Below are 144,179 nucleotides of genomic sequence, written 5' to 3' on the forward strand. Positions count from 1 at the left end.
ATGTTTATACAAAAAAAAAGGTATTGTGATTTGCTAACTAACAAAATAGATTATATATGAAATTAATTTTAATGAAACTTTACCTGAGAAAAACATAACGTCTTATATACTTAATGCACGGTGTCGTGACACTTATTAAAAGTTGAATATTTTTGACACATTTTTATCCGTATGCTTATATTGTTATATTTAAATCTCAGAACACTTAGCAATTTCATTTCAGACTCTTGTTACACTACAAAGATATGGAAACCACAATCTACTTACCCATGTCCAGATGCTTGCCCTAACAAAGGACCTAACTTTTCTGGAAACATTGCGGATAATATTTCAAATGGAGGAGCCGGAAATCCATATCAATACATTGGTTGTTGGAAAGGTGTTACACAAGGATGTGTTATATGTCCAGCCGGTTTGAAGTTTAACGAGCAATCAAACGCTTGTTTATTCGATGGTTTATACCAGACAAAGCCAAAATGAAAGATCGCATCAGACAAAGCCAAAATGAGATCTTTTAAAAAACTTTCTTTGTAGCTCAATTTTTGAATTTTAAATTCTAAATCGTGTTATTGTATCAGCTATTTTGACTAAATATTAAAACTAACTAAATTTATAACTAATTTTTTTTCAAATTCTTTTAATTTTAAATTGTGCTTATTAAATATATAAATGCTTAAAACTGTTGTACTTTTTTTTACAATATATGCATGCAAAGTAAAACACTACATGTATAACCGGCTTCTTTGTCCTTTAAGAAGGTAATGTTATATATAACAATATAGAAATATATATAGATCTTTTTTTTTTTAGTTAGACATTGTTGTTCATATAATAAAAAAAATGATATTACAAGTATTACATGTGATATTAATAAATGAGATTTCATACTATAAAAGAATGATATCACAAAACATATGTATACAAATGATATTATAAGTGATATTAATAAATGATATTTTATATAATAAAAAAATGATATAACAAAACATATGTATAAAAATGATATTATAAGTGATATTAATAAATGATATTTTATATAATAAAGAATTGATATTACAAAACATTTGTAAACAAAAAAATTTTTAGATAATTAAATTGTTAAAAACATTACGTATAAAGGCGAGTTTCCACTCATCCGCTTTTCAACGGGATTGGGAAAAGTAAAAAAAAATAGTCACGTGAGCATGCGTAACAAAAGTTTTTATTTGCCTAAAGGAAAACTGCGCATGCTCACGAGATTATTTTTCCATACCCTTTCCCGTTCCAGTAGAATAACGGATGAGTGGAAACTCACCTTAACTCTTTTACAATATAACATACAAAAGCATTTTTAAACATGTAGGGGAGACGTCTCCCATACGTTAAATTAAGAAAAGTAAATATAAGAAACTTTAATTTTATCAACTATCATTCACAGCTCATCTGCACCCACGCTAGCATAAGCAGCCTCTGCAGGGTCAGGATGTTTAGAGGGGCCAGCCGGCTAGAAATTAATTTTTTTTCAATCAGAAAAATCTTTTTAAGATAAATTATAAACATCTTTAAAAAAAACTAAATGTTAACTTTAAAAAAAAACTTAATGTTACCCATCACTCAATTTCTCCTACTATATTTGGTTGCTTTCAAGTCAGTAAACACACTGAGAACCAGTCTATATCAAAATCAAAACAACCAAGTAGACACGTTGCTAATATTTTGCTTAACCCCCCAAAAAATAGTATTTAAAATAGTCTCTATCAAAAATATTTTTTTGATTTTTGTTAAGTTTTGTGCTACCTTGTTTGATTTCAAAGAAGCTTATGCAACTCAACCAAGTAGCTTATGCAACTTCTCAAATTTCTGGGAAAATTGATATTGGAGCAAAGCTAGGAAGAAAACCTACTGCAATATTTGCACTTGAAAAAACTTTTTGATTATGCTAGCAACATGGCAAATTTAGGAGAAAATTTTTGAAAGTCACAGCTCCTTTATTATGTTGGAAAACTTGCCAGAAACCATAAAATGAACTTCAGCAAGGGTCTTACAAGCAACCAATGGTGGGCTTTGATTAAGTGCTGGCCTGTGCATATAGTTACTATGCAGTTGTCACACTGTAATTTTTATTTGAGCCTTACTGGTTTGAATTAGCTAGAATATCCTAAACTAAGTTTATTATCCACTTAGTTGAGGGTATTCTAGCTAATTCAATGTTGATGACATTTCAATAAATAATGGTATTAATTTGATTTATTAAATGGAATAAAAAAGATTAAAAATCTGAAAGTGCATGAGTATGCTAAAGAAAAAAGTATTATTTTGTTTCTGCTACTACTAGAGAAAAGTTATAACTTAAATTTCAATAAGCAACTTCGATACTCATGTTTTATATACTTTTTATTACTAAATTCTGAATGTAGCAAAAACTTTAAAAACCTCAATAGTATTGTTAATTGTTTTCTTAGGAATTTTAATTATCGATTTTTCAAAAAGTTCATTTTCAGAATTTGATGTAAAATCAAATGATAAAATATTCTTTACATTTGATACAGACTTGAATGCATTGTTGATTCTTTAATGGTTGCTAGTTTTCTTAAACAATTACAAAACGATATCCAAGAAAATGACGCAATTCACTTTTTGCAACCTCAAAACACTTCTGTTTTAGAAGCAGAAGTTATTGTACCAGATAATCACACTGCTCTTATAGTCATGGATCTAGTTGCAAAAAAAGATGATAGTTTTAATGCAAATAAATCAATCTTACTTAGCCAAAAAAAAAAGATGATGATTTTGAAGTAATTAAATAAATCAATCTTACTTAGCCAAAAAAAAAAAAGATGATGATTTTAAAGTAATTAAATAAATCAATCTTACTTAGCCAAAAAAAAAAGATAATGATTTTAAAGTAATTAAATAAATCAATCTTACTAAGTCAAAAAAAGATGATGATTTATATGATTATGATTTAAAAGATAGAAACTCAAATCATGATATATATTCACAAGAAAATGTTTTAAATAATGTTGTGTATAAATTTAGAGTCTTGTTTCAAAATGAAGTTGTAGATGATAAAATACTACTATCCAGTACTACTAAAGAAAGAAAAATTGAAAAACATGGTGGAACAATTGCTCTCCAAAAAGCATTCAAGGATATTTGCTATTTGAACGAGATCAAATTTATGACTAAGGTGGTGGTGTTTGCATATACGTTAAAGACTTAATAAAATCTTTTGGATTTTTATTGGTGTGTTTTAAAGCCAACAAATCAAATAAATATGATGTACATTAGAAGGTGGAAATAAGACAATATTATGTGGTTGCCGGTACCATCCTGGAATAAATGGCATTCAAAATTGTATGAAAATTAAAAATTCAATCAAAGTAGCATATGAAATGATTTCAAATAAAATATATAGTGGTATTCTTTTAAATGGGGATTTATCTTCGCAAATATTGATTGGAGTTACAAATGCATTGCCTACCTGGAAGAACTAAATGAAATAGCTAGTATGTTCATGGACTGCTTAGACGAATGTTATTTATTTCAAAATATAAATTAGCCAACATTTTAATTGGATGATAAAACTGAAACTAATGTCCTAGATTTAGTTATAACCGAAAATAATTTGCGAATATGTAAATTAGAACATCATCTACCATTAGGATCGTTTAAACACATCACATTTTAACCTGTAGTTACAATTACAGTACATTAGAAGAAATTGCAGCAGAGTTTAACAAACAAATTATATACATTTATAATAAAGAAAACTATGATGAAATTAACAAACACTTTGATAGTATTGACTGGTCAATGATATTCAAAAATTTAAACGCTTACTAGTGTTTCGAAAAATGGTTAGAACATTAAAAAAACTTGCAGTTTAAATATACCATTAACTAAATCAAATAAATTGAAAAAACACCTTTTTTGCCTTAATCAATCTACATTGATTAAGGCAAAAAAAGTTTTAAGGATCAAGTGTAGAAATGCAAAATTCAGAGATCAAGAACTTGAAGCAAAATTTAGATACATCAAAAACAAAACTAAAAAGGCTATTAAAATTGCAATTGAAAAAATTTGAGCACGAAATAGTAAAAAATCCTAAGAAGAATCTCAAAATAGTTTACCAATGTAATAAAACTCAAATAAAAGATTATACTAGAGCTCTTAAAAATAAAAATGGCATAATTACTACCAAATTATCTGAGATTGCTAACGAGCTAAAAAAAATTTTTAGCAGAGTTTTTACTAATGAAAATAAAAACTTGCCAGAGTTTCAAAAACAATCCGATATTTTATACCTAAATCCGACATTCGATATTGAAACAGTTAGTAAGAAGCTTGCAACTCTGATTTTTTATAAATTAACTAGAGTAGACATAATACACACTAGAGTACTGAAAGAATGTTGCAAAAGTATTTCAAAACCACTATTAATTATTTTTGATTGAGTGGCATTGTTCCAGGTTTATGGTTATGTGCAAATATAACCCCTCTTTTTAAAAAAAGGAGATAAACTAAAAGTATCAAATTATAGGCGGGTATCGCTCAGATTGATAATATGCAAGGTGAAGGAAAGCAAATAAGAAACATACTAATGAATCACTTTACTAAGAAGAGTTTACTCTCAACATGGTTTTGTATCATCTAAAAGTTGTTGCACAAATTTACTCAAAATATTAGACATAATAACCCAAGCACTTGAGGACAATTTAGCAACGAATATAGCTTTTCTAGTTTTCTTTAGTCAGCTAATCGGGTATTTGACACAATTCAGTCGGGTAAATTTTAGTTTTGAGGACTTTTTTTTTTTCCTGCAGAAGCCACTCCGGGTACTTTAAAGGATTTACCCTTCACCGCCCCCCTCCCCAGAGAACCGCTTCTGGGTGATATGGCTCAATATATAAAATAAGTAAAAATATAGATAAAGTTCAATAGAATCATCCTCCAAGAATAATTAAGTATGCAATAACAAGAGGTCATACACAGGAAATACAAAAACAACTTATCCATTCTACAATAAGATTTAACTTCTTCACAAATAGAATAGTTAACAAATGGAATAATTTAACAGAGGAGATAATCAATTCTGACGGTGTGAATATCTTCAAGAACAAGTTTGATCGTTTCAAAAATAAAAAACAAAATAAGAATATAAAATATAAACAATGGAAAAAAAAAATCTTTTGCAAACGCTCTAAAAGTTTTAACATCTACAGATGTTATACTCACCACATTACATTGTAAGTGTACAGCAAAAAATGTATTATTATTGTTATTATTATTATTTTGATGTAGATAAATCAATCTTAATTAGCCAAAATAAGATCATGATTTTGAGGTAAATAAATTAATCTTACTAAGTCAAAAATAAACTTTGATTTATTTACATCAATATCATCAGTAATATAAAAATAGTAGTTTAAAATTATTTAAATAATTGTACATCAATTGTATATAGTTTGTGTGTATGTTTTTATCAAAATTATGCGCAGATGATAGAGATAATAATGTCATTCGCAAAAAAAGATAGCAGACAGAGGAGGTAAACATCAATTCTTTGTTTTAACTTCTTAAGAAGAATACTCAGAAAAGATTGAAATATCACCAGGAAAAAAGTCCTACAGAAATGAAAGAAAACTGAAAGAAAACAACTGTGATTTACCAATGCTGCTAAAAGACTTAAGAAAAAAGAACAAAAAGCTGTATTAACTGAGAAAAGAAAACTAGTGTAATGTTGATAACATTTCAAATTAATGTTTTTACATTAAAACTTCGTAGCTGTTTTTTCTCAACAACTCTTCCTGGTTGCCATTTATTTTCATCATAGATACGAACACTGTCTCCCTCGCCTATGTTTTCCTATGTTTTCGCGTTTTTGTTGTAATAATTCTTCTGTAAATTTTGAACTTTTTCACGATAATTTTTAAATTTAATTATGTCAATTGGATTTATTTGAAGTAGTGACAGAGACATTGGAAGTGTTGATCTCTACCTTTTTCCATTGATGAGTTGAGCTGGGAATGCAAAACCGTCAAAATAAGTATTTTTAACTTCTTGTATCTTTATACATAGTATACTTATATAGTATATTTCTAGTAAAGAGCTATGTACAGATCTTGATTTGATCTTTTTACTTTGGTTAGCAAGTGTTTTGCTATTTGCGCATGTCTCTCAGCCACTTCGTTTGATTGTTGATACTGTGGGTTAGTACTACACTTCTACTGTGGGTTACTACTACACTACTACTGTGGGCTACTACTACTAATTATATGTTTAAACTTCTTCTTTACTAAATTTTTGGAATTCTAAAGATGTAAATTGAGTTCCCTCGCTACGTACTATCTGGGATATGCCAAGTCTGGAAAAGATCTTTTTTAGTTTCTTTATCACTGTTTGCGACTGGATTTTATGAAATCTTTCGATTTCCTAATAACGACTATAATAGTTGATCACTATTATAAATCCTGATTATTCCTGTAAATATAAATCAGTTCCTACGGTTTGAAATGGATGACTTGGTGTTTCACTTGAAATCAATAATTTCTTTGTTTGTTTGTTTTTTAGTATTTTTCTTTTAACTATTTTCCTTGTTTTCCTTCCATCCGTTTTACTTTATTTAGAGAAGATATTTATTTTTGCTATCGGCACTTAGCTTCATTCGTGTCTGCAGTTTTTACTTAATTTAGTAGTTTGACTGCAAGTCTTGGGAAGTTTGTAAGCTAACAACGAGTTTGCTTGTTGTTTCCATTACATAAAATTTAACCAACTCAATACAACTTTTGTAGTAACACATCATCTTTGATATTGCAAGTACTGGAATATAATTTCATCCATAACTAAGAGTTTAACACCTGTATAAGTGAGATTATCACATGATGCTAGTCGGTTGACTTTGGCATAACATCAACTTCAGCTCCAGGGGCATTTTTTCCACGTACTAATTTACTAAAGATTTTGAAGATTATCAAAGCTTCTTTTTTACAATACATTTCACCAGATGATACAGGTTCAACATGGTATTCAACAGCGCAATTTTCGTGTATGTTTTTTGAGTTGCAGCAAGTCGTCCTATGATTTTTTTTTTGTTACATTTGTGACCCGTTTTACCAAATGCCGGACAGTTTTTTGGTTCATGTGCTTATCTTGCATTTCTTGCACTGCCTTTGTTGTTGTTTTGTATTTGAACCATCATTCATTTGTTTCCAGTTTTGTTTATTTGATTTAACCGAGTCTGTTTTGCTTTTTGATACATTTTCGCTATTAGCGAATTTTCCCCATTTTGGTATTTGTCCGATTGTCGCATTTGCTTATCTTGGTTTTATGAATTTCTTCACCACATCAATAAATTTTTCGTGTGTAATTGATTTCATTTGTACATTTGCAACTTCTTTAGCTCTGCATATGCTAATTACTTTTATTAAAGTTTCATCCGCTCCTTTTCGAAGATTATTCCGGACTTTGTCTGATTTAATTCTATCATTTATTTTGTATAATATAAGACCATCTTGAATATTTTCAAATTCACATATTTGAGCTGGTTTTGTTAAACAAAACCGGCTCAAGCATGTGAATTTGAAATAAACAAAAAAAATTAAATGATTCATTGAGATCTTTTTTTTGTAAGAAAAATTTTCTTCTTTGCAAAACCAGATTTCTTTTTGGTAAACTTCTAATCTTTCAAACAGTTATTTTACCGTAATTTCATCAATTTCACCACCATTATTTTCTATTTTATTCCAAGTCCATGTGTTGAATATTTCAATTCCTTTTCACTGATAATAAATAAAACCCACTTCTGGAACCATGTAATGTTTCGACTTCTTATTTATTATAAAAAAGAGAATTGCTTTAATATCTATTTGACATTTGTTTCTATATTAATATATTAAATTGTTACAACTAATTATTATATTGACTGTGTGTAGTCTTCTCGTATCGTTATTTCAACCAACATTGAGTTTAGCGCTACGGCTTTTAAGTGATAAATCCTCGTCCGGAATTTTTCTTTTAGGAGGGAATACTTTAACAATAAATCCGTGTAATTCTCCGAAAGAAATTACTTATTCCGTAATCACTAATCGCTATTATGAACGATTGTTAGAAATTATGGTCCAGAAGGAATTGTTTGCGTAATATTCATTATAACAAGATTGTGCCAAAAAATTTAATATAACAAAAAAAAGAAGTTCATTTAACTATCATTGGCACTGCAACCATTGGTCGGTACCATAAATTTATTGGCAAAATGTTGATGTTTTACATAAAGAAAAATCTTCATCAGCCATCATTGAACCAAAATAATAAAACCAGTTGACAGTAAGATAATATAAATTCAAAAATCAAAAAGGTATGTTATTGAAAGAAAAAAGAAAAAACTGACAAATAAAGCTGCAGTAAAGATAGAACTCGTAGCGTGTTATGCAAAGTAATTTTTTGTGAAAATAAAGGTCAAAGAAACTGGATTAAATGCTAAGAATGCTTTAAATGATGCCGCAATGCATACCAAGTAATGGAAGAGATTTCAACAAGTTTTTTTGTTTGTCAAAATTTTTTATTTCTATCTATAGTTGATGTATGTATTATCTTAACATAACATATATATTATAGGGTCACTTTTGCTGAATACTTTATTTTATTATTTGTTCAAATACAAATCTTCAAAGTCGTTTTTGCTTAGAATAAGCAAAGTTGAACTACTTTCAACAGGTCATAACCACAAAATTAATATGGCAGGTTACTAAAATACTGCCTTCTTATCGCAGGATTTAACGGAAAAGTGAATACAACTGCAGAACGATCAAATGAGTAAATCTCAGCAGTTAAGCGGCTAAAATAGTTGCACTAAATCAGATCTTTAAAGCTGATCTAATTTGGTTAGACAAAAATTTTTGAACTACCTAGGTAGTTCAAAAATTTTTGTCTAAATTTTTGTCAAAGCATAGATACAGCTGTATCTATGCTTTGTACAATATAATGGTAATTCAAAAACTCGTGTTACTATATATACACGTATACTCGATACTCGATAAAGGAAACTATGATGAAATTAACAAACACTTTGATAGTATTGACTGTTCAAAGATATTCAAAAATTTAAACGCCTACGAGTGCTACGAAAAATGGTTAGAACATTAAAAAAAACTTGCAGTTTAAATATACCGTTAAATAAATCAAATAAAAGGAAAAATTACCTTGGTTTAATAAAAACCTATCTACATTGATTAAGGCAAAAAAAGTTTTATGGATCAAGTGTAGAAATGCAAAATTCTGAGATCAAGAACTTGAGGCAAAATATAAATACATCAAAAACGAAACTAAAAGGCTATTAAAATTGCAATTGTTAAAATTTGTGCACGAAATAGCACAAAATGCTAAGAAGAATCCCAAAATAGTTTACCAATATATAAATAATAAACTCAAATTAAAGATTATGTTTGAGCTCTTGAGAATGAAAATCGAATAATTACTACCAAACTATCTGAGATCGCTAACGAACTAAACTTTTAATGTAACGAACTAAATTTTTAACGCAAATAAACGTTGCTATTATTATTATTATTATAAACAATTTTTTCAGCAAAGTTTTTACTAATGAAGATGAAAACCTGGCAGAGTTTCCAAAATAATTCGATATTTTATGCATAAATCCGACATTCGATATTGAAACAGTTAGTAAGAAGCTTGCAACTCTGAATGTTTATAAATCAACTGGAGTAGACACAATACACCCTAGAGTACTTAAAGAATGTTGCAAAAGTATTTCAAAATCACTATCAATTATTTTTGATTGAGTGGCATTGTTCCAGTTTTATGGTTATGTGCAAATATTACCCCTCTTTTTAAAAAAGGAGATAAGCTAAAATTAACAAATTATCGGCCGGTATCGCTTTCATCGATAAAATGCAAAGTGATGGAAAGAGACACACTAATGAATCACTTGACTAAGAACAGTTTACTCTCAGACTCTCAACATGGTTTTGTATCATCTAAAAATTGTTCACAAATTTACTCGAAACATTAGACATAATAACCCAAGCACTTGAGGACAATTTAGCATTATAACTTTTCTAGACTTTGCAGGGCCGACGACAACGAAGGAGGGGGGCCGGGGCACAATTGTATTCAAACGACACAAAAATTATTTTAGTCATTAAAGTAGTCAAAGGCAGAAGTTAGTAAAAATATGGATAAAGTTCAATGGAATCATCCTCCTAGAATAATTAAATATGCAATAGCAAGAGGTCATACACAGAAAATACAAAAACAACTCACACATTCTACCATAAGGTTTAACTTCCTCACTAACAGAACAGTTAACAAATGAAATGTTAACAAAAATTATTTAACAGAAACAATAACCAATTCTGACGATGTGAACAAGTTTGATCGTTTCAAAAACAAAATAAAAAATAAAAATACAAAATATAAACAAAAAAAATCTTTGCAAAAAAAATCTTTTGCAAAGGCTGTCAAAGTTTTAACATCTACAGGTGTTATACTCACCACATTACATTGTAAGTGTACGGCAAAAAATTTATTATTATTGTTATTATTATTATGATGTAAAAAAAATCAATCTTACTTAGCCAAAATAAAATCATGATTTTGAGGTAAATAAATTAATCTTACCAAGCCAAAAATAAGCAAGATTTTAATAGACTCATAACTCCAAAATTGAGTTCTGTTGCAATTTCAAGTTTTTGCATTTTCTTTTGACTCTGGTATATAGCAAAATTGCAACTTTGATTTATTTACATCAAAACCATCAGTAATTTAAAAAATAATAATTTAAAATTATTTAAATATTTGCACATCAATTGTATATAATTTTGTGTGTATGTTTTTACCAAAATGCTGCGCAGGTGATTGAGATAATAACGTCATTCGCAAAAAAAGGTAGCAGGCGGAGGAGGTAAACATCAACTCATATTTAACTTCATAAGAAGCATACTCAGAAAAAATTGAAATAACACAAGGAAAAAAGTCCTACCGGAAAGAAAGAAGCCTGAAAGAAAACAGTTTTGATTTACTAATGCTGTTAAAAGACTTAAGAAAAAAGAATCATTGTAACTTGTATTTTGATGATAGTTTGTATTTTATGACAGTTTTCTTTTACTCATGAACGCGTCATTTGATACATTAGTGTCTCTGTCATCATCTGATAAATTAACACCCCAATCTACTTTTTCCTTTGTTTGTTGATTTCTTCTGTTTCTTCATATAACATTTCAAATCAAGGTTTTTACATTAAAACTTGGTAGTTGTTTGTTCTCAACAACTATTCATAGTTTCCATTTATTTTCATCATGGATACTAACACTGTCTCCGTCGCCTATGTTTTCCAATGTTTTTGCGTTTTTGTCGTAATAATTCTTCTGTAAATTTTTTACGATTGTTTTTAAATTTAATTACGTCAATTGGATTTACTTGAAATAGTGACGGAGACGTTGAATATGTTGATCTCAACCTTCTTCCACTGATGAGTTGAGCAGGCGATGCAAAACCATCAACAGCAGTTTTTTTTACTTCTAGTATCTTTATATATAGTATAATTATAGATAGTATACTTCTAGTATAGAGCTATGTACGGATCTTGATTTGATCTTTTTGCTTTAGTTAGTAAGTTTTTTGCTATTTACACATGTCTCTCAGCCATTCCGTTTGGTTGTTGATACTGTGGGCTACTAGTTATATGTTTAAACTTCCACTCTCTACTAAATTTTCGGAATTCTGAAAATGTAAATTATGTGCCGTTGTTGCTCCGCTCTATCTGGGTTATGCCAAGTCCGGAAATATAATCAATTTCTACGATTTGAAATGGATGACAAGGTATTTCACTTGATATCATTAATTTCTTTTTTTGTTTGTTTTTAAGTATTATTCTTTTAACTCTTTTGTAGTAACACATCATCTTTGATGTTGCAAGTACTGAAATACATTTCCCTCTATAACCACGAGTTTAACACCTGTATAAGTGAGATTATCACATGATGTTAGTCGGTCGTAGACTTTGGCATAACATCAAATTCAGCTTTAGGGGCAATTTTTTCACGTACCAATTTATAGTTAATTTTCTAGATTGTCAAAGCTTCTTTTATACAATACATTTCACCTGATGATACAGTTTCAACATTGTATTCAACTGCGCATTTTTCGTGTATGTTTTTTGAGTTGCAGCAAGTCGCCTAATGATTTTTTTTTCTAAATTTGCGGCCCGTTTTACCAAATGCCGGATAGTTTTTTGGTTCATGTGCTTCTTTTGCATTTCTTGTACTGCATTTGTTGTTGTTTTGTATTTGAACCATTTTCCAGTTTTATTTATTTGTTTCAATCCAGACTGTTTTGCTTTTTGATACATTTTCGTTATTCACGAATGTTCTCCATTTCGGTATTTGTCCGATTGTCGCATTTGCTTGTCTTAGTTTTATGTATTTCTTCACCACATCAATATATTTTTCGTGTGTAATTGATTTCATTTCTACATTTGCAACTTCTTCAGCTCTGCATTTACTAATTGCTTTTGTTAAAGTTAAACCCGCTCCTTTTCGTAATAGATTATTTCGGACTTTGGCTAATTTGATTCCGTCCATTAATTTTATATAATATAAGACCATCTTGAATATTTTCAAATTCACATGTTTGAGCCAGATTTTTTAAATTAGTGACAAAAAAATTAAATAATTAATTGACATCTTGTTTTCGTAAGAAAAACTTTTTTCTTTCCAAAACCAGATTGCTAATTGGTAAACTTTTAATCTTTCAAAATGTTCTTTTACCACGATTTCATCAATTTCACCATCGTTATTTTCTATCTTATTCCAAGTCCATGAGTTGAATATTTATCTTCCTTTTTCACCGATAATAAATAAAACCCACTTCTGTTATCATGTAATGTTTCGACTTATTTTTTATAAAAAAGAGAACCGCTTTAATCTATTTGACATTTTTTTCTACATAAATATATTAAATTGTTACAACTAATTATTATATTAGCTGAGTGTAGTCTCGTATTGTTATTTCAACCAATATTGAGTTTAGCGCTATGGCTTTTAAGTGATAATTCCTCTTGCAGAATAATTCCTTAAAGGAATACTTAAGCAATGAGTTTCCATGTAATTCTCCCGAAGGAATAACTTATTCCGTAATTGCTAATCGATATTCTGAACGATTGTTAAAAGTTATTGTCCAGAGGGAGTTGTTTGCGTAACAATCGTTACAACTTGATTGTGCTTCAAAAAATTTAAAATGATAAAAAAAAAAGGAAGTTCATTTAACTATCATCGGCGCTGCAACCATTGGTCGGTACCATAAATTTATTGGCAAGCTGTTGATGTTTTACATAAAGAAAAATCTTCATCAACCATCATTTAACCAAAAATAATAATACTAATAATAATATATTATATTCTATCTCTATTATTGTTGACAATAATAAAGATAGGATAAAATCAAAAACGTTATTGACAAAAAAAAGCTGCAATAAAGATAAATAATAAACTTCTAGCGTTTTATGCAAAGTAATTTTTGTGAAAGTGACGTTGAAAGAAACTGAATTAAATGCTATGAATACTATAAATGATGCCGCAATGCATACCAGGAAATGGAAAAGGTTCCACCAAATATTTTTGTTTGTCTTAGTTGTGAGAAGAATTCTGACTAATTTATACGCAATCTTTAAATACCTATTTCATATCAGTCACTATTTCTTTTATAGTTTCTTCTATAGTTGATGCATTTATTATTTTAACATATATACTCGAGGATAACTTTTGCTGAATACCTAATTGTATTATTTGTTCAAATTTCTATTAGTTACCTCATACTATATAATATATTTTTAAAATTTTTTTTATATATAATATATTCTTATATATAAGAAATCATGGTTCTAGTTCTTGAATAAAGTAATTACAATTCACAAAATGAAATGGTTTGATTTTAAAACTGGACTTGAGAAGAACCATGACGTTACACCTGTTTATAATATCACCCTAGATGATGATAATTTCACTTTTAAAGTTGCCAAGTAGGCGAACTTAAATCAGCATAGCGAGATCGAATTCAAGTGGGTGAAATTCAGTGCTTTTAACACATAGTAAAGTTTTTAATGTTAATGTCAAACTCGATTATAAAGAGCAGTCTATTTGGCAGCTGAAATACTTATGCATTCCAATGATGCATAATGCAGCGGTGTAAGTTTATAAACAGCCTGTCAGAAAAAATGTTAAAGTGGATATAAGCGAAGTCTGATTAAATAACCCTATGCTTTTTTTATTTTTGAATATATTCTTTAAGGAAAAAAAAGCATCACGTCTTTTTGCCTCTAGCAGCTTGAGGCATAAGAACAAGTGAACTAAATAATTATTTGATTCACTTTATCTTTTAATATATTGTAAGTAATGTTGGAATAGTTAATGAATCAATGCAAAATTTACAATAAAGTTACTTGTTGTCACTAATTAAAAGAGAAAGATTTATATCGTGAGCATACATTATTGAGTTTAACTTTATTAATACGTTCTTAAAATCATTTAAATAAGTTAAAAACAAGAAAAGACAAAGAACTTACTAAATGCTATTGAATATTAAAGTAAATATAAAAATATATAAAACGAAAACTTAGTTTTGAAAAACTTGGAAGCCTAAAACCTCTATTTAATTTTTTTTGTATATAATATATGTTTATTATTTAAAATTATTGATTAAGAATTTTATGAATAAAAAAAGGTTTGATGAATTAAGTCTTTTAAAATGGTATATTTTAATATAGAATAAGTTGTTATATATTAAATTACACCATTTTAAAAGACTTACGAAAGATATAATCAGTAAGATTCCAAGCTTTATAAAGCTTGCAATCTTACTGATTTTATATGTAATTACATTAAATCTCCATTATATAATTCATTACATTAATTCTCCATTATATAATTCATTACATTAATTCTCCATTATATAATTCATTACATTAACTCTCCATTATATAATTCATTACATTAATTCTCCACTATATAATTCATTACATTAATTCTCCATTATATAATTAATTCTAATCAACCTCTTGTATCTAACTAGTCAGTTATCAGCATTGCTGCCATCGACCAATCATTTATGGGAACAGTGAAAGAACTATAAATAGGGGGAGATGAATCACACCAGCTACACTTTTTTGTTGAAATCTTTTTCAATAAGTCTTTTTTTGATAAAATAACTTATGGGAATCATGACAGGATTATGATTTCAAATTTTATTTTACACATGAAATACTTTTAACAGACTCTAATGATAATTTGCTTATTTCTTTGGTCTATTGTCAGTCTTTGGTCCACCAATTTTGTTGGTTGGTCAGCAATTAGCGAAAATAATCGTTTGACAAAGTCGTTTTCGCTTGGAATGAAATAAACGAAATTGCACTACTTTTAACAGCTCAGAACCACAAACACAAAAAGCAAGCAAATACATACAAAATGGGCATATTTTAAGATAACTTAGTGAAAGAAGTTTACTCTCCTACTCTTTTCAGATGCAAAAGCCTTCATTAATTCAGTAAAATCTAATTTTTTAGCCATATCACTTTCTATGGAAATTAAAGAAAGACCTGTCAAACGATTTTGTGACATAATAGATCTTAAGTAATCTTTAATTAGTTTCAGTTTTGAAAAACTACGCTCTGCAGATGCAACTGATACTGGCTGTGTTAACAGAATTCGTAAAGCAATAGAAATATTTGGAGTGAAATTATTGTTTCTTAAAATAAACTCTAGTACTTTTAATGGTGACGTTTTTGGTTCAATTAATTCAGACAATGCAAGCAGTTCATCTAATAATTCATGCCATCAATACCTGCAGAAGTATCTGTGCCCAAATGTTTTTGAAGATTTTAACATTTTTCTCTATGACTTTCCTTTGAAAAATCTTTTTTAATATTTGCAAAATCGTACAGGAATTGAAAAACATCACAATTTTCATATAACTGGTTAAACCTTTCTTCAATCCAATTTATAGCACTATTCAAAATGCAATTAAAGCATTCTATTTTGAAATTATCTTTTGGGTTTATAATGAGATCATCTCGAGTTTCATCAAGAAAGCATTTGTTTTTTGAACCTTGGTCTAATAGAAACTTCAAATAAAAATGATGGCTCCAAATCTAATTCAGCTGCAATTAATTCTGCATCAGAAATAACTTTTTTAAAAGCTTCATCTGAGCGATATAACTTTAAGAAGTTAACTTTTTTGTTCAAAGTTTGTTTGGCTTCAGAAATATCAATTTCAATATTCTAAATAACTTTGCTTGCTAAGTTTACTTGGTTCAAAGTATTGAACCATATCATAGTACAGCAACAAAATTTAAAGTTTTTTATCTTTTGAGCTAATACCTCTGCTTCATGACATGAAGATGGATCATAAGAAATTTCCTGGCTGATTTCAAAAAGAGCATCAAAGATTTCTCCAGCACAGTATCAAAAAGGTCGCACAGCTTCAATTTTGTTGCACTCATAGGTTTTGGAAAGATTTTTTTCCAAGATGATTTTTCAAAACTGTCCATCTACGAGATGACCCACTAAGAAAGTTATAAATCGCTTGCACCATTTCAAAATAAGCCACAACCTCTCTAGATGATTTTGCAGCATCATTAACTACCAAGTTTAATGAATGAGCATGACATGGTACAAAGAAGACTCTGCTGTTCTTTTCCAATATTCTTTTCTGCACTCCTGACTGATGTCCTCTCATATTCGCACCGTTGTCGTAGCCCTGTCCACGCATATCTTCGATTGGAATCCCAGTTTGAGTCAAAATTTGTAGAATAACATCTTTGAGCGCTGCACCAGTTGTCTGCTCTACAGGTATGAAATCAATGAAATGTTCACAGACTTTAACTTCAGCATTTTTCATCTGAACAAAACGTAGCACATTTGACATTTGTTCCACTTTACTCACATCTTGGGTACAATCCACTATAGTGGAAAAATATTTTGCCATTTGCAATTTTGACAAAACTTCTTCACGAATTCGTTTTTCAATTATTTGAATGAGTTCATTTTGTATATTTTTCACCAAGTAATGGGTGTTAATCTCCTCATTCTTTATTCGGTGAACATGATCTGCCATAACTGCATCAGACTGTGCTAGCAGTTCAACTAGTTTTAGGAAGTTTCCAATCCTTTTCTTATGTAAAACATCAGAATTTCCACGAAAGTCAAGACATTGTTCTCCTAAAAATGTCACTATTGCAAATAATCTTTCCAGAACTAACTGTCAACGCTGTATCTCAACTCTGAGAAGTCGTTGCTGTGATGCATCAATTATTTTGTTGGTATCTTGTCAGTTTGCTAATTCCATCCATTTGCTTAATGAACAGATGTGATTTTTAGAAGTTTTATGTTCCTTCAGCTGTCTGTGCAAATTTTTCCAGTCTCCAAAACCGATTGTCTTCAAATGTATTTCCATGTCACCAAACAACTTACATGAGAAACAAAACCCAACATTTTTTCTTTTAGACTATATAAGCCAGGATCTTTTAACAATTTCACAAATCTCGGGTACTTTTTGCGTGCATGAAAGATTAAATCTTCTGTTGTTGGCATTGACAGGAAATAGAAAAGATGGATTAAGTGCTGATGGATCATTTTTAACAAGAGTAACTCGAAGATCATCTGGAATTCGAGTAGGCCAATCGGCAGGATCTGTCAGGTCTGTTGTCTTGCTTTTGGTGTAATCAAAAAGATTGCCTAAAGATTTAGACATTTGTTCATCCTCTTCTCTTCGTTATTCATTTTGCTTTCTGTAGAAACCACCAGACTTCTTTTTTTTATGTCCTACCATTTTTATCTATGGATTTCAGAGAATATATACTCAAAACTCAAAATTCCGCCCTAGGAAAGTGCCGCCCGAGGCAGCTGTCTCTTATGCCTGTGCCTAGAGCCGGCACTGCTGGCAGGTAACTAAAACACTTGACCCCAATATAATTAAAAAGATTTAACTTGTTATGTAGCTTTTTTTTTTTTTTAGTATTTTTCTTCACATATTTATCAAATTATTTCACCTTTTTTTTAATTTTTCAAAAAATTAACAAAGTTAGAAATTTGGTCATGGCACAATGATTCATTAACTTGAAAGGAGGCATTTTCATTTACAAATTAATATAATCCGAGTCTTCAGCCTAATTCTAACTATAAATACTGTCTGGTTTCATCCAACTGAAAGCTTTTTACTCTTGGCATTGGGAATATAAATAGGTCAAAGGGGTAGAAGGTTACTACATCTCTCTAAAAACATCTGTGGAATAGACTAATATCATCTAGACACTTTTGTCCGAGATTATTTGTATTTTTTTTACTCTAACAACATCTGTTCAATATCATCTGAAATTTCATCAACCTCTAATAAGATCTTTATGAAGATGTAACTACATCTTGTAAATTTTTTCCAAAAATAGAAGAATTTTCTCCGGATGTAGTTACATCTGAAAAAATTCCTATATGTAACAACATCTGGTTAGAATAGTGCGTTAATAGTTAATTTTTTTTTCCAGAGGTAGTTACATCTGAAAAAATTTCTACATGTAACAACATCTGGTTAAAATTTAATGCGTTATAAGTTAATATTTTTCCCAGATTTAGTTACATATGAAAAATTTACATGAGAAAACATTTTTTGGACGACATTATTGAATGTGGAACAATTTTTTTACGTTTTTGAACTTTAAATTCAAGGAATAATCTCTTGTGTAGTAGCAGCCAAAATACTTTATAACCTTAATGTTTAACGTCTGTGAATTTCGTTTTTGCAAGTTTGGATGCGCACAAATTTTTGAATATTGTGTAATGAAAAGAACACAATGCTTGTTGTTTCACACTAGTCCGAAATGGATCAAAACTTGAACTTGAGTTTCCAAAGAAACCCTTTGGTGGGATTAAAGTATACATGTTCCCATTTCAAAAAATGCAAAAATTGAAATCAAACTATTTCTTCCGAGAAAGAAAATTGATTTTGAATTTTTAACATTTTATGAAGAAATGCTGGTTGACATGATTATTAAAAAAAATGATTTTGACTCATTCTAATACCATACAAATGTTTCTATATGTAGCATAATTGTGTGCTGGAACATTCCATTATTATGTGTATGGGTTTAGAAAAATCCTTAATTTTGTTTAAATATAAAAAAAACATAATATTCATAATATTGAGTCTTTTTTATCACAATTAAGTTAAAATGATAAACGCTAAATTATTTTAATTCACATTTATTCTTCCAAATAAATAAAAATCACATTGATTATTTTTTTTTACATTCTACAAATGTTTGCTGTTAAATTCGACCACTGATGCTTCCAATTTCATTCCATGTTCTGGGTGATGAGAGAGCCTATTAAATCTAGTCCAATGAACTCTGAAGCTGTGATGAATAGCTCAGTTGCTTGTTTGCTGTAACGCCCTAAAGACTCTTTTATCTGAGCAACAAAGTCTTGAATGTGATAAAAAACTGAATGAACCTTTGGAGTGAGACTGACCATTGTAAGTTGAAGATAGGAGCTTTTAAAGCTGTTGATTTTATCAATATAGCTTTCATCCAATGCATTGCCAAAGCAAACTGTCACAACAGAATCAAATTTCATGAATGTGTCAGTGATGGGAAATGTTTCAAAAGCGCAATTTTTCTCAGCAAGCTGTTGCAATACATCAATGTTTTTCAAAAGTTTGTGAAACTCATTCCCAGTAAATTGACCTCCATGAAAAGGCTGACATTTGCTATAACTCTCAATCAAGTGTCAAAATCCAAAATAGTTGAGACCAACTTTTGTGAGAAATTCTCTCAACTTGGTAAGCAGCTTTCTGATCACTTCATCCAAACAACAATTGATGTTCATCATGATCAGAATAAAATCAGTCATCAAACAGTGGTCCACTGCAAAGAACTCTCTGCATTTACAGATGAAATTTTGAAGAGAAGACAATTTTTTACTGATCATATAGTAAAACTTGGCATAGATGGAGGTCGCGGTTTTCTTAAAATCACCCATGGAATCCTGGAGGACCTATCATCTTTTAATTCCTGTATTTGACAATCCTGTGTTAGATTGCACATGCACTAAATCTTGGGCAGTTAACTCAGGTTCTTTTTTGAAGAGTTCCTTTTGACATACAGGGCCTAAAAACGTAGTAAAAGTGAGAAAAATGAAATAGTCCATTCTATGTAGAATTTTCTTTTACTTTTTATTAATTTGGTACAAAGGTAAGTATTATTGTATTTCTTTAAACAAAGGCTTGTTCATGGGAATTTGATAAAAATCATAATATTAGTTATTTGTTTAATTTCATAGGTGAAATTACAGATATATTTGTGTTATAAAAAGTAAAATAAATTTTCCAAAGCAATACCTTGTATTATAGGCAATGGTCTTCCAACCCAGATCTTCTTATTTTGATGGTTTCATGGGGAGATGCATCTTTTGAAAGAATTACAGATGATGCAATCTGCTCTCCAACCTTCAAATTTTTAGATGCAAGCAGCTTCATATTCTCCCTGAAGGTAGATTTACTGCAAGTGTGTGGAAAACTTCTTCTAATGATTGTTAAGATGATGATGATGATGATGATGATGATGATGATGATGATGATGATGATGATGATGATGATGATGATGATGATGATGATGGAATGACTAATGTTTCCAAGGGGTGTCTCTCATTTAGCTTGAGGTGGCCAATTTTGCAAATGAGACAATCACAGTCCTGGCCTCTTACTGAGGGACGGGTTTCAATTTAGTCAAAATTAAAAAGACTTGGAAGCGTCACATTTTTGCCATTGTCCCTTTTTTGAAGGTTAACTCTGCAGCAATCACAAACTCCCAAGGGAACCCTTTGATCGGCAAAATCATCTTCATCAGAAAATATTTCTTTGACTCGCTCAATCAAGAAGGAGGTTAAAACTCTTTCAGACTTTCTCATACAAAGAAAACAAACAGTTTTTCTGCAATCATCATGGCATTTAGCTGAGTTAGACATTTTTAATGAAATAACTTGGTTTGACACAATTCATATACCAAAGCAACTAAGAGTCAATGCCTTTTCCCGAAAAAAGAGAAAAAAACATTTTGCCAGATTGCTACCCTTATTATGACATTGTGCAAATTACAAATTTAGCATTTTTAGCTTAATTCAAAAAGCATTATTTATGTCCTGTTATAATTACTTATACTTTGAACTTACAAATGAGGTGCTTAGAAATATACATTGAAAATTTAGGATCTTTGAATAGTTACATTCTTATACTAGATTTTTTAAGAATATATGAAAATTTTAATAAAAAGAAAGATTTTTATAATCTTTTAAACACAATAACATAAAAGTTAATTTCCGAACACTCAAATATGCTACATATAAAAACATCTGGATAGTATTTCCAGTTAAGAATGAGTCAAAATCATTTTTTTCAATAATTATGTCAACCGGCATTTCTTCATAAAGTATAAAAAAAAAGTATATTCAAAATCAATTTTCTTTCTCGGACGAAACAGTTTGATTTCAATTTTTGCTTTTTTTGAAATGGGAGCATGTGTACTTTAACCCCCCCCCCCCCCAAAAAAAAGGGTTTCTTCGGAAACTCAAGTTCAAGTTTGAGCCATTTCGGACTAGTGTGGTTTAAGCATTCTCGATAAAATGGCATATTTCTTTTTATACATAAATAGACACATAAATGTTATACAGTTACGCCTGTATTTAAAATATATATATGCTCGTAACAGTGTCTGCATTAAAATCAAAAGCAAAATACATTTCATGTCATAATAACATTTATTTTAAAATTTAATATGTGTTTAAATAATAAACATAAAATTTTTTATACAAATAAAAAATAAATCTTATAAATATGATATAGTATATGAAGAGTACACGGGAAAAAACGGCAGTCACATTTAAAAAGTATTGAAAAAGTATATATTAATCATTTATAAAAGTTTTCATATAAAGCATAGAAGTAAATTAGAAAAAAACTATTTTTTGATTAACTTATCTGAATTTTACATTTTTAATAAAATCTTTGTAACTTTATTAAAAAATTTTTTTTCCTAACTTTATATAAAGACTTTTATAAATGATTCATAATTACATTCTTAAAACTTTTCAAATGCGACAATGCCGTTTTTTCCGTCTATTCCCGTGTACTCTTCATATATTATAGCTTATTTATCATAAAAATAAACTTATTTGTTTACGCTCGTTTTGATTGGATACCATTTTTTATTTTCTTAATACTATAGAAAATTCCTTCAATAGCAGTTTTAACTGTAGGGTATAGCAGAGTTAGATTTTGGTGTTTACAGCCCTTCCGATAACTAAATTTGCTCCTGTCGTTAACCAAACGGAGACATAAGAATACGAGTTTATTTTATCGCTTGCGTTAAAAGTATCGTTTAACTTTTACCAGCCAATAGCTTATCACAGGATTTAACGGAGAAAAGTGAATACGGCTGCTGGTGCCGTATTCTCATCTCTCCGTTAAGCTTAACGGAGCTTTTGTCTGAAATTTCATTACAATATTTCTAAGTAAAGAAATGACGAAAATTTATATAAATTCGTTAAAATAAAACTTATACCAAAATAAGACATTTATGTTTAAAAAATTATAATTTTAAATAAATTTTTATTAATGTAATTTAAAAGACATTTTTGACTAACGCTCCGTTAAGCTTAACGGAGAGATAAGAATACTGCCCCAGAACGATCAAATAGTAAATCTCAACAATTAAACGGTTAAAATAGCTGCACTAAATCAGATCTTTAAAGTTGATCTAATTTGCTTAGACATAAATTTTTGAACTACCTATACTTAATACAAGCTACTCGTAATTTAAAAAATAGTGTTACATAATTCTAAACAAAACTTATACTTTAAACGTATTTGAGTTTGAAAGTTCAAACACTTTGCTAATTTTTGTAAAATCAGGTTTAAACTTATACTTCCGAAATGTTTGAACTTTTTAAATAAATTTTTTTTAAATGCTTTTTTGGTAATTATTCAAAATTCAAGTGAAATATCTAGCAAAAAGTAACATTTTTGATTCGCGGTTTTTTAAAATAGTTTTTTTAAAATAGCAAACATAGTCACATCAGCTGTATTGCCGTCTCTATTCTGGTAATGTCAGTCTTTTTTTTTTGCTTTTAATTAATTAGGTTTATAATTAGTAATTTAAGTATTAAAAAAATTATTGAAATTTAGTATTAAAATATTGGATTCTAGTATTTACGATATTGGATTCTAGATTTTAGGACTATGTATTATCCTGGCTCTAGAATCCAATAATTGATTTATCAAAACAAATTATTTGGTTTGTTGTAATGAATCTAGATTTTTTGTAATTAATTCCATGATGCCATTAAATTAATTTCTAAGAAGAAGCCTAAGAAACAGTTGTATAACTGTTTCTTAGACTTAAATGCAACTATGATATAAAATGATATAAATATAACAAAATGATACGACAATGGCATAATTTAAAGCTCCAATCAGCATATCTCTATAATAATTCAAATATAATATTTTACTAAATCTTGTATATTTTTGCTTCTTGTGAAGTATTAATTTAGCAAACTGTTTCCAATACTATACTTTTTTTAAAAGAGAAAAAAATAAACTGGATTAACTTATACGTAGTAAAAGAAAGCTCGCAGAAGACTGAAATCAGTCTTGTCATCGAGTACCTTTATACTATACGTGTAATACACAAAAAAACTCAGTTCACATTGTAATCGATGTGAAAATTATTCGAAAATTTTTTTTTATTAAAATTGTTGTTATTGTTTTGTTTTGTTTTAATATTAGATTTTATTTTGGTTTTGGTTTAAAATTTTGTTTTGAATGAAAGTAGTTTAAAAAGTTCTTTAAAATTATATAATTTAATAAATCGATTTTTCAATTTTATTTTCAAAGAGTTTTTGTTATTTAGATTTGTCAGTGATTTGTTATTAGACATTATTTTACTGCATAAATATGAATTTTGGTTAGAATCGAAAGTCTTGAGAGTTGTTTTGTTTCAAATGGTAACTTCAATTTTTTTATCGCTTTTGTATAACATTTTTTCAAGTTCAAAAATTTGGCGTTAAATGCTCTGGCTCCGAATCTAGTTTGTATTTAGACGTGAATAGTATATTTTGACAAATGTTTATTTGAAAGATATTTAGTGCTTTGTTGTACACATCTTTTGAGTATGTTTTTGAAGTGAATGTAATGGTTCTAGATTTGATTTGTTCACAAATCAAATCGTACACCCAGATCAAGGGTGCCACAAGCCAAAAATTGTCAAACTGAGAAAATCATGGGTAAAGTTTTAAGTTTTTAATATTTTTTCCAACTAAGAGTGCCATTTGTATCTGTCATTTTGTAAACATTCGTTTTAGACTTGTTGTATTTTGTCACCATGTACAACACATAACATACTATCAAATGACATTCATAACTCAATATCCATAATTTTTGACTTGTGGCATCTTTGATCTGGGTGTATGCTATATTGGCATACATATAATATGCTATATTGGCATGCCTAAGATGAATAAAATTTTTGTTTGTTGGAGTGAAATAGTATGTATTTAGTTTTTCTATATTTAGTGATAAGGTTTTTGTCTTAAACCATATGTTTAGTTTTTTTTTAGCTCAATATTTGTTCTTTTAAATAGGTTTTTGATCGTTGTTGAGGAGTAGAATAAGTTTGTATCATATACAAACGTTATTGTTTTAAAGCTGATTGCGGCATTTGGAAAGTCATTAATATAAATTAGAAACAAAATATACATTACAAAAATTGTATATATATATATATATATATATATATATATATATATATATATATATATATTTATATATATATATATATATATATATATATATATATATATATATATATATATATATATATATATATATATATATATATATATATATATATATTGTGTTTAGACAAGGACTTTTTTCTGGAATTTTTTACAAAGAAATTTTGGATTTTTACATCTAATGAAATATTTGTCTAACTCAGATGTCATCGATTAAATTAATAGTGGTAACTACTTGAAATTTTCAGGGCTTATTTATCCAGTGTACTGCTAGTGCCTGAGTTTTTTTCAAATAAATTTATTTTTTTTAAGTTGTGGTTAGGGAACTAAGATTGGAGGCCAAGTAGCAGATTTTTCGAAAATACAGTTGTTTTGAAGCATAATTTTTAGTAGAAACAAGATCTTTTAATAAAAAAAACTCACGCACTAAATACAGGTAGCACGCACAAGTATACCAAGTTTGAAAGTAAAATAAGCTTTTACTCATGAGTAATTGTGTTTCTAGTAAACTCTATTTTTTAGGGTTTTGACTCTTTTAGGCCTATATGTGGTTATATATATATTTTGGGAGTTCGAAAATATATATTTTTTTACACATTTTGTACCTACTTTTGAAAAATTAATGGTTCATGAATAAAAAGAAACTTTTTTTGATTACGTAGGAACCACCTTAACAAGCTTGAGAAACTTGGAATAGATATTTATGATTGTGGAGGACAATTTATGATAATGTAAGCAACATTTCTGGGATCTTCAATTGTTTGCAGGCATATATTAGACAGTATAATTTTTTGTAATCCCAATGTACTGTAATGCTAATTTTGATGTTGTACAAAATAAAGACTTTTGCAACACAGCAGAAGATTTTTTATGAGTTTATTCTGAGTTTTTATAAATTATTTTTTGCTTTTAATTATCGTTTGGTCGTTTTGATTTTCGCATTATGCGCATTTTTTTTTCTTATTACTCAATGAGTAAAAATATATTCATACAGGGCCGCTCCTAGCTGGTATGGGCCCCGGAGCAAATCTAAATTGTGAAGCTCCAAAATCTATATGTCATCTATACAATCACATTGTAAATATGATTATAATGATTTTTTGATATATAGCAAGTATTTAAAACGGTCTCTAAACCGTTGGGGTCTGGGAATAGATTTTCCATTAGTCGATGGTTTCAGTTGCTGTATTAGTGGATTTAAAAAATATATATTATTCAATTTTGTCGACAGTTAAATAGTTCGACTGTCAACTAAATCGACAAATATAATTGTAGTTACGACTATTAAATAACTATTATTCAATAGTCATAGCAACACTAGCTTTTACATTTGCGAACTTAAACTTATTAGGTCGGACGAATAAAAATATGCAATTGCTTTTACTCAGTAATTGGTCAGCTTTACGTGAATAAAAACTTGGGAAGTTATTGTGAAATTTTATTCACGTAAAGTTAAGCTATTTAATCAGTAATTGCTTAGCTTTACGTGAATGAAAACTTAAGTATAAATTTTTAAAGTTTTTATTCACGTAAAGCTGACCAATTACTGAGTAAAAGCGATTGCTTATTTTTATTCACCCGGCTTGTCACGGAGAAAACTGTCCGCTGAAGTAAACTGTCCGATCGGACATTTTACTCCGGAGTAGAACGTCCTAGTTTGGAGTAAGTTGTCCAACCTAGAGAATAGTGTAATTTTATGAGTTGCGGCTGATTTTGTACCATCATTTCAAAAATTAATTTTAAAAAGGGATGAACAGAATAATGCTGAAGAAAGACTGCTTGCTGATGTTAGTAACTATATATTTACATCTGTTTATCGCTATGACTGCATACCGAATGAAATGCGGGCTATTCGACAAAGAGCAAGCTGGTATAGATTATAAACATACATAGATTATATCATTTTGTATCTATGTTACTAGTAACATAGTTACAATATGATATATACTTTTATACACTGTTAAGAAAGTTACAAATATAGTCGATATGACAAATGAATATATGATAATTTTATATTCTATTTGTCAAATAGAATATATAATTATCATATAATTTGCTCCCATTTAATAATACTTACAAAAATATTTAAAAAAATTATAGCACAAAAAGTTTATCTATGTATTATTGGAAGCAGTTCCAATAATACATAAATAATTATTTATACTTTACAGGTTTAGGATGGAGGATGATAAACTGCATCACAAGACAAAGAATGACATATGGTTGGAAGTGGTTTTTAGCAATGAGCAAAGAAAACAAATTGTTAATTTTTGTCATAGCGAACCTACTGCTGGTCACCTTGGTAGAACACAAACTTTTTACAAGGTGTCAGAACGTTTTTACTGGCCAGGAATTTTCAAAGATGTAGTTTATGCTGTATGTATATTACATCGTTGTTATCAATATTAATATGGCATTTATATATATATATATATATTTATATATATATATATATATATATATATATATATATATATATATATATATATATATATATATATATAATAGGTGTATGCATATGAAACGGCTGTTTTTTCTTTGAATTAGAACGTTTGTTGTGGAGATGTTTTATTAATATTTCTTTGAATGTAATTTCCATTATTTTCTACTACTTTTTGCCAATTTTTTGGTAACTTATGAATTCCATCCCAATAGAATTTCTCAGGTTTAGAAGCTATCCAATCATCGAGCCATTTTTTGACCTCTTCATAATTCGAGAAGTGCTGATCTGCCAAGCCATGTGACATTGATCGGAATAAATAGTAATCTGATGGAGCAAGATCTGGTGAATACGGCGGGTGGCATAAGACTTCCCATCCGATAGTTTTCAACGCTGTTTGAACAACTTTACAAACATGAGGACGAGCATTATCATGTTGAAGAATTATTTTATCGTGTCTCTCAGCATATTCGGGTCGTTTTTCTTCTAATGCTTTTCTTAAACGGAATAATTGGAGTCTGTAAAGTGGCCCATCAATTGTTTCTTTAGGTTTTAGCAACTCATAGTATACCACACCAATCTGATCCCACCAAATAGACAGCAAAGCCTTATTTCCATGAATATTCCTCTTTGGTGTTGATTTTACAGGTGCGCCTGGGTCAACATAATGTGTTGTGCGGACTGGATTGTCAAAATAAATCCATTTTTCATCTCCAGTCACTATCCGATGCAAAAAAGACTTTCTTTCAAAACGATTTAATAACATTTCGCATGTCACTAAACGTCTTTCAATATCACGTTCTTTCAATTCATGTGGAACCCATTTTCCTTCCTTTCTTATTTTACCGAGAGCTTGTAAACGTCTTGAAATTGTTGCCTGATCAACATTCAACTCTTCTGCTAATTGTTCTTGGGATTGAGCATCGTCTTCGTCCAATAAACTTTGCAATTCTGAATCTTCAAATTTTTTTGGAGGTTTACCACGTTCCTTGTTGTCAAGATCGAAATCGCCACTTTTAAATCTTCTAAACCAATCTCTGCAAGTTGTTTCAGATAAAGCATGGTCAGAATAAGCTTCTACAAGCAAACGATGACTTTCTGCAGTAGTTTTCTTTAAAATAAAATAGTGAAGTAATACTTCCCGCAAATGCATATTTGAAGGCACAAAGTTGTTCATTTTGAAAGATGTATAAAATTATCTAGATATGAATAAAATCAAATTAAAAACTATGATATTTAAAGCAAATTGAACGTAGTTTCACACACATAATCATCCATACATTAATTTTGTCTTAAAAAGAAAATTAACTTGTCTTATTTTAAACAGCGGTTTCATATGCATACACCTATTATATATATATATATATATATATATATATATATATATATATATATATATATATATATATATATATATATATATATATATATATATATATATATATATATATATATATATATATATATATATATATATATATATATATATATATATATATATATAATACCACGTTATGTTTCAAAATATAAAGAAAGTTTTAATAATTGAATGACAGAAGATTTGAAACAAGTTCTCAAAACTTTATGTTGTTCAAAATGTTAATCTATTTTACAAATAATAACACTTTTATAGAATATAAGTATAATGACTACCTGATACATATTTTAGTATTGCTATTATATCTGTAACCAATGTGTATCTATTTTTTTATAATGCCATAATGTATAATATATACATATATTATATATTGTATTACGTGAAATTTTTTTAAAGTATGTTCTTAAATAATTCTAAACTTAAGTCTTGTGACATCAGAACATTAATATATACCATATGCTAGAGTTTGTAATTTGCAAGTTACACATAACATAGGTTAAAAGCTCCGAACAGTGTCAGCACACAAATATGCAAAAATTCAAAAAAACTAGTCTAGAGCTTCATCCTATTAAAGAACAGTCACCATGGTTTCATATTGGAATTGATTTAGTATAAATAAATGTATTCTTACTATCTCTGATTATTGCACAAAGTGGGTAGCAGCGTTTCCCCTAAAATCAAAATTAGCAAGTGGTGTTGCAATAGAATTGTATAAGGTAAATTTAAATAATATTATCTGATTACATTTAAATAATATTTTTGAAGATATAATTTTTTTTTTGAATATTTCAGTTGTTCATGCAAATGGGTATACCAAAAGTTGTTACCTCTGACCAAGGCACAGAGTTTTACAACCAAATAAACAAGCAACTAACGACTTTGTTAAATGTGAAATATCATTTTACCACAGCCTATCATCCACAGGTTTAAAAATTTGAATTCAGTTTGTGTATAAGAGCTTTCTAGTTTTATAATCTTGGATTTAATCATCTTGTGTTTTAGGCTAATGGTTTAGATGAGCGGTTCAATCAAACCATCGAGTTAATGCTTGTAAAATTTTGCAATGATGGTTTAGATGAGCGGTTCAATCAAACCATCCAGTTAATGCTTGTAAAATTGTTAAAAAGTAGTTCTAGCTTAAAGAGTAACGTTAGTTTAAAGCGTTATTGCTCTTCTTCTTCTTTATATTTATTTTGTCTTATAACTATCTTTATTTTGTCTATAATTTTATTTATGCTGGAGCTTTATTTGTTTATTTGGATTTATTATTTATTTTTATTTATGATTGGAGTTTGAAGAAGTTTTTTGTTATAAGGGCTCAAAGACTTGTTTCAAAGTTTTTGATTTATTTTTATTATTAGTTATATTTTAAAAAAATGATTCTTTTTTATTCCATTATTTCATTGATTTTAACTTTGCCATTATTTTATTTTAGTTTGTCTACTGTTGAAATATGGTTTTAATTTAGTAAACTTCCATGAATTTAAGTTTACTTTATTAATCATTCACCAACAGTTAAGGAAAAATTGAATTCAACTCAATAAAATTTGGATTAGTTTTATTTTCAGGTAACATTGCAAAATATGATTTAACTGTAGTTAGATAATAACTTATTACTGTTTTGTACCATTATATATTTACATTTATTTACTCTACTATAATATGTATGTTGTACTGTATAAATACTGATTTTTTTTTTAATTATAAAATTATCTTATCATTCTTGTAATTGTTTCAGTTGGTTGTTTTATTTTTATCATTGCTATTTGTATCATTAATGTTATTAGCTGGTATTTACTTAAACTTTTCGTAAATAACCTACATTAAGTTTTTCTTGTCAAAATATATAATTTGGTTGACAAAGTCAACCAGTTTGGTATATGCAATTTTTAAAAAAACTTACTTAAGTTAATTAAATAAAATGGATTAAGTGAATGATGAAAAAGAAGAACAAGACTTTCTCAATGTTAGTATTATATAATATTTTATACTTAAAAAGCAAAAATAAAAAATCTATTTTTTATTTAAGATAATTGTTCAAAACTTAAAGCATTATCATGAGTTTACTGTGATTCTGCTACAGTCCATCAAGTAATTGTAGAAGAGTACACCATGAAAATTTCAAGTTTTCATTTTTAATTTTATGTTTTGTACAAGGTCAAAAAAAAGAATTCTGGTTAAAACACATTTAAAATATATATATATTTATATATATATATATATATATATATATATATATATATATATATATAATATATATATATATATATATATATATATATATATATATATATATATATATATATATATATATATATATATATATATGTATATATATATATATATATATATATATATATATAATATATATATATATATATATATATATATATATATATATATATATATATATATATATATATATATATATATATATATTAGTAATATATGTGGCAAAAGTTAATTAGGTACTAAATAAATTGATATAAAGGTTGCAGAAACAATTAAGTACTAAATAAAAAAATTACTTTACTAAAAGTCAGGAAATCGCCATTGCTATTGGCGTTGCTATAGGAGCTGAAAAAACTTCACTTTAAAAAAATCAATTATTCTTATAATATTGAATATATACATTCTAATAATATAAATGTATATATATTCTCAGAGCCGTAACCATCGGGAGAGCCCTGGCCCCTCCAAAAAAATTTTAAATTATAATTATAAGGGAAAAACATATACATAAAATAATTTAAAAAATTTTTTATCCCCTTCCTCCTTTAAAAGAACCCTAGAGCCTCCTAATATCAAATTTGTGGTTACGGCTCTGATTCTGAATCTAGAATAAATTTCAAACAAGATAACATAAAAAACATAATTTTTATTTTTTACTGTTTTTAACTTAAACCTTAAACGAAATATAAAGATTTAAACATGTCAGTGTTAACATTTTTTTAATTTTTTTAAACTTTTAAACCGGTAAAAAATGACCTTGTGACTATCAAGCTTCAGGTTTATTTGTATGAGTTACATGACGCATAATATTACTATGTTAATTATAATAATATTATGCTTAGTATATAAAGTGCTAAAGTTTTCTTTATGCCGCAGAATAATGCGTGAGTTCTCAAACCATCGTTTAAACAAACGCTAAAACACATCGCTCGAGTGGTCCGAATAAAAATAATCCGCAAAAAAGTAGGACAGTTTACTCCAACGTAGGACAGTTTGCTCCGGAGTAAATTGTCCTAGACGGACGGATAGGACAAACTAGGACGTTCTAATCCGGAGTAAAATGTCCGATCGGACAAATTAGTCCGCGGACAGTTTTCTCCGTGACAGACCTATTAACACTTTTTTTACATGCAATAAACAAGTCTAGCGCTTGTTGCTTTACTTTAGCGCATTAAAACGTTTTTTACACGTATTAAAGCCGTCTTGTGTTTACAAGGGTAGAAGCAAAAGCCGTTTGATTTATAAGTTATAACATGAGTTTTAGCTTAGAATTATAACCCCCACTTGCAAAGTTAGGAATTTTTATTACTCAAGTTATAACTTAATTAAATAAATAATAAAATTGTATCTAAATAATGTTAATATTGTTAGTATATGAACAAATCATAATTTACTTTAAACTCAAATATTACGTAACTTTAAGTAAGAAAAATTTACTTATGTTATACTTAAGTTATTCAACTTTACAAATGCATACTTAAGTTATCCAACTTACAATTTAATAATAAATAGGTCACTATCTCAGTAAATTTAGAGTGAACCGGCTAAGCTCTGCTACATCGTAACCTCTGCTAGCAGAAATTATAAATTCCATAACTTCGCCGGGTCACAATAAAGTTACTATAATTTATTATCAAATTGTATAAAATTTACTTACCTTATTAAATATTATTAGTAATAAACTTATTAATAATATTATTAGTAAGCAAAGTTATTATTAACAGTAAAGTTGAATAACTATATATTTTATTGTTAAGTAAATATACCTACTAACAATTCAAGTTGTTAGTAAATATAATTATTCTCCAATAAAGAATTTGGTTTTGCACAAAAGTTGTTAGTAATAGATTTTATTTGAATGCTTATCGAATGTTTCTAGCTTTTTTTTTTAACAAATAAAAATTATGAATAAATGTAAAGTTTCGTGTTAAAAACTTTGAAAGTAATAATATACATTTTTTTGAAAAAGCTTTCAAAACTTTTATAGCTCTTTGAAAAAGAAATATGTTATAACTTCCAATAAAGAAAATTTTTAATAGTAAACATATTATACATCTATTTAGATAAATAGTATATAAATAAAAAATGGTTTGGACATTGAAGTCAATCTTAGTTACTGGCTCTAATAGAGGAATTGGTTTAGAGTTAATCAAAAGGTTAACTGAAAGAGCTGAAATTGTGTTTGCATGCTGTCGTTCTGTTGAAAAGGCTCAGGTATTTTAAAATTAAAAATTGATCATAAAAGTTTTTTTACAGGATTTGAATTAAAAAATTGCAATATTAGTTTTATTGAATTTTTTTAAAATTTTCTATAATTTTTAAAGTAAACTAAGGTAATGCACATTAAATTTGATTATAATCTACTGTAAAATGCAAGTATATATCTTATTAGTAGTTGACATAGCCGTGGTTTAAATGGGTTTATTAAAAAAGTTTAGGCTAGCTTTAAAATAACTAACAAGTAAATTTGTTGGAAAAAACAAAATTAAAAAAAATTTAGCTGCTTAAAATGCAAAAGCTGTTTACAAGATAAAATACGTTGACAAGTTATTTTTACTCCTGATCTTATCTACTAATATATTTTTATTAGTATTTGTTATTAATCATATTATATTTAAAAACTGGTGTCACTCCTTTGATCTGAATTCTGTTTGAGTGACACCATTCTTATCAATCATTTAGTTATTATTCTTCTTACATTAAAAGTTTGTCTCCTAATAAAGAGTTCTCTGACCCTAGCAACAACTATTAGAGCTGTATTGTTATCAACAACAAAACTTTTATGAAATTTATGACATTTACTATAATGTATTAGATCTCCAATATTTCAATAGTTTTGCTTATCTGTATAGCAGGCCTTGGCAGGAGTAAATAAATGCAAGCTGCTCCTCTAACCAGTTTTTTACAAGAACTTTTTTTTTTTGTGCATGCATGCATTAATGTTACAAGCATATGCTTGTAACATTAATGCAATGAAAAAAATTTTTAGACAAGCAGGTTTTTTAGTTTTTTTATAACTATCTGTTTATTTATTAACAACTTTACTTGCTTGATAAAAAAAAAAAAAAAATTTAACTAACAAAGAGCATAAAATTTTTTATAAAAAATTGTATATTTTCTTACTGTAATAAATTGCTGAAAGTTTAAGAATTATTACAACAATTAAAGACGCTACAATAAAAGTGTTTATATATATATATATATATATATATATATATATATATATATATATATATATATATATATATATATATATATATATATATATATATACATATATATATATATATATATATATATATATATATATATATATATATATATATATATATATATATATATATATATATTTTAGAGGACATTCAATTGTGCATTATATATTTTTTATTTCGGACGAATTTATATAGTTCATTGTAATTCATTACATAATATTAAAAATTATTACACAATAGTTTAGTGCATAATAATATTATATTATATATATGAGTTTGAGCAAAATGAAAACAGCAGTTATAACATTCAAAAATAATGTTTTACTTTTTCTAATATATTTTTAAAAATGTTTAATATTATAAACTGTACTTTAAAATACTTCAATAGGAAAACATAGCATTGACTGAGAAAAACTGATTTTCTGTTTGAGAAACCAATCCACCCTATCCAATTAAAAATCCAATCCAATCCAATTAAATCCAATTAAATATCCAATCCATCCTATCTAATTAAAAATATTTGTATTTCATTTGACGCTCTATTTTATATATATATATATATATATATATATATATATATATATATATATATATATTTTTTTTTTTTTTTTTTTTTTTGCAATACCAATGCCTTTATAAAAGTACAATTATTGTTTGTGTTCAAAATGACTTTTCTGTTGTTTATCTTAGTTACAAAAATAATGCATTTCTTTTATAAACAACTTTGCAAACTTGATATTATTCTTTTATAAACTACTTTGTGAACTTGATACTATAACATATTATCATAATGTTATAGTAATATTACACAGTATTGTAACATTTATACTAAGGTTCTGCTCAACTCAAAAAAACTAAAAAAACAAAACAATTATAGAAGTATAAAATATTATGAAGTCAACAAGTTGTTTGTCATTTGCAGAGATGTAGCCAAGACAGTAAAGGCCAAAACCAAAACTAAGACCAAGACATTTGGGCTAAAGACCAAGACTGGATGCTTCAAGACCAAAACCAAGACATCAAAAAATCAAACCAAGACCAAGACTTTAAAAGTTTTTATAAGACAGGGATCAAGACTTAATTTTAATTGAACATTAAAAAAAAATAAAGATTTTTTTAAAATCTCTCCTAACATAAAAATTTCAGTTAGAACCTTGTCAAACCAATGCGATGAACTGTGATTGAGAGCAGGAATTTGCTGCGATCTACGGTTTGTTATTAATAACTAATCCATTCACTGAGTTGATATTTTTCATAAGAATCAAGAAAGTAAAAGACAGTAGAGGTCGAAGACCAATACTCTAGGCTTTCAAGACTAAGACCAAAACTTTAGGTTTAAGAGACCAAGACAGTTACATTTCTGGTCATTTATATAGTTAAAACATAATCTCAAACACTACAAAAAAAATCATTAACTTTTATGCAAAAAAAAAAAAGATTAACAAACACATTTTGTTAGCAAAAAGTCAATGAGAAACTTGAACTTTATTTAATGTAATTTGCACAAGAATTATTAATTTTTCTAATCAATATCTAAAAGTAAAGAATTGAAAAAGTAAAGAAAAAAAAAAAAGGACAATGAAATTAAAGATTGCTGTTCCATGCTAAACTCTCTGTCCATGTAGCGGCACTCTGGGGCAGCAGGCTATAAGATAGTTGATGTAATTACTAATTTCCCATCAGCAAGCTATTTCAGTATGACATCACATAGGAAGTAACTGGCCCTGGCCCCAGCTAAAAATGAGACTTTTTTCAAACCCAGCTCTGGCAAAATTATAAAATTTAGCAGGGGTTGATCGCCAGGTCTATAAAAAAGTTTATAACACTTTATATATTATAATTTTATGCTTACATTTACTATTTATTAAATACTGTCATATATTTATATATTTTTTAACTCTAGTTTACTTCCAACAAGATTGCAAGCAACCACTATAAGTTATGAGTTACTTTAAAATAGAGAATTAAAAAGTAAGTAAAAATACTAGGAAATGGTTAACTCAAGACTTAAAAGGTTGTAGGTTGTATAAAAAAAGAAAAAATGAAGATGGACTAGAGTTATAAGGTTTTTTGATGTGCAAGGAAAAAAACTGGATTAATATATAAATGTTTTTATAGCATGAAGGGACAGATACAGTAAAAAGATGTTGCACTTGTTGAAACAAGAAGCCAAGCTAGAATGAGTTTTAGTTTATCGTAATAAAGATGATAGCTTGTTTGAACATTGACCATAATTAGCAAAACTACATAAAAAAAGGAAGGCTAAAGCCTGATGATGATGATGATGATGATGATGATGATGATGATGATGATGATGATGATGATGATGATGATGATGATGATGATGATGATGATGATGATGATGATGATGATGATGATGATGATGATGATGATGATGATGATGATGATGTACATATAAATATTATACTTTAAAATGTATAAGTTTTTATGCAGCCTCGATTACAAACCTGGCCAGGTTATACTTTATTAATCCCAGCCCGGTCAATTATCAATCACGCTTGCTTATTAATATCATGCCACCTATCTGAAAATGCATGTATATAGTTGGAATTAATTAATATATTATATTATGTCTTTATTTTATTATGTCATTGTTTATGTGATAAATCAGTTTTACATATCCTTACCCATATGTCTTGAATTTTAATACAGAGTGAGCTGTATGAAGACTGCAGAAGCATACTTCATACAGCTCACTCTGTAACCATCACTGAGAACCTAATATGAGTAATGATTTTTCTAATTTGTAAAATAGTTTGAAACATCAGATTCTCATTTGACAAAACTAAACTTTATTTAAATTTTAGTGACACAATCGATATGATCAAATAATGTTCAAAAAAAAAATGTTTTTCTTTGAATGAAGAACTTTTTTTTTAAATATTGAATGAAAATGAAGTACCTCATTTATAATCCCAGGATACCAATTGCCCATATAAACAACAACAATCCAATCATTTTCATGCCATGCACAAGATAAATCAATGACAATGCTTATAAATTTCTTTTCAAATTTTTCAATTGCTAGATCTTCTTGATCTACAGAAAGAAAAATGTAAATATTTGTAATTACAAATTTTGTAATACAAATATTTGTACAAATTTTTATATTATAAAATTATAAAAATTTATACAAATATTTGTAATATTTGTAGTGGCAACATCATCAATATTAAAATACATATTATTGAGAGTAAATATAAAAATTATTACCTTGATCTGCTGTCTTTTCTTCTTCTTCGTATATGTGTAGGTAAAGCTCAATCTTTAACATATTTGCTAATTTCAAAACATACTACTTCAAATACCTCCTGTTGTGAGTTTGATTTACAACTATGTAGTTTGACTGAACTTGCATCTTCATTATAAAACTCTGTCTCACGTTATCCATTCCTGATTTTCAAGTGCTGATAATGTGCCTTCCCAACATCATGTGTTTTTCTAGTTCTTCTGATGTATGGAATGATCCATTTCAAATTGGCTCAGAGCAAAAGTGAAACAAATTTATTGATCTATCTTCACGAAATTTTTTCTTTATATTGTCTTTAAAAACTTGTGTTTTCTTGTCAGTATCACTATGGGTGATGTCAGTATCACTATATGGGTGTGTTATAAATATTTGCGGATCAAAATTGACATTAGAATATTCTTCTTTAACTCCATCGCCAACTGCATAGTATTGCTACATTGTCATAAGTTATGAAAAAACTCATACGAATGATACTGACTTATTTAAGCTATTTTTGTTCCACTCAACTTACTTTTCCCCTTTATAGTGGCAACATCAACAGCAGAATTTTTCATCCCGTGGCCATAATGTAAGCAGTATAAATATCCTCCGCGCACATCAAATCATTACCAGCATCAACAAAGCTATGAATTAAAGACTTTGCTCTGGCAGCTTCTCTGCCGCACTTATCCTTGCCACGACAAGGTTTGTTATAATGGTAGCGCTTAAGCTGTATTTGGTTTTTTTTGTGCAACATAAAAAGAGCTTCCATTATAAAGTTGCCATAGTACAATGAAGAATTGTCAGATTTTGCAGAGAGTTTGTTTACACCAGAATGGTGATGCTTAAACTTTGGAAGAACTAATTGGGCAATGATAGTGTTTCCGATAAACCTTGCTCACACCTATAAAGAGCTGTAAAATACACCTTTTTCTGTAAAATGTTATTTTTCTGAGTGAAGAAAATGTCTACATGCAGTGAACTCCCCTTTTTTCCTAAATATTCCTTCTGAACTTCCCTGAATTTGGATGGTAGAACTTTTTGTAATAGTCTTTCAACCAAAATCCAGATTCTTCATCTAGACTTTCAAAAGCCAAAGCTTTGGCTTTTTTCTGTTGACAATCATGCATTAAATGTTTTTTATAATCAATGATATCTTTTTCAGCAATTTCAACATCATAAATAGTATTCTCGTTGGCTGAATTATTTGATCCTAATCTTTTTAGTCCAACTTAGGATTTGCTTAAATTTTCACTCTCATAACAAATCTTATCATTAGGTGCTGTTGAAATCTGTTGCAATTGTTTGTTGGTTAAATCACTCAAAGTAAATATTGGGCAGTGGGGGAAAGAATTAGGGTATGTTGCACTGCAGTTAAACTGGAAATTAGATTTTATTATTGTTTGCTGCATTCAAACATATTACTCAGCTCTCTATTCTTGTACTTCAAAGATAAATCTTGCAACATAGAGAAGCCATTCATACCTGCAGCAGTAATATCGTCCAATCCCATTAAACATTTTTGTTGAGATGGTTTAACACCATGAAGTATTCGCCAAACTGCTTTCCAATAAAGGAGAGTAATTCTCATTTCTGCAAACTTCATTATAAAATTCAGTTATATGACTCATTTTAGCTCTCAAACTGCACAAAATATATATACATTATTTGAGTCAAATTTAATTTTTGTGACCCCATATGCAACATCTTGAAGAAGACTGCTGTTAATTATGAAATCGAGGAAATGTTCAGCTTTTTTCTGGTCTAGTCTATTTTGCGTTATTTCTTTTTGACAGGAATAGTTATACATATGTAAGCATTCTTCATTTTTCGTACCTGGTCTAATTGTATTTGGAGCATCCAAAAACTTTCATAAGTAACTTCTTAGTAGATTTTTCATGTTCAATCAAACACAGAACAATATGTTTACCCATAGAGTCACTTTCTTCATAAATTTCAACCAATTTTTTTAGATCATCAAGTGCTTCATTGTCTGAAGTTTCCAAAGATCTACTTAAAACAATTGAGATAAAGTCTTCACTCTGATATGGGGCAACAGCTTCAGCAAACCTCTTTGCAAGCTGTACCTTGGCTCTTTCAAATTTTTTTTGTAAATTATTTTTGGTTCGATTGCTGAGATCAGGTATCTTTTATTCTTTATCTGAAACTGAAAAGCGCTGATGTGGAGTGCTTCTAATAAGTTACCAGTAGATGTAGCACTTTCAACCTTTTCTCCAGAAAGTAAAATTACTTAAGGTTCAAAACCAAAATCAGTTGTGTCTTCAACTAACTCTTCGTTAGTGGCAGTACTTGTTTTAGTTTGTATTAGAATGCACTCTGACTTTAGGTGATTGTGACAAAATATGGAATTTACTGGAACATTTTTGTTGTAATGTTTTGAAACATTAGTTGATATATATATCGAAATACATTATACAGCAGCTGATTTTTTACCAACACTTAATTCATGCATTGGGTAACAGCATTTTTTTGGAGAAACCCAGCCAATACCTTGAATTTTAACAAAAATCAAAATTTGAAATATTTATTTTAAAAGTTTAGTAATTTATGAAATATGGTTGTAAACAAGTTCTTACCAAAGTTAAATCTATGGTAAGAAAATATATAGTCGTTGTCAAAAATCGATATCAGGGATTATCTTTTTCCGGAATTACGGATATTTTTCCCAACTTTTAGTTTTGCTGAATATCCAAAACGTTTTCCATACATACAAGTTTAGATATAAATTTTTGTAATATATATATATATATATATATTTTTAATGCTTTTTCACTCATAACTCATACAAAAATTATAAAAAGTTTGGAAAAAAATTTTGAAACAACTCAGCTAAAAGCAAAATTAAAAAGAAAATATATTCTGGAAAATATATTCTGGATATTTTACCCAAACAATTTTCTGGATTTTTAAAATAAGACCTGGATGATCTATATGATATGCACCCTTGGCTTTCTATAAGTGACTTTTCTGTCCATTCTCTTGGTGCGCCTTTAAAACCTAAAAACTTAAAACTTAGATATAATGCAATGTTAACTGAGGAAATTAAACAACAATTATTTTACACTACTATATGATGCTAACGGAGTTTTTTTTTGCTAAGAGCATCCAAAGTCAGGCCTTGTCTCTTCAATAATATTTTTTTATTTAAACGAGGATATGGTCCACACTTGACATCATTAACTTTGCAAACATTTTTAACATCAACCTCTAGCTCTGACATATTTTTTGCAACTAAGTGTTTTTTCTTAAAGTTTATTTAGCATAAAATGTTCATACTCTGTTCTGAATAATTCAGAAGTAAATGCTCAATAAACCATACTGAATAACTGTAAATTAAGAAATAATGCCTAACAATAATTAATTATGTTTAATAAACATCAAGTAAAAAATGTTTACTGGAAAAAAAAAATTTTCAAGTCTTTAATCATTTAAATTAAGAAAAAAAAAATCAGATTTAGCATCATTTTGACGTAAAGTTATTTCAACAATGCAATATTACCCCCTAAGTTGTTTTTTTTTTTTTGCATTAAAATAATTGTAATATGGAGTAATAGAAAATCTAAACATTCAACCTTGGGACTTTTCCCATATCCCATTATGGCTGATTTCTGAATGCTAGTTAAAACATTTTTTGACACTTTGATGACACATAAATTTTTTTCTAAACATTATCCTCTCAGTTTCTTTAGACCATTAAAATTACAATGGGATACTCTTTCTAAAAAGGATAAAATACATCATGGGCACTTTTTACGTTCCAAATAAATGTCTTAGTAGGCCCCAATTTCAAAAATTTGTGATTTTAGCTTATGGTTTTGAGACAAAAGAATGGTTGTCCTCAGGTTTTTGATTTTTTTTTCCATGCTCTATATAAGGTTACTTTCTATATATATATATATATATATATATATATATATATATATATATATATATATATATATATATATATATATATATATATATATATATATATATATATATATATATATATATATATATATATATATATATATATATATGTTTGTGTGCCACAAAATTTGAAATCAATTTTTGAAAGCTTTTTTCTCAACCAATTTTGCTCAAATTTTGCACACTTAATCATTTTCGATGACAATACAAGGAAATGGAAAAATTTGACCAAAAAAAGTTAATTAAGTTAACAAAAATTTAATTTGTATTTCCCCATACATTTTATTTATTTGATATGAATTGCGTATTACGTCACAAAAATCATTGATTTGCAAATTATTTTCAGTTTCGAAGACATTAAAGTACAGCGATTCAAAACCTATTGTTTTAAGTTATTAAGTAATAAGTCTTGAGTTATTAAGTTAAAAACCTATTGTTTTAAGTTATTAAGTTAATAAGTCTTAAGTTATTAAGTTAAAAAAGAAAAATTTAGTAAAAACAGTAATTTTTAAATTTAAAAAAAAAAAAAACAGTAATTTTTCCTTCTACAAAAGATAACAAAAAAAGAATTTCTAGGCCCAATAGAATTCTGCTTGCATAAAGCATGGATTTGAAAAAAGAATTTTTTTTTGATTTACTAGTTTTTTTTTAAAGTTCTACCTATACTTCCATAAATTGAAAAGAAACTTAGGATGCAGTGGTCTCCTTGCTTTTATTCTCAGTTTAATAATCATAAAACCCCAAAAGTGGCTTTCCAAATATTGGAAATAATGGCTAAAGTTTGACTGGAACTCAGGAATAACTCAGGAACTAGAAATATTTAGAAAAAAAAAATTTACATGCTATTTTTTAATATTGCAAACAACACAATATGTAAAATTGAGAATGATTGAAAAATATCACTTTTGAGCGTTACCTGGTTTTCTCAGAAAATGGCTCTTAAATATAATTCATCACCTAGTGTCATTGAAAAAGCTAAGACACTTGGGAGTATCACCAAGAACATTTAAAATGTAAATGTTAATGTTAAAATGTGTTTATAATGATGGAAATAAATTATAATAATTCAAATATATTCAATTAGTTTAATTTTAAAGATTTTTTTATGTAATGATATTTAGATTAATAGATATAGATAATAAATTAGAATAAATATTTAGACTTGACCTAATATTTAGACTGGGCAGTCTCTTTCTGCTTAATGTAACATGCATTACTCCGTTCAAGTTCTACATACGAAATGGTGATTACAAAACTTTTTTTAATAAGATTATTTTAAAATAGAGTCTTTTAAAATAGATTGTAGAAAACATTAGACAGAAAATGTTGAAAAGAACATTTTTTTATCTCTTTTTTTATCTGAAAAAAAAATTATATCACAATTGTGATATAATTTTTTTTTCAGATAAAAAAACAGAGAGTTAACCTGGTCACAAACTGCATTTAAAATTTTTTTAGATTTTTAAATGCAGTTTGTGACCACAGACCTTTTATGATTGATGTCAAACTAACATTATGTTAACTAAATATAATATTTACCAATATTACTCGTTTTACTAATATTATCGAATATGGTAAGATAATATCGTATTTACTAATATTACTTGTTTTAGGAATTGAACAAACATGCATCAAACCATGAAAATGTTAAAGTAATTGAACTTGGTGAGTAATAAATAAGGTAGTGTTAAAGTGAATAGTTTCATTTTCCTAAAATGAAATATATCATTTTAGATGTAACTAATATGGATTCCATTAAAGCTGCTTATGAAAAAGTCTCAAGTATACTTAATGGTTCTGGCTTGACTTGCTTAGTCAATAACGCTGCTATAGCTTTTATGTCAACATTCAATGAATTCTCTTCAGATCGCTGCAAAGATGTTTTTCTCACAAATTCCATTGGACCAGCTCTTGTAACACAGGTATTTATTTGAACTTTTTTTTTTGTGCACACTTGTTTTCGAAAAGTCACATTCCATCAATAATATAATAACTTGTGCTCTCTCTCTCCCTCTCTCTCTCTCTCTCTCTCTCTCTCTCTCTCTCTCTATATATATATATATATATATATATATATATATATATATATATATATCTATATATATATATCTATATATATATATATATAATTAGTAAAAAACACTTATCTAACTTTTATCTTCGACTTGAAGTTTCACCGTTGCTGGATCATCAGGTACTCTTCCTGATGATCCAGCAATGGTGAAACTTCAAGTCGAAGATAAAAGTTAGATAAGTGTTTTTTACTAATTAATTATTGCTCTGTTGTTTAAGAACATTGAGCACTCTATTTGTAAAATACACTAGCATAATTTACATATATATATATATATATATATATATATATATATATATATATATATATATATATATATATATATATATATATATATATATATATATATATATATATATATATATATATATATATATATATATATATATATATATATATATATATATATAAATATATATATATATATGTTATATATTATTTATATATATCATATAAATTATATATTATATATTATATTTATATATATTATATATATATATATTATATATTATATGTATATATTATATATTATATATATATTATATTATATATATATATATATATATATATATATATATATATATATATATATATATATATATATATATATATATATATATATATATATATATATATATATGTATATGATAATTATATGATAATAGTTTGCCTAATGTCTCTTTAAAGCTTTTAAAAATGAAATTTTTGATTTAAAAAGTTTTGAAAGATTTAAGAGTTAAAAGGTCATTAAATTATCACTTTTTGATTTCTTAAAATCATCATGATCATGATTATGATATCATTATGTGACAGATTAGGACTTGCAGCAACTCATGAATTTTAACCACAACAAGACTAAGTTGTTTACTGCTTATAGTGATTAAAGCAATATTGATTTTGTATAAAAATATTGATTAATATATTAAAATGATAATTGAAAAAAATCTTGGCACCAGCAGACTCTTTAATCAATTGTTGGATTTAAAGTGTTAAACTTTGACTGCTATTATATTAGCATTTTACATAATAAAATCCAACCATTGTGTAATATCAGCCTCAATTCAAAGTTAAAATTATTATTTCTAATAAATATTTATTATTATGTTGCATAAATTGCTTTTAATAATCATAATAAATTAAAGAAACTCCATCAAGAGAGATTGCAAATTATGATGATTTCAAAGGAACTTTGAACTAAGTATTAAAAAAATATTGTTTTTAAAATTAAATAGTTTATTTCATTAAATTATTCCATCTTTGAAACTATTTAGTTTTAAAGTTAATCATTGCTTGTGCCACTTACTACTTACGCTTACTACTTGCACTTACTACCAGATTATATAATTGCTATGTAACCATTGAATTACAACATCTTTTACAAAAATATCTCTAAAAAAAATAGTGATTCTTTCAATTATTATTGTGGACCTTCACATCAGAAAATAAAACCATAACAGAGAAAATCACAAAGAGTTTTAAGGTAGAGTTGAAAATCACGAGTCAGTTTTATGGTAGTTGTAAGTAGTACCAAGAAAAGAATATAAAGGAGTGATAGATAGGAGAATATAGAGGAGTGGTATTTAGATGTAGAAATTGTAAAACAGACAATTTTACATATCACCTTCATTCTTATAATGATGTTATTGGATAACACGTTGCAGGGTGACTATGATAATCCTAATCCTGACCTGAATTATGCAGAGAAAGGCATTAGTCTTGAAGCCAAACCTTTTCAGTGTTTCAATTTCTTTATTATAATAAGATAACTAAACTGAAACTGTAAACTTGATAATTTGCTTTATTAAAACAGTAAGGGTAAAATTTAAATCTGTGTTAATACTTGTATTCAAGTAATGTAAAAATTCGTATTGCATTTTCTATAACATAACCTTTTTTTGGTTTTATATATTCTGATGCATAAATACAGTTTACTTGAATGGACTGATTTTCGCATTTAGTAGCTTGGTTTGTAAAGATTGTTTCATTTTCATAAGGTTGAGAAACAGGGTTGCAACAAAATAAAAATACAAAATTTTAAAAGTAATAATGACTTTTATAACTGTAATGCTTTGTCAAATAATAATAAGTATAAGTAACTACAAATAAAAATAATAAAAAATTCTTCTTAGACTCGCTGACTCACTGGACTCACTGACTCACTGATCTAAGAAGATATTTATATTTTTGTATCTAAATGTTATGTTTTAACATTTTTTTATTGCTGAAAGGCTTTTTTAATTTTTTTTTAGACATTTCTTCCATTGATAAAAAAAGCAGCTATTGAGAGTTCTGAAACTGAATTAAGTGTGTCTCGAGCTGCAATCTTGAATATATCATCGACTATGGGTTCAATATCTGAAGCAACTACTACTCTAGGTATTGAATATAGAATGTCAAAGGTGAGTTTTAAAAAAAATTAAATGGTATATAAAATCATCTGTTTATTTATTTTTAAAATATATTTAATGAGCTGCTTAAGTATCATAAAAGATATCTAACCACTTGCATTATGAAACTACTTACATTGTAAAAAAATATGTTTGCTGTCAGAATCTGCTTCTGGTAATACAAAATCTATTGCAATCTGCCCAATGCTCTGCTGCCTTGTTGGTTTTTAGGCAAAAGCTAAGTGAAGAAGCTAACTCTGATTTAAATATTTTCCTTCTTTAGGATTGTTCATTAAGTAAAGGTTCTAGTATTTACTCAATGATCAATCAAACATAAAATACTCATCTTGGAGAGATATTAACTGCATCTGACTACTCTTTTGTAGATGACCTCCAATGCAAAGATTGTATAGGTAAACTTGAATCTGCTCATAGGTTTTGCATGCGCCTTCTTGGTAGTGGCTATACAACTCTTTCTGTTATCTGGTACTGTTACTATGTAACACGACCAGATAACAGGCCAGCTAGTTTCATGAACTCTGATGTAGCTTTCAATGAATCTGATTTCATCAACAGAAGTAAAATATCAAAGTATTAACAGTGCTATGTTGCAAATGTATGGTATTCCTTTTATTGTGGATTAAGTGGCCAGATATAAAGTCCTTTTTTTTAAAAAAATTGAGGTAATATTTAAGTTGTGATCACTTAAGTTTAAACCATGACTGAAGTACCTAAAAATATTTAACTAAAAAAATTTATTACCAAAATCTTTTATCAAAAATTATGATTTTCAAAATAGTTTAGTAACACGGACAAATGCAGGAATTAAAGCTTAAAACTTGTTCCTTCTCAATCAAATGAGTAACAAATTTAATTATCTGTTACCCAGTTTTTTGTAACTCATTTTTCAGACAAACTAAAACACTTATCTTGACCTTTTATCTTAACCTAATCATTATCTTGACCTCTTATCTTAAACTTAACCATTATCTTGACCTCTTATCTTAAACCTAACCATTATTTTGACCTCTTATCTTAAACCTAGCCAAAATATTATTTGATGCAAAAAATGTGTTGTTTTTAAAAAAATGTAAATATTTAACACTTAGATTTATTATTTCAGGTTATCAAGTCTTGTGTTTTGTCTGAGATCTAGAGTTTTATCTGGTTCTATAGACTCTTAAAAAGTCTTTAATAGTGTCATTAAGAAAAGCAAGTTATTTCATCTTTTATATAGAACATTTCCTTTACCTAAAAAATATTTAACAATCAAGAGAAAGGAGAATAAAAGAATTGATACAAATTAAAAAAATACAATTTAAATTATATTTTTTAAGTATTATTTATATCAATTCTACTATTTACCCAATCTTGTTTTTCATATTTTTATGGTTTGACTCTTTAATAGTTAATTCTAATAAGTAAAGTAAACAAAATAATATTGTTTATGTTTTCAAAAATGTTTTGTTTTTATATGTATAAGTGTTTTACACGCACAAAAATGGATGTTTCCTAAACTTTATTATTGTTAGGAAAAGTTTTTATGTGTTAAGTATGTAAAAAATTTTAAATGTTTAGTTTAGAAAATTTATATATAAACATTTATATACACTAATGTTAAATTAAAATGTATTCACAAGACTTTTACTTCTTTTTTTTTTAAATAAATTTGCCCCCAATAAGACTGCCAGCGAAGAATATTTATGTTTGCATCCAACAAGGCAGCTAGCAACCACTATTTATGTTTGTTTCCAACAAGGCTGCTAGCAACCACTATTTATGTTGCAAGTGACTAGAAAATAAAAAAACGTGTTGAAGATCAATTGTAAGTTGCATGAGTCAGGAAAACATGGAGACTGGAGAGGGAGAAAATTTCCAAATTTTTGATAGATTAAAAAAATTAGATTATAATTAGTATATAAGTTTTTTGAACATAAAAAAACATTTACAGTAAATAAAAGCAACTTTGCTGAATGGAAAGTCATGAAAGAATGCATTTTGCTTGGTAGAACAAGTGGCATCAATTTGCTTATGCATTAATTGCCATTTATATAAAATATAATGAAGTACAACCTTATGGCAATGCACTTCATTTTATTTTCTATAAAAATTAAAACTGGTCAAGTCTGAAAACTAGAGCAGGCTGACTTTATTTTGACTTTGTCTGAAGTAAATATGAAATCATTAGAAGAATCAACCTAAAATGTTCATTAGTGAAAATGTGACAACATCATTCCAAATTTTCACTAATTCCAGTAGTTCTAATGATTTTTAAGAAGTTTACAGGTGTAGACAAAAAAATCAGGAATGAGAAAACAATGGGCTCGGTAGATTAAAACAACTTTTTATTTTTATTTTTTAATAAGTAACGTTTTTTATTGATATTGAAATTAATATTCTTATTTCTTTTTTAGGCTGCACTTAACATGCTAACAAAAACATTAGCTTTTGAATTAAAATCTGAGAAGATTTTAGTTGCTTCTATTTGTCCTGGTTGGGTTCAAACAGATATGGGTGGACCTAACGCAACTCGTACTCTAGACTTGGCTGGTTCTGATTTAATTGCTTTGTTCGAAAAGTTTAACGAAAGTAATACAGGATTTATGACGAGTTGGAACGGTAGAATTATTGGCGCCTAACTGCTAGTTAGTTTGATGGCGTTGAATTTTTATAGTGATTTTTAAATGTTTTGATATATAGAACTAACCTGTCAATAATTTTTAACTATTTTAATTTTGCTTAAACTTTTTTATTTAGTTTTTTTCTGTACAGTGTTCTTTATTATTTATATAAAATTTTATGTAAAGTTATTTATTGATTAGATTTTTTTTACTTTTATATACCACAGCCTGTTATATTGGAGTCTGGGTAATAAATTAACAATTATTTTAACGTGTTTCTCATAAACAAGGTAACTTCTCCTTTGCTGGTGTTTTTGTTTTTCAGATATTTTTTTATGAAAGCATTTCCTCTGAAGAACCAGCTTCTAAACTGTTTGAAGAATTTGATAGAGCTTTTCAATCTTTAAAAAGTAAGAAAGCAACTGGATATGATAATTATGACATTGTGAAACATTGTTATGGACAGTTAAAAAATTTTCTTAAGTAAAAAATTTAGGAAAGAATTATGTTCAACAGAGTAAATAGTTATTTTATTCGCAATAAATTACTATATAATAATCAATATGGCTTCAGAAACTTCAAATAAACATGCCATTATTCATCTCAATTTACGCTAGGTATTTTTGTTAAACTATGAAAAGCTTTTGATACGGACGATCATCATATTTTAAACAAAAAAAATCAAATTCTATGATTTAAACGAGAAATTTATAAATAGTTTCACAATTATTTGTTAACCAGTAAGTACCTATTGTCTAATAATGATGGTTATCAAAGTGAACTCCTTAATATAACCACTGTTGTTCCAAGAGGTTCTCTTCCTGGGTTACTAGTAATTTTATTTTATGTAAATTACTTAACAAAAGTACTAAACTTACTAGTAATTTTAATTCATGTAAATTACTTAACAAAAGAGCTAAACTTTAGGGATTGCGAAAACTCGAAAAAACTTATAATCCCTTGATTCGGAATTCCAAAATCAAATCAAAGAATGTAAAATCAGCTCTAGCCGCAGTATTGGCAAGTAAAGAGGCGTGAACTTATTAACTATATACACTTCCGCGATGTTTTAAGATATGCTTTATTGAGCATCTTAATAACCATAACAACAACAAAATTTAGGAATTTCTAGAAAGACTATTTTGAAGAATATTTTATGCTTCAATTTTTTTTACAAAAATCAAAGCTAGCTAGTAAGCTAGTATATTGTAGTAAAAGAACTAAGCATAGAATAATTACTTTATCTAAGGAAAATTTGCTCACAGAAGACTCTAGCTATTTTAACTTTTGTGACCGTCTTCGTATTTTTCGCAAAAAATGCCCTTAATGAAACTAGACGAATTGATTTGATCATTTAATTAATTAAAAAATCATTATCTTTCTGAAGGATATCACCCTGTATACTTTTAAAACATTTGTTTAATAATTTAAAATTCTCCTAATATTGACAAAGAATTTCTGGCTTTAGCGAGAAATTTTTTTTTCAAAAGCTTCGTTTAGTTGCTCGACAATAGTTTTAAGTCGGGAGGCTGATTAAGTGCGAACTGGCATAAGTACGAAGCAGTTGTAAAAACTGGCATAAGTGCGCCAAAAGAACTTGCAATGAATTGAAAACATTGGTTTGAGTGTGTATTGGCATAAAGATTTGCATTATGCACGCATGCCGATTTAAATTTTTTTTTTGCACACTCACGTCACTTTTTGCAAATTCTTTTGACATGCATATGCCAAAACGATATATTTTAAGAAAAGTTTCTATTTTATTCAAAATACTTAAACATCTTTTTTTTTTACTATTTTATATCTACTATATATAAAACGTAAACTATATGCGTATACTATATGCGTATACTATATGCGTATACGTATACTATATATACGTATATATATACGTATACGTATACTATATACTATATGACGTATACTATATACAAACGTATTCATAAATTGGTTTATACAATTTTATAAAAAGATTTTTCTCGTATGTGTATGCCAGTTTATGTTTAGCATTTATGAACATGGCAATATTTGTGCAATCATAAGTGTGCTTTCGACACACTTATGCAAATTTGCATTTATCCCAATGTTTACAAATTCCTTTAGAGCACTTATGCCAGTACGCACTTATGCCAAAGTTTGCAAACGCTTTCAACATACTTATTCAAGTTAGCACTTACGCCAGTTTGCACTTTTGTAGATTCGCTGTTATTAAAATAATCAAAATTTGGAACATCTAAAGATGCAAAAAGGAGTTCTACGCATCGGAAAAAGCTATTCAAGACCTGAAAAAGAAGTGCGAGGAAAAAAACCAGACGAATGAATATTTTTAGAGCGAGCAGGGACAGATACAATAAAAGGATACAACTTTTCTGAATGACAGGTCGAGCGAAAATAAGTTTTGATTGATGAAGCTAGAGCTAATAGCTCCTTTGAGCAGCGACCATGAGAGTATTGTAGATAAGAGAAAAAGATGCAACTTTACAACGATAGGAAAAAGGCTCAAGCTTGACTGATAGAGCAGTTGTAACTAAGATAACTATGCATTATTGAACCTAAAATTATATATACACGTAAAATAAAACCGAAATTTTAATCAGTAAATTAATGATTTAACCTTAAGAAATAATCAAACTACGGTTATAGTTCTATAATTAGAAAAAGGAAACATTGTATTAGCAGTTGCAGCCTAAACAGATCACAAGTATAATTTTATTCGTACACTGTTTTATAAAATGTACCGTAGCCAATTAAGTTAAGAACTTAATGTTTATGAACAAAATAATTGTTGTGTCCTTTACCTCACGTTTTAATTAAAATATGAGATTATTTACTAATTAAGCGCTTGGACTCAGGGTTGATTTTTCTTCTCTCCATCCAAAAAAATTGTTTTAGTTTTTAAAAAAGTTTTCTTTTTTTATTTGCATATTTAGTAGTATGATCGTTTTAACGGTTTTATCTAGAAGAGGAAGAGCGTAATTAAAATAACTAGCCCAAATGGGTAATTCCGCATCAAATCACCCAAAATTTAGAAAATTTTGAACCATGGGTCTTCAAATTTTTTAAAAACCTCTTAGGCTGTTGCATCTTAAAAAAAAAAGTTAACATATAAAATTTTAGCTAAAAATGTTGAGAGGTTGGCAAGATACTTCATTTTTAATACTGACCTGGTTTCCTAAAATGACCCGGTTTTTATAACACTCTGAAAAAACATTTTTCTTAAAATAATAAGAAATAAAAATGGCAAAAACATGAAAATAAACATATATAATGTTTTTTTGATGCTGAATTCAATAAATGTACTTTAAATGCTAAAATATAAAATGAACATGCTTAAAAATTAATAAAACAACTAGTTTCTATAAAACAACTTTGGGGCCCAATATCTCAAAACACCCCCATCAAAAAAAGTTTTTTTTTGCTGTTAATATTTTCAGCTTTTTATAATCTTACTAGGCACAAAAAATCTAACTGGAAAAACGACTGAAACATACGGAACTTTAATTTCAAAGGTGTATCAAATTTTCAATAAGCTATTTTAAAAAACTTTCAAATAGAATTCTGTAAAATTTTATATTTAGTTAAAAGACTCCTTAAAAAAAAAAAACAATTTTGTTATATTTAAGGAAGTCTTAATTATATGATAACTTAGTTATTTGAACTTAACAACTGAAAAAAACATCCTGTTTTGTTTTATATAAAAACTGAATTAGTGTGATATGGATGTGCATTTGTTTTTAAAATTTTGACAACTTTTGTAAAAGTTTATAATAACTAGTTTATAAAAAGTTCAGTTAAAAAACAGCATTTGTAAATTTTATTTAAATTTTAACAAATTAACAATTTGATATATATATCAAATTGTATATATATATAAATTGTATATATATATAAATATATCTATAAAGAAAATTAACAATATCTATCAGTGTAAAAAATTATACAACAGTGGGATTCTGAAAAGGTTTGAATTACTTCTATATTAAATTTTTTTTTTACTAAAAATTAAGTAGGAAAATTATTTTATTTAAGTAGGAGAATTCTTTTAATTAAGTAGGAGAATTCTCTTTTTTTTAGGAAATACATTTATACAAAGTAGTTTATTATAAGATGTGTTCTATTGGGTTAATGACATCAGATGCATGCAAACGCCAACACGGTGTTATTGGAACTTTAGGCAACGAAGAAAAAATAGCTATATCATTACGCTGTAACATTGAAATATCAAACTTAACAACATTATGTGAAAAACATGCTACAAATTATTTGAAAATGTATCCTTTATGGCAGAAAGCATGCTGTGATCCATTCAAAAAACATACAAAGAAAATTACAAGTAAGTAAAAGTGGAATTTAAGTATTTTAATATATATATTTTTTTAATTTGTGTTTTCCAAAGCATAAACAATGTTTTAAACAATTGTGAAGATAAGCTATATACAACTATACATACAATTATACTATATACAAAATACATAAAGCTATATGCAATTATATATACAATTCAATTACTTTTAGAAAATCTTAGAGTAGTTACGATAAATGAGTCACAAGACATGATGAGAAGTAGCTTAAATATTGCTCCTGGGAAGAAACTTTGCAAACCCTGTAAGCAAAAGATTGCCAAAAAAGCAGATCTTAAAGAAGAGAAGCAAAGTCAGGGTGAACAAGATGAAGATTTTCTAATATCATCATTCAAATCAAAATACAGGAGATCAATGAAGAACTTGAAAATTTTAATATATCTCCTCTAAAATCTCATTCAAAGTCATCAAAATATATACTCTCAGAAGGAAAGCGAAAAATTGCGCGCATCAACGAAATGGTAAGTAACCTTACTAGAAAAACTGAAAGTCAATTCAATGTTTCCTCAAAACTGTGTTATGAACCAAATGACATTAAAAAGAAGGCTGAAAACTTTGATGAATTTATGAGCTTGATAAAAGAAAAAATTATATGTTCTGACAAAAGAACTATTGTTCAACTTCTAACACTGGCACCCCCAAGTTGGTCAATATTAGAAGTACAAAATAACTTTGCAGTTGCAGAATACCAAGCAAAAAAGGCTAGACAACTTTTTAATAAAAAAGGATTGTTGGCTATCTCATCTTTGTATAAAGGGAAAGTCTTACAAAAAGAAATAGAAGATTCTGTTAAACTTTTTTATGATTTAAGTGATTTATGTAGAACTATGCCTGGAAAAAAAGATTATGTTAGCATTCAAAAGAACGTCCATAAACAAAAAAAACTGCTTTTGTGTAATTTAAAGGAACTATATTTATTATACAAAGAAAACAATCCAGAAATACAAATAAGTTACTCAAAATTTGCTTCACTTAGACCAAAGTGGTGCATTTTGCCAGGTGCAAGTGGTACACATTCCGTTTGTGTTTGTTCTTATCACCAAAATGCCATATTGCTAGTAGATGCTTTAAATATTGGACTAAAGTATAAGGGCTTACTTTCAAAAACTGTTTGCTCAGTAGAAAACAAAGAATGCATGCTTGCACAGTGTGATGATTGTCCTGGTAAAGAACCCCTCACCAAATATTTGTATGAGATTTTTGGAGAATACGAAGATGATTTTGAGATACACTACAAGCAATGGCAAACTACTGACCGTGCAACACTATTAAGTTTAACAGCTGATGTTCCAACGTTTGTTGAACTATTAGCATCTTGTTTTGAAAAGCTACAAGTTCATTCTTTTATTGCTCACTCTCAATCACAGAACCTTAACCAACTGAAACAATATATGGATCAATCAAACATTATCATTATTGGCGACTTTGCTGAAAATTATGCTTTTGTTGTCCAAGATGAAATACAGAGCTATCATTGGAACACCCAATAATGTTCTTTACATCCATTAGTCATATACTATAAAGATGATAAAGGTGAACTGAAACATATTTCTTACTGTTTTATATCAGATGACATTATACATGATGTAACTTATGTGTACAAAATATTCCAACTAATCATACCAATATTAAAAATAAAATTTTCCAATCTGTCCAAATTACATTTATTCACTGATGGTTGCGCAGGACAGTACAAAAATTTTAAAAGCTTTTACAATCTACGTCAACTAGAGAGCGAATTTTGCCTTAAAATTGAATAGAACTTTTTCGCCACGTCCCACGGAAAGTTACCATGCGATGGGATTGGAGGTACTGTAAAAAGATTAACAGCACAAGAAAGTTTAAAACGACCGTACAGAAACCAAATTCTCACATCAGAAGCTATGTATGAATTTTGTTTTGATAAAATCAAAGTTGTTAACTTCATTTACATAAAGGGATTGGACTTACAATTGCAACGTGAAGAGCAAAAAGAAAGGTACACTGGTGTAACAACTCTACCTGGTACTCGTAGCTTTCATCAATTTATACATCTTGGAGATAACAAGGTTGGGGCAAAGAGGTGTAGTACAGACACTAATTATACAATAATCCACAATCTTAAAAAGAAACAAGACATATCTCAACTTGATACTGTCACTTTAGGTTGTTATGTCGCTGTAGTCTGTGATGATAAGTGGTGGATCGGCATTGTAACTAAAACCAACTTAGAAGAAGTTGATGCGAAAGTTAAGTTTCTTTATTCTTCATCAATGGTCCATCAATCTGTTCTAATTGGCCTGAAAGAGACGACTACTGTTTTTTTCCAAACACCAACATATTGAAAAAACTGTTCCACAAGCTTGCTCTAGTTCTGGTAGAAACTATGTGTTTGAAAATGCTGAAATAGAGGAAGTACAAGTAAAATGGGAGCAATATTGTAAACTATTACAAACACAGTCAAAATAACTTTCATCTTTGATACCTTTACAAATCTTGTATATTTAAGTAACTTTTTAAGTTACGATTAACTTTATTTTATTTACAAATATTTTTTGGGAATTTCTTGAAAAAGTAATACATCTTTGAAATTAAAGTTCCGTATGCTTTAGTTGTTTTTCCAGTTAGATTTTTTGTGCCTAGTAAGATTTTAAACAGCTGAAAATATTAACAGCAAAAAAAAAATTTTTTTGATAGGGGTGTTTTGAGATATTGGGCCCCAAAGTTGGTTTATAGAAACTAGTTGTTTTATTAATTTTTATGCATGTTCTTTTTATATTTGAGCATTTTAAGTACATTTATTGAATTCAGCACCAAAAAAACATTATATATGTTCATTTTCATGTTTTTGCCATTTTTATTTCTTATTATTTTAAGGAAAATGTTTTTTCAGAGTGTTATGAAAACCGGGTCATTTTGGGAAACCAGGTCAGTATTAAAATTGCAATATCTTGTCAACCGCTAAACTTTTTTAACTGAAATTTTGCATGCAATATTTTTTTATAATTAGGAATAATGTTTCAAAATATAACACAAAAGGAAGACACATGGTTCAATGGACTGGGTGATTTGATGTGGAATTGCCCAAATGTGACAACAGTAATCCAAACAATGAAAAATAAAAGGTTTTCGGAGGTAGAAAATAAAATCAGAGGTAAGAAAGGACAAGGAAGATAAACAGAAACAATTTCAGCAGAATATAACTTTGCAACTGATTGAACATATGGTTTTCGCGAGAGTAAATAATAATTCAAAAAGGCGTAAAGAAAAGGACAAACTACTCATTCATTGAGAGGATTTCCATTTATTAATATATGTCAACAGTATTGAGGTGGTTGTTTGCAGTAAATCACTGATTTTAACTCCAAAAGCCCCAAACGGTTATGTAGTTAAGATTAAACTAAAGATTGGCTGCCTGTTAAAGCGATCAAAATAGAAAGCCCTTTTGTCAAGACGGGGGTGTAAAATTAAATTGTGAGCAAAAAGGACCACTTCAGATTTAAGATTGTCAGAAATATCATTAATGTAGAATAAAGAAATGTCAGAAAGATCATTAATGTAGAATAAAGAAATGTCAGAAAGATCATTAATGTAGAATAAAGAAATGTCAGAAAGATCATTAATGTAGAATAAAGAAATGTCAGAAAGATCATTAATGTAGAATAAAGAATTGTCAGAAAGATCATTAATGTAGAATAAAGAATTGTCAGAAAGATCATTAATGTAGAATAAAGAAATGTCAGAAAGATCATTAATGTAGAATAAAGGACCAAGAATAGAACCTTGAGGTATCTCAGGTTGCTAAAAATTAAAGAGTGTTGGCTATCGTGAATGACTTTAAAAAAGCTGTTAGAAAGAAATGATTTGATAATTTCAAAAACTTTCCTATATACACCATATGAAGCAAGCTTACGCAGAAAAACAACATGTCAAACATTATCGTAAGCTTTAGATATGTCAAGAGCCATTGCCTTTACCTCGCTGCCTCCATCTAATGCATGATAGAATTTTGCAGTTACAGCAGTTAGTAAGTCAGCCGTAGAACGAGATGATCGAAAACTATATTGACAGTAAATTATCAGACTCAAGATGAGATGTTAGAAATTTGTTGATCAAAAATTCAAAGACCCTGTTAATAACTGGGAACCACAGATGTCATTTTTTAGCAGTAAAAAATCCAGTCAAGTACATATTAAATAGTTTAGAGAGAATTGAAGAGATTTCAAGAGAATACTTTATAAGATTTTGATAGAAATGTTGTCTGGACCACAAAATGTTGAAAGGTTTAATCGAGAAATGCTTTTAGCAACGGAAGCCGGAGTGATTTGTATGTCTAACATGTGGTTACCCAGTTTAAATGCAATGACAGGAAGAGTATGGCTTTTAGATTCATGAGTTGAATTAGAAGAAAAGCTATTTATAAACAGATCTTTGCAAATACCCTTATCCTAGAAAGGTAATAAGATCAGATCCATGAACTAGAGATAAAATGTTCGACTTACTTTCGTTAATGAAACTGAAGATTTTCCAAAAATTTGTAGCGCCCAACTTATGAGGTAAGGTACGATAAAAAGTAAACTGGGAATAATGGAGAAAACCATTAAGTAGAATGCTCGACTTAGAGATGGCGACAAGGAATAAAATCTTTCATATCTGCCTAGATCCAGAGGGTTACATGAAAGGCGCATCTATTAGGGCAGAGAGAAAAGACATTAGCCCAATGACCGTCACGAGAAAATCACGAAAAGATTTTCCAGCCTGCTTTAGAGAAGTTGTCAGGAGAACGAAGAGAAACTGATCACAAGCTATGGTCAGATACAAGGCACAAAACAGAGAGCGAAGGTATGTGATAAGGTCTAATAAAGTCACTAAGTTAACTATTTGAATAAGAGATTAAGAAATATAGAAGTTTTGTGCCAGTAGGGTCAGTAGTGTTAAAATCAAACCATTCAGTGTTTTGAGCATTAATGTCACCAATAGCAGCGATATTGGCAGAAGGGTAAAGAAAAAGGGCATAGTTAATTTAACCAGAAGTTACATCTAAAAGAGTGTAGTCTTGAGAAGGAAAATGATAAAGAACTAAGAAAAAAGTAATAGAGTGAACAGATGCTGAGATGAATAGGATAATGAAGAGGAAGCACATAAAAAAATTATCAAGGGATTCAAACCTGACTTCTCGATAAATATTAGTAAGTTTACGCCCAAGCTAAGTATGTGGCTATTGGAGTCTTTGCAAATCAAAGGATAATAGCCATCCATGCTGAGATAAGAAGAATGAACAGCCGAATTTATATTAGTCTCACAAAAAGCAAGGTAGTCTGATAAATATCAAAAGATGTAAGATTTAACTGATGGAAAGTTACTTCGCTAAGATATATTGAAACAGGTGGGGGTAATGTTTTTTTGTTTTTATTATTTATAGTAACTCAGGGCATGGTTAAAGTTAAAGAAGAACTTGATTTATATAGAGAGTATGGCACCTCAAGCAATGAGCTATGCAGTAAAAAACGGTAATAGCAGGCTAATTAGGGTTGATATTTCCACTTAATAATACGGTAAAAAGCAAAAACGCTATTACTGAAACACAGTATAAGTCACAGTATGATTTTACAGTATGGTATTACATGGTTGGTACGATGTTTTTCGTGCAATTACCGTAAAAGTTCAACACTATGTCCTATAACAACAAAACCGCTCTGAATCGGTCTCCTTTCAATACCAAGGTTACAGATTTTCTTCCTGCTGCTTCAAACATTTGCAATTTTCAGACTAACGAAAAAATAATTAAAATAATAATAATACTCGAACACAAAATATAAACACAATAATAAATCATTAAAAGTTCAATGAACATTTTAATATAAATTTAATGTAATCACTAAAGGAATATTTTAGAGGCAAATATTCTGTGTAGTTGTTTCAGTGAATCTTTCGACAGTATTGTTCTTCAAACAATCACCAAGTAGCATAGCCCTATAATCAATACTACAGGTATCGTATAACGCACGTATATTAGGACTTTCATTTTCGTATAACGCACGTTTTAATTAGACTTTGATTATCCGGTAAAATAATTCTTCTGATTTCTTTGCATAGTCTCAAGTTGTGATAATAATATTAAATATTATAAGAAACCTGTCATTTCATCCATAAATTTTGCATATACGTCGTCTTTCGTGGGTCCTTCTGTATGCTTATGAACCTGTTTTTCCATATTAGTGTTAATATCAGAAGTCATTGCAATCTGTGCCTTTAGTTTTGCTTTATTTTTGCCAGGTGGAAGATTCCTTCGAAGTTTAACAGCCGTTGGCACAAACTTCGTGACCTCGGCTCGTATGTTACGCAACTTTGGAGCAGCCATTATAGTGCGTTGAGTATCTAAATAAAGTAGCTTTTTCGTCAAAATATAAATGTTTTTAAATATGAGCACGACTGGTATGTTTTTAAATATGAACACCAACTTAAAAAAATGACAAATTTTAAAGATTATTAGAATTTTCAGATTAAAGTATACAATAAGATTATATTATGAAAACATGATACGAAAACATGACTATTTTTTGATCAAAAAACTAAAATATCAAATACCTATATAAAAAAAATTCATTAACAAAAAACAATATATATTTTTAATACGTACCTTCTTTCTCTACTTTTTTAATTTCGGGTCCTTTTTCAAATACAGTTTGCGGACCAAACTGAGGTTGTGTTGAGTAAACATTTGCTGCCACGCCAGTCATGAAAGGTGGACGAACTCCTGGAGGAGGTGGAGGAGGCATTCCTAAACATATTAACATAATTTTGTTATAGAAAAACTACTCATGCTTTATCAAGGATAACTACTGGTGGTAATAACAAAAGAAATTATCAGGGTTGGCATTAAAAAACTCGTTAAAAAAAAACCCACCCAATAAAACCCACCTAAAAAAACCCAATAAAACCCGGGTCATATGGGTTTTATCAGGATTTTTTAAAGATATTTTATAATTTTATGAACTATTATAACCAACATTTCTGAAAACATAAACATATTATAGTAGCTATAAAGGAAAATTTTTTAATTCAAATGCAGTATTTTTAATTAAATGTTTTTTCACAATTATATTTTTGGTAACCAAATAAATTAAAAGATTCATTCAATAAGATTTTTTAGTTTGATACATTTTGATAAAAGTTATTATATTTACGATATACTTTTTACAAAGCCAACAAACTATTTTTGATACTGACTATATATTTGTAGAAGCTTTTTTGCCTTTTCACTTCTCTCATAGTTTATTTCTAACTTTTGAACAAATAAAACTAAACTAGGAAAATATTCTTTTAACTAATGTTGAAATAAATTTGCAAAATCCTGCAAGCAATTTTTACTGAACTGATTTTTTGTTTCTTGGGTTAATGATAAGCCACCAATCACTCCACATTATTGTCGATGTAATTTGATCATTTACATCTTAGTATAAAACCTATCACAGTATATTAATTTAAGCAAAATCAACCAAGGTACAAAATCAGGATAATGATTGCAAAGCCATGTTCTGCCTCGTCTTTACCTTATATAAGTTCTGAATAACCAAGTGATAAGTAAAAGTATAATTTAAAGTTAAAAGGTTTAAGAGTAAAAATATTGTTTTTTAGATAAAAAGATCAAGAAAAAAAAAGGTTCTAGTGTTTCAATGAAACGTTAAACCAACCAAGCTGGCCTTGCATGCTTATTTCAATGCAAAACTACAGATTCTCAAAGTCTATATGATTTTTAATGTCAGACTCAATACTTAGTCTAGCCTATCTAATTGTTCAGGCAGCAATGTCTCATGGACTGAATAATTTATTGCTCAAGTTTAAGATTACTAATTCCTTTTGCTTTTTAACTGTAACGAATAACTAGTAGTTGTGTAAACTCTATTTTTAGCTTGTAGGAACTAGTATTCTGTGGTACAAAACTGACTTTATATTGCTAATAGTTGTACTGACATAATGGTTTTTAGTTTTTAGAGTAAGATTCAGTTAAGCGAAAATTCCAGCTTTATTCCTGGAACGTGACCAAATATCAGTTTTACAATCTCAAATTGATCTAACCATCTAGTGCCAAATATGCCATTTGGCAAACAAACAATACACTTTGATAATACTTTGAATAAACTGTATATTGTTTGCACATTTCCGAAGTAAGCTATGGTTCCTGGAAAACATTTAGCAACATATTACCACATAGGTTGAGTGTGTGGCAGCCACAAGGAAAAAATATAAAGGTAGGCACACTGTTCTTTTATTATTGCTAGTGCAAGTTTTTTTAAATTTAATACTTTTTAACATTGGTTTAGCAACTTACCATAGTTACCATAACAAAATTTACCAAGTTACTAAAGCAAAATTTACCAAGTTACTAAAGCTAATGACAACTTTTATAAATAGACGTCGCTTTAATATCATCATTATGTAGTCTACAATCTTTACTCGACATATTTGTTTCTATAATGACCGACGAAGCTTGCGTTTTAGAAAATTCGAAGATTGCTGGTTGCTAATCATTAATTAGGATTTGCCCATGGCCTACAACTTGCAGTAATTAATGTTCTTTATAAAAAAAAAGAACTTGCAACAAACTATCAAGAATTTGAAGAATTTCTGACAGTGATGATGACAAAATTTCTGACAGTGAAAACGCTGGTTTCGACTACTAACGTACCTAAGTTTAGTCTTAGTTAAATCTTATATAAGACAATTTCGAGATAAATTTTTTCATGCTAATTAAACCATCCTATGAATTGATGCATAAATGTTATAACTAAATGTTCATTTTATTATTTAAAACGAATTTATTAAAAAGGTCAAATGCAGCAGAGCAAAATTTTTTTTTGAAAAACGTCTCAAAATTTTTTTTTTGAAAAACCATAATATAAAAAAAACAACAATGAATCGTATATTATTTAAAAAAAAAGAAGTAATTACTTTACTTAACTTTTACTATTTTTTTACTATTTTATTAGTAGTAAACCATCTATGATAACTTAAAAAGACTGGTTATCACACATCCTGGACTAGAGTAAAAAATCCAAACTAAAGAGACTTGCAAACAATGGAAAAGGGGTCAGCGAGAAAAAAATTGGATTTTAAACTCGATTTAAATCAATTGAGAATTGGTCATCAATAAAAGAAAGGAAGAATTTTCAATATGTTCCCTTAGTGGTAAAAGTCTCTTTTCCCACAAAGGGAACACAAAACTAAGAATGTGAAATGCTGTTTCTAAATGCCATATGTCTAAGCAATTGGTTTGTACTTACTATTGATGTATTGATTACTACAAGGCTGTAGCAATCAATACATCAATCTGTGTTGGTAAATGTTGAGTGAGACAACTTTTTCTATACACAAGTATCATACAAACTTTTTCTATTTATTTTGGCTCGATTTAGAAAGTTATTACTCTAAAAATTCAATGGACAAACATGTTAATTATGTTGATAAGGAATCCAACCAACCAAATGTGTCTCAAGCACAGCAAAATGAGAACTTTTGAGGGCAGTTGGCCTAAAAGATTTACGAGGGATGTTGGCTTCATAAGAAAAAGTCTTGGTTGATCGCATCAAATTAAAACTAAAAGAAAGTTGATTTGAATTTTTTACAGTTGACTATGAAAAGTGTCAAAGCAAAATTGAAATCTATCGCAGATGATGGAGATAATGATTGCAGATAATGGAGATAACGATCACAGAAGATGGAGATAACGAGATGATGGAGATTTTAAATGTGAAAAATAACTGATTTTTATTCACAAATAAGTATTTTGATTTAGAAAAAAATCCAAATTAAAATTCTTTAATAGTTTACAAGATATTAAAGCTTTTATTTGTCCAATAATTTATGCATCACTCATTAAACCTAATGTGGTATCTGAGTATATTAGTAATTCTTTGAGTAATTTAGAAATTACTCAAAGAATTACTAATTCAAGAGGAACTTGATAGTGTTGTTAAAGAAAATCACCAATGCATTTAATAAGATATGAGATGTTGTCATTAAAAATGATATTATTTGAAAATAGTGGGACACATGATGATAATTTAGTAGAGCTTAATCATTTCCAATGACCATGAAATTGACAAGTGTCAAGGCTGAGTGGGCATCTTCTTCCGCTAAACTGTTCAGTGAAAAAATTAATACTATCATAGTATATGCCGAATATAACTAATTAATATTACACACGCAAACACGCATATGTATTCAGCTTTTTTCTGAGTTGCTCGGGGCCAGACCTAAAGAGTATCCGAGGTTAAAAAGTATTTTGAAGCCTAACCTAATTCATTTAATTTAACTCTTTACCGCACAGTATTAGAGGATTTTGTTGACTGATGTTCGATGATTTCTTGCAACTATATTTTCATTAAAAATGGAGCTTTTTAAATGAATATTTTTGCAAATTATTACATAATGATTAGCCAATCAGAAACAATATCTGGAAACTCTTTAGATTGTAAATACAAAACTGAGGCTTTTAAGTGTGTAAGTTTTTCTAAAAGTGCTTCGCAAAAAAAATGTAATATTCCTCTAGATAAACGTTTTTTGTGTTAGCTATGATAATGAAAGTGGTTTTGGATTCTTTTGTTAGTGGTCGCGATTTGGATTCTTTTGTTGGTGGTCACGGTTTGGATTCTTTTGTTGGTGGTCGCAGTTAGTGAAGAAGAAGAGGAGTTGTTTGGAAGCAAAAGACGAAATTGTAAAGTGTGTTCACTCAAAAAAAAAGAGAAAAGATTTTTTCCTACTGTGATGCATCTCAGTACACTGTTGCCTTACACTGCACTGCAGCAAAAAATTGTTTTGCAATACGGCAGATTTTCATAAATTATTTAGTGTAAGTATTTATTTTAGAAGTATGATAGATTATTTAGTGTTTTTTCTATTTTATACTATTATAATATTATTTTTTCTCTTTTTTTGCTAATTTACCCTAAAATAATTAACCACTGGCAAATTCATAACAAATAATATTATATAGAACATCAAAAAAATAATTATCAACAAAAAATTTTTGGTATTCCTATTGCCCATTTATTAGGCTTTATTTCTATAATATATAATTTTTACATTTTAGGACTTTTACTTTTAAATATATTTATGTTTTTGTAAGACTCCTTAAAAAGTTGCAATTTAAACTTCAAAATTTCATAAAAATATTTTTTCCTTGATTTATACACTCATGCGCAATATACCACGCAATACTTAATAATTATAATTTTTTTAATAGATGATCCATAAACAAAACATCATTCACATTCAGAAATATGGATGCCATAACCTTGCCAGTTGACTAACCCAATTGTTACTAAATCACCTATCTTATGCAACTTCACTCTACAGTCTTCAAAAACTAATTTTTGTACCAATATATAAAATATACAAATTTTTTATAAATATTTCATATTTTTGAATTTTCTGTGACAAAAGTTGATTACTAGTCTGTGTCTGTGCAACTGTGGTTTAACTTAGCATAACATTAAACAACAGATTATTTCCCTGGTGCAGAGTATTAGTAACAATTAATAACTCACTGCTCAGCACCATTGCTTAGCAGATTGAATCAATAAAGAAGAGGAAAAAAAAGAAAAGAGAATCAATTTTTTTTCTGCTACACTCATACTTTTAAATCAAATGATTTATGTACACACATTGTAAATATCTTTATATAATTTAGTCAACATCATTTAGTCAATACATAAACATTGACATGTATAAAAAAAATATATATATAAATATATATATAAATATATATATAAATGTATATATATATATATATATATATATATATATATATATATATATATAAATATATATATATAAATATAAATATATATATATATAAATATATATATATAAATATATATATATAAATATATATATATAAATATATATATATAAATATATATATATAAATATATATATATATAAATATATATATATATATATATATATACATACATATATATATATATATATATATATATATATATATATATATATATATATATATATATATATATATATATATATATATATATAAGTGAGGTTAGTATTGCGGTGTAAAATACAAAAACTCTGGTTCGTATGACAGTGCTCAATATTATCAAATAATAGAGCAATTTATACTTTATGTAATTAAATGAATAAAAACAACTAAATAGCGGGACTTAAAGTTTCATGCCCAATGGCAATCATCAGCCGTGAATACTGTGAATACCGTGGTATTCACAGCTGATGATTGCCTTCGGGCATGAAACTTTAAGTCCCGCTATTTAGTTGACAAGTAATAATAAATTGAGCTCACTTATTTTTATAGTTTTTTTAGGAGAAACTTATTTTTGTGCATGCATTTAGAAATCAATTCCAACTCTTTGTTTAATTGTGTTAAATGTTTACTTTGTTTAATTGTGTTAAATGTTGTTTGAATGTAGACATCATGTATGAGAGTATGTAAATTATTATTTTATAAAAATCAATATAAATTTCTCTTAATACTAAATTTATTTTTTAAAAGAAATTTTTGCTGGATTGTTGTGACCAGCGTCTTCAGCCTTTTTTTTTATATCTTATTTTTAAACCGGCAGTTCTATTTTATGTCAATGGAATGGTTTCACTTTTTTCTAGCGTAAGTCACCATTACGTATCCAATGATTTCATTACCTTGGGTATCAATATTGTCTCCCAAATTACGTAAGGTGTTTAAGAAGGTAGGATATAAAACGTCTTCAAATCAAACCTGAACCTAGAGGCAATATTAACATCAAAAAATAAATCCAAACTACAAATAAACAGCCACCCAGGAGTCTACCTATTAAATGTCATTGTAGAAAAAATATAGGTGTATATAGGTGAAACAAAAATGCAAATAAAAACATACATGCAACAACACGAAAACAGTACAATAGGAAATAAAACAGAACGATCTGCATTAGCCACACACATGAGACATATAATAAGATATAAACAAAAAAAAAAAAAAAAAAAACTTTTAAGCTGAAGATGCTGGTCACAACTATCCAGCGAAAATTTCTTTGAAAAAATAAATTTAGTATCGAAAGAAATTTGTATTTATTGATGTTTATAAAATAATATATATATATATATATATATATATATATATATATATATATATATATATACATATATATATATATATATATATATATATATATATATATATATATATATATATATATATATATATATATATATATATATATACACACACACACACTAAAAGTATAAGTATTGGGTATAAAGAACATTTATGATAGAAAATAATTAATTTGTAATTAACCTTTATCTTTGTCTAAAAAATTCAAAATTAAAAAAAAACAGCAAAAGATTTTATTGTAAACCTAGGCCCTCAATAGAAGATATATATATATTTTATACAGTAAAGTTTTTTTTATTATTTTACAATTTTGAATCATTAAAAACAGTATTTCATAATTAAAATATTTTTGTATACAAAACAAACCTGGCATTCGATTTCCAGAAGCCATGGGGGGTAGACCTGGCGGAGGTCTAGGTAAACCAGCTGGTGGACCTTAATAAAAACACAATTACAAACAATAACAATTACAAATACAAAGTAGACTTTTTTAAAATAATAGAAACTAATCACATAAATCATACCTGGAGGCCTTCCGGGTGGTGGACCAGGTGGCATCATTCTAGGATTTCCAGGAGGAGGACCAGGTAGAATTATGCCTCGAACACTACCTTGGAGTTGATTCTATAATATTAGGTAATACACTACAAAACTCTAATAAAAGTTAACTCTAATATATTTTTTTAAATATAGTTATAAAACAAAAAAGACGAATAAAAATAACTCAATACTTGATAAAATTAATTAATCAAATATACAACAATAAAAATTTACAGTATAGCGACAAATTTTTTTATAAATATTTTTAAAAATCTATTTACAAAACGTGACATTAAAAAAATATTTTTTGAAATAACTTGATGGGCATATGATGAGTGCCATAACTAATTTTGAAACCCTAACATATATGTTATATTGAGTATGTAAACACATATTATGTTAAATATTTTTAAGAATATAACAATCTATTTTATACTGGAACAATTAAAACAAATATTTCACAATACAAAAAATATTTCACAACCATACAAAAAATATTTCACAACCAAAAACAACAAAACTTTATGGCTCAGAATCATCAGCAATCATTTTAAAATGCTTGTGCAATAAAAATAAACTACTACTAGGAAAATTGAAGTTTAAAATAACACTTACAGGGTCATGACCAGCCATTTTTAGTAACCTTTGTCTGGTCGAGAGTGATTCATCCCTTACATAAATTTCATTATCTTCCACTGTTTCATCTTCAAAACGTACTTTCCGTTTACGATATTCAGCAGCTTCATCTGGAAAAAATGAAAAAGCTCACAAATCTGTATTCCAAGAAACACATCAGTCTTTTTTTTGAAAAATACTTACACTCTTCAGCATCAGAGCCGTCTTCATCATACTCCTGGTCATGAACTTCGTGTTCCATATCTTGGAATTCATGTTCTAACTTTTCTAACTCTGCAATAACATCGCTTTCAACTTGTGCTTTGCGCCGATTCTTAAAACAAAATTTAAATTTCTAAACTTTATAATGTTTAATATATAAACATTGTAATACATAATAATTTATATCGCAGGGTTAGAAACAGCTATCAGACATTATTCAACACTTAACTGGCAAAATCCCTTAAGCAATAGACAATTTGTCCACAATCTATATCATTTTAGTGTGCTGATTTTGTATAATTGTTGATTTTATATCATTAAAAAATAGACTATGTTATAAAAACTCATGTTTATAATTATTTTTCTAAAACTCAAAAAACAAACAATTGGCAAACAACATTTTAAAATATCCTTTAACTAATTGTTTTATGTTCCACAACGTATTTAGGAAAATAATTTTATATTAACTTAATATTAATTTGTTCTTAATTTAAGAATAATATGCTTTTTTAGGATTGCAGACATGAAGGAAAATGAGGATAGATATGAATGACTTACTAATAAAAGACAATTCAGAACACTGCTGTTCTGAATCGCCTTTTATTAGTACATTATTGAGTTCAAATTTTGTTTTTTCATTTTTTTCTGTACTTTATCTGTAAAGATTTCAATAAATTTCTTATTGCAAAAATTTAAACTGTTTTTCTTTTATAAACCAATATACTCAAGACCAGATAAGTTGCATAAATAAGTAAAGCCAGTTACTTTGCATCTTAAGTAGCATTCTTATATATTTGAGTTTTAAATATAAATAAGATTTTTATTTATATTTAAAATACAGTTTTTGTATTTTTAAGATCTTAAAAAAACAATTATCAACGTATTTTTAACTTCAAATATTTTAAGAATTATTCTAATATTTATCCACTACAAACGTTTTATCATAATAGATAAATAAGCATAAAAATGAATGTTGGAAAACAATTTTATTTTCTTAAATTAAGAAAAGTTTAAAAGGTTCAGATGTTAATCATATTATTACTGCCTGAATAATTAGATCTCCATTTTAACAAAAATATGTATATCCTTTTCAAAATTATTAACCGAAAAATAAATATAAATTTAAAGGGGATAAAAAAAATGTGATTCAAGCCACAAAGATCAAACTTATTAACTCATTCATGTAATATAAATATCAACCTTATTAAAGAATCAGCACAAATATTTGTTGCAAAATAGTAAAAATAAAATTTAAATAATTTTTTGGTTTAAATCATTAAAAACCAAAACTCATTTTAAAAATTAAAAAAATAATATAAAGTATACCATTTCTTCTTCATTATCTATTCCTTGATATTCCGGACTTGGTGGAGGGGGATTTCCAGGAGGAGGACCTGGAGGTATAAGTCCAGGGGGTAAACCTGGTATATGAGGTATTCCATACTTAGTTGATGAATAACTAGGCGGTTGAAAACTAAAAAACAAGATAAAAATAAAGTTAAACATTAAACATTAGATAAGCAAGACTTAAATCTTTTACAAAAATAAGTTCCAAATTTCATGTTCATGAAATCAAATGACATTTGAAAAATAAAAAATAGACACTTAAGTCAGTAAAAATAAAACTCTTGGTAGCAAATTATTATCTTTTGTTAACACCATTTAATTTTTGTTTCTACTTTTTAGTGTTTATTGCCAACAATTTGGTTATCTAACTGAAATTTTGAAACCGAAAAATTTTTTAGTGCAATGTGCAAATATATATTTTGAAAGAATAGTTTGAAAGACTGTGTCACATTAGTACAAATTTTACATTAGCGCATAAAACTATAATTTATTAAAAGTATGAAAAATCATTCAAAAAAAGAAATATTATATTTTTTTATAGTTTGTGTAAAATAAAAATAAATTTAACTTGTACCAATATAAAACAAACTTATGGAAAAAATAGGGATTGGCAATAAAAATTGTTGATTAACTTTGGAATACTTTTTTTTTTTTTTTATAATTCACCTCCCCAAGGCTGAGAAGGCCACTACAGATGAGGAGGCTACTTGTGGTTATAACCCTCTCTCAAATCTATAACTCCGAAACATGAACCTTGACAAACAAGGCCACTGCGCGGAGAAACAAGTTGAGCGCGTTACTACCAGGGACGTGGTGGGAATCAAACTCGGAATAAAAAATTAATTATACTTAACAATAACTATTTTATAATAATGATCATTATAATGTAATCTGTATATTTATATAGTCACTGTAAAACCATTAACACATATCTCAAAAAATCTAGGTTTTATGGATAAACAAAAAACTGAACAAATCCTATGATTGAAAACTCAGAATTATTGAAGTTCAAGTTTGAAAGAATGCATTTCTATTGATATTTGATTTACAGGGTTTTCACCGTCAGAAGATATATATGGTAAATTAGAGTGTACAAATGGTAAATTAAAAATCATTGAAACCACAAAATTATATTGTTTGGGATACATAGTGATGACTTTACACTGACTTTAAAATAACCTGTTTGTCCATTTTAATTTTTTTAAAGTATATTTTGTATTTTTTTTAAGTATCATAAATTTTGTTTGTTTGTTTGTAAGAAATACTTTTGTTAAACAATTCTTGGATGACATACTAAAGGATTCAATTGTATATAAAAACATTATTGAACATAATAACAAAAATTGTCAATAAAACTGCAATAAATCAAAACTGGTGGGAAAAAAAAAAATTTCTGCAAACTTCTTTTTTAATCAATTTAACAAATTTGTTGCAGAATTTGATTGGAACTCTTCTTCAAATTGCATCTAACCCTTGCTTTAAGCTTTTTATGGATCTTATATGAAGCTTGACTAACTTTGTATGTCCAAGCTCATAAAAATTCCATTAGATTCAAGCCACTTGATAGAGCTGGCCAGCGCAAAAAATCTAAAAACTTTGTTTTCCTTAATCCATGCTTTGACTGTACAAGTTTGGGTGCACTGTCGGATTTATTTTTGTCTTTGTATTAGTATAATTTTAAACATTCTTCAATAAATCTTTACTTTTTTTCTTTACAACTGTCTAAATATGCTTTGTTCAAAAAATAATTCTCTATTATACTAGTGTACTTCATTTTTCATTTTACAGTGAACTTTGGCGTTTGTGTGTACCATTTGGCAAATTTATATGCCAATGTTTTAATAAAATTAAAATTGGATGTGAAATAAATGTGGTTGTTATGAAAATACTAATGCATGATCTGAGAAAAAAATTTTTAAGTCAAAGACCTTTAGTATTGTTTTTAGATGAGTTGATAGATGTTAACTGATTAGATGAATTGAAATGATTAGAACAACTAATGTGTAATACAATGGGTATTACACATTAGTTTGTTGACTTCACTTTCAGCAAGGCTAAAAGCAGCAAACATTTAAGTTGGGATTTTCTAAAAGCATAAAGCATTTGTTTATATTATATACTTAAAAATCCCATCGTAGCATATGATACATATAAGTTTAGGCATTTTGTGTTAGTTTAAAAAAGAGAGGATTTATATTATCACATTATAAACATCCAAAACCTACATATGTTATCAATTTAAGTTTATTGTAACATACACTTTGGTCATGCTTATTTAAAAAAATTTCGTGTTTTCAGACCTTAGGGACTAACCATAACTTTTTTCAAAATATTTTCAGAAATTGTACATAAAAAGAAAAAAGAAAATTTATTACTTTAATATATATATATATATATATATATATATATATATATATATATATATATATATATATATATATATATATATATATATATATATATATAAATATACACACACACATATATACAGACCTTGGACATAGAAAATATGAGATGGGCAATAATTTGCTGGCCTTAATCTGTTAAAGGTTGGTATAATGTTGGCAAAAAAAAAAATTGATAATAAGGTTTTACTAGAATATGGTTTTACAAAATACTCAAAACCTGAGGGCTTTTTAGTATTTTGATAAATTGCTTTGGCAAAAAAGTGCCAAGGCAATTTATAAGCTGCACTTTGCAGATAGGCACCTTGTTATTCTTTTTAATTTTTGTAGTCATTAACTAATTTAGAGTTGTAAAAAAAGTTGTTAAATAACTTTAAGAAAGAAGGGGGATATTTCAACAAAAAAGCTATAGAAGAAATCTATTTCTCTAGAAATATCTCTAGAATATCTCTAGAATTTCTCTATTTAAAATAGAGAAATTCTAGAGATGGTGTCTCGATAAAAATACTCATCTTGGGCAGATGTTAAATACATCCGGCTACTGTCTTGTAGAAGGCCTCCTGGGCAAAGACTTAAGGGGTAAACAGATTCTATCTGTTGACCAGCCTCGCACCCCTTCTTCATCTATTAGGCTAGCGCAGATGTATTTTTAATACATTTTTTCCAGTTTAGGATGTTGAATGCTGGATCTTCTTGAATCAATGCATGGGTTCTGCTAATATCTCTGTTTTTATGGCAACTCATTTTATTATCTCCTAATGAGGGCATAGCTCTAAAATTCAGTTTTATGGTTCTGAGGCCGGCTGGTAGTCAGGCTTCCCAAACTCTGTGGTAGCTCTCAGAGAGGCTGATTCCATCAACGGCTGAAAAATATCAAAGTATTAACAGTGCCATGTTGCACATGGATGGTGTCCCTGTTGTACTTTTGGTGTGCATTGCCGAGACCACATTTGGAGCCCTTTGTTATGGTTTAGGGCTTATTAATAGTAATGAGGCAATTGTTTCGGCTATTAAACAGTGTTCTGAGTACAATCTAGCTCTTCAACAAATTTAAAAATGAATCAAAAACTATAAAAAACAAAAAATCATCATCGCAAAGTTCTCTAAACCTATCATTCATTAATATTCGTGGTCTTCAAAGTAACTTTTCTTCTGTTGAGCCTTATCTCTTGCAAAGTTCACCAGACCTACTTGCTCTTTGATAGACTAATTTGAGTTCAGCTGTCTCATCTTGCGATCTTAGTGTTGATGGTTATCTTCCTTTAACTCGTAAAGACTCCAATAGTCACATGCTTGGCCTGGGCATTTACATTCGTAAGAATTTCCCCATTTGTCGTGAAACTAGGTTTGCATCCAGACTATTCATTCAATTGCTTTCGTTTAGCACCACTTTACTCTATCGCCTTTCTCTTTGTTCTATATTGCTAACCTTCATCTCAAGACTGCACTCTTTTTGATGTTATTTCTGATCAAAGTCACGGATAACAGCTAATATAGCTGTTATCGGTGACTATAATGCTCACCACTCTGAATGGCTTGGCTCTAGTGTCAGTGATTATGCAGGCATTAAAGCCCACAACTTTTGCCTTTCTCAATCCCTAACTCAAATAGTCAACTTTCTAACTCGCTTTCCAGACAACCTGAATCATTTACCTTCTCTACTCAACTTATGTCTTGTTTCTGATCCTAGTCAGTGCTCAGTTTCTCCACATTCACCCTTAGGTGCTTCTGATCACAGTTTGATCTCTCTAAAACTAATATCTCATTCTTCATCAACTGAATCCCCCTATTATCGTACCTCTTGCAACTACCTTAAAGCTGACTGGGACTCTTTCTGTGGTTTTCTTCATGATGGCCCTTGGGTAGATCTCTTTCATCTTCCTGTCGACAAATGTGCTTCTTACATAACTTTGTGGATTTAGGCTGGCATGGAATCTTTTGTTCCCTCTTAACGATTCCAGGTCAAGCCTCACTCTTCTCCAGGTTTCAAACAGGTTGATCCATTGCTTGACATTTGTATCGCCCCAGCTTCTGTATTTAAAGTGATTTCCTGCCTAGACTCTTCCACAGCTTGTGGCCCAGACAACATACCTGTTATTGTCTAGCAGAAGTGTTCTCCAGAGCTGTCGTCTATACTCTAAAAACTATTCAACAATTGCTTATCAGAGTCTTGTTTTCCAGCCTACTGGAAAGCGGCATCTATTATCCCTATCTTCAAAAATTCTGGAGAGTGATCTGATTCATCTAACTACGGTCTCATTAGTCTTCTTCTTATCATAAGCAAGGTTTTTGAATCTTTAATTAACCAACACTTAATTTCTCATCTTGAATCTAATAACTTACTTTCTGACCATCAATACGGATTTCAATCTTCTCGCTCTACAGCTGATTTGCTAACAGTAAAAACCAATAGGTTTTATCATGCATTAGATAAAGGTAGAGAGGTTAAGGCCATCGCTCTTGACATTTCAAAAGCTTTTAATAAAGTTTGGCATGCTGGTCTTCTCCATAAGCTCTCTTCTTATGGTGTATCTGGCAACATCTTTAAGATTATTGAATCCTTCCTTTCCAATTGTAGTATAAAAGTTGTCCTCGATAGACAGCACTCTTCTTCTTATTCTGTAACTTCAGGGGTTCCTCAAGGTTCTATCCTTGGCCCTATACTCTTTTTAATTTACATTAAAGATCTTCTTGATATTCTCACATCTAAGGTGGAATTGTTTGCTGATGATACTACCATTTATTCTTGTCGTGATAAGAAACCAACACTCTCTGATTGCTTGGGGAGGAGGGGGGGCTTTTGAGCTTGAAAAGGATCTCACTTCTGCTACAGCATGGGGCTCACAGTGGCTGATGAACTTCAATACAGATAAGACTTAATTTTTTTCAGCCAATCATTATCGCAATAATTTAGATCTTCCTATATTTATGAACGGTGATGTACTCAATGAGTCATCTACTCTTCATCTTCTAGGATTAACTCTTACTTCCGATTTTTCTTAGAAACCATATATCAAATCAGTTGCAAAATTAGCATCTGCTAAGGTTGCATCTCTTTATCGAGCTCATCACTTTCTTACTTCGGATTCTATTCTCTATCTCTATAAATCTCAAATTTTGCCTTATATATTATTCTTATATATTTTGCCTTATATATATTCTCTATCTCTATAAATCTCAAATTTTGCCTTATAATACTGTTGCCATATTTGGGGCGGATCTTCTAATGATGCTCTTTCTCTTTTAGACAAGGTGCAAAAACACATTGTAAACATAGTTGGGCCTGCTCTTGCAGCCAACCTCCAACCATTATCACATCATCGTAATGTTGCTTCTCTTTCTCTTTTCTACAAATACTATAATGGACACTGCTTTAAAGAGCTAGCATCTCTTATGCCATCTACAAAAATTCATTCTCATGTTACTCGTCATTCAATCAAGTCTCATCCTTTTTCTGTGACTGTTCAAAAAATGCTTATTCGTCTAGTTTTTTTCCTCGAACATCAGTTCTTTGGAACTCGCTTCCTTCATCTTGCTTTCCTGATTCATATAATTTGCAATCCTTTAAGTTGTCCATCAATCATTATCTTGCTCTACAATCTTCATCTTTTCTCTTCTAGTAACTTCCAACTTTAATTAGTGGTTGCTTGCAGACTTGTTGGAAGTGAAGATGTTTAAAAAAAATATATATATATATATTATTGTGTAATAAAAACGATTTTTCATGTGACATGATGCATGTCCTCCAAAACATTAGCAATCAAATAGAAAATTCTATTCTTTTAACTTCAATTACTAAATACAGCATTCTTTAAAAAAAAAAAAACTCTATAAATGAAATCTAATTGTTAATATTAAATAAGTATATGGAAATGATTAGTACATAATACAACTATCTGAAAATAAAAAAATGTGTTGTTTTGTATGTATTAATGTAAAAATGTGGTCTTCCAAAACATAAGCAACTTTTTTATAACTGCTAGGAAAAATATATTTATATAATATATATATATTAGGGTGTGTCGATTTTTAAGGTAAAATGAACTTTTTATAATTTTGAAAAAAAGAGTAGTGAAAAAATATAACTTCTCCATTTTTTAAGAAAAGTGATATTTCAAAAATGAAATTATTTTATTGCTTGCTTGGTAAATTTTGATTCTTAATTCACTTATTTTGGTTATTACCAATAATTCGCAAGTTTTCATTTTTTTCGTTGAAAAGTAATTAATATGTCATAAATACCAACCAAACGAAAAGCTCCGGAAACATTTTGACATAAAAATGTCAAAAAAACAAGGAATGCATTATCTATTAAAATGAACAATCTTGTAGGAAGTGGAAAAAAACGTTATACATCTGAGCTTCCAACAACTATTGATATGCTAAGATATGGTATATTTTTAAGAGAAATTAATGATAAAAATGTTAGGAACTATACTGTAGATCATCTAGTTACTGATATGTTACCCGCTTTACTTGGCCAATGGTTGAGAGCAAGTGCACTTTTTACATATCCTGTTATTATTCATGAAAAAACAATTTTCAAAAAACTTAAGTGTTTATGGAAATCAGCTGTTGATTTTGGTATTGGACGTGGTAAAAAAGCTGAAAAAGAAAGATTTAGTTTAAAGTTAGACAATCTTGTGGACATCTTATTTTGCAAATGTAAACTAATCCTTTGTACAGAGTACAAATGTGATTCAAAATGTATGGAAAAAATTCATATAAAATGTAAATGTAAGAGAGATGAAAAAATACCGATTTTAGAGCTTCAGTTCATCCACTATTAGAGGACTAAAATTGGTTTTACAGTTTTTGAACTTTCTATATTGGTGGTGCAGATAGAAAAGAATCCAAAAGAATTAAAATAAAACAGCAAAAACAAAGAACAATGAAAGTAAATAAAGAAAATAAGGTAACTACTTAAGTAGAAAGCTTGAACAACTACATCACATACTCAATATTGTATGTATATATATATATATATATATATATATATATATATATATATATATATATATATATATATATGTATAAATTACTTATTTTAAAGCCAGATGAAACATTCAATCAAATAGAACAAATCGATTGCTTGTCAAGAATGAATCCTTATCTCTTTTATTGCCACATATTGAGCAAGTAAGTTTAAAACTCTTAGTTGTATACAATATTAGTTTAAATACAGATTAAAAATATAAACAATTTATTTAATTTTTCAGGATTATGAGTATAGTGAAAATGTTCAAGCAATTTATATAAACAGCTGCTCTTCATCATTTAAAGATGGCAGTGGTCAGAAAACAATTCAAAGTGATAATCAAACTCAATGTAAATTTTCTCTGAATCAAACATGTTCAGTTTATAATACCATGAGTATTGAAAATATTGCTCTGGCCAGTATGAGACACCATACAAGTTTAAGAGAAACTGCTGAAATAGTTACAGCAACTTTGATAGATGCAAAGATTATAAGCAAGAGTGATTGCCATCTTATTATAGATCATAACAAGGTAAAAAGGGCTCAGTAAAAATTGGCAAAAGAATTAAACAATCAGTTTGAGGTAGACCTAGAAAAAAACCCTGTGTCATGTCTTTTTTTTGACGGGAGAGTAGATGCCACAAAAATGTTTATAGAGGTAAATGAAAGAAATTTTCCTAGTCTGATTAAAGAAGAACATTACTCTGTTGTAAAAGACCCTGGTGGTGACTATCTTTTTCATTTTGTTCCAGGTATAACCAATAATAAACAGAAAGCTGAAGTTATTGCAGATCACTTAGTTGACTGCCTTAACAGGAAAAATCAAAATCAAAACCTCATGGCTGTTGGAGGAGATAGCACAAATGTCAATACTGGTTGGGCAGGCGGAGTCATGCAATGGGTAAAAAAAAAATTAAATAGAAGATTAGTTTGGATTGTTTGTGATCTATATACTGGAGAATTAGGGTTAAGACATTTAATTGAACATTTAGATGGTCCAATGCTTTCTCATAATAAATGGTCAGGACCACTTGGTAAAATGCTTGACACAGCAACTGGGATTGAAATCAATACCAACTTTGTTAAAATAAATTTAGGCCCCCCTTTGATTTATCTCAGTCAGAAGATTGTAAAGGATTTAAGCACTGACCAAAGTGATGCTTATCAAATTTGTCAAGAAATAAAGACTGGAGATCTGCCTATCAAGTTAGCAATGCTGGAAATTGGACCAGTCTGTCACAGTAGATGGCTAACAACAGTATTTCGATTTTGCAGAATTTGGGTGTCTAATCATAGCCTTACTGGTACAAATCTAGATAATTTAGAAATAATTGTGAACTTTATTGTTAGTGTTTATATTTCTAACTGGTTTAATATAAAAGTTCATTCAAGTTGGGTTGAAGGACCTAGACATGTCTTGTATCAACTAGAGTTACTTAGAACTCAGAGTAACAATGTTTTAGATATCGTTATGCCAACAATTAGACGATCAGTGTGGTATGCACATTTTGAAGCAATTTACAATCCATGCTTTGCAGCAAAAATGCCGAAGAAAGAAAAGAAGCTGTAAACAGAATTCTTACTATACGAGGAATAGGAGATGAGGTAACTCATCTTGTTCAAATCTTCATCAACTCAATTAAAGTTGGAGATGGTAGTCTCAGAGTAAGAAGAACACCAGAAATAAATCCTAATGCTAAACAGCTATCAGACCTTATAACATGGAATTTAAGTGTTACTGAGCCTCCACTTACCTGCCCTCTTACATCTGCCACAATCAAAGAGTTTTTAAACTATCCTATGAAAATTCCTCACTGGAATTCTCATAGGCAGTCAGTTGAAAGATGTGTCAAATTGGTAACTGAAGCTGCAAGCCATGTTTACACACATGAGCGAAGAGAATCATATATACGTGCTCAGCTTGTAGGTAGACATTTAATGTCACGAAATAGAAGCAAAAAAGATATGGCAACCCTCCTAAAAACTGTAGGGAAGTAGATAAAGACTTTCAAAAATGTTTAAAAAATGCTAAAAACTTCGACCTTTATTGTTATAGATACTTTTTTATTTTTTTACTCTTTTCCTACGCCTATGCATGGTGTACGACGTACACCATGTGAATTGATAAAAAAAGTTATCAGCGCTATTCCATAAACAAATTTAAATATAATGACTAACGTCTAAAACAACCAAAAATGTGAAATATTGAAATCAAAATTTACCGAGCTAGCACTTATTAGAATTTGGTTTTGAAAGTTTTACTGTAGTTAACTAATTGTAAACTTACATTTTTTCACTACTCTTTTTTAATATTTAAAAAAAAAAAAATCGACACACCCTAATATATATACATATACATATACATATATATATATATATATATAGAGAGAGAGAGAGAGAGAGAGAGAGAGAGAGAGAGAGAGAAAGAGAGAGAAATGAGACAAATTGATAAAACAAAGGAGACTAAAATGGTATATATATATATATATATATATATATATATATATATATATATATATATATATATATATATATATATATATATATATATATATATATAATGGCTCTTCGCTTGTTTATTATTTTAAAGCTGATAAAATTAAGGTTATGTCAAAACGCATTAATTTAATTGAAGGAAGTAATTAAACCAAAAAACCACAAATTTAAAGACTAGAGTGTTTTTTAAAACAATTTCAATGTTTTTATTTTTTTTAAATAAAAACATTCTGAATGTTTTTTTTATTAATTTTTTAACTTTTAATGTGCAAGGAGTGTTGCTTCATTGACTATTTTATAGCCTAACTCGCAACAGAGTGCTGCTACATCGACTGACAAATAGCCAGACTGGAGTGTTGCTACATCGGCTGAGGGTTTAGTTTGGGCAGGCAATCTATCAAATAATGGAAAAAATATTTTTTTTCGTTCTTTAAAATTGAAAAAAAACAGCATGTTTTGCCATCAGCAGGCTCATCAGAAAGTAGGCTTTAAAATTTGTAGGCTTACATATTTTAAATACCCTAGCTAAAATAGTTCATTTTAATCCATTAAGCTTGTATTGCGATGATGGTTTAATTATTATTTGTTATTGGTTAAATATTGGCTTCCAAATTGAAATTGACATTAATTTAAAAATTGTAAATTTTCTTGATATCATATTCAACATCTCGGAAAATTCTTATAGGCCTTAAAAAACCTAATGATGAATTATCGTATATTAATATAAATTCAAATCGTCCCCCTCAAATCCTAAAACAAATTTTGCTCCGCAAGGCTGCCCGTGTTAGAAATGATTTTATAATTATCCTCAAAACATTTTGTGCAAATCTGACAATATTTAGAGGTACCTACTAAAATACACTTTTTTAAGGTAACCGTAAAAAAAAAGAAATAATATCACATTGACTGAATCACTGTGTATCATAATTATTTTTAAATACTGTAATCACATGAACTAGACTGTCAATTACTGTTGTTTATAAAAAAATATTTTTGTGATCAAGCCTACAATAACCACCAACCAGTACTAATGTCCAGTATATACCAGATGTTATTTATTGACACTCATCACCTCTCCTTTATTTGGAGCAGTACCTGGGTCATGATGTAGCTCTCCTTTATTGGTTTAGATTACACTTATACTACAAGATGTACATAGAATTGTTTTTGTATCCTTTTTATATGGACTTTATACTAATTATAAAATAAATTTACATAAATATATATATACAAGCCTTCCCAGGAGACGTGAGCAGTTTTTCATCTTGTATGTCCACGCATGAGTATTTTATTTTAGACAACTTGGTTACCGCCATTTGCAAATCTTATTATTAAGTTTGAATAAACTTAAACAAATTTCCTATTTTGTTAGTTTTGCTTTCATTTTATTTATAAATTAGTTTTTTCCGCAAAGCTTAATATAATAAAACTTGCAAACTGCTGTAACCAAGGAAGACAGAAATCTGGTTACATGTTTAAAAAAATCCTCAAAACAACTGTTCATAAAATAATTAAGCCCATCAAGATAACAGATGAGGCATCAATCCGGAAAAATCATGTAAAAAAAAAAAAAATTACTTCTTTAAAAACCAGCAACATAATATGCGGTTTGGCTATGAATGATATAAAGATTTTATGCTCATAAATTCTTATGTAAATGCCTTCTAGTATGAATGTTAGTAACTTTATTCTTTAAATGTATTGTGCTGCTTATCTTGAAGAAAACTTTGGTGCCTCATTTTGCAAAAAACACTAGGATTGAACTGCTATATTGAGGCCGTACACCATGTTCTCAGACAAAGGACAAGTTAAACAGTTTGCAGCACTTAAAGTTATTGTTTGCTGGCCACCTTAATTATGCTTCAATCCCCAATATGTTCTTCTGTAAGCAATGTCCAGTAATTATGATTTGGGGTGTAATTGCTGCAAATAGTCGTGCTGGTTTACACATTTTTCAGCAAGGTGAGACTTTCTATAATTAATGCAGTAAGGTATAAAAGACAAAATAACAAGTTGATGAGTTATTTGAAAACTTAGAAGAAAAATGTGTCTAGTTGGTTTCAAACTTGAAAATTTGAGATTTTCACACATTACAGGGGATTTGCCATCAGGATAAAATTGCCAAGATTTGGCTCCAAGAAAATGCAATTAATGGTTTTGGGCTGTAGCCAGGCAATTTACCCCATCAAAATTGTTTGTATAAAATTGAAAGCAGAGGTTAATAAAAAAAGCCCTAAAAAAAAACTAGCAGATCTAAAAAAAACAATGATGAAAATGTGGTGTCATAAAATAATACCTGAATACTGTGATTCTATTGCAGCTTAAATCCTGCAAAAAATAGAATCTGTTTTAAAAGTTAGAGAAAAATGTTTTATACTGTGACTTTTGTATTCTTTAATGTTCATGTATTTTGTTGGATATAAATGTTTTCTAGTAATAAGTGTACACTATACATTACAAAAATGATTTTTTGCTATAAATATTGGATGGCTAGGCATTTACCTTGACTTTGCAGAATGTGCCATTGGCCTACTTAAATTGCACGGCATGATTTGTTGCATTTTCCGTAAAAAATTAATAGACCAGTTTTTTATAGTTTATATATAAAAGCTTGAGTTCTTGTTATGGTTAAGAGCCATGTTTGCACTATAAATATTTTATTCTTATTCTATTAAACTAGTTAAATAATAGTTAGATTTTCTATGAGTAATTATTTTATGTGTTGTTGGATTTTTCGCTAATTGATTGCCTGCTTCAGTTTATTCCAATAACACAGAATACTAAAAGAGGCTTTCAGATTGCTATATCAAAACATACCAGCATTCTACTAAAAATAACCTTGCGTGTTGCTAAAACTACCCACAACTCTCTGTAGGAAATAATTTTAAAGGTTTGTAATTTTGTATTTATTATAATTGCAATTATTAGGTATAAAACATGGATTTATCTTCAGAATATTTACACTGCAAAACAATGTTTTTCAATGTAAATACTCTATTATGCTGCATGTTTTAAACACGCACCAATTAAAATGAAACAATGCCATTTACCTACAGTAGGCCAACAAATATCAGGCTGAAATTGTTTTGGAGTCAATAGCTGTTAATAAATTAATTTTTCATTGTCTAATTAATGCTATCATATTTCTTTACTTAAATGGTTTCACAGTGGTGAAAATTACAAATTAAAAAACTATAATACAATAGAAAAACCATTGAATCTTTATAAAGAATCGTTTACTGTTTACGTAAAAATTGCTTAAGGCGTACGTATATTGCTCTACGCTTAATGCTTTATAACAAGGCCTGCTGTCATATTTTTTAATCTAAATGATTTTGCAGTGGTGAAAATTAAAAACTAACGAAGTTGTAATGTTAGAAAAATCATTGAAAAATAATTGTGTATTAAGTGATTGCCTGCATTTTGTGGGTAAGATGTTTTTGCCGAAAGCAACCAAATATCAAGGTGGTAAATAATTTGGTAATTTGGCAAAGATTGATAAAGTAATCTTTATAAAGAAGTTGTTTTTATTTTTATGATTGTAGGCCTTCAAAAATTTATTCTTATGTTTAGAAATCCTCACCTAAAGTTTACATAACAGGTTTATGTTCAAAAAAACAAATTGATTAGTGTATTGTCTCAATGCACTAAACTGAATTTAAAATAAAAGCTGTTGTTACCGATAACCATTCTACTAATGTTAATGCAACTTAATAGTTTTATAAAGCATATAATGGAGATAGAAAACTATTTATCATCCAGTTTAGAAAAGGAGTGTTTAAAACATACTTTTTATTTTATATATTCCGTTTTATAAAAAAATGTAAGAAATAACTTGTTAAACACAAAAAAATGTTGAAGTTACTGCTAGAGTTATTTTCCTGAAAGAAAAGATGCAGCACAATTTTTATCATTGTTTTATAAGTTATTTATCATACTTAATTCAAAGCAGAAACTCAATTCATCAAACTCAGCAATGCTTTGAAAGGTGATAACAAACCCACACTTTATAGAGAAATTGCAAATTGTACTGAAATTTGATCAAAATGAAATTCGATAAAAACTTTACATTCACAAAACAAACTTCTTGTGCTCTAATTACAACACTACAAGCAATTGTATCTCTTATGAATGATTTGCGTGAAGAAGGCTTTACAGATGTTCTTCTAATTTACAAAGTGATCGTTTGGAGCTAGGTTTTAGTAAGTATAGTTAAATGTCCAGTGGCAGACTTTTCCAGAAAATATTTATCAAAATTTTGATAATCCTTAAAAAAAAATTATGCCAGATATTGCTTAGTTGTCTACATAAATACTAGTGTCAGCTTTCTGAAGATAGCATAGATATATATACACAAAAGCAAGTAATATTGGTAAAAAAACTAACAAAAAGATTTTGATGTTGAACTTATAATCAATACATGATATTTTAAACAGAGAAGAACCTATATATCCAATTCAACCTCTCTCTAGTTTTATTTGTCATCTTTTAAGTATTTTATGTTATTTCTCCTATTCTAATAAAACATTGCAATCATTCTTTTTCAATTAAAAATTTGAAGAACAAATTTTATAGATTTCTAATAGCAGTGTTGATTTTACAAATGAAAAACATCAAAAGTCAAAATCAAATATAGATCTCGTATTGTTAATAATATTTTTTATAATAATTTGGAAAAAGAAATTACATATTCATTAAGGAAAGATAAAGTAAAAGAATTCCAAAAAAAAAAAAAAAAAAAACCAAATAAATATTCCTAGTAAAAAGAGATTTCTTTAAATTTTAATTATTTGAAATTAAAAGAAATTAAAAATTACAAACCTTTGATTTTATTTTCAATAGAGAGTTTTAGGCAATCTTAGCAACATGTAAGTTTATTTTCAGTAGCATTTTAATATATAGCTATCTGTAAACCTATTTCAGTATTCTATGTTATTGGAATAAACTGAAGCAGGCAATCAGTTAACAAAAAATCCAGCACAAAATAAGTACTCAAAAAAAATCTAACTACTATTAAACTATTTTAATAAAATAAGAATAAAACATTTATAGTGCAAACACGACTCTTAATCATAACAAAAATTAAGTTTTTAGACAGGAGCTGTAAAAAAAACTAGCCTTTTTTATTTTTACGGAAAATGTAACATATCAGGCTGTGTAATTTAAGTAGGCCATGCATTGGCTTCAAAATGTGGCCTCGCCTTGTTACCAACTGTGGAAATAAAATGCATACAATTGACTTGGATTAAAAAATTCTTATACAATAAATATTGATTTGGTTAATATACAAATAAATTTGGCATGGTAACATAAGTTGTCTATAATAAAAGAAATGACTAGTTTTAAAGTTAAATATCCAACAAGTACTAAAATGTAAAATGTAAAAAAATCTAAAAACTTAAAAAAAACAAGTGTAAAATACTAAAATAAAAAATGTAAAAAAATCTAAAAACTTAAAAAAAAACAAGTGTAGTTCATGGAAAATTATATTCTAAATTCCAATTTAAGTATCAAAATTTTGTCATTTAATCGGATTTTTAACATAAAAAACTTTTACATAATATACATTATAGATACATGTTATATATATATATATATATTAGGGTGTCCCAAAAAACAACATTTAAAAAAAAATATATGCAGACCCCCTTAATGTGTTCTATCTAATACAAAAACACTAGATTTAAAATTTTTTTGAATAAAAAATATTTTAAGGGGTCCCTCAAGACCCTCGAATATTTAATGGGTCCCTAATATTTTCAAAAAAAAAATTTTTCAAAAATATGTCAACCTGGTACTCAAATGAAGCGAAGTTATATAAAAATTTCAAAAATAATTTCAAATATAGAATTGTTATTTTTGGTTTTATTACATGAAAAATTATGTTTTTTACCAAAAAACAAAAAAATGAATTTTTATGCATTTTTATGACTATTTTAATAAATAAGTTACAATTTTTCCAAATTAAATATTATTTTTGAAATTTTTATATAATTTTGCTTCATTTGAGCACCAGGTTGACATACTTTTAAAAAACTTTTTTTTTTGAAAATATTAGGGACCCATTAAAATATTTTTATTCAAAAAAATTTTAAATCTAGTGTTTTTGTATTAGATAGAACACACACACACACATATATATATATATATATATATATATATATATATATATATATATATATATATATATATACATATGTATATATATATAATAAATGACTGGGGCCCCGGCTAAACTATAAGATTTAGCAGGGGTAGATAGCCGGGGCTAGAAAAAAATTTATAATACTTTATATATTATAATTTTACTTAATATTACTAATTATTAAATACTGGCATACATTTATATATTTTCAAACTCTAATTTACTTCTAACAAGACTTTAAAATAGAGAATAAGTAAAAATACTAGGAAATGGTCAACTGAAGACTTGAAAAGTTGTAGGTCGTATATAAAAAAAACACATGAAGATGGCTATTTGTAATAAGGTTTTTTTGATATGCAAGGAAAAAAACTGGATTAATAAAAGTTTTTATAGCATTAAGGGACAGATACAGTAAAAGGATGCAACTTGTTGAATAAGAAACAAGCAAGAATGAGTTTTGGTTTATTTTAATAGAGATGATAGTTTGTTTGAGCACTGACCATGATTGTATTTGTAGAAAAAGAAAGAAATACAACCTTACAACAATGGGAGAGTGGCTCAAGCTTGGCAGATAAAGCAAGTCTAATTTATCATTATTATTCTCTTTTTAATGTTAATTCATTTTACCAGGGCTGAAAACGCCACTGCAGATGAGGAGGCAACTTAATTGTGGTTATAACCCTCTCTCAAATATATAAATCCAAAACACAAACCTCGACAACCAAGGCCGCTGTGCAGAGAAACAAGTTGAGCGCGGTACTACCTATGTAGTGGGGAGCACTTAACCACTACACCATGGCCGCATTACATTTACAATGTGCTTTTTGTCTGAGAGTAAGAGGGTTGTTTTTCATCAAAATAGAAATACCAACATTATTGCAATATTTTTTTGCAGTAAATAAATGAGTTTTGTTGTCTAACAAAAATTGCAGATTTTAAGTCCAGAATTTAAGTCCATAAGCCACAGCAAGCCTTAAGCTGTTACAAGAGAGATCAACTGCTTGTTCTAAGCAATCAAAAAGTGAAGATTTTTTGTCAAGACAAGAATATAAAGTTGAGTTGTCAGCAAATGGAGATTTAGATGTAAAATTCAGATGTAAAATTTTCATGAAGATTAAACTTTAGATTCATGAAGAATAAACTTTAGATGTAAAATTTTCATGAAGATTGATATTGCAGATAAGAAGCAATACAGGAGCAAATATTTAAGGGTACCACAAAATACCTTGTGATACACTTAAAGTTACTTGAAATAAAGAAGAGTGTAGGCCTTCAAGAATAACTTTATAACTGCAGTTAGTAAGAAATAATTTAATAATCTCAATATCTTTATATAAAGAAAATAATAACAGAGTGAAGATTAATCGTAGGATAGTTGGAGAGGTTAAAGTGTTTTGTAGAGTTTTGAAAAATCGGAACCACTTATTTAGCACTTTTTAAAAAATAAATATTATTAAATATTATACAATTAATAAGATTAAATGTTAGACTTACTTTAGTTAATGACATTGTTGAAGGCTAACCAGAAGTCTCTAGAACCTAACATCTGATATAAGATACAAGATTTAGTAAACTGAGAATAACAGAGCTTAACATCAGATGCGACCTTTTTACATTGCCTTCTTGGAATAATAAAGGATATTTGTTCTTAAGAGAGATGTTCTTGTAAAAAAGATGAAATAAATGATTAATAAAGCAACTACTCAAGATGGTGAAAAAAATATGGAGTAGAATGAGGTTTGATCTAAAATTGAAGAGAAGGAATAAAAGCTTCCAAACTTTTAGTCCAGAAGGAAATAAAGCTTCTGAGATGCGCTTTATGCATACATATTATCGATATAAACATATATGTTTGCTATTTATTCAGATGCTGGCATACAATATCCTTTCATATTTATATAAACTTTAGTATTTATATGGTGTAGTATTTGCCAAAAGAGAAGAAGATGATGATGATGGTGATGATGGTAATGATGATTATGATGATCATGTTGATCATAATGATGTTTATCTATGCATATATATACAAAATATAACATGAATTTTAAATAAAAAAATTATACTTTAAGATGTATAAATGTTTATGCAGTCACAAACCCAGTCCCGACTATATCTTATCAAACCCGGCCCCGGCCAAATATCAACTCCGGTTGTTTACTATGTATGTATATATACATTAAGGTGGTTCTAAAAACAACTTTTTCTGAAAATGACTGCTGGCACCCCCTGAATATGTTGTATATAATTAAAAAAATGCTAGATTTAAGAATTTTTTGAATAAAAAATATTTTAAGGGGTTGCTACCGACCCTCGAACATTATATAGGTCCCTAATATTATTAAAAAAAAAGTTTTTCAAAACTATGTCATGTTGGATTTCAAATGAAGGAAAATTATATAAAAATTTTAAAAATATTAATCATTTTATAATTAAATTTTTATTTTAGATTTTAGTAAACAAAAAGTTACGTTTTTTAACTAAAAATGAAAATAGGGAATTTAACAAGATTTTTTGATTATAATTTTTTTTATCTATGTTTTTTTTATAAAATGAATATTATTTTTGAAATTTGTATATGATTTTGCTTCGTTTGAGACCCAACATGACATAATCTTAAAAAACTTTTTTTTAATAATATTAGGGACCTAAATAATGTTCGAGGGTCGGTAGCAACCCCTTAAAATATTTTTTATTCGAAAATTTCTTAAATCTAGCATTTTTTTAATTATATACAACATATTCAGGGGGTGCCAGCAGTCATTTTCAGAAAAAGTTGTTTTTAGAACCACCTTAATATATATATATATATATATATATATATATATATATATATATATATATATATATATATATATATATATATATATATATATATATATATATATATGTATATGTATATACTTCTAAATATACAAGCCCTATACCCTTTACCACCTATGGATAGATGATAAAGGGTATAGAGTTTGTTACCATAATGGTAGTAAAGGGTATAAAATTTGTTATTAAAATGGCCATCATTATAATAACACTAAAACACCTGAAAAATATTACTTTGGGATAGAAGTCATCATTACTGGCATTGGAATGTCATGAGGAGCAAAAGCACCTAAAAACAAATATGTATTTTTAAAACAAAAACAAATATGCAGCATTAAAATTTCTTGTTATTATAAACATACTCTTTTAATAAAAAAAATATATATTTATAAAAAATAGGTTTAAAGTTTATTAATTCAACCAAACTGTCTGAAATATATATATGTACTAACTGACTAAAAGTCTGAAAATTAACGAAATATGTATTAAAAAAAAAGCTTTCCAGCTATCACCCAATATGTCTTGTCCTAAAGTTCATTACTTAATTATTTAAAAAAAATGGAAAACCTTATGTCATAGAAAACTAGAATAGTAAAGTTATAAGTACAAACTTATCATAAAATAAAAAAGGAAAAAAGGTAATTTTAATTAAATTCTAAATACAATTAAAAAAAAGAAGGAAAAAAAACTTAATTCTTAATAAAATAATTAAAATAAAATGGCAAAACGTTCATTCTATTCAAATTTAAAAAAAACAAAACTTTTATTTAAATTGTAAACAAAACAAATAAATTAAAAACAAAAATCCAACGCTTTAATTTTAAATAAAATAAAATTGCCCAAAAACTTTCGTTTGCTTTTCAAATTTTTAGAAAGTCATAGATGTTTATAATTATTAATTTTGAACATCTATGACTTTTTAAAACGGTTTTAGATTAAAAATATTTTGTTGACCTTATTTTTCTAAATCCTAAGGGTAGTATTTTGAAGAATTATTGTACTAATAATTAATATATTTGGAACTATATATTGATTTGGTGTTATATATAAATTGGTATTATACTGATTGATATTGATTTTGACTGGCACAACTGGAGGTGCAAACAACTAAAATTTAAATAGTGAAAATAACCAATTTCTCTAGACCTTTAATAAAATAGTGAAAATAACCAATCTCAGTAGACCTTTAATAAAAGTTTACTAAACTAGTGTACAGTTCATATATTTTTATTTGTTATAATCTTTTTAAAAAACTTTTTTCAAATACAGAATTCATTTTTGGTAAAAAAAAACTTACCTTGTGGAAGTGTTACTTCTGCAAGTGAGAACTTTGCTTCTTCAGCTTCTTTTTTACGATTTTCTTCATCTTGCTAAAAAATGAGCTTAATAGAATAAAATATTTTAAAACTTAATACATCTCTATTTATTTATTTATTTATTTTTCTCCAAAGTGGCAAACCATATAAAAATGCTAGTATAACTAATCACGTGGTTTACAGGACTAAACTTGATTACAGCATCACTGAAAACAAACCATATAAAAATGCTAGTATAACTAATCACGTGGTTTACAGGACTAAACTTGATTACAGCATCACTGAAAACAAATCAATCAATTAGAAAGTTTAGCAAGTTTAACTAAGAGTTGCAACAACTTTCTTTAAAAACTTGAATTAACTTATAGCTATTATATAAAAATATTTCAAATAAAAGATTCTATTAAAAGTAACTTTATAAAAAAGTGTTAAAATAATTAAATGCAAATAATAAATTTTACCTCTTTCATCTTTTGTGATTCTAATAAAAAAAAATGCTAAAAGTATAGAATAAATTGCTAAAATAAAAATTTAAATTCAATAAATTTACTGTTTTAACTACCATTTAATTTCTTAGTTAATTCCTAATTGTGTTAATTGTAGTTAATATAATTGTAATCAAGTTGTTTAAAAAAAAAAATTATGATCAAAGTTACACAGAACAGATATGAACTGTCTATGAACAAAAATGAACTGCAGCTATACTATTATCTAGCAAGCTAACTTGTATAGCTGCAGCAATACAATAAAATTGATGCATGTGTCAATTATAGAGGTTGACAACCTCATATGGCAGAGTATTTAGAGTAGCTTTAGTAAAAAAATTAAATTGAACGAGGCAGTTATTATTCAAATTGAAATTAAAGCTTTTGCAGTTGATTGGAATAATGTAATTTGGGTCATTATACTAATTAATGAACTCAGTTTTGCTTTAAAATTTGAAACTTTATATAAGATCATCATGTTTTTTCATGAGTAAAGTAAGGAAAAGTTTAGCACATCTTGTCTTGTAGTCAAAGTACTTCAATTCCTAAAGTATTTTAGTGACATAACAGTGTGTGTCTTTATTTGCATTTATGTCTTTTTAACTCCTTAATCTTCACCTAATTTTTGTGTGCAATAGCTCTAGCAACAGGTTAATTATTTAAAATTACAAGTATTAAATAGAACAAATAAAAAAGGTCAGAAATTACATAAAAAGCATAACTAAATCAATTACAAACTAAATGCACCTTAATACTTCCTAAAATCAATATCTTAATACTAGGCCTGTAAATCGAGCCGAATGAGCCAAGCTTGCCAGGGCTTGGCTCGTTTACATATTAGGAGTGTTCAATCTCGGCTCGAGCTCATTTTGAACATGAGATTCTTTGTTCGAGCTCGGCTCGTTAAGGATTAGTATTGTTTGGGCTTGGCTCGTTTTACATGTTGCTCGAGCTCGACTGGTTTAAAACTCAAAATAATTATTGTAACCTGTTAGTTTAAAGCTTGTTTAGTAAAAAAAAATTGTTCGTTAAAGGCTCGTCTATAAATAATACAAGTCCAAATCAACAAACAACATAAACAATCCTACAGTCTATTAAACATGCAAATAAACAACATAATTAAATAAGATCCCACAAATCTAATAGTTCAAAATAAAAGTTAAATCTAATAGTTCAATGTTCAAACTTAATGTTCAAAGTTCAAACATAATGTAAACTCTCACAAACATAATAATTCCTATTAAACACTGCACTCTAATAGTTCAAATTACATTTTCACAAATATAAGTCTTACTCTCATTGCATTGGATAAATAAATATATATATATATATATATATTCGAGCTTTAATCGAGCCAATATCGAGCCAATATAAACGAGCCTAATTTTTTGTGCAAGCCCGGCTCGTTTACCATTCGAGCTGAACATGAACAAGCTCTTGTCGAGCCGATCACCGAGCCGTTCTTAAAACAATGCAAAACAGGTAATCCAATATCATTTTCTTTTTGTATTCTGTTGGAAAGAAAAGCTTTATTTAATTTTAGACATTGCCCGTAATCTTATATAACGCAAGCTTTATTATTCTTGACCTTGGATACTGTATACGACAAATTAAAAAAATTAACTATTCTAATTTAAAAAAATACTGTTTACTCTTAAAAAATATTTTACTTATTAGCTTATATTTAATTTTGTAGCTGTAAAAATTTTTTTGTGGTCACATTTTTAATTTGTAGTCAAGTTGTTAGTGTCCATGTTTGTATGTTTCCAATAGAACATATATTAGTTATTTTTAAATATAATATAAATTAAACCAAACTTAACATAATTATTTATTCTTTTATATGTTATTTTTTAATTTAATTTACAAATGACCAAGAAATTGTCAAAAATATGTATCAATAGTTTCAGAACAAATTTTTTTTAATAATTTAAACTTTATTAGAGGGGACACGTTAAAGGTACTCACCAGCCTAATTACTCTAAATAATATTAAGTGCAACTTTTTATTGGATAAAAAGAAAAACATAAATGTAAAGCTTACGATATGCAAGATAAGCTTTATGCCTTTTTCTGTCACATTCAACTTGGTACCTGTAAAAAATATATATTTAACATTACAATGTAATAACTGATTGTAAAAAATATATATATATATATAATTATAAAAAATAATTAACAAAAAAGTTCAAAAATAAAATTAAAAAAATAAAATTAAAAATTTGTAGAAAAAACAAACTATTTTACAAATAATTCAAACAAAACTTATAAAGGACTAATTCAATTAATTCTTTAGCTATTTAATAACTTACTTCTTTATTTCTGCATATTTATCTTTGTCAGTCTTTTCCTGTGAAACCATAAAACATATATTCATAAAATATATAAATCTTTAGAAGTTTTTAAAAACTTTTAAAATTTAAAAGCAAACTTGCAGTGTTTTTGTAAATAAATCCTTTTTTTTTTCTTGTTTTTTTTTTTATAAGAAATCATTTCATGTTTCTTATATAATTTTACATAATTGAGTCTCTGAATAAGCAATCAGAGAACTATGTTTGCAATGCCAATTTGAACCAAAACTTTTAATTTATATTAAAACCATCGTACTTGTACAGTCTTTGTCATTAGTTTATTTTTAGTTCGAAATTCAGCCAAAACAGTTAAACAACTCCTTTAAGTAAAACATATAGCTTTAACTGTATAACATATAAAAGAATACTACGACAAAATAATAATGACACAAATAACAAAAACATAAAATTAATGCAATTGCATTAAACAAAATAATAATAAAAAAAAGTAGTTTCAATATACTCAAGTAAGTTGAACCACTTGAGTATGACTTTGTTGACTTGATAATATGTTTTAACTTTAACCTAAACTTTGCTGACAAAAAGCATACAAAACAAAACATTAAATAGGCCAGGTGAATAAAAAAAAGCAATTGCTTTTACTCAGCGTTTTTGGAGTAATTGTTCAGCTTTACGTGAATAAAAATTTTAGCAAACTTGCTAAAGCTAAGCAATTTACTCCAAAAACACTGAGTAATTGTTCAGCTTTATGTAAATATAAGTTTCAGCATATTGCTGAAGTTTTTATTTACGTAAATTCAAGCAGGGGCTTGAAAAAAATTTATAATACTTTATATATTATAATTTTATGCATACATTTACTATTTATTAAATACTGGCATATATTTATATTTTTTTAAACTCTAATTTACTTCCAACAACGTTGCAAGCAACCACTATTAAGTTATAAGTTACTTTATAATAGAAAATAAGTAAAAATACTAGGTCTTACTAACACTTAATAAGTAGTAGCAGTAGTAGTAGTAGTAGTAGTAGTAGTAGTAGTAGTAGTAGTAGTAGTAGTAGTAGTAGTAATCCTGGTTGCCCTCATGTTACAAATTGCATTGCCCTGGCGCTACGAATTTTGCCCTTATGTTACGTTTTTGCTCTCATGTTACGCGGAATGCCCTCATGTTACGAATTTGCTCTCATCTTACGAATTGTGCGTAGCATGAGGGCAAAAACTGCCCTCATGTTACGCTACATAGTAACATGAGGGCATTCCGCGTAAAACATATTTATTTTAAGATAAATGAGTAAGTGAGCAAATTTACAAATTTTAAAATGGCAGAGTTTAATGTATTAGTGGGACGTTATATTAAGATTGATATAGTAATAAATTTCGATTGAGATATAGTTAGAAGGATAACATATTAATAAATAATAATAATTTTGAACATATATGCAATCATATTTAAAATAAGTTGAATAATGATATTGGCTATATATTAATTAATTAAGATTGATAGTAAAGTTAGATTAAGATAATCTAACTTTATTATCAAACTTTATTATCAACAATAGACACAAATTTATTGGTACCTCAGATAGTAATTAGTTTGTTATTAAAATTTTATTAAACTTTGTTTCGGCTAATTATACTAATTAATAAATTACTCAAAAATACAGTACTGTTTCATTACTTATATTACTAAAACAACATAGAACTTACATCAGAGAGGATCTCAAAATTTGAGATCCTTGCTGACACAATACCTTTGAATTGAAGTTATTATTGTCACAATGCCTTTAATATATCATATGTATATAATGTGTGTATCATACACACATTACATACATATGATGTACATACACTGTAAGTACATCGTATATATGATGTACATATACATATATATGTATATAACGTAGTCTACATCAATCACTGATGTAAAATTACTTACATGCATACAATACAGTACCTTGTATAGTATTTAGGTAACAAATGAGTGTTTATTGTAAATCAAAAATGTTGTTAAACCATTTGTTAATAATTATACAAATTAATAATACCTTTGACAAATTTCAAAGGTTTGTTCAAAGGTATTATTAATTGGTAATTGGTATTAAAGTTAATATTAATATCTCAAAGTTAATATTTGAAATACCTAATGGTGTAAGTTCTTATGTTTTTTAGTACTATAATTAATGAAATATCATAAATATTCTCAATATAAAAAGATCATAAGTTTTTCTTCAGATTTTATGTTGAAATCATTGTTGAACTAAACTTAAGATTTAGTAATAAGTAGATTCTCTCCAAAATTGATACTAAATAACTTGTGCTCTCAAGTGTAATAATTATTACGTTAATTTTCTATATTGAATAAATGTTTTTAAAGTTCGACAAATAATTCTATAAATAAATTAACTATTTATAAAAAAAACTATTTATATTTTAAGATTAAAGAATTAATTAAAAATGTTAGAAGAAAATGTTTTAACTCCAAACTGTGTACTGTGCAAAAGATCAATTAATAACTCATGTGAATGTAACTTATGGGAAAACGATGCTTTCAAAATTTGCAAGGCTTGTGCAGGTATTAAATTTATTTTGTTTGATTATTTATTATATTTGCTTAATTACACAAGCTAATCTATTATTTATGTACAGATTCTTCATGCGGTATTTCTTATCCTGATAATGTTTTATTAGTTGAAAGAGGTATGTATTTGCACAATTAGGACAATGATTGTAAGTTGGGAGATATTATCGTTTTATATTGCATATTTTTATTAAAATATTATTGTATTTATTACCGGTTTTAAATATATTTAACTAGAGTTTAGGCAAAAATTGTTTTCTATGTTTATATATATATATATGTTATTTATATATATATATATATATATTATATATATATAAATATATAAATATATATATATATATATATATATATATATATATATATATATATATATACATATATAATATATATATATATATATATATATATATATATATATATATATATATATATTATTATATATATATAAAACTGATGTTGTATACTTCAGTCAGCACTATGGTGTCACACTGATTTAGGGATAGGTGAGGGCTTCAGTGCATACATCGACTGTATATACATACGATTATATATACATCTATCTATGCAGATGTGTATATATATATATATATATATATATATATATATATATATATATATATATATATATATATATATATACATGATTAATTTTTATTATTTCTTTTAGTATTTAAAAAATTTACAGCCCAATCAATACTAGAAATTTCATCTTCATCGTTACTCTTGTCTATTTTTTCTGGTTAAGTATGTGTTTTTTGTAAAAAAAATTATAGTTTTCTTTTAATTAATTTGGAGATTCGGTGTTTATGTATTTGGCATACTTAAAACCATTTATATATTTATATATTTACATATCATCTATACATGTATGTGCGTTTTATAGATTGTTTTTTGGTTACATTTTTTTAGAAAATTTTCAAACTTTTTTATTCTTTACTAGCTGTATAGTTACAGACACAACATTTATAATTCTGGTGGGAAGGCAAAAAGTAAACATCATTTAAAGGGTTATATTTTAAAATAAGAATAAAATAAATAGATGGTAAATAAATAGTTTTAAAATTTATCAAAGTTATTTATTTATTTGCAATTATGTTTTATAGGAAACCTTATTGACCAAGACTTAATGTACCTTTTATCAGAGGATATAAAAGACAATCTTATATACGCTATTTCTAAATCATTTAATAGTCTTAAGGTAAGGAATGAAATTTTATCAATAAATATATATATATATATATATTTATATATATATATATATATATATATATATATATATATATATATATATATATATATATATATATATATATATATATATATTCAATTGATGTATTATTATTATTGATGTATTTATGAATGAAATTATTTATATAAATAAAATTAAAGTTACCCTGTTACGTTACCCTGTTATCTGGTAATGTCTAGATGCTTTACCCTGTTACCGGGTAACGTCTAATATAGTTCTAATAGTTAAAATATATTTTTGTGAAAAATCAGCATAGTGTAACTCTTTTGAAAAATAATTTTCTGTTTAGACTAGTGATTATACATTTAAAGTGTTGCTTCCTGAAGCAATACTATATCTCTTTGCAAAACTAGAAGGAATTTCAAGAATTAAAGTATGCTTTTAATGAATTAAAATCTATCCATACTACATATACTATGTGTGTATATATACATATGCGTATAATATACGCATATGTATATGTATATTAGGGATATGACTTTTTTGCAACCTACTAGGCCTGTATCGTAATTCAATGAACTTTTATGTAAAAAGAACGAATAGATGTTTCATTTTGACATATTTTGAAAAAAGGTCACCCCAAAACCAAAAAATCGAATTTTCAATAGGTACACTTTTGTACAGTAAATGAATATTAAAGGCTGAAGATGTTGTAAGAGTCATACTCCTGTTGTTATTTTATTTATTTATGCAACATGTACTGTGATATAACAAAAAACATTATGTGATATATAATTATACAAGTATTACAAAATTAACAGTATCAAAGCGTCTAGTACAACAATATACATAACTGTCTGTGTCTATAGGCCTACTGTGTTTAGTACATGGGTCACATGATGCTCACGTCTCATAAAGAGTCTAGCGCTTATTACTTAGAATGAATCGAAGTTGCAGTTTGTCTTTCTTTCTGCAGGAAGCATACAGGTCTTGCATCACCTTGATTGCACGTTCAGCTATCTGATTACTTCGTGGTATGTCGATGACGGATGGCTCTTTCTTCCAGTGATTTTTGAATGACTGCAATGCCTTTTTGTAAGGCTTCAATACATCAGATAAATTCTTGAAGTCATTGTCATTGTACTTTTGACTACTAAACCAATGTTCTGCCCACTCATATGAAATGAACCTGCAAACCTTCTCCAAATTCTTTCTCGCTTCAGGCATAATAATGAACGCCAGAATGGCGAGAATGGCTCTTGAGTTCCATCTGGCATTGCTCATATTAGGAATGTTCTGAAAGTGAATCAGAGGGAAGTTTCTTTGTTCTTCATAGAACCTAAACACTCTTGTTAAATGGTACAAAAACTTCATATCGTCTCTCCACCCTGATTTATCAAGAATTTCTACAGTTCCATTCACAAACTTATCCTTCCGTTCATCATACTTATTCAACAGTTCAGACACAAATGGGTATTCAATGTTTGGAGATTTGGTATCACCCCCAAGTTCTTCGTCCATCACCAGACGGAGAATCCTGTCTAGTACGTGATGCTGACAACCGATAAATTGTGGTATTGTGACACCCTTTAATTTAAACATACGTTGCAACTTCACAACAACTCCATTTCTCTTCCCAGTATTGACGTTTGTTGTATCAGTAATGATCATCTTAATTGAATTCCACAAATTGTATTCATCAATAAGTTTGGCAATTTTTTCAGCAACAGTTTCAGCTTTGCCATCTTTTAAACGCAGTGCATCAAGTTTCACGTCAGTTCTTTCATTCTGAAGTACAACTACCTGATATTCCTTATCATCTATTCGTTTGCCGTCAAAGTGTAAGGACCACTGTTCCATTTTAAGTTGTTGTATCATTTCTTTTTTTAATTTACCTGCCTCTTTGAATATGGACTTGTAAATTGCTGATTGACTTGGAGTTGGAATATCAATACCTTGTTGTGATAATACATTGCATATTTTAGCAGCTTTCTTTGTGGAAACTCCACTTGATGTAACCATACTTACAGCAAATTTACTTTTGTAGTGCTTTCTAGTTTTTTTCTGAGTGTCCTCATCATCGTCTTTATCACCGTCGTCGTCTTCATCATCTTCACTCTTACTTTTGCAGTTTTCAGATTCAGTACCACTGTCTGTGGTAGACAGGACTTGTGATGTGGAAGGTATTGCTGTTCCAGACTGGACTTTCCTTCTCTTGGAAGGGTGAATGGTTTCTTTACTTGCCACTTGTCCTGTTGAGTACCCCACCTGTCCTTTACTTTCTTTTTGTAGGTGGTATAGACGTTTATCTTCCGAGGATAACCACTGGCCATTCACTTTCGTGATGTCAAATAATGCATTGAGAACATCATATTTTCCATGCTTGACACATTCATCATAGACCTTCAGCACCTTCATAAGCTTTGCTCTTATCACTTGATCAGACACACGTGGAAAATTCAGTTTATTGTCCCACAATTTTGTAATTTCCTTAGAAATTTGGTCTATTCGTTCTTTTCTTCCTTTAACATATGCTCCGAGAAACTGGTATCTTCCTACGATCTGCAATTGAAGTGGTATTCTGGATTTTTCATCGAGTGAATGTTCTTCTACAGCCACGCTTCCTCTTCTTCTGTGTGACTCTTGAAATCTCACCAAATTTTTAGTCCAAGTCTTCTTGTTCTTTGTTACTGTGGTATGACTTTTCTTGTGAGACATCATATAATATTGTTACGACTTTACGGATAGCTGAGCGTAAATATCCGTTTAATAAAGTCGTTTAATTAATAAAATACTTTAACTGTATAGTAATCCAATTATAGTTCGATAATCCAGTCAATGTTGATAACAGTTCGATAATCCAGTCCGTATCCTAACGATAATGCTACAACTACTTATACTTCGTACACTTACAGCGTCTTTAGTTCGCTACAGTAGTTCCTTATTAGCTCAGTTACACGCAGAGTACTTCATAGAACTATTCACATTATCAACACTGAGCTCTGACAGCAGCTCGCTTATATAATTATTTAGAGCTTCCAGAATGTTCTACTAAGTTCTATAATCTTCTACAGTCTGTTACAGTCGTCTATATCACCGTGGTAACACAATGACGTCATCACATAACAATTCTAAGTATTTGCCGGCACACGGCCGTTTCGTTGCCATGGTAACGTGTGGCGTTATATTTATAAATTCATAACAAAATAATAAAATAAATAGAATTAAGCTGAGAATTAAGCTTAAGATTAAAACATCGGTCAAAAATGAATGTATAAAAATGGTAAATCAAATTTTTATTTTGGGGGTGACCTTTTTTTGTTGCAGAAAGCTAATTTATTATACATTTATCAAATCGATTATATTTTAGGCTGAAGTATTGTTAAGTACTTACTCTTTACAAAGGTAAATTTGTAATATTTTTATTATAACATCATTATTTATAAAGCAAAAGTATTTCTTGACCTGCACAGATAAGAAAGTAATTTGTTTGTTGTTCTTTGTAGAGTTTGAATATTGAAAATTAGTATATTACCTTTTTATGGGTTTTTATGGGCTGCTTATATTTAATAAATTAATTTTAATTAGTGGAATTTGCAGCATTTTGCAACTATTTACAAAAAATGGTTTAGTGTGAAAGACTTGTTACATGTTAATAATAAAAAAAACTGTTTGTTTTTTGTTACTTTTAGAATCTATAATATATTTTTTAATTAATTTTTTATAATTTTTTTTTCTTTTTTCATTTCAGAACAACTGAGCTGTTGAATAAATTTTCAGATGATGATATAGATTTTTTGGGTAATTTATTACTGTTTATTAATTTATAAAAGTATTTTATAAGCTTTCTTCTAATTTACATATTTTTAATTTAATTTTTAAATAAATTTTTTTGTATGACATTATTTTTACTTTAGTAACAAGTACTCTATTTAAAAAAGGAGAGGTATACCATTCATATTAATATCAATTGTGTGATTAAGTTTGAAATGATGATGATGATGATGATGATGACATTTTTGTAATTCCAAAAAGTAACTATTTTGATTGCAGGTAATAGAAGGCGGAAATACAGAAATTGAAGGTCTCGAAAGGATAAACAAGCAAGAAAGTGAAACATTGCAAATTGAACAGGTTAAATAGAAAGTGCTTACCCTCTACATAATGGCATTGTAGAGAAATATTTTGTTGACTAAATTATTAATTAATTTTTTTTTTTTAAAGCTACTTACGGTTAAAGATAAAAAAATGAGCAAGAATCAGGTACCAACTTAAGTTATTGAAGATGAAGTGCCATTGGAAGTAAACAAGGTATATGTCTATTTCCAGTGGCGTACCGAGCATTAGTTTGGGTGCTACAGTTTATACAATTTTTTCCTCTTCTCAACCTTCTTGATATGGAAGCCTCCATACCAGGCTCCGTGGAGGAGGGAGGGTTAGACATTACAAATGTTGTAATTTAAGATAAGTGCAGTTTTTAGTTTGGGTGCATTAGTTTGGGCGCCCATACCGGTAAAACGGTATGATATTACAGCTGGGTACGGCACTGATTTCAGTTATAAGTTTATGCTAACAAATAAACATTAAAACACGTTTTTACCAGCAGTTTTATGTTACATATTGTTGTATATTTTATTGATTTTAGAATTGTGAAATAAAAGTTAAACGACGTAAAGTTTTTTGTCCTAAGTGTGGCGAGTGAGTTTTTTATACATTATTTTAATTATTTTCATTTTGTTTACTAAATGTTTGAAAAATGGTCTTTAAACTTTTTATTTAAAAATTTTTATTTTCTTTTCACTTTCAATTTTAGCCTAAACTTTTCTTAATTTTCTTTCAGGTCAGTTGCTCACTTAAAAGGACATCTAAAATCAAAAAAACATGAATGGGATGAAAATAAGGCATCAAATGCCCGATTAAACTTTGGGCTAAACTTGAAACGAAAAGTCATATCACCTTCAAAAAGGCGTTCAAAATTACAATATATAAAGTGAAATATAGTAGAAAAATATAAAATTATTCTTATTATGAATCAATTTTCTATATAAAATATCAGCATCAGTTATTAGTATTACAAGTGGAAATGTTTTTTAATTGTTTATGGTAATCCATCATGGTGTTTTCAAAGGCTTTAAAAGGTTTTATGTTGTACTTCTACTAAAAAAACAGTTGTATTGGTAAACTGACTATTTTAGCATTGTAAAGTAAACCTGATATCATAAATTACTAAGCACAGTACTTAAATATAGTATTTTTAAAAAATTTGCTTTTGCACTTTTATTTGACTTTTATTTGAAAGCATATTGGAAGTTATAAATACAATTTATTTTCGCAAAAAGTTTTTGAAAGAATTGGAGATTTATTAATATGTATTATTTAAAGAGAATTTTTTTTTTTTCTCCTTCTTTTACATGGTTTGTCTTTAAGATGAATAAAGTTTGATACTTACTGTAGCTTATTAGCTCATTCAAATTTATTTTATAAAATTATCTTAATTGATATTCTTTTTAGTTTGAATAATTTATATAAAAGTTTTGCAAGGCTTATGCAAGTATAAAATGTACTGTCTATATTTATTTATTATAGTTTATTTGTTACTAATTCTTTATGTATAAGTTTTAATAACAGTATATAAAAGATGGAATATTAATTGCGATAAATATTCCATCCAATTGTGAAAGATTATAAGCTGTTAAAAATTATTTTAAAATAACTTTACTTACAGAGAGATATCGGGTCATTCCATGCCAAGTGGAGCAAATTTTAATGGGGTTCATTATGGGACCATCTCAGATTTTATTGAAACTTTCTGATTTTGTACATATATATGAGAAAAGCATGTTTTGAAAATTTTAGATCAATATCTAATATGGTTCTTGAGAAAAGACTATTTAAAAAGTGAGCCATTTTGCATGAATTTTCACTCTACAAGCAAAAGTTTTTTTTCATCGTTTTTAACAGCTAATAACTTTTGAACAAGTTGGTTTTATACTTCAACTAAATAATGATAGCAAGTATGCTATGGGATTTAAATTTTTTGTGATTTTAAAGAGATTAATCTTAAAAACTACTTCAAAAATTAATACAAATCAAATTACCTGTTGATCTACACGTGGTGAATAAGTATTTAAAAAAAATCAGTTGAATAAAGAGCTGCATTCAAAAGTTATTAGTCATCATCACAAATAGATCAAGATTTTTTTAAATTGATCCGCGATACAAAAATCTTTAGTATCTTTAAGATGTAAAGTTAATTAACTTAATATATTTTTATACTAATTAGTATTATATGATAACTTATTTATACTATAAGTAATTTATGATGCTATAAGTATAAATAATAGTTTATGATGCTAAAATATTTGATATTATTAGTAAAAGTTTTACTAAAAAACTCAATGAATTATATTTAAAACTTAAATACAGATTTGAAATACTTTTCTTTTAGTGACTTAATATTTTTTAGTGGCATTTTGAGTATGTTAAAATGCTTTTAAAAGTAAATTAAATTATAAATAGTTTCTTATTTAAAAAGTTACCAAATAAATCTAAATTTATGCAAGAAAATTTTTTGGCACCATGTGTGCTATGCAAAAAACCAATCGATACTCAAGATATATTAGATAAAATAGATAGATTATGGGAAAATGATATGTACAAAATTTGCAAGACTTGCAGGTATGAAATTTAATTTTTTTTGTTATTTTATATATTTTCTGAGTTATTTTTTTTTTTATGTATTTTTTTTTATTACATTTCACTTATTGCTCTGATTATTATGAATAGATTCATTTTGTGGTGTTTCTTACTCTGAAAAAGGTGTTATAGTTGAAAGAGGTACATATTTATACATATATTTATATATATATATATATATCCCAATATGCACCTGATTATATACATTCACAAACACATAACCACACAAAATCACACATATAAATACATATGTATATATATTTTACAATGAATAGAAGGATAAAAAATTAGAACAATTTCATTAAAGTATATATTTTAATGAAATACTTAGAAATACTTTATTTAAACAAGTATTTTTCTATTGATATGATATTTCTTACCAATTCGTTTTCTATCAATATGTTGGAATTTTCATCTAAAGATATATTCTTTTTATATTATATAGTTGGGCCACTTTAGTTTAGAAAAGGAGGACAGTTAAAAGGAATATATATATAAATATATATATATATATATATATATATATATATATATATATATATATATATATATATATATATATATATATATATATATATATATATATATATATATATATTATGAATTAGTATATATATAGGTATTTAATTTAATTTAGCTTTCAAAAATTTTACAACTCAGTCAATACAAGAAATTTCAACTTCGCCATTGCTAACTTCTATTTATTCTGGACAAGTATATGTATTTTATATACATGATTTTGCAAATTTATAGCTTATATATTTATTGTGTGAGAGTAAGATTAAAAAATTTTTTTTTACAGCTTTATAGTTACAGGCATAATATGTATAAAGCTGGAGGAAAGTTAAAAAGTAAGCTTGGATTAAATTGGTGAAAAAAATCATTATAAATATAATTTTTTTAATTTTGAATTAGTATTAATTTGTATTATTTATTTGGATTTCTATTTTAAAGAAAACCTCATGGATCAAGATCTTATGTCTCTATTGCCGAATGATAAAAAAGATGACTTATTTCGTGCTATAGGTTTATCCTTTAAAAATCTTAAGGTAATTCAGAATCGATAATAGATATAATTATTTATAGTAATACTCCAAATAAAATTGCTGTTTTAGGTTGTAAAAAAAATCGTTAAAGTAGAAAAAGTGCGTCTATTAGCGCTAGAGTATAAATATATATACAGGGTGGCCAAAGGTCATGGAAATCATGGAAATGTCATGGAATTTTATTTGGTCATGGAAAAAGTTTTTTTAGACATGATTTCAGAACTTTCTACCAATTAGTTTTTGGCTTGCATGTTTTATAATGACCAAGTTGCACATGCTTAGTGCATGGCGAGTACTGAATATTTTACTCTAGTGATTTATCATAAAAGTTTATGAAGAGTCATGGAAAAGTCATGGAATTTCATTTTCAAATTTGAGTGGCCACCCTGTATATATATATATATATATATAAATATATATATATATATATATATATATATATATTTTAATTTAATATTTTGTAGTTTAATGATTATGCATTCAAAGTATTAATTCCTGAAGCTATATTATATCTTTTTGCGAAGTTGGAAGGAATATCAAGAATCAAGGTTTTTAGAGTTTTAAATTAAAATTATATTTATGTGTGTTTAATTGTTTGTATGTTTATATATAGGCACACATGCACACACATACATACACTCACACACATATATAAAATTTGTTATACTTTTACTATATCTTTTACTTTAGGCTGAAGTATTAATTAGTTCATACTCTCTAGAAAGGTATAAATTTAATCACTATAAGAATGTTTATATATTATCATTTTTTTAAACTGAAATTATTGTATTATTTTTAATGTTAATGTTCGTGTAAGGAGTAAAATTTATAAATTCATGACATGTATTTTATTTCATAACTTCAATGAATTTATATATTGTATTTATAAACTAATGTTTATTATAACATACTTTGAAAGACGTTTATAAGAGTAAAAACTCTAGCCTTATAAATGTTTATTGCCTAGAAACTATAATGAACATGGCTTTTTTTGAAAAACATTTTTTGTTTTATTTCAGGACTAATGAACAGTTAAATGAATATTCAGATGAGGATGATTTTGAAGGTAATAAATTTATGATTAAATTAATTAATAATTTATGACTAATTGTGATAATAATTGGTATGGCATCTTTATAAAAGCTAAGGTATTCTTGTTTTTTTTGGGTAATTATTATTTATTTAGAAACAAATATTGCAGTTAAAGTTGTAGAGGTATATTTTTAATCTTAATAATGTTGTTTATCATTTATGAGTTATAACTTGAAAACCTCCACCACCACTACCACCACCATCATCATCAGCATCATCATCATCATCATCATCATCACCATCATCATCACTTTCATCATCATCATCATCATCATTGTTAAAACAAAATTGTTTTTGGCCTTGTTTTGGCTGGAAAAATATTATTGACCATAGAGTTAGTATTTTATAATATTTTTTCCATAGGAATAATTTTCTAATATAAAAATATATCTACCATAATTTCAGGTAACAGAAAATAAACAACTTAAAGAGATAAAAAATGCAAACAGGAATGATGAAACAATGCAAACAGGACAGGTTTATGTTAAAGATAAACATATTTTAAACTTCAATTGAACTAATTAATTTAAACTATAATTAAAATTTAAACTCTATCTGTTCCTCCAATGTTTGACAACACTTTTTGAAAGAATTTTAAATGCTTTTCAATGTGTTAATTACTGGATTAACTACTTTATTAACAGCTAATACAAGAAAACATCGAAAGTACAATCAGCCATACTCAAGTAGTCGATTGTATTCGCCAAAAAAAGGAAATAATCACGGTATTTGTCTATTTTAGTAACAGCTTAACAATAATTAAAAAAATTAAAATTTTAGTATACAATTAATTAAGCATACAATTAGCTAAATCATAATATTGTATTGTGAGCAAACTTTTATTGCATTTTTACTTTTATTGTAAACTTTATGTTTTATCGTTTACTTTTATTGTAAACTGATATTGTATTGTGAACAAACTTTTATTTGATTATTTAACAAAGTGGTATTTTATTATTTATTCAAAAAATTATTATTTAACAAAGTATTAAATAATTTATTATTTTAGCATAATGAAAAAGCAGGGAACATGGTCCGTCGTAAAGTTAAGTGTCCTAAATGTGGAGAGTGAGTCAAAAATTTGTCTAATTAATTATTACTTTTATTTTTAATTTTTTGAGTTTTTATTGTTGCATTTCAGGTCAGTTGCTAATTTAAAAAGACATTTGACTTCAAGAAAACATAATTGGGACAAACTTAAAGCATCAAATGCACGGTTAAACTTCGGACTTAACTTAAAACGAAAAATTATTTCACCCTCAAAAAGGCATTCTAAAGTGCAAAAATATAAAAAAAAAATATGTCCGATGAATTTTTGTACAAAAGAAGTTCAAAGACTTGGAAACCATTTAAGACAATTCCATAAACTTTCAAATGATGATGTGAAAATTATGGTAGCAAAAGCTGTTAATGTTTATGAAAAATCAAGCAGCGAATCTGAGTTTGAAGATCACCCAGAAGCATTGGATTCAAAGATTCCAAGTCTTGAACCTTATTTTGATAGAGAGGTGTTTAAACAAGGTGAACATTTTTTAAGTTCATCAACAGAAAGTGATGAAGATTGGTTGGCTTCACAATACATTGCCACTAGGTTTAATGGAAGAGGTTAGTAAAGCAAAAAAGTACATTTCTAAATTTTAACAGGACTGTATTTTTAATCCAAAAACATTTTGTAATTTAAATATTTTTTTTGAACTTGCAACTATAAGTTTAGTTTTGTGGTTTTGGCAATTAAGTAGCTAAGTTTTTATTGTTATAAATCAAAACAATATTTAATTTGAAAAACAGAAAAAAAAGCAATAGAAAAGTTGATGAAACAGAAAAGGTTATGTTCTATTATCTTTAATTATTTGGAAATAAAAAATTAAATGGTAAGGGAACCATATTGTTATCAAACCGAAAATGGATACATTTGCATATTGTTCTGTTATTATTTTGTAAAATTATTATTGTTTATGTTTGTTTCAAGATGGCATATTTGATTATATATATTTTTAAATACCTTTGTTATAGATAATTCAAAATGCAGTGAAAATACTAGTAGTGATACTTGTTATTCTATGTCTGACGATTCAATTGAATCTGCTGATTTTGAAGATTTACCTGACAAATTTTACATGACATCTTGTTCAGAAGATCAGCTTATGAATGATTTTGTTGAGTGGCTTATTAGTATTGATGGGGGTCGCAAACCAAAAAGAAGTGCCTTAAAACACAAAGGTATCATACTGGGCATTGTCAGGCATGCAGGCGAATATGATATTAATTATAATAATCTTAGTTGCCATTCATTTTTAAATTCATGGATGGTTAAGCTTAATAAAGAAAATAAAAAACCTGGGACAATAAAAACATATCTTAGCTCAATAAAACATTTTTTAGATTTTTGTATCATTAAGGAACGAACAGATATCATTACAATTGAAAGACATACAAAAATTAAAACACAGATATCAAAATGGTCAAAGACCTTATGGAAGTCTATTCAAGAACGCCAGCATGAAAAAGATAGAAATGATTTTGAAAATTTTCCAACTCCTAAAGAAATTGCTATTTTAGATAAGTCAGACCTTGTTTGTGAAGCTAACAAAATTATTAGTACAAGCAATATTAATAAAGTTACAAAAACTACATTTTGTTTAGCCAGGGATTACCTAATTACTTATATTATATGTGACAACGCCTCTCGTCCTGGTGCAATAAGCAACATGACCTTGAATGAATTTAAAAAGCCTTGGAAAAGAAAGAAGGTTTTATTGTTAGTGTAGTTAAACATAAAACTAGCTATAAAGAGCCAGCTAATATAGTGCTAAGTCATTCTTTATATTCAAAAGTTAACAAGTACATTAATTTTATGCGCAATATGCTTTTTGGAGTATCGAAAACTGACGATTCTCATGTATTTTTATGTTGGAATGGTAGTTCCATTTCTTCATCGATGCTATCTGCCCAATTTACATCTTTTTTGCATAAGGGTACTGGTAAATCTAGTATTACTCCAACAATTTTTAGAAAATTCACCACAACATTGGTTCATGACAAGCATCCAGAGTTAAAACAAAATACTGCACATTTGCTATGCCATGATTTAAGAACAGCTGAACGATCATATGATAAAATTGATAGGAGAAATAACGCTGCAGAAACAAGTAAGAAGCTTCGTAAAATTGTTAGAGAAACAGAATTATCAGAAGATCAAGGAACTTCATTGAGCTCAATTTTTGAGTCAGAAATTTCTATGGGCAGAGTAACATTATCCGATGTTAGAAACAAATTTAATCAGTACTCACTTGGTGATGTATCAGACTCAAAGAAGGTAAAAAAAGTTTTAGATAATGTTCGTTATCTTGTTAAAAAAAAACAAGTCTCTGAAGATGATTCAGATTTTCTTTGCTCAGATTATGAATTTAATAATAAAAAAGATGATAGCCTTCAATCTTATGAAGAGAGCAACATCATTGCAGGTTCTTCTACTTCATCATTAAATTTCATAAAACGTAATCGGAAAGAGTTTAGTCAAGCTGATTTAATATTAGTACATACATATTTAAAAGAATTTATTCTTTCAAAAAAGCCATTAATTAAAAATGATGTAAAAGCACATTTGGAGTCAGTGCCTGAGTGCAAACAGTTGTTAGAAAAATTTGGTGTGAAATCTTTATTAGTTAAAATTCGCACCGAAAAAGGAAAACTATAATATATTCATAATATATTCAATTCCTAATTTTCTTTTGTCGTTTTTAGGGTTAAAGTAACATATATAAAGCTAGCAATTTTTAGTTGTAAGTGATTCTTAAGTAAAGTTAGCTTTTAGTTAGTTTTTAGTTAGTTTTTAGTTCAAGTGATACTTATGTTAAGCCATTCTTATGTATTGCCATCTAAAATAACTAGAATTATACAAAATGTTATTGACAAAGTGTTTTTAAATACAATAATTTTTAATACAACAACTTCTAATATTAAAAATAGTAAAAATACAAAGTTTTCTTTGGTATTGGTATAAATTTTTTTTCGGTGTTTGTATAAATAAATTGTTTGGATTTAATAAATTTTTTTTTTAATTTTTTGGTTTAATTTATTTGGTTGGATATATGTGTCAAGTAAGGCATTGAATTTTTAATAAATGGATGAGAGCCAAGCAATTAGTGGAAAAAGGCAGAAGTTGTATTATTTTCTATTTATTGTATTAAGATGATATTTTCTCTTAGAAAAAATAATAAGGAATAGACAAAGTAAAAAAATTTCTGCTGGAAGTTGTAAAAAAAAAGAATGTTGTGTTATGCTTTTTTAAAAAGGTATCTAAATATATATTTATTAGAAATTTTTAAAATTGTTCTTAAATGGTTTCATCTTTTTTATTACTTTAGATAAAAATATACTGATTGACATTCCTTCATTTTTATTTACAATGTTGTGCATTTTTAAAATTTAATTGTGTTAAATTTTTATATAACTGATTATAATTATCCAAAAATTAAATGATTTTATATATTTTTTTTAAAGTTCAAACATAATTGTATTCTTTTTTTTTAGTTGTCATTACTTTATTAGTTTGCTTACTGTTGAAACAAGGTTTTAATTTAGTAAATTTATATGTTATGAAATTTACTATGTTAATCATAAGCCAACAGTTATTAAGAAATTGGAATTCTAAACTATTGAGGTAAAAATAATTTTATTTAGTGGTAACATAAAAATCCTTTTTTAATAGTTAATTGTGCTATAGCTATTTTGTGCTAAATATATTGTTTTTATTATTAAAAATAATATCTTTAGTTATGATTAATAAATAACACAGTGCCTTTGAAACACAGTCTGTCTCCTCTCTCTTTTACTAAAGTTTATTAATAAAGGGGAGCACTATTGGAACACTCTGTTACTACTAATCTCTTAAGTATTTTTTTTGTGTCATAATTGATAATGACCATGTTTAAGAAATGTTTTATGAGTCACTTACTAATTCATGATTTATGAATCCCAGTTGTTCTTACAGATTTTTCAAAAAAAAAAATTTTGAAATAATCATTAACTAATAATTGCCGAAAGATTGGTCACATTTGATTATAATGATCAAATTTTATTCTACTCAATATAGTTACTAGTGTTAGTGCTACCAGGCTGTCATATTAGCTGATTATTTTCTTTTTTTTTTATTATTCCTTATTTTCTAAAACACAATAACAAAAATATGTAAAATAATGCTTTTGTAGTTTAAGATGATCTATTTTATTTTTTTTTTTTTTCAGTTACTGGCAAGTTGTTCTTGGCTTTTCTTCTCTGGTGCTTGCTGTTATTAAAAAGAACCTAAACCAAAAAGATTATATTATATATAGATATGGCTGCGATTGTCGCTTTTTTTACGGAGGAGAGGGCAACGCTAAACTAATTAAATTAAAACTTTTACAGCGTTCTTTTGTGGAAAAACCGGGACAATGGCAGCCCTATATATAGATGATTTTGTATTTTATTATATTTTTCAGATAATAATACATCAAGTTAAAGTGTTGTTAGTGATTTGTTTATTAATAACTCGTACTACGGGTTGCTTACTGCTAGTATTTAATAATAACCTAGTGTTCTTTAATAGTATAAAATATCTCATCACTATTATACTGATCAAGGAAATTGTTAACAAATTAAAAACCCTAAATTTTAATATAACTATAAAAATTATTTCTGACTGTAGCATGAAGGACTGCACAGACCCTCTAGCTTAAAATAATGACTTTTTGTGTGATTATGCCAAGGTTAAAAAGAGTTGCGCTATTCAGATTTGCACTGCTTATAAATGATTTTTAATTACATAATGAAAGCTTTCCATCCCCATCAAAAGTCAAATCAAATATACACCCCCTATTTCCATTAAACAATTGTTATGAAGCAACAAAATAAAAAAATTTTAAAACTCGTAATAGGAAAAAGTATAAGATTTGTAATAAGCAATTATAGGAGGCTCAAGTTGTTTTCAAGAAAAATAAGTGTGGCGAAACAAAATCTGTTTGTTTTTGGAAGAGCACAATCTGATATAGTCTTGTATCTGTGGACTGTTATAAAATGTAACACTACTAATGTAAAGTCCATATGTTGCTAATAACTAAATAAAGTTGTGGCGGTGTTCTGCATTCTACCGAATGTTGAATATAATAGAGTTTGAGCCATTTTGCAAGACGAATTCACAAAATCTGTCAAAATTGGCATTTCCAGCATTATTTAATACAAGTAAAGTGAAAATTCAATAAATCAGAATTTTGAAACATTACCTTTAGCATTTTTTACGTATAGTACCAAATTTTTTAAGTAAAAAAAAATATGTGCATTTCTAACGTGTTCAATTTTTCCAACATGATCACACTACAGAGGAGCAAGAACAATTTTTTTTGCTCATCTTTTTACCTATAGTAAAACTAAATACAATTTTGTTAATAAAACAACCCATATGAGAAATGCACACGCACAAAATGCTTCTTTTAAAGTTCAAAACCAAATATTCTTTAGCATTTTAAAATATAAGAATAGTGTGCCCTCATGCTACCTAAAATCAATATTAAAAAATTATTGTTAACATGTTAGCCAGTATCAATATTTAAAAAGTTTGATATTTTGTTGATGGAAATAATGCCAAGATAAATATTTCGCGAAAGGGAACTCTTACTACCTTCTTATTACAAAGTTTAATAAAATTGACAATTCTGCTTTGAATATTTTAAAAACGCAAAAATAAGTTCACCATAACTTTATATAAGTTCCCGTGAAATTTTTAGAATTAAAAAAAAACGCTTTTTCAGTAGTAGTAAAAAAAATAATTGGCCAATAAAAGTGGAAATTTGTTATAAGTGTGGGGAATTTGTTCCTTTTTAAGAAAAAAAAATTTTTTTTTTGTATATAAAATGAAAATTCAGAAATAATCCGAAAAGCCCTTAGGTTACGCAGCCCTACTACTATTGTCAGTTTTTGGCATAATTCTATGCTAAAATCACACAAAAAATTGATTTCTTTTATTTATTATATAAAAATATAAGAATAAATGATAAATAAAAAAATAAATGTTACACTTTTCAATATTTGTCTTTACCATTTATGCGCTAGATCTTTAGGTAACATGAGGGCTCGCGACCGGGATTATAGTAGTAGTAATAGTAGTAGTAGTAGTAGTGCCTATTCTCTTTACAGCCATAGCAACCAAGGTTATGGCAAGAAAGAGTTGCAGCACTTTTTTTATTAGAAAATGTGAATGAAAGTTTAAAATCTTTGGTAGACAACATGGTTGTGTTGCAGAGTGGATAGCTTGCAGAGTTTCTGAAGCAAAGCGCCGTGGTTGGAATCCCACCACTGAAACCTTGAAGCTGAACCAATGGAGCCAGTGAAGCTGAATTTTCCCTTTACATTGATAAAAACGATTCATGTAAACATGCTATAAATCGTTATGAAATTCTGAAATTGTTTGAAATTCTGAACCTGTTTTAGATAAAACCATAACATACATTAGTTAAATAAGAACTCAAAAGGTTAAAAAAAGACTTCTATTTCTATCCAGTTATACAATTATAAAATAAATATAATCTGTATATTAGTAAAAAAAATTGAAATAAAAACTAAGATTAAATTTAATGAAATCGAGTTTGATCTGACTTGTGGATTGGTAAAAAGAATAAAAAAGAATTTGAAATTAAAAAATTAATATTTTATCCAACTGAAAAATTGTCTGATCTTTTTATTTTAACTGGTCATACTATAACAAAACCAGTTTTTTGTTCTGCTTTATCTTAATTGGTTGCACTTGTATAAAATATTTTAGTTGTACAATATTCTCTATTAAAAATCAAATAATTTATCTAATAATTTGTAGAGAACATTTTTATTTAAAATATGCTTTTGTTTTTTTGTTTACATATTAAAAATGCTATCCAACTTTTTGTTTACATATTAAAAATGCTATCCAAGAAAATTTTATAATTTATTTAGAGAAAGTTTTTTATAAAAGAATTATTTAAATTAATATCTGCCTCTTAAATATCCCTGCCTTTCCAATAAAGGAACTCAAACTAAGTGATCTTTTTGCATAATATTTTTGAAAAAAACTTTTCTTTCACTTAATTTGAAAAAGAGTTTTCCATTGCCTCAAATACTACTTAATTTTTACAAATGCTCAACAAGAAGTAAAAAGCGTGCAGACTTCTGGTACTAGTAATCCTTTTGATACTAAATCCCAACTGAGTTGACTGCAAAACTATATAATCTTCTAAACCGATAATATAAGAATGCATTAGTAGCAGAACTTAAAGAAGAAATAGTTTAAAATAAACAGCTATACCACATTACTAATAAAAATATGGTTAAAAGCATAATAAAAAGTTATATTTATATTTTGAATATATATATTTCAAAGAAATAGAATAAAATTATTTCAAAACTTGGTAAAAACTTAATAATAATGAGATTTGTTCATTCTTATTCTAAACACTGACCAGAACACTCGCATAGCTCTGTTTGCATTTGCCAGGGCCTACAACACGGGCTTCGAAGTGGAGGAGCACAACCATCAATTTCAAAAAAAAGTTCTCTATATCTAGAAATTTCTAAAAAATTAAAAAAAAGCTTTTTCAGAAAAAAGTGTATTATTTCTTCATTTCCATTGTTCCAGAGACTCCATGCAAGTTTTTTCCTTCGCTCTGCAAATGAGGATATGGTATCACAGCCAGTGAATGCAAACCACAATGAAACAGCCTCTGCTTTATCACATATCTTTTGTGCATAATATAGAATTGGATGCTTAACTCCAAGTTCTATCCAGTAAATTGTTAAAAAACGAAACTTGATATTGCAACAACATCTGTGTTAACTGTTTAAAAACAGAAAACTTGGTGCCCACTGTCAACTGCATTTTTAACATGTAGCAAAATTCTAGTTCAGCTTCCTCGAAGTTACAAGGTAAGAAATTGGACAAAACAGTTTCATCTAACTTTGTTACTAACAGTAAATCAAATGTCAGTACTTATACAAAGTTTATTACAATCATTTTAGACAACTCATTTTGTTTATATCCAATAGTAAGAACCACGATCAGTTTTTCCAAATGCAAGTTAAATCAGAAACTCATACTCTCACACCATTCCCACTACTCTCCCTGGTCTGTATTTTTAAACTAAATTGAAAATAATGGTCAAACACTATGTCAATCCTTTTTACTTCTTTATGTTTTTATGATGTGATATTCATTATTTTTTTTCAAAACTCAATATTGGAGTACTCCATGAAAGCTTTTGACTTTACTGGATGAAATATTTAAACAATTGCTCCTTAATCTAACAGCTATGCAGAGATACCTTCAGGAGAAATTAAAGAAGGTGCCAAGGTAATCCGATTTAATAGTTTTTCGGAGTTTACCGAATTCAGATATTGCTGGTGGATAAGCATGAGTTTTATGTCCAAATAATCATCTAAAACTTGGGGATTGTTTTATAAACTAAATTCTTTCCAGTTGTTAAACTATTCGAATATACCATCTGGATGACTCAACACCTGTTTGCATAATTTTTTTGACAAATGCCCTATTTTTTGCGTCAAGTACTACCTTTGTTGATAAATGTATGAGAATATCATCTCTACTAAAAATGAATTTTCCAAAACCTAACTTCAATAAAAACTGGTACATGTTATTATAATTCTTTTCAAAGACAGGTGTATCTTCATAATGATTCTTTTCATTATCTTTTTTATCTTCTCTAAATCCCTTTAGAAGCTCATCAAGTAGTCAGTGACGGATCCAGGGGGGATAAGGGGATGCATCCCCCCACCCCCACCAGAAAATACATACCCTGAAATAATCAAAATATTGAAACTATTGAAATAATCTGCGCTCTTGATCTTAAATTCTTCCATGAGAAATGCCTAATGTTTCATTCATTTTTTTTTTCACTTTGATTTAACCATACAAATTTGATTTAAATCATACACTTTGATTTAAATATACAAAAAAGATACCATTGCCCCGCACAATTTTACTTTCTGGTACTTTATTTTTTTTCGCACTCAAAAACTTTAGAAAACATTTAAACTTTAAGGTAAGTTTAAACAATATTATATATATATATGTATATATATACATATATATACATATATATATATATATATATATATATATATATATATATATATATATATATATATATATATATATATATATATATATATATATATATATATATATATATAATTATGTAACAGAATTTTTATATATATAATTATTAACAGAATTTTTAAACTTTAAGAAAGCTAATGATCTTAGTGGTAAAGGGTTAGGTGAACTAATTATTCAAACTCTGAAAGGACAGTCTTGACCTTACTTACTTAGTAGGTCAAGGTTATGATGGCGCATCAGCTATGTCTGGCTGTTATAACGGTATCAACATCCCCCCCCCCCACCAAAATGGTATCAGCATCCCCCCATCCCTTTTGGTATCAACATCCCCCCCCCCACCAAAAAATCGTGGATCCGTCACTGCAAGTAGTGGCTCACACACCATAGACCTTATCAATGCACTTGGGCTATCTAAAACGTCAATTGAGCCGCCATCTTTTTTTATGATTTTAATGTTTTCTTTATGGACCTGATCTAACTTGCAGCATTGTAACTTCCCCATCTGAATCGTTTTTTAAAACTTTAATCCTATGAAAAAAAAAATTACAAAAAAGTTGTATTTAAAACAAATATATTGTTATATAATAAAACATATTTCTTTGAACTTCTCGAGGTTACTAAATAATATATCCCGTGTCTTTTTGCTGTTCTTTTGATTTAAAAGAATTAAAAATGTCGCTATTAATTGATGATTGCTCTTGATATAAGAAACATTTATCACACTCCAATTCTTGGTCTTAACCTGTTGCAGCATTTACAAGTTTGAAACTCTTCTGAGAAATTTTGTTATTAACTGAAAATAACTAGTTTTATTATAAAGCTAGCTACTTTCAGTTCTTTTGTTCAAGCTTTTACAAACATTATAAAAATTATAATGTTGCTAAAAGCTTGGAAATAGTTTAAAATTAACAAAATAAAAAATATATAAAAAGGAAAAATATTGGTCAATTATAATGACTCCGGAAAACCTAAAAAATAACACATTTTTTAAACATTCATGAAAGTTACTTTTCATGAAAGATACATTTACAAACTTATTAACAAAAAACAAGCAAATCGTTATTTTTTTGTTTACATAAACTATTTGCACTTACCTAAATAAATTATTTAATGTTTTTTTGTAAAACGTTTACAGTATGACCACGTGCATTGTTTACGCTTTTATTTAAAGCCAATTTTACACTGTAACATGAAGCCCTTTGAGTCCATTTGTATAAAAGTTAAAGACTCTGTAACTCAAAACCAAAGACATTTATGAATAGGGTCCTTTTTTATCAATTTGTATAGTTGTTGACAGCAATTAAGCCAAGTTTCATGCTGGTATCACAATGTAAACTATTTTTACCCTTATTCCCTTCACTATCGGCACTAACAGTTAATAATGCTGTGAGCGCTGTAACACATTTTAATTGTAGTTTTATTTTAATATTGTTTCCAATCATTGGAACTAAAAATGTGATGGCACAACACAAAAACTTGAACTAAAGATATCTTAAAACAAATTTTTTTTGTTTTTAATTTTTAAACTGATAAAACTATTAAAGAACGATAGCTTATAAATGAGGCTTAGAATGTTTGTAAGTTTGATATATGATAACAATCTATGAATAGAACTAATTAAAAAGAGCAATGTTGTAATTAAAGATTTTTGAGTGAGATTTATGCATTCATGTTACGCTTCAAAGTCATTTCATTGGCCTTCATAAGTTGATGTGTATTAGCTTCTATCAATTTAATCAAAAGGACTTTTACTTTAACAACAGAGAAAGCCACAGAAAGAGAAAACAACATCAAAATGAACACCAAAGCATTGAAGACAGCTAGGCAAATTTTAAACAAAATGACTAAATAGTTCTTACAAATTTAAACCAAAGAACTAAATGAAAAATAAAACTGTTTAGGATTTTAGAAATATACAATGGATGTGTTACATATAAAACCATAAAATTTATTTTCAGAATTATATCTTTTAGGCACTTTTTGTATAAGGCATCAAAAACCTTATAAAATTGTTACATCATTTTAATATTAAATTTTTGATTAGAAGTGTTTGTTTGTGATTTGTCTTATCATTATTATATTCTTCACCAAAAAGAAGTGTAGTTACAAATATTACATAAGTTAAAGCTAATTTTGTAACACAAAGTGTCTAAAAAAAAATAGTAGTAAAAAAAAAAAAAAGTTAAGGAAAGAGATAGATAATGATTGTAAGTTTGTCTACCAAAAATTGTTAATACTCAAGATAGCATAGTGCTAACTCTGACTCGATTAATCCAAAAGTATTTTAATTAGATATATGGAAACTAAATGTTGAAAAGTAGAGTTCCAGATAAATCCATTCCATGAGCTTAAACTTAACTGAAACTTTTAAAATTAAAATATTGCAATTTTTATGGTTAAAAAGTTGTTTTGATTTAGGCCCTAACATTATATCAATAAAGATATAATTACCTTTTATTAATTCCTGAATTTCATAAACTAGCAGTTTGAACACAAAAAATAGAATTGCCAAAAAACTTACATACAGAGTCATTATTCTTGATAAAGTCTCCTGAAGTTTTTTCTTTTTATCAGCAATTACTTTTTCATTAACTGCATCAGACATAAGTTCAATTTCTAAAAAAATATTGATAAATTTTGAAAAAAAATTATTAAAATAAGATGTTGAATGCAAGACAAAAAAAAACAACATATAAAAGGCTACCTAACAAATCTAATCTGAGCATTTCATCAATGATTTGAGTAGGATCTTTGAGTTTTAGTACAGTTTCTCTAACCAATTTTCGTTGCTTTTTATTTTTCTTGAGTTCACGTTTTCGTGCTTCTTTACGAGCTTGATCAGTTGGATTCATAAACTTTCCACTTTTAGTGGTGTTGGTTGATCGACGCCCCATTTTAAGAATATTATGAGATAGCTATACTTACTATAAAGATTTACTATAATATAGTATACACCCAAACATACATACATATATATATATATATATATATATATATATATATATATATATATATATATATATATATATATATATATCATATATATATATATATATATATATATATATATATATATACATATATATATATATATATATATACATATATGTATATATATATATATATATATATATATTACATATATATATATATATATATATATATATATATATACATATTACATATATATATATATATATATATATATATATATATATATATATATATATATATATATATATATATATATATATATCATTGTATCATAATATGTGCATATAATATGCACATACAATTGTAGAACTAGTAGAAGAGAAAGTTTATGTAAAAGAAAATAAATAAAGAGGTAAAATTTAGGAAATAAATAGGCTAATTAATACAAATAGTAATTTTGAAGATAAAGTAGCCATAAAAACATATTTGAACAATAATAGTATAAATACTGAGCCATGAGGAATTTTAACACAGATTCGTTAACATAATTGGATAAAAACAAACTTCATTTAATACGTAAACAATGGTTTATATGTCAGTAAAATGAGCAATCAAATGTATTAAATTATTTCAGAAAAATTCACTTCATTAAAACGCTTTTTAAAAAAAATTTATTAATGGCTGTTAGCAAAATGATATCAAAAATGAAGACAAAATATTTTTTTAACAATTATAAACAAAAGGCTAAATTTGACAACCACAGCGAGTTTAGGTGCAATAGCAGAAAAAAGGAGCTTTATGACAAGAGTAAACCGTGTTATGTCATAGGGACACCACTAGCTCCAAAAGAACTTTTTATAATCTTTAAAATTTTCAAAATGCCCCGCATTTCCTGCCAAAAATAAACATTTCCTTTGCGCAAGATGGCTATAAGCGGCGGCGATGCTTTCCGTTAGCCGAACAGCACTTGAACTCTCGATTGAGTATTTTTGGGTATTAATTTGTTATATAGACAACAACCATGGTACGGAATGGAAAAGCGCGAGAGATTAGTTTTTTAAAAGGTACGATGAAGTTTTCCGCTCCTCTGATATGGTATTTATTTTTACTATTTCGGAAGAAATTTTTTGAAAAGTGAGAAGGAAGGAACAAGCTCAAGTTAATATACATAAATACATAATACATAAGTACATAAATAACAAATTTTGGAATTTTGGAATTGATTTGATATACATTTAATGCTTTCAAATTTTTTTAAAAGTGGCTCAGCATGCGAGAGTCTATCCTTATTAATATTGAAAAAAAAAAGGTCTTTTTTTCATCCATTAAACAAAAAATATCTTCAATCAAGTGAATTACCTGCTCTTTTTATAGATGACATGCAAATTAAAAGAGTAATGGCTACAAATTTTTTAGGGGTTTTTATTGATGAAAATCTGGCGTGGTAAGGTCATATCGAAAGCTTATCTTCTAAAATTTCCTAAAGTATAGGAAAACTGTTCAAAATTAGAAACATGCTAAACAAACACATTCTAATTCGGCTATACCACTCTTTTATTCATTGCCGTCTAAACTATGCTAATGCGGCTTTGGGTAGTGTTAGCAAAACTAAATTAGAAACATTTTATCGCCAATATGTTGCTTTTTTTTAAAAAAAACTAATTTAATAAAGTAATAACGCTGATTTAACCATTAACTTTTTACAATTACCTAATAATAACATAAACAGTAGGTAAAAATTTTTTAAAATGCACCAAAAGTAGGTTTTTGTTGTTTTTAAATTGTTTTCCGGATAACATACTTTAACTTTGAACTGAGAAACCAAAACAAAATATCGAGTTAATAAAAAAAATCATATTTCTAGGATAATCAAATAAAGTAGTTGCAGATCATACAAAAATCTAATTGATCATACATACTGTAAATCCAGTATATTTTATTATTGTTTATTAAGTTTTTAATTTTTTTTTCTTTAAGGGTTGTTGACGACACCTATTACGAGACTTTGGTTGATTGTTGAGGTAATTAAAAAAGATTAACAATTTATATTATAAAAAAACTTTCAGGGAAATTCTTCAGAAAAATAAAAATAACTTATATTATAAGTCTAATAAACAGCTAATATTATAATACTAAACTATATTATTCTAAGAGGTAGTGGTGTTGTGGTAGATAGTAAGTGACTGGGGCCCCGGCCCCGACTGAAAATGAGACATTTTTCAAACTCGGCCCCGACCCCGGTCCCGGCTAAATTATAAAGGTAGGCCTTCAAGAATAACTTTAATATCGCATTAAGAAAGATATAATTTAATAATCTCAAAAACTTTATATAAAAAAACTAATAACAGAGTGAAGACTAATCATAGGATAATTGGAGAGGTCAAAGTGTTTTCTAAAGTTTTGAAAAATTGGAACCACTTATTTAAAAAGTTTTGCAAAAGTTAAAGAAAGTTCTGGAGAACACTTTTTTAAGACTATGATGGAAATCTTTTCTGGAGCATAAACTGTAGAAGTGTTTAATTGAGAATTAACTTTACTATTGAAAGTCATAGTGATTTTGATATTTAACAATGGGTTAATCTGTTTAACTGGCAGGAAGATTTTGGCCATAAGCTTCGAGATTCAAATTAGAGTAAGATTTATTTTCAAAAAAAACTCTGCCTTATTCTGATGAGAAGTTAAAAGATAAGACCTATGATATAGTGGCTATTATGGTAGACTTACTTAAGTTAATAATACTGCTGAAGACTTACCGAAAGTCTCAAGAACCTAACATCTGAGATATGATACAAGATTTAGTAAATTGAGAATTCAGGTTCTAACTGTTAAATCACATTAACTAGCTTTTATTCCAGAAGGAGTAAAAACTTCCAAGATAGGGTGGGGCATAAATGAGATATGAGCGGCTTTAAAACATATTTATTTTATTAAATTATAAATGTTTAAAACCAAAAAAATGTTTTCCATAATTAGTAAGATATTTTTCTTCATAAAAAAAGAAACTTCATAAAAAAAGAAACTTTTCCACATAATTTAATTAAAAATTTAATCAGATTTAGAAAGGCCACCATATATATGAATTATGCATGACTCCTAATAAAAACAACAAAGTTCTTCAAAAGTATGTTTTATTATTGTTATTAATTAACGGTTTTGTCGCAGAGCGCTGCCAAGGACAATATAATCAAGTACTTTATTCCTTTTTTCCTTATCATTTTCGTTCATCTGGCCAGAGACGGCACGGAACCTCTTAGTTCCTAGCCAGAACTCTTACCACTGTGCCACGTCTACTCATGTCAGTATGGGTCTTAAACAATGAACTAAATATAAATTTTAAAACACTTGTTTTAATTAGGATTTATATATATATATATATATATATATATATATATATATATATATATATATATACAGTCAGTTGGTGATCTATTTAGTTTAATAAACAATTCCATTTTGCTGGAATTTGCATCTACTTTGAACTTGTCTGGTAAATCAAACTTTATACGCTAAGAATATGTAAAAAAAAGAAAAAAAGCTAACTTTAAAGTTAATATTAAATTTTATGGCTATTTAAAGTTTTTGATGTTGATTAATTTTTTTAATCTTTAAGAATATGCTTACTAGATTTGTAAACGAGTATTCATCCAACAAACCTCAAAACAAATATTTTAGTTTTCTGCAGATGGAAATGTAGGTATTTAAATCTTTAATTAAGGTTTTTACAAGATAAGTTAAAAGTATAAAAAGTTATGCCAATATTAAAAAATCAATATTTTTAGCACATAGTAAATAAAAAGACTTGGAATAAAAAATAATTTGGTTTTCGAAAGCAACACTTAAGTCATGTTGCGCAAATTAGGGCATCTACAAAAAGATCTGTTTTGGGAGTTACCAAAATTGCTAAACCTCCTTTGGTTTCCTTTCTTTGGTTTCCTTTTACGTGATAATGCCAAAAAATGACTCATTTATTCAACTTGTTTTTTAAATATAATTCATTTTATTTTTTTACTATGATTACTATTAATTTTTAGTACCAGACTTGTGATCACAACTCGTATTTACCAACATCAAAAAAATAAAGTAGAGGGTAATAATTTTAACAGAAAAGTGGGAGAGGCATTTAAAATACAATGTCAAAAACAGGCACCTTCAGACGTCGGTCTGAATCTGGATGACAGAGGATGACATTAATTTTTTTGTTTGTTTTATATATATTATACTTGATAAAGAGGGTACCTATACCCCCTTGAAATATTGTATTAAAGTCAATTTAAAAATAAAAAGTTACATCCATAAAAGAAATTCTTATTTAATTGTATTGCTGAAACTCTTTAAAGCTGTCCCTCTTTTACATAACTAAAAATGTAGAGTGTCATGACTGGTTTGTTATGCATAACCAAACCGCAAGTGATGTGACTTGCAATTTTTATGATAGACGGCTCTGGCATACATCCTTGTTGTCTATCGTTAAAAATGAATACAAATTAGTTTCAGTAATGGAATTTAAAGTTTAATCTAAATACTTGAAGCCAAGACACATTGATAATAATTTTATTTCTAAATTTTTGTTAAAAATATTATAGGGGAAATATTATAGGGGAAGAGTGTGTATGAAAGAGCCAGGTTTTAAAAGAGCCGATGCCATTATATTTAACTTACTGGCACTCGACCATAATTGTATTTTACTCTTTGTGTGGCAACGCTGGATACCTGTCACTCACAAAAAGTTAAGAGTTCTACTAAAATAAATAGCGTCGTATGGGTGCACTAAAAATTTTGAAAATAAAAAGTAATTTTTTTGGGGTTTACTTATTTATTTTTAAGATAAAGAGTATTGTATTATTTGATAAAACATACATGCTGCATTTATTTATATATATATATATATATATATATATATATATATATATATATATATATATATATATATATATATATATATATATATATATATATATATATATATATATATATATATATATATATATATATATAGTGTATAACAGATTATTAGCATTGTTATCCAATTTATTTTATTTTTATAATATTACCCAATAAAGTAACTATTTAAATAAAAATTTTTTTTTTTTTTTAAATTGACTTTTTTTCATACCTTTTTAAAACTGGTTCTTTCATACACACTCTCCCCTATTTTTAGGATAGAAGGGTGTCAAACACCATTGCTTATAGAAAAAATGGTTTTTCTAACTTGTCTTGTATGATTTTATATTATATTGTATCATTTTAAATAATTGCATTTTTAATCTTTTTTAAATCTTATTTGAAACTTTTTTTATGCGTAAAATTATTTGTTTTTCATACTAGTTCACTTTTTAATAATAAAGCGAACAGAATGTAAAATTTGTATTTGAGCATATGAATCTTTTAAAAAATATATAGTGTGTTGAAACATTACACCATAACTAACTTACTTAAAGTATAGGCCTCTCTAAGTATAAAACACTCAAAGATAAACCTCTCTAGTTTAGCAAGAGTCTAGGAGCAAATTATAACTTCTAGCATATGAAAACTACAAATTTAATGAGTTGAAAAAACACTATATTATAAATAAAGATAAATAGTCTATAGGACTATTCTTAGAGGTTATTGATTTAGTCAAATGCTTTGCCAAACTGATAACTGCTTTAGGTCATCGAGACTTGTTAAACTAAACTTTTTTATGAAGGATAGATTGCCCTTCTTATTTATATTACCGAAAGACGTTGATAATAAGCTGCATTATAGTGCATGACATAGGGAAATATGTAGACTAAACAATGTCTTTAAAACTTGAAGGTTTATATTTGCTTCCGAGGAGTCTGGTAGTATTTTGAAGAGGATCCCGGGTGGTGTGCTGTTACTCATAGCATTTTTACAGGAAACATTGGTAATACTTCCAGCATGTTTCAAAGCTATATGAACTCTCTTTACATCATATTGTGTCAAAACCTATGGACATATGTAGAGCAATAGTAGACAGCCTTTTTCATCAATATTGTAAACTTGAGAAGGTTTACTTTACAAAGACAACGTCTTTGTTACATATTGGTGCATATTACTAATAACAAATTTTTAACTTAAAAGATTTGACTATCAGAAAAAATAAAGTAGGATAAATTATTTATTTACTTATCTGAAACGTGTAATACTACACTTAAATCTTTCCAGAACACTGTGTTTTTAAAACAATTATTAGCAGAACACCAAACTCTGCCCGAGCAAAGCTGTCAACAAGCTGACAAGCTGTCAACTTTGCTCGGAGTTGCTGAATTCATGAAAAATACTTAACGGCAGGATTAGAATACTGTTTATCTGCTTCCATTTTGAATTCGGTCGTTTACATTTTTTTTAACGGTCACTCAAATACTCCGTTAGTTAAACGGAGAGAAAGTGAATAATGTTGTTGTGTTAAGAACAAATCGCTTTAAGCAAATAAAAGAACCGAAAATAAGTTTTTTAGGATTAAGTAAAAAAATAAAATTTCATTTGCTGATTGTCGACGAAAACAAAATACCGTAAAACAGCTGAATAAGGTATGAGGCGATTTAGGAAAAAAATTAGATTTTTTTAGATACAATAAATCTACAAAAAAGAACAATAAAACAAAAATGACGCTTTAAGCGAATTCCTGTTAACTCGAACTTTGGCTGATATGAGATATTAATTTGAGTTAAGGAGATTTTTTTTATCTAATCCTTAAGCATAAACATTCAATATACGCTGTTATACTAATAAAAGTTTAAAAAACGTTTCTGTGTAAAGAAGTTACGTTTTGCATTCACGATGTACTCACGATATACTCGATAACATTGAAAAGAGTTTAGCAACAAAAGATTAGGGAGCGTTCTTTTAATAAGAAAATTATTTTTACGTGAACACATTCATTAATCAAACCTATTTTTATTGCAAAAAAAAACAAACTAAGCAGAATCGTAAATTTAACATTAAGCTTTAATTAACATTAAGAAACGGAAATAAAGTAGCAAAGTTACAAAACAGCTGAAATGTGTTTTGTTTAACTTAATGAATAATTTATTTTGGTGAGTTTAGTTAGCTTACTATCTAAGATTTATTTAAAATATAAATAGGGGAAGTTTGTATAATTAGAGATTTTGGTTTGATAATTGGTTTTTTCAATGACCAAAATCAAGGACCCAGCCCTGTCTAAAAATGGTGAAAATGACATGATCACATCTTTATACTAATGACTTTGAATAAATATAGGTATAATGACTTAAATTATGAAAGAACTTCATGTAAAAGGGTTTAAAAATTAGTGGCCCTATATAATAAGCATTTTTTAAATTGTAGCTAGGGCCGCCAGCGATTTTAAATAAGGCCGCTCTCCGAAAATTAGGTTTAACTCCATAATAAATTGACAACAATGAAAGACACATAAATTTGATTTAAAACTAGTTTAATCTTAGATTTGCTTTTAACAAATTTATCTAGTCTTAATTGATTTGAACAATTAAAATAAAATTCACTAATACTTATGATAAATAAGTCTACGAAAAAAAAAACGTGCTGTACCAATCAAAGTTCAACAATATACCTCGTTATCAAACAAATTCTTTATTATAAGGAAACTTATTGAACATCGCATTTAGTACTTAAGTAACAGACAATATAATATACAAAATACTTATAAAAAAGCATTTTGTCTAGGATTGTAAAAAATTCTAAGATACGATTCTTTAGACCATCAAAAAGCATTTTTCGCTTATATATTGCGATTCTCTCTGAGAATCAAAACGGGATTAAAAAATTAAACTTTTTTATACCTGACAGATAAGCAAAACTTACCTGACAGATAAGCAAAACTTAGAGTTTTATAGTTTTTTAAGTAAAGTGAAGGGCCCCTAGGTACAAGGAGGCCCTAAGTACACAAACTACCCCTACAGTTTCCTGAATAAAAAACAGATGAACTTAGGTTTGAAAGTAACTGAAAAGTCGTTGGTTTTATTTAATTTTTGAAAAAAATCACCCATATATCAGTGAAATTTTCTTTCTTCAAAATTATATATATATTTTCAGGTTTTTTTAGGTGCTCCCAGAAACCATGCGGTCTTATCGCGAAGCACCGCGGCAGAGCATTTAACTAGAGGTTTACGCCTCCTTCCTTGCCATTGTCGATTATTGGGCCGGAGCCGGCGTCGAACCCTGGACCTCTGGGTTCTGAGCCAGAACTTTAACCACTGCGCCACGGCTGCTATCAACCTGGATCCCAAAAGAACTAGAATTTCATAGAAATTTCAGAAACAATAATGGTTTCAAATAAAAATAAATTGCCTTAATTTTATATTTAAAAAACAACAATTTTTAACTTAACATTAAAAAGGTCGTTTGTTTGCAATATTTTTAAAGAAAGTTTCATTAGAAAAGATTATGAATTTTTAGATTACTTTAAAATTCTGGTTCTTTTGAGACCCAGGTTGATATACTTTTGAAGAAAAAATGACTTTTCAGTTACTTATAGCTGAGAAATAAAAACATAATTAAATTATGATAAAAAAATATAAAATGTTAATTACCATAAAAAATAAAAAAATAAAGTTCAAACAAATTTTAAAAAATTAGGTAAAAAACTGAAAGAACTCAAATAGGACGAATAAAAAACATTCACATTAATAACTGAATAGTTAAATATAAAATTAGGGTATATTTTTATAAAGTCAAAAACAAAACTGTCGACGTTTTGAACCTAAAAGTAGTTATATAAACAGAAACATTATTGTTCAGTAAGTTTCATTATGATACCATTAACCAATTTGTGTATAAGATCTAGAGAAGGAAGTATTTCATTTTCAGTCTGCATAGATTGCACATAAAAATATTTCTTTATACAATATAACAGCATTTTCTCTTCAATCATTGCGAACTTCTGACAATACAATTTCTCGGACCTGCAGAAAATGGGATATAGATATAGAGATTGCGCTTAACAAAATCTTCTTTTTCGAACCTTTCAGGTATGAAGTCATAAAGATCATTCCAGTAATCAGGACTTAAATGCATCATCATAACAAGAATCTCAATTTCGGATATTTTAGGAATAAACTGACCGTCGATTGCCATATCTTTTTCAATATGCCTGCCAGTTAAAAGAACAGGCGGATGAAGTCGCATACTTTCTTTTATAGTATTTTGAAGATAGTTAAAGTTTCTTACTTTTTCATAATGTGAACCTCCAGCTAATTCAATTTCGTCATTTTTTTCATGCAATCTTTGTTGAACTTGTGAATATCTTCCTAACAACCACAAAATCCAGCTTAATGCTGACGAGGTTGTATCATGCCCTTCAAATATAAAAGTACTCACCTTTTCTTGAATACCTTCAGTATTAATTTCACCTTTTTTATAAATGTCCAACAATAAGTCTATAAAAAATTTTTTTTTCTACCCTACTCAGTTCTGCTTTATTTTTATCTGATATAACCTCACTTTCATTTGGAAAACGTATTTTAATTCTTTCATTTATTACATCTAGAGTCAATTTGTAAGCAACATCTAGTGCTTCATAATATCTTTTTCCACAGCTAAGGTGCTTATATATATATATATATATATATATATATATATATATATATATATATATATATATATATATATATATATATATATATATATATATATATATAAGCACCTTAGTGCCAAGCACCAAGGTGCTTATATATATATATATATAATATAATATATATATATATATATATATATATATATATATATATATATATATATATATATATATATATATATATATATATATATATATATATTAGTGGTAGTCATTTTGAGGGAATTTTTGAAAACGAAGTACATACCCAGCTAAAGTTGGAGCAAATATGCTAAAACTTAGTAAAAATTTTTTTTACGTCAATCGGGTGACTTTTAAGTCCCCCTCAAGACTAAAGTTGTTAAGAAATTGTACTTCAAAAAAGGAAAAATAGGGTGTGTTCAGGTTGTTTGAGGGGGATTTAAATGAAAAAATTATCTCCATTTTTTTTTTTTTTTTGTTACTTGTTATCTATATTTTCATTTTAAAAGGGTATGTCATCATGTTTTTTTACATATTCTTGGTTAAAACGATATATACGAAAGGAAAAAATGAAAATTTTATGTTACGCATGGTTATGAAAATCGGCAACAATAAAAAAATTCTAATAAAATAATGCAGAAGAAAATGTGTTGAAGATCCTGCACTGTATGTTTTAAATCACTAAGTGTTTTTATAAACAAATTGTACGTGAAATTACGTTACATTATTTTATTTTTGTAAATAACTTTCGTATTTACTTGATTGTTATTAATCGAATTACAATATAAAGTACAATTGTATTGAAGATTTTAACTAATTACAAACCATTAAATCTATTTAGATTAAATACAAAAATGGAAAAAAAAATTGTAAAAGATATTGGGAAGAGAAGGTTTCTCAGATCAAGCAAAAGCAAACTTTTTATCATAAATGAGGCTAAACCAGCTATTACATGTACATATCTAATTTAAAAAAATTGTTTTAATTTTAAACTTTGTGTTAAAAATTAGAATATTGATTTTTTTTTTCTTAAGGTTTTCAACTCCCTTCTGGAATGGATATTCTTCAACAGATTGCCTACAGAAGATCACTACTTCCTCATAATGTTAAGAAGTCAACAATTTTATCATGCCCTCCTAACAAGATTCAGGGTTACAAGAGATGTGAAGTAGATGATTGTGAATGCATTTTAGGCTTAATTAAAAGACCATGGCTTAAAGCGGGATTTCAAGTAATGTCAGATAAAAATATTATCAATTATGAAGATGGACAAGAAGTATTCAGATTTGAGTAGAAATAAATACAGAGGATCAGCTAGAGACAAGGTTAATCAAGGGAAGTTTATTTCATTTTTAAAAAAGCTGTTTTGGATTGGTTGTACAGATTTAAAGAACCAAATTAAGAAGGATAAAAAACGCTCAGATAAAGATAAGCACGATGATTTAACTTTTTTGGAAGACCAGGAAGGACCGAGACATTTTAGTTTGAGATTAGAAGATAGAAAATTTAGCAAAAAGGTTTTATGTTGTTTTTAGTGGGTTAATTTGACCTTTTTTATTAAAATTTGCTAATTTAACATACATTATTTGTTAATACACATACACCATGTTAAAATAAAATTTAGGTTTCTGAAGGTGTGAGGAAAAGGACAAGGCTAGAAGACGAATCTCCTAAGATTGACGCTACCTCAGAATTAGACTTGAGTTTCACTGACACTAGCGCTGATTTTGATTCAGAATTTGAACCCGAAGTTTGGCATCATAGAAGAGCAGATGATTGTAACATTACTGCCAAAGTCCCTATGAATATTTTTGATGGAAATGTATCTATCATAGCTACAGCAAATGATACCTCCCCGAATGTCTTACAAAAAGTAACTGGGGCAATTCTTCAAGATTGTGGAGTTGATATCGCAAAATGCAAAGCCAGTGCTTCAACTGCATTAAGGAAGATGAAAAAAACTGCCAAGGATACTGCAGAAATTGCTAAATTAGATATAAAGAAGGCCATGGTAAAAAGCCGTTATTCCTGTATAATTCATTTTGACGGAAAGACTTTGTTTGAAATGAATCAGGGAAAAAGACTGAAGAATGTAAGATTAGCTGTGCTCGTTAATATTGAGGGGGTGTCGCATCTTCATGGAGTACTTGCCTTGTATAAAAATATTTCTATGGATAAAAAAACAGCCATTGCAGATGCTTTGCTTTCCTTCCAAATGACGGATCCAGATTTTTTTAAACATAGAAGCATAGAACGAATAGACGAGATTAATATCATAAATAATATGAAGGTACCAACTCTCTCTCTCTTTTGGTTAATGAGTTTTCATATTTAGATTTTTCAATGATAGGGTTGGATAATCAGAGAGTGAGAGGCTGGTTGCCACTTCCACCCCAATATTGGCACACCCAGTCTTCGTTTAAGTATTTTGAAAACTTTGCCAAAATGTTAATTGTTGTCAATGATCATTCTGAACGAGCAATCGGAATGATGCAGCAGTTTGTGCAAAGATACGAAAATGAAGATGACAAGCAGAACAGATTTTTAACCGTTGACAAAGTAAGGTCAACTTTCAAAGTTTTTGGTGTGGGAAAAAGTAATATTACAAAAAAAAAAACATCTACAATTTCCTCTTCTTTAGTTTAGAGAGTGACATCAGAAAGCCTGATGTCACTCTCTAAACTAAAGAAGAGGAAATTGTAGAAAATTGTTGTTCATTTAAAAATACTTATTTCAATTAATGCATAATTTTTGTCTTGAAAGTATTTGTAAAGATTTTTATTAATTGGTAAATTACTTGTTTAGTACAAAATTTTTTTTTTTGGTTGATAACATAATTTGCTGATTTCATAACCACTTGCGTAACTTAAACTTTTCATTTTTTTGATTTCTTGAATATCGTTTTAGCCGAGAATATGTAAAAAAAATGATGACATACCCATTTAAAATGAAAATATAGATAACAAATAACAAACAATACAAAAAAAATGGAAATAATTTTTTCATTTAAATCCCACTCAAACACGCTGAACACACCCTATTTTTCCTTTTTTGAAGAACAATTTCTTAACAACTTTAGTCTTGAGGGGGACTTAAAAGTCACCCGATTGACCTAAAAAAAATTTCGACTAAGTTTTAGCATATTTGCTCCAACTTTAGCTGGGTATGTACTTCTTTTTCAAAAATTCCCTCAAAATGACTACACCTAATATATATATATATATATATATATATATATATATATATATATATATATATATATATATATATATATATATATATATAAAATAAGGTTTTCACTCAAGGGCATTGTAAAATTGATGCAAGTATTCAAATTATAGAGGACTGAAGTTATACTAAAGATAATAATAAATCAATTTTTGCAATATTCCTTGATTTTGAAAAAGTATTGATATTGTTAATTACGACAAGTTACTGCTAAATTTAATGAATATTCAACATAACCTTTTTGGATTGCAGCTTATTTATCTAACCGTATAAATGATCTCACCACTTATTGGGCATGTATTGCCAAGATAGTGTTTTTGACTTAATATTGTTTATTCTGAGTCAGGGTTATTTCCGACAAAAAGTCTTAAACCATTCTTTAAAAATATACTGACAATATACTGACATAATCTACAAACTTAGTAACTTGCCTCAATCCATTTTAGATGGCATCGCACTATGGTATATTAACGAAGTGAAACTTAACAGCGCTAAATGTAAAATCATAAGAATTAATCCCAGGTGCCCCTAAATTAAAGATGGAAATGATGTAACTAATTCAAGTGGCTTCAACACTTTTTTTGCAATTGAAGAGGTACTAGACAACGTCTGTATTAATATTTTTAAAACGGATATTAATACAGATCTTGTCTAGTAATTGTCTTGTCATTAATACTCTTGCTGACTCATACCATGTCATAACCGTTAAATTACCTCACGCCAACAACAGAAACCCAAATAGATTCTCATTTGCTTTGAATACTGCAAAGACCACTACATATAAACAATCGTTGTTTAAAAATACCTCCGTATTCTTCGTGGTAGTGTCAGTAACCTCCACCTGTCGCAAAACATTATTTTATCTGCATTTTTAGCTGCGCCAGCCAAATTGAAAAGCGTAAATAACTGTACTAATAAAGTTTACATTTAAAGCAGTTGAGTGATGGTGCGTTTACTGTGGTAGTTAATAAGGCATTCCAGTTTTTAAGTACTCGATTACAAAAAAAATTACGTCTTTCATAATGTTTCAAATTTTTTTGACGGCTAGTTTAAAGGTATGGCTCCTTATTCTTAAACTATACTTAGATCTTCGATACGCTGGTGTGGTTTGTAGCACCATAAAATTGGTTGAATTAATTCCATTAATTGTTTTGTAATGCTTTAAAAGGACCATACGCGTGCGGTGGTTCTCAGGATAGTCAAATTAGGCCGTGTTAAACGTTCCTCGTATTTTAGGTGACTTATTCACTTTTATTTATATTTTCTATGAAATGAGGAGACCACACTGGGACGGTAAATTCTAACAATGATCGGATATAAGTAGTACATTGGAAACGCCAGAGAGTTAAACTTCTGAATCCTTTTTTAAATCTTCCCAGCATTCTATTTCTAGCTGCAGCTGCGCTTAGCTTGTCACTTCAGATTATTTATCACTTTAAGATTATTAGATACTATAACCCCCAAATCGCATTCTTTTGCTGTGGTTTCAAGTTGTTTGCAATGACCATTTTGTGATTCCATTATGCATATATGGTTTAGCTCTTTTTTTTTTTTCTTTTTTTTTGCCCATGGGCATGACTTTGCATTTTTCAATGTTAAATGGCATAAGCCATTTTTTAGACAATTTAACAGCTGCATCAAGATCCTTTTGATGACATAGCGCATCTTTTTCAGACTTGATAATACCTATGATCTTGCTTTCGTTTACATACATTTTTATATGACTCAAATTTAAGCCCGATAAATTGTTAATGTAGAGCACAAAAGGGAGCGGACCTAAAACCGAACCCTGAGGTACTTTGCTAAATGCTTTTCTCCATCGCAATAATGCGTTATCTATTTTGACACGTTTTTCTCTATTTGTCAACCAATTTTTTATCCAGTTATGTAATTGACCGTGAATGCTATATGCCTTCAGTTTATATAAGAGTCTTTTGTGCGGTAACTTATCGAACGCTTTTGAAAAATCTGTGTAAATTACCTTTTCTGTAAAACCTTGATTGATGGCATCTACAACAATATCACGTGACTCTAATAGGTTTGTCGTACACCCCCTGTGTTTGACGAAGCCATGCTGAGCTGGAGTAATAATGTTGTTTTTGACACAATGCTGCATAATACAATTATGGATTAAACCTTCTAACACCTTACAAGGTACCGAGGTTTTGGAAACTAGCCGGTAGTTGCTTGCCTTTAACTTACTTCCTTTTTTGAATATAGATGTTACTTCTGCTTTTTTTCATTGATCTAAAACAAAGGATGTTAAAATGAAGACTTAAATAACGTAGTAAAAGACACAGAAAAAGCTTCTGCGCAGTTTTTTAAGACTCTAGGATGGATTCCATCAGGACTTATTGCTTTTAAAGAATTAAGTTTCAGCAATCTGTTTTTGACTATTTCATAAGTGATAAAATCAATTCCTTTATCGCCTTTATCTGGAGATTGGTTTAAAAAATTAGGTAGCGGTCCTTGCGGCTCGACTTCAAATACAGAATAAAAATAATTATTGAGTGTCTTACTTACCGTATATACTCGCGTATAAGTCGAGAAATTTTGGACGAAATATTTACTCTAAAACAGCAATTCGACTTATTTGCGGGTCAGAAAAAAAACAAATTTATTCCTTGATATTTTTTTTCGCAGTTCTTATTTTCTGATTAAAAAATCTTTCATTCAATATTGATTTTGTATTAAGAATGTTTTTTATTAAATTATTAAATTAAAATGTGTTTTATTAATTACATTACAAATATGCTCAAATTAAAGTCATTAATTTACAACCACCCAACCGTGTAGGATATTCAAATAGTGTTTTAATTTGTTTGAATATTTTTAATTCGTATCAAATAATAAACTGAGGTGCATCAAAAAATGAAACGAAGTCGGAATTTCTACGAAGCTGGATTTTAACTTAAAGTTGTTAAACTTGCTGAGATCAATGGTAACTCAAATGCTGCCAGAGAAAATAACATTGATGAGAAGCTTGTGCGTGACTGGCGAAAAAATAAAAAAAATCTTTCTGAAATGCTAAAAACCAAACGTGCAAAAAGAGGAGATATTCCATCGTTTCCTAAATTAGAAAATGAGATTAATGAATGGGTTTTGGACCAGCGACAAAATGGATACATAGTCACACGAGAGTCCATTCGTTTTCGCGCCCTTCAGTTAAAAAAAAGTGAAAAATTCCAAAATAAATCAAATATTACCACATTTAAAGCATCAGCAGGATGGTGTAGTAGATTTATGAATCAAAACTCATTAACACTAAGGCAAAGAACAAAGATTGCACAGAAACTACCTGCCGTTTTAGAAGTTAAAGTTTATTCATTTCATTCTTTTGTCATTAATCTACGGAAAAAATATGACTACGACCTTTTACAAATCGGAAATATGGATGAGACTCCAATGACATTTGATTTGCTTGGAAACCAAACAGAGGACATGATTGGCTCAAAAACAATTATGATCAAAACAACTGAACATGAAAGAACTCATTTCACTGTTGTGTTGGCTTGCATGGCAGATGGAGCAAAATTAAAGCCTGTCATCATTTTCAAACGAAAAACTCTCCCTAAAGGTGTCAGATTCCCATCTGGAGTCATTGTTCAAGCACATCCTAAAGGTTGGATGGACGAGCAAGGCACACAATCCTGGATAAGCAATGTCTGGAACAAAAGACCTGGAGCTATGCAGAGCAAGAGATCATTGTTGGTTCGGGACATGTTTAGGGCTCATCTTACAGATGGTTGTAAGAAAACAGCAGTCGCTCTTAAGAATGACCTTGCTGTAATTCCAGGAGGCCTTACATCTATTCTCCAGCCATTGGATGTCTGTCTCAACAAACCCTTTAAAGATCGACTTTGCAAGATGTGGACCGAGTGGATGAGTTCCGGTTCAGGAACTCTAACGAAAGAAGGCAACTTGCAAAAACCAGACATTACACTTGTTGCAGCTTGGGTCGATGAGGCTTGGAAATCAATCCCTGAAAAAATGATCAAACATTCATTCCTGAAATGTGGCATCAGCAATGCTATGGATGGAACTGAAGACATTGCTTTGTTCGATGACGAGGCTGAGGATCTGGCAGATGTTGAAGCTTACTCGGAAGATAATGATCATACAGATGATCACATTGGAGATGTTTCAGAGGAAATCTACAATGAGCTTTTTGATGATTGATCAGATAATTTCAATTTTAATATGTTTACCTATGTCTGTACTAATACAAAATGTTTTTAATTTACATAATTCTTTAATTGTGTTTATGTTCTTATATTTACAATAAATGTTTTAAATAATATTTTTGACCGCGAATTTTTATTTTCAATACGCTAGTTTTCAATTTTGGACAAAACTTTCACTCTGAATTCCCACTTCAACTTATACGTGGGTTTCCAATTTGGACCAAATTTTCACCCTGAATTCCCACTTCGACTTATTCGCGGATCGACTTATACGCGAGTATATACGGTATGTTAAATATGTTATTGGTCACCGATCCATTGCTGTTTTCAAGTAAACGGATTTTATCGTGAACTTTGATTTTGTCTATAGATTTTTCATTCCTGGTCATACTTACAGAATCATTTTTACATCATCATGAACAAAACGCTTTCAAAATTGCAATAGCAGTAAATCCTCCCGTTGACCAAAAATCCTAAGATGTGTCGACGATAGTCACGCTAGATTTTCCAACACTCAAGAAGCAGAACAATTCCTAATTATCTTAAATAAACAACACCATGCGATACAATATACAATAAAAACTGAAAGCGAAAATAGAGCTCTATACTTTCTCGATTTAACCATAATAAATAACAACAAAGGAAAATACGAGTTAAAAGTTTACAGAAAGGAAGCCATTACAAATATCCAAATTAAACCTCTCTAAAATTATGACCTTAAGATTCTAAACACAATGTTTTAAGGTTACGTTCACAGGGCTTATTCTATTTGCAGTAATTTATATTTACAAGATGAGATTAATTTCCTTATTCAAATGTTTAACGAAAATGGGTATAACATATGCCAACTTACACGGATTGCAAACTTAATTGAAAATAAACGGTCCCTATAAATCAACAAAATTCAATCAAACACTCTTAATCTCCCTACTGTATTGTTACTGTGGATACCATCACTACCCCCAAAACTAAGGAAAATATTTTGGAAAGCTGGCTAAAGAGTTGTCTTCAAATCAAATCCAAATTTAAGAACATTACTAACGTCAAAAAACAAAATTAAATTGCCACATAATAGTCAACCCAGAACTTATCTAATTGAATGCAAATGCTCAAAGAGATACGTAGGCGAAGTAAAACTTTAAATTAGGACTCGAACTCAACAACATCTAACAAATTTAAACGAGGGGAAACATTATCAGTCTGCAATAGCCTTCCATAAAAAGTTTTGCTCACAAGAAATAAAGAGGGAAAACGTAAAAACAATTGAAGCTGAAACAAAAAAAAACTTGATCGAAAAGTGCGTGAAGCTCTTGAAATACAGAGGTTCAAATGTTTGCCTAAACATGGCGGAAATAATTTAGATAACGGGCAGTTTGTGAAAACTAAATTTTGGACTCCGTTTTTTACACTTTTACAAGCGAGAAAGAAGCCATTCAACTGCTGACGTCAGTTCATTTTAAACTGTTTCTAACGTTACAAAATTACTTGAATAACGAGGGTATATATAACCCCTAGAAATATTTTAATTTATTATAAGAAATTTATAAGGATAAGTTTACATACTATACCAGATGTTTCAACTTAATTAACGTTACAAAATATTTTTTTTGTATAATTTTTACGAACTGATGATGCTGGTAACCAAATCCAGCGAAAACTTCTAATAATAAATTATTAATTGTATTAATAGAATTCGTATTAATTGATGTTTTCTTACCAATATAACATATGCTCTAAAACGCAATGTCAACACTAATATATATATATATATATATATATATATATATATATATATATATATATATATATATATATATATATATATATATATATATATATATATATACATATATATATATATATATATATATATATATATATATATATATATATATATATATATATATATATATATATATATATATATATATATATGTATATTTTTAAATGTTGACATCTTCAATAGATTTTATTTGTATAAATATTTTAAAAAAACTTCTATTTATGGATTAACTTCTATTTGTTAAAAATATAATTATTTTTACAATATTTCGAGGGAATATAGATTTGCTAATTTAGAAATATAGAAATTAATTTTTTTAAATTTTTTGCTTTTTTTATAAAGGTTTTTAATATACTTGATAACGAGGGTATCTATAATCAAAATTCAACTTCTTATCTGTAATCGGTAAAACATGCAATTTACAGATTACAGATAAGAAGTTGAAGTTTAATAAAGAAATTGATCCAAATGAAACATATTGCAGTGATAATGAACAGTCAAAGTCAGATGAAGAATTTTTGCCAATTGAGATGTCAGATGATAAAGTGGTGTCAAGTTATGAAGTGATGTCAAGTGATAATGAGATGTCAAGTAATGAAGAGATCAAGGTTTACAACACTAAACAATATCCTGAGTTGTGTAAGGCCAAGGATAGGTGTAAAATCAGTGGCAGGGATCTTATAACACCAGAGAATGCTATTGATCCAGCAAAACTTCGTCGTCATAGAAATTTGTGGAGGAAAAAGGAAGTTAAAAAGCATGCTGCTGAAGTCCAAAAAGTACTTTGCATTAAATTTGATGGGAAGCAGGATATCACTTCTGTTAAAATAAGTGGCGTCCGACGAAATTTCAAAAAAGAACATTATGTGATAGTGTCATTTCCGCAAAACAAATATGTCAATAATGTCACGCCACAAAGGAGTAAAGCTGTTGATATTACACAAGAGATATTATTGAACATCAACAACATCAAATCATCAGAAACTTTTGCAACAGTTGTTTGCTATGGTCCTTTGAATAACACAGGTCAACGCAATGGAGTAATCAGAAAATTAGAAGAAGGTCTTGGGAGAACATCGCAATGGTTGGTCTGCTTGTTACATGCAATTGAATTACCTTTTAGAAAATATTTCTCCGTTCTGTATGGTGGACGTTCAACAGGTCCAGCTACTTCAATAGTTAAAATAGACATTGCACTAAATTTTGATCTAAAAGATTTAGTTATTGTGAACTTTAAACATATACCTGGGATGCAAGAGTTGATGTTAAGAAAAATTTAAGCTCTGATCATATATATCTTCTAAAAGCTTGCTTAGCTGTTCAGCAGGGATACACTGCCTTTGATCAAATATTGTTCCTCCAGACTGCAATGCCAGGAAATCTAAACCATGCAAGGTGGCAAACAAAGCCCAATCGTATTTTACGTTTGTATATGTCTCAGGAAAACCCTTCAAAACCATTGCATAGAATTACAATATTCATCGTAATCGTTTATGCGCCATCATGGTTCAACATAAAGCGTCATTCTTCCTGCCTTGACGGAGCAATAAATTTCATCTATCTAATGAAGCAGTGCTATGAACTAGAGAAAGAAGACTGGAAAATTCTTGAACTAGTGTTGCAAAATAACTGTTATTTTGCTCATCCTTAGAACATTTTTCTTGGAGGAGTTACAGATGAAAATGTATCATTTCCTCATTTTTCGTGTGACAAAATAATTGACGCACGAGCTACATAACAAAGTAACAAGGTACGTGTCTTAAATAAATCAAGCATCAAGCTTGATCCGGAAGCTTCGTCATTCATAAAGATGATCAACTGGTCTGCTGCTATTGCAACACCACCACCGCTTTTATCAACTGTTTCTAATGATGATCTTGAACATTTCATAAGTAGACTGTAATGCAACATTTTAGTAATGTTTCACAGCCCCAACTTAACATTTACATCATAATGATCCACCCTAATATTTATATATATAAATATATATATATATATATATATATATATATATATATATATATATATATATATATATATATAATATATATATATATATATATATATATATTATTCCATGTTATTTTTTTGTCTTTTGCTCAAGTTTATCAAAAACTTGAGTTTATTTCCAATATCCTTATAAACAACACTTCATTTTTCAAGTTCAGTCCCTAATTTATCCAACAAAACATTAAATACCTTTACAAAACTTATCCCTTCCAGTAAAAATATCTCTTCTTTTTTCTCCATCCGAGTATACTGTTGTTCTTACTCTCTTATGCGTATCACTAAAATTTTCTTTAACATCTGGACTCATTTTGGCTGCCTTTCAAAGTCTTTTAATTTTGGCTTGGAAGCTTCACATAAAGATTTTTTATATAACTCTAGTAAATGGAGTAAAATTTTTCCTTCACATATATCTAAACCAGGATTTTGCAGCATTTTATTAACTTTATTAAATCGCTCTAAGATTATTTCCTATATTACAGTTAAAACTGCTGTTTCTCGCTTCCCATATCTTTTATATAAATCTTTTCCCTCTTATTTACTTTCTGCTTTTTCAGAACTTTCTTCAAATATATACTTAGCAATATAATAGGGTATTGAGTACTTTTGATAGCTAACTTTAACCGCATGAACTGACTCATAATGAAAAGACCATCCAGTTGTGTTTAAATTTTTTAGTGAAAATACCAGTGGTGCTCTTTCAATCAAAAGAAAAATATGCGTGAATGAGTTGAATAGTTCCAAAATATTCTGTTATTTCCATTACAACGCACATTGCCTTTACTCCAATCAAGTTAAGGAACGCGTCACACGCAAATGCGCAGCCTCTACTCCAATCAAATTTAAAGAACGCGTAGCACAATGGACAAAATCCGCTAATGCATTTATTCTTTTTATTCGTGCTCGTAAGCCTGTATATTTTCCATCTATATTTGACGCGTTATTGTATAATTGCCCACGGATGTTTTCAATAGGAAGACTTGCACTAATTAAAAACTGAAATTTCCGTTGTCCGGAGAGCCCAACTTTTTGTCATGACCTCGTAGTGACAAACCTCTTTTAGATAAAAATTTTATTGTTGCTAATACCCGTTCTAAAATATAGTAATATTTTAATATAAATGTAGTAATATTTTGCCGTTTTAGTAGCCTGTTCTTTTAACTCTATATCTATTGTGCTCCTATTCAATTTTTGTGTGAGGAAGATCATCTTGGCTTTCTTATGAACATCAGATTCTTTATGAGATACAAGTAATTTTCTTTCGTTTTTACAAACTTTACAACCGTCAGATGCTAACACTGCAATTTTTCCTGAATGGGGAAATAATTTGCATGGTAAACAAAATGTTCCACCTTTGCATAAAGAATAGCAAAGCCAGGATCTTACAACTGTGTGACTGTTTTACATGAGTTTACTAAAAAAGCTGTTACAAAAAATCTGTTTTGATTTTTTTAATTTTGCCTAGATTCTAGATATGAATCAGTTTCTTTTTTATTTTGGAAAAACAAAGATGGCCGGTTTAGGCAAAAATTGAATTAGTAGTTCTCAAAAACTTAAAACTTAGAATTAAGAGCACCTGATCCTACTTCAATACTTTGAGCAATTCTTTCAATATTTATAAAGTTTAGACATCTCGTATAGTATGAATTAGCGATTCATTGGAACTCTGTTTTTTTCCATGTAAACATTTTTTAGAAAAGTCATCAGAAGAAATGACTCTAAATATCTGTTTGATAGTGTACACAATAGCTAGAACAAAAAATTCAATTATATATCATTTTTAAGCCAATTTTTTACCCAATTCACGAAAATAGGGTTTTTTTCAAGTGGTTTATGCCAAACACACATGTTTAACTTGATCATTTTGTTTTGCATTAGAGCTCTTTTTAGCAATAGTAGAAGATAAATAAACAGTTTCTCATTAACAACAACTGCAGCAAGTTTTTAGTCCAATATCTAGGCTTACTCTTTTGGAAAAATTAAAATGTAAATTTACAAAATCTTTACATTCACATTTAAAAGCACAACTATATTTTAAGTTAAATGTTTTAAGTTAAAATAAATTTCATAATAAAGTTAAATTCTTCATTTATATTTTAAAGATCCTTATTGAAAGAACTTATTGAAGGAAGATGAGCCTAGAATATTTTTAATTGAACTTCAGTCTGAAAGCAGGCCCGTGCCGTAAGAGGGTCGTTGGGTGCAATCGATCCCCCTTTTTATACAAAAATTTTTAATTTGACGCCAAAAATTGTTTCTAGACTCTTTTCAATGTCAAAATATTTAATCAAAATTTTTATGATAGTTATTTGATTTTTACGAATCATTCTCACGAAACAATTTTTACTTTATTGTTTCACAAACGTAAGGCGTCATTACAAGTCATTGCATTATGAAATCTTTTGTAAACGAAAAATGAAAAACAGTCTCTCCAGAGACTACTGTAATTACAATTCTCTACTAATACTAGTTCACTTTTAAAAGCAAACAATAGAGTTAACGTGCCTAACCAAATTAGGAAACGAGCAGCTGATAGAAAAGAGCTTCAAAATGCTGCAAAGAAATGCAAACCGTTAGCTGGATATTTTAAATAAAAAAGTTATTTTGATCTTCTTTTTATAATAATTAATTTGATTAGTTTGATATTAACTAGAGATGGATATTACTAGATGTAGATATTATCTATACGTTAAATTTTTTTATGATAGTACTTTTGTTATTACTTGTTTTTTATTGTAATGTTTACGCGAGTTTTTTTTAAATTTTGGTATAGTTTAAGATCTGCAAGTTTATTATTGATTACTTACGTTTCAAGTGTTTTTTATTATCGACAGTTCTCAAAATGTAGCCGATAAAACATTACCCGAAGTAGAAGAAAAAAAGGAAGTCATTAAAGATGATAATAATGTTAACAAAAGCTTGTCATGCGAAGTAGACCAAACAAATTTAAAAGAATGTGATTAAAAAGAAGAAGAAAAACGATATGATATTGACGAACTCTTGCGCGGAAATCAAGAATTATCACCACATGAAATATAAAAATGTTTACGAATAACTTAAAACAGAAGATACATTTTCAATTTCCCAAAACATTAAAACATGGGTGCAAACGCGCTTGTAAAAATGAATATTTACAAAATGGATTTGTCTATAGCAAAAGCGAAGACACAGTCTACTGCATATACTGCACTTTATTTCTAAAGCAGGATAAAAAAAAATCTTTGGGAGCTTTTGTTAACCGTGGATATAAGAAATGGCACAATGTTTTAGAGAAACAAAAACTACATATAAGCAATAGATACCATAAAGAAGCTATCGATTATTAGCTTAATAATGCCATTAGCTTAATAATGGCAACAAATGCCATTATTAAGCTAATGACATTCGTTGTTGTTTTGAAGATCCAAGACAAACCATTCTATTACAAAGCGATAGCACTTTAAAAAACCGACAACAAATGTACCCGTACATTGTTAAAACATTAGGTAGAATAGTGCGCTTGATGGGAAACAAGGACTTGCATTTCTTGGAACTTATGAAAAGTGTATGGAAATCTCAGACCAAAAAGGTAATTCTGGAAACTTTCTTGCAATTATGCAAGAAATAGCTCGCCATAACGCTGAACTTAATGCACATATACAAACACCATTACGCAAAGATGTCAGCTACCTTGGCCTCAAGAGTCAAATAAATTAATTGATATAATTGGAAAGAAATGTATACAAGAGCGGCTAATTAATGAAATCATAGCTGCAAATTACCATTCAATTTCAGCAGACGAGGTAACAACTGCAAACCAACAAATTCTATCAGTATTTATGAGATACGTAAACGGAGAAAAAAAAATTAGAGAAGTATTTCTTGACTTTTTGAATCTTGACAGGAATACATGCAAACATATTGAGGAAAGCTTTATGAAATTTTATAGCGAAAGTGGAATTGATCTTAGTTCTTGTAGAGGCCAATGTTGCAAACATGCAACCTGTAAAAAAAGGTGTTGCCAGCTATATTTTTAAAGGATCACCTAAAGCAATTATAACACATTGTAGCTCACATAATTTGAATTTATCAATTGCTGCAACATCAAAAATACCAATCATCGATAACATTTTTGAGGTATACAGAAATATATCCATTTATTTCAATTCTTCTCCAAAAAGAGAGGCTTGCTGGAGCATGTTGCAGAGATCCGTTGTAAATTAATTGAATGAAATAAGATTTTGATAGGGATGTTCCAAACAAGATGGTCAGAAAGAGATGCCGCATATGAACACTTTGTTAGAGATTATTTTAGGAATACACTCTAATATAGAACAGTTCGATATAGAGTTTAGTATGGATTTGTACGCACAAGGAAAAAGAGAGGCCAACTCACTCCTTAATGCACTCACTAAGTTCGAATTCATAATTGGTATTATAACTTTGTACCGCTTACTTCACCCGTTGTCGTATACAACAGAGAAATTACAAGGGTGTACAACTGATATTGTGTATGCGTACAGTAACATTCAAGAAACAATCGACAATTTAAACCATTTTCAGAAAAATGTTGAAAAAGAAACTTACGCAATTTACCAACAAACTACTCGTATGGCAAGTAAATTGTTTGTTGAACCAACGATTCCCAGAATCACTATGAGACAGGCCTACAGAAATAGCGTACCTGCAGAGAGTCCCTATGAATATTTTGAACGGGACTTGATTATACCTTTTCTCGACACCATCATTTCAGAAATAAAACTACGATTCCAAAGACAAATTGCATTGCTGCTAAGGTTTTATATTTGGTTCCCTCGATAATTTGCCGTATTAAAGTGATCTTCCAAACTCAGAAGCTGTAGATCAAGAATTCATGTTTTGGAAAAGATACTGGTCTGTTATTAAACCTGAAGATAGGCCTGATACTCTAGCTAAAGCTATTTAAATCTGCAATGAAAATCAATATCCTAATCTCTTTGAGCTTCTTAAGATCGGGTGTACACTACCCGTAACGTCCGCAGAATGTGAATACAGCTTTTCAGCAATGCGAAGATTTAGAATATGGTTGAGAGCCAGTATGACTGCAGATAGACTTGATTCATTAGCCATCATGAATATTCACTACAATGAAATTGCTGATTATAAAATTGTTTTTTGCTTTACATCCTTGAAAATTGTATAAAAAAAGTTTAGTTTTTGAATAAAAATGTAAACCGTTTATCAAAGTATTATTAATCTTTGTATCGATGCACATTTTGTAACAAGGAGCTTGCTTATACGCCTTTGCCGTATAAAAATAGAAAAAATATTCGGAGAACAATAAATTCATTCATGTAAACATTTTTCACAAAGATATATCTATGCTTCACGAAAATTTTATTAAGTAAATTTAGTAAGATGTTTGTTTTGTGTTTTAAAACTGCCTTTTTTTTTAAAAAAACGACCCCCCATCCCTAAAAAATTTTAGGGTACGGTCCTGGAAAGTATAGCAGTGGTTTCTATAAAAATGTAAACCCTTTTATCAATTTTTTTATGAATTTTTGGTTTTACATTTAGTAAAGCTTTTTTGGCGATGTTTTCTTTTGATCCATCTATAGCACTTTTATTTAAACAAGATGTTAAAAAAAACCAAGGTAGAGAGTCACAAATAACCTTCACAGTGGATAGCCTACCAAAATTCGGTAGCGGAAAAATAAAAATTATTTCTCCGTAAGTTTATTTTCATTATTTAAAAACATCACGTGTTACAATAAAATAACTAAATGAAAATAAATACAATTTAATAATTGATTGTCAATGAGTACGTTGCGTAATGTATAGAGACGTTTCTCAACGCGATGGCAATCTGGGTTCAAATCCCTCTCTAAGTAAACTTTAAGTGTTCATGCATTGATGGACGCAATGGAGTGTTCATACACCGACTAATTTAGGGACAGGCACCAAGGGATGTACATGCATTTACGAATTTAGGAATAGGCGCAGTGAAGTGTACACACATTTACTAATTTAGGGATACGCGCAGCGGAGTGTACATGCATCGACTGACTTTAACAGTGAAAGGTGCTGCGGAGTGTACGTTCATATACTAATTTAGGGATAGGCACAGTGGAGTGTACATACATTGAAAAATCCTACTTAATTTTTTACATTTTTTTCGTTTTTTCTTTTCAAAAATCTAAGCTAAATTTTCTTCATTTTACGGTATAACAAAATAAAGTTTATTTTGACACGTGATATCCTCAACCAATAAAAAAAAGACTTTTGGAAGGATAATTTTTAT

The 144,179-nt window shown here is 28.0% G+C and overlaps 8 protein-coding genes and 1 pseudogene across 8 annotated transcripts in view; 6 read left to right on the plus strand and 3 right to left on the minus strand.

Annotated features, from left to right (window-relative positions):
* Window positions 1–480, plus strand: part of LOC136084236 (uncharacterized) — a 1,768-nt gene extending 1,288 nt beyond the window's left edge. Inside the window, exons 3-4 of the mRNA XM_065804330.1 lie at window positions 1–20; window positions 224–480. The exon at window positions 1–20 is cut by the window's left edge and continues 145 nt beyond it. Of these exons, the coding sequence (XP_065660402.1) occupies window positions 1–20; window positions 224–480 (277 nt within the window). The remainder of the gene's footprint in view (window positions 21–223) is intronic.
* Window positions 481–15,476: 14,996 nt separating this feature from the next.
* Window positions 15,477–17,294, minus strand: LOC136083137 (zinc finger MYM-type protein 1-like). Its single transcript, XM_065802546.1, has 5 exons — window positions 17,249–17,294; window positions 16,531–17,207; window positions 16,096–16,268; window positions 15,874–15,995; window positions 15,477–15,808 (listed from the first exon to the last, which is right to left on the minus strand). Exons 1-5 carry the CDS (start codon window positions 17,292–17,294, stop codon window positions 15,477–15,479), a joined length of 1,350 nt encoding a protein of 449 aa, XP_065658618.1.
* A 15,483-nt stretch (window positions 17,295–32,777) lies between these two features.
* Window positions 32,778–48,622, plus strand: LOC100198933 (C-signal). The gene is made up of 5 exons (XM_065803262.1): window positions 32,778–33,091; window positions 42,883–42,934; window positions 43,004–43,191; window positions 45,593–45,742; window positions 48,145–48,622. The coding sequence occupies exons 1-5, from the start codon at window positions 32,963–32,965 to the stop codon at window positions 48,367–48,369; spliced, it is 744 nt and encodes a 247-aa protein (XP_065659334.1). The 5' UTR covers window positions 32,778–32,962; the 3' UTR covers window positions 48,370–48,622.
* A 3,836-nt stretch (window positions 48,623–52,458) lies between these two features.
* On the plus strand, window positions 52,459–53,102 carry LOC136083139 (ARL14 effector protein-like). The gene is made up of 2 exons (XM_065802547.1): window positions 52,459–52,684; window positions 52,867–53,102. Exons 1-2 carry the CDS (start codon window positions 52,459–52,461, stop codon window positions 53,100–53,102), a joined length of 462 nt encoding a protein of 153 aa, XP_065658619.1.
* Window positions 53,103–58,475: 5,373 nt separating this feature from the next.
* Window positions 58,476–117,185, minus strand: LOC100214421 (WW domain-binding protein 11). Its single transcript, XM_065803263.1, has 14 exons — window positions 116,951–117,185; window positions 116,768–116,862; window positions 91,501–91,538; window positions 91,233–91,282; window positions 89,166–89,185; window positions 88,686–88,758; window positions 87,623–87,677; window positions 68,527–68,674; window positions 67,183–67,312; window positions 66,979–67,109; window positions 66,348–66,447; window positions 66,190–66,258; window positions 59,332–59,472; window positions 58,476–59,069 (listed from the first exon to the last, which is right to left on the minus strand). The coding sequence occupies exons 1-14, from the start codon at window positions 117,138–117,140 to the stop codon at window positions 58,816–58,818; spliced, it is 1,494 nt and encodes a 497-aa protein (XP_065659335.1). The 5' UTR covers window positions 117,141–117,185; the 3' UTR covers window positions 58,476–58,815.
* On the plus strand, window positions 95,164–100,625 carry LOC136084237 (uncharacterized). The gene is made up of 8 exons (XM_065804331.1): window positions 95,164–95,283; window positions 95,624–95,707; window positions 98,645–98,679; window positions 99,026–99,075; window positions 99,192–99,220; window positions 99,328–99,408; window positions 99,499–99,585; window positions 100,115–100,625. The coding sequence occupies exons 1-7, from the start codon at window positions 95,212–95,214 to the stop codon at window positions 99,547–99,549; spliced, it is 402 nt and encodes a 133-aa protein (XP_065660403.1). The 5' UTR covers window positions 95,164–95,211; the 3' UTR covers window positions 99,550–99,585; window positions 100,115–100,625.
* LOC136083687 (uncharacterized) lies at window positions 102,585–104,317 on the plus strand. The gene is made up of 6 exons (XM_065803265.1): window positions 102,585–102,821; window positions 102,925–103,019; window positions 103,481–103,564; window positions 103,707–103,741; window positions 104,036–104,082; window positions 104,203–104,317. Exons 1-6 carry the CDS (start codon window positions 102,689–102,691, stop codon window positions 104,241–104,243), a joined length of 435 nt encoding a protein of 144 aa, XP_065659337.1. The 5' UTR covers window positions 102,585–102,688; the 3' UTR covers window positions 104,244–104,317.
* LOC136083686 (uncharacterized) lies at window positions 105,218–107,822 on the plus strand. Its single transcript, XM_065803264.1, has 2 exons — window positions 105,218–105,713; window positions 106,122–107,822. Exons 1-2 carry the CDS (start codon window positions 105,416–105,418, stop codon window positions 106,874–106,876), a joined length of 1,053 nt encoding a protein of 350 aa, XP_065659336.1. The 5' UTR covers window positions 105,218–105,415; the 3' UTR covers window positions 106,877–107,822.
* An 8,726-nt stretch (window positions 117,186–125,911) lies between the features above and the next one.
* Window positions 125,912–127,309, minus strand: LOC136083140 (cytochrome P450 4V2-like; annotated as a pseudogene).
* Window positions 127,310–144,179: the final 16,870 nt, after the last annotated feature.

The sequence above is a fragment of the Hydra vulgaris genome, chromosome 08, assembly GCF_038396675.1.
Source record: "Hydra vulgaris chromosome 08, alternate assembly HydraT2T_AEP".
NCBI classification, from domain to species: Eukaryota; Metazoa; Cnidaria; class Hydrozoa; order Anthoathecata; family Hydridae; genus Hydra; species Hydra vulgaris.

Excerpts from the sequence above, each read along its gene's own strand:
- LOC136083137 (XM_065802546.1), bottom strand. The coding sequence starts at position 17,294 with ATGCATCACAGCAACGACTTCTCAGAGTTGAGATACAGCGTTGACA. Across the intron at positions 16,269-16,530 it reads GGTCATCTCGTAGATGGACA|AATATTGAAATTGATATTTC; the intron begins GTTTTGAAAAAT and ends AAAGTTATTTAG. Across the intron at positions 15,809-15,873 it reads GGAAAGTCATAGAGAAAAAT|ATGAACTGCTTGCATTGTCT; the intron begins GTTAAAATCTTC and ends ATGAATTATTAG.
- LOC100198933 (XM_065803262.1), top strand. The coding sequence starts at position 32,963 with ATGGTTTGGACATTGAAGTCAATCTTAGTTACTGGCTCTAATAGAGGA. Across the intron at positions 33,092-42,882 it reads GTTCTGTTGAAAAGGCTCAG|GAATTGAACAAACATGCATC; the intron begins GTATTTTAAAAT and ends TACTTGTTTTAG. Across the intron at positions 42,935-43,003 it reads TGTTAAAGTAATTGAACTTG|ATGTAACTAATATGGATTCC; the intron begins GTGAGTAATAAA and ends ATATCATTTTAG.
- LOC136083139 (XM_065802547.1), top strand. The coding sequence starts at position 52,459 with ATGTGTTCTATTGGGTTAATGACATCAGATGCATGCAAACGCCAACAC. Across the intron at positions 52,685-52,866 it reads ACATACAAAGAAAATTACAA|AAAATCTTAGAGTAGTTACG; the intron begins GTAAGTAAAAGT and ends AATTACTTTTAG.
- LOC136084237 (XM_065804331.1), top strand. The coding sequence starts at position 95,212 with ATGTACCTTTTATCAGAGGATATAAAAGACAATCTTATATACGCTATT. Across the intron at positions 99,221-99,327 it reads CTCTATTTAAAAAAGGAGAG|GTAATAGAAGGCGGAAATAC; the intron begins GTATACCATTCA and ends TTTTGATTGCAG. Across the intron at positions 99,409-99,498 it reads AAACATTGCAAATTGAACAG|CTACTTACGGTTAAAGATAA; the intron begins GTTAAATAGAAA and ends TTTTTTTTAAAG.
- LOC136083687 (XM_065803265.1), top strand. The coding sequence starts at position 102,689 with ATGTATTTTATATACATGATTTTGCAAATTTATAGCTTATATATTTAT. Across the intron at positions 102,822-102,924 it reads AGCTGGAGGAAAGTTAAAAA|AAAACCTCATGGATCAAGAT; the intron begins GTAAGCTTGGAT and ends TCTATTTTAAAG. Across the intron at positions 103,565-103,706 it reads AAGGAATATCAAGAATCAAG|GCTGAAGTATTAATTAGTTC; the intron begins GTTTTTAGAGTT and ends CTTTTACTTTAG.
- LOC136083686 (XM_065803264.1), top strand. The coding sequence starts at position 105,416 with ATGAATTTTTGTACAAAAGAAGTTCAAAGACTTGGAAACCATTTAAGA. Across the intron at positions 105,714-106,121 it reads CACTAGGTTTAATGGAAGAG|ATAATTCAAAATGCAGTGAA; the intron begins GTTAGTAAAGCA and ends CCTTTGTTATAG.
- LOC100214421 (XM_065803263.1), bottom strand. The coding sequence starts at position 117,140 with ATGGGGCGTCGATCAACCAACACCACTAAAAGTGGAAAGTTTATGAAT. Across the intron at positions 91,539-116,767 it reads CAAGAATAATGACTCTGTAT|GAAAAGACTGACAAAGATAA; the intron begins GTAAGTTTTTTG and ends ATGGTTTCACAG. Across the intron at positions 59,473-66,189 it reads TTCTGGAAATCGAATGCCAG|GAATGCCTCCTCCACCTCCT; the intron begins GTTTGTTTTGTA and ends TAATATGTTTAG.